Source organism: Peromyscus eremicus, chromosome 19 (genome assembly GCF_949786415.1).
Source record: "Peromyscus eremicus chromosome 19, PerEre_H2_v1, whole genome shotgun sequence".
Taxonomy (NCBI): domain Eukaryota; kingdom Metazoa; phylum Chordata; class Mammalia; order Rodentia; family Cricetidae; genus Peromyscus; species Peromyscus eremicus.
Window position 1 is genome coordinate 35,487,092 of NC_081435.1, and position 107,323 is coordinate 35,594,414.

The 107,323-nt window shown below is 41.7% G+C and overlaps 2 protein-coding genes and 1 pseudogene across 4 annotated transcripts; 2 read left to right on the forward strand and 1 right to left on the reverse strand.

The window, feature by feature from the left end:
- Window positions 1-7,802: 7,802 nt before the first annotated feature.
- On the reverse strand, window positions 7,803-8,478 carry LOC131895974 (ferritin light chain 1-like; annotated as a pseudogene).
- A 10,905-nt stretch (window positions 8,479-19,383) lies between these two features.
- Window positions 19,384-26,261, forward strand: Arl14epl (ADP ribosylation factor like GTPase 14 effector protein like). Of its 3 annotated transcripts, none has more exons than XM_059246091.1 (3): window positions 19,384-19,610; window positions 21,917-22,056; window positions 23,486-24,224. In XM_059246091.1, exons 1-3 carry the CDS (start codon window positions 19,467-19,469, stop codon window positions 23,700-23,702), a joined length of 501 nt encoding a protein of 166 aa, XP_059102074.1. In that variant the 5' UTR covers window positions 19,384-19,466; the 3' UTR covers window positions 23,703-24,224. The 3 variants fall into 3 exon arrangements, with proteins under 3 accessions (XP_059102074.1, XP_059102073.1, XP_059102072.1); XM_059246090.1 differs by lacking the exon at window positions 23,486-24,224 and adding an exon at window positions 25,872-26,261 and having other exon boundaries at window positions 19,390-19,610; window positions 21,920-22,056; XM_059246089.1 differs by lacking the exon at window positions 23,486-24,224 and adding an exon at window positions 25,872-26,261 and having other exon boundaries at window positions 19,407-19,610.
- Window positions 26,262-44,070: 17,809 nt separating this feature from the next.
- Commd10 (COMM domain containing 10) lies at window positions 44,071-82,246 on the forward strand. The gene is made up of 6 exons (XM_059246742.1): window positions 44,071-44,202; window positions 46,111-46,201; window positions 49,117-49,227; window positions 51,661-51,816; window positions 80,061-80,171; window positions 82,181-82,246. Exons 1-6 carry the CDS (start codon window positions 44,162-44,164, stop codon window positions 82,244-82,246), a joined length of 576 nt encoding a protein of 191 aa, XP_059102725.1. The 5' UTR covers window positions 44,071-44,161.
- The last annotated feature ends 25,077 nt before the right edge of the window (window positions 82,247-107,323 follow it).

Genomic DNA, 107,323 nt, shown 5'->3' on the forward strand with positions numbered 1-107,323 from the left:
CAAAGACCAACAGTGAGATGACACCAAGCTAAGAGCCACAAGCAGCAGCTTGCTGTCCCAGTGAGGGTGTCACAGGAGGAGAGCTGGGCTACCTCGGCTACCCAAGGTTCATAGGGGCTGTGGTCCAAACCTGGAGGAGTGGGTAGACTCCACTGCTCTGGTGAGTTAGAAAATCAAAGACAAAGACGTCTGAGAAGGGAGTGGTCAGCAGGTGCTGGTGTCCCAGCTGTGGATACACATAGTCTGAAACTCTGAGGGGAAATCCAGTGAAAGAAATCTAACAGGCAAAGCGGGGGTAGGGGGTGGGGGTGGGGGAATTACCCACTGCTGGGCTAAGCAGAAAAAAGCTAGAAGCAAACAGGAGAGAGCCAGCAAGCCCTCTCTCTCCTCCAGCCTTTCCATGTCCCTTGGTGCCCCCTGCTGGCAGACTTGGAAAGCTAAACTACAGTTTGTTTGTTTGATATATATATATCTGAATGCTGTTTATTGAAGGAGGGAGGAGGTCTTAAATACAGGCTTACAGCACAATGGGAGAACCCCGGAGGGCAGAAGCTCGCTACCAATGTTTTACGATCTTGCATTTAAGCTGTTAACGCCTATTATGAAGGATACACAGACAAGGATCTTCCCTTAAGCATTCAGGAAGGTGGAACCCGGCAGGGAATTAGCATAGGGAGGATATCAAGGTCAAGGTCAGCAAGCAAGGCAACAGTTACTCAAAACAGGGGCCAGGACCCTACAGGTCCCCCTTTTACTAGAAAATGAGCTTCTGACTTAGGTTGCATGGGATGTCAGCAGGTCACCTTACCTGTCATGGAGATGCCTGCTCAGGCCACACAGGCACTCTGTCTTAGGTTGGTGAGCACCCCCCAGGAATTACCCGTCTCTGAATACTCATTATCATACAGGCTCAATCGTGTGTGAGCTGCAGTTAACTGCTGCCAAAGATCTAAACAATCCAATTAAAAAATGGGCTAAAGAGCTAAATAGAGAATTCACAAAACAAGAATCACAAATGGCTGAAAGACATTTAAAGAAATGCTCAACATCCTTAATCATCAGAGTAATGCAAATCAAAACGACTCTGAGCCGGGCGTTGGTGGCGCACGCCTTTAATCCCAGCACTCGGGAGGCAGAGCCAGGCGGATCTCTGTGAGTTCGAGGCCAGCCTGGGCTACCAAGTGAGTTCCAGGAAAAGGCGCAAAGCTACACAGAGAAACCCTGTCTCGAAAAACAAAAAAAAACAAAAAACAAACAAACAAACAAAAAAAAACGACTCTGAGATACCACCTTACACCTGTCAGAATGGCTATGATCAAAAACACTAATGACAGTCAATGTTGGAGAGGATATGGAGCAAAGGAAACACTCCTCCACTGTTGGTGGGAATGCAAGCTTATACAACCACTGTGGAAGTCAGTATGGCAGTTTCTCAGAAAATTAGGAATCGAACTACCTCAAGACCCAGCCATACCACTCTTGGGCATATACCCAAGGAATGCTGATTCATACCATAAAAATACATGCTCAGCTATGTTCATAGCAGCACTATTTGTAATAGCCAGAACCTGGAAACAACCTAGATGCCCGTCAACTGAAGAATGGATTAAGAAAATGTGGTACATATAAACTACAGTTTGTAAGCCTGAGACTATGAAGTTGAATGTGGACCTGAGAGCTAGTGGTTAGGTCACCAAACCAGGGAAGTACAAATGTCCTGACTTTATCACAAGTGATCTCCCAGGTTGAGGTCACAGGCTAGCAGAGGTGGGACACACAAATGATCTCCCAGGCTGAGGTCACAGGGCTAGCAGAGGCAGGACACACAAGTGATCTCCCAGGCTGAGGTCACAGGCTAGCAGAGGTGGGACACACAGCTGAGAAGCTTCCTCTGAAAAATTTTAATGCACACACATCTTTCTCTTGGCCAGAAATGAGCAGCATCAGGCAGCAAACCTTGCCATAGCAGGCAGGACTTTGTGTAGATGTGATCTGAGAAAGGAAAACTTTCTAAGAATATTTTAGAATAGTTAAATTTGGATTTGTATTGAAAAAATATTTGTTTTTAATTTATTTATTTTGGTAAGAGTGCTCTGTCTGCATGGATGCCTGCATGCCAGAAGGGGGCATCAGATCCAGTTATAGATGGTTGTGAGCCACCATGTGGTTGCTGGAAATTGAACTCAGGACCTCTGGAAAAGCAGCCATGCTCTTAATTGCTGAGCCATCTCTCCAGGCCCCCTACTTTATATTTATATGTACAAGTGTTTTACTTGTATGTATGCAATGCCCGAGGTCATCAGAGGATATCAGATCCCCTATAATTGGAGTGACAGATGGTTATGAACCACCGAGTAGGTGTTGAGACCTGAACTCAAGTCTTTTGCAAAAGCAGCAAGTGCTCTTAACCACGGACTCATCTCTCCAGATCCTAAAAAGAAATTTTATGTATTTGTATTTAAATAGGATGTTGTATACACATTATTTAGGTTGATTTTTGTGGGATTTCTGATGTTATGCCATCAAATCACTATTTGTAATGGATTATAGTTGGATTTAAAAACCGAGTTCCAGGAAAGGACCAAAGCTACACAGAGAAACCCTGTCTCAAAAAACAAAACTATATATATATATATATATATATATATATATATATATATATATATATATGTGGTCTGTGAAGAAACAGTCTAAGGATTTTTTGCTGTATACATAAACCTCATATATAAATTTAACGTAGGAATGTGTTTGTGTTACTCAAAGTTTGAATGCTGAGTTTTTCAAAAATAGTTTCTGTAATCCATATACAACCATAATATGGATTTAAATAGTGCCAAGATTACAGCTCAAAAAAGTTAGTATACATAAATGCTAATTTATTGTCTGCTGTCAAATTTTTGAAAAGCATTCTTACTGGATTTATGGGTGGATTTCAAGCAGACTTGCTGATGATTTTCTTTAAAAGCATCTAGTGATTTTGTTCTGCTTTTTATATGTTTTTATATCTTTAATATGAAGCTTCTCCAAGAATCCCTTTCTCAGTAGTACAATGAAAACGTTGCTCTGCATTAGTCGTTTTCTTTGGGACCTCTTAGAAGAATTTGATGGTTCAGAAACGGCTGAGTTTTTTTTTGTGTGTGTGGGGTTTCCTCTTTCTCCTCATCTTTGTCAGCACTTACTTATTCATACTTTAAGTTATCATATAAAATAATGGGTTTAATTATGAGATTTTTGGACAGAAGCTCAGCATTTTCTTTGTCTTAAGCTTCTGATAATAAACTACTCTGTTCTAACGTCACCCTTTATGGCCTGTGAATCAGTCTTTGACTAATGAGACAAGATCCCAGAAGCCACTGACTCACGACAAGTCCTGTGTGTCTTCCCGAGTTAAAGCCGGTCTGAAGCGAGAGATAAGGCCTTCACCAAATTGACAGTCCACTTTTTTATATCAATTATCCTCTTTCCCCTCCCCTTATGATCTTCCCTCCCCTCTCATGATATCCTTTCCAGTTTCAACACACACACACACACACACACACACACACACACACACACACACACACAAACAATTCAGGCTTTCTGTATGAGAGAAATCCAGATTCTATGTCTGATTTTGACTCTGACTTACTTCACCTAACATAGTGATTTTCATTTCTGTATATTTCCTAGAAAATATCATGATTGCATCGGTCCTTATGGCTGAGAAAGGTTCCATCATGTATATGTACCAGCTTTTCTTTATCCATTCAGATGCTGATGGACATCTCAGCTGGTTCTGTTTCCTGGGTGTTGTGTACAGTGTAGTATAAACATGGATGTGTAAGAATTTCTGCAGTATGTTGACTTCATCTTTTGGGGATCTATCAAACTGTGGTATAACTGAGACATATGGTCGTTCCATATTGACTTCGAGTGTGGCTGCATCCGTTTACATTCCCACTAGCAGTATAAATGCTCCTCTTTCCCTGCATCCTAGTCACCATTTGTCATTTAGTCTTATGATGGTAAGTCATCCTGACTGGGATGAGATCTCATCTTGAAATGTTTAATTTGCATTTCCTGTTTGCTCCTGCTATCCTGAGATGCAGACACCTTACTCTGAAGCCTCATCTGGCCTTACCCCAGCTGCTCCATACTCACTTTGGAAGGGCTCCTCTTTGGCTGTAGAACAATAGGGAAATACATCTTACCTGTCAGAGATGATAAGTTCACAACAGTGGACACTTTGATTGAGGCCTGGTCACACAGAAACATGTGGAATTCTTGAAATGGTGAGGGTTCTGTTTTACTTTGAAGATATTTTAGTTTCAGTGCACAAGGGTCCCAGTTCCACCTCTACCACTGAAAAAACCTCTTTTCTGGATTATGGTTTTTGCATCATCTGTTTGACATATTTATTCTATACATACAAGAGAGATATGGTGAGAGGGAAGAGTAGGGCTGGCAGAGGCAAGGCCTAGCAATGATTATTTTTGTAATTTCTTACAAGGGAGAAGAGGACAAGAACCAAGGAACTAAGCATATATCTTAAGAGAGCAGAGCATCAAAAAATATAGCAGAATATAAAAATGTTCTGAATGTTTATAGAAGATGTGGAACATAGAAATATAAAAAAGATGAAGGCCAAGAAGTTCTTTCTTTTTAGAATGGGAAATGTCTGAGAGAAGGTAAATGGTATGAGGGGTGGAAAAGAGCTAGATACTGAGGATGTAAATGACAGCACAATGAAATTATGGGCAAATAAGTGACAATAAGTTAGAAAATTGGAAGGTGTGATTAAATTCCTAGAAAAAAAAGTTACCAAACTGGGACACAAAGAAAACATTTATAACCTTCTACATTCTTAAATCTTCTTTCTTATCAATAAAGTGTAGCACTTTTACCTATAAGTATATACAAACTCCCAGTAACATTTTAGTTATTGTCTTAGTTGTGTTCTGTTGCTGTGAAGCGACACCATGACCATGACAACTCTTATAAAAGAAAGCATTGAAATGGGGTTTGTTTACAGTTTAGAGGTTTAGTCCATTCTCAACCTCATGGGGAGCATGTGGCATGCAGGCAGACAGGGTGCTGGAAAAGCAGTTGGGAGTTCTACATTTGGATCAGCAGGCAGCAGGAAGAGAGAGTGACTCTGGGCCTTGTTTGGGCATTAAAAAAAAAACCCAAAGCCCACCCTCAGTGACACACTTCATCCAACAAGGCCACACCTCCTAATCCCTCCCAAGTAGTGGCACTTGCTGATGACTAATTATTCAGACATCTGAGCCTATGGGGCCATTCCTATTCCAACCATCACAGCCATTTATAATGTCACATATTTTCTTGACAAAGTCATTGTCTTTTACTTTCTTGATTTAGTAGTTCTACAATTTATCATCAACACAGAACTTCATGTTGTAGTTAAAGTTTTGCAAAGATCTTCATCTTTACAATAAATTTGCTAAGGAGGAATTGCTGGTTCAAAAAAGGTGTCTGCTTTAAAGCTTTTGTTAGGGGGCTGGAGAGATGGCTCAGCAGTTAAAAGCATTTGTTACTCTTGCAGAGGGCCTGAGTTCAATCCTCAGCACACACATAATGATTCACAACCATCTATAACTCTGATTCCAGGGAACCAGATGCCCTCTTCTGGCTTCTGCAGGCACCAGACATTCACATAGTGCATAGATATCCATGCAGGCAAAACAATCATACACAAATCAATATATATATATATATATACACACACACACACACACACACACACATACACACACACACACACACACACACACACACACACACACGCACGCACGCACACATAGATATAGATATGAAAACAAGGCTTTTAAAAATGTACCAGGTAGCTATAGTTTTCACTGAACAACCAACAAAAGGTATTTGTTAAAGAGAGAATAAAAGGAATAAATTGGGGTTATAGCAAATACAACTGTGTTCTAGAAATGGGAAATAGTTCATGTAATAATAAGGGTGCCATGATATTGGTAAATCAATTAGTAACTAGCATAATAATTACATTTCTAGTAGAGTATTTGCTCTAATAGTAAATAAAATAGTAGTACAGTAAAAATTTCCATTTTAAAAAACTATTAGCTTGCCTGTCATATTCACTTACAGTAGTCTGTTCAGGTTGGAAACTATTAAAACCATGTGAGGAGTTCCCAGGAGGGATCTGCTGGAGGTCCTGAACTTACACACTTCTGCTTGTTCCCTCTTGGTTGTCTTATTCCGTCTGCCTGGTGGCTGGCCTCCCTCTTCCCATCATTGGGAATGCCACTTCCTGGAGTCTACATCCTTACACAAAGGCTACCCCAGTTCACTTTGAGTTTCAGCCCATGTTGAGCCCTCTGCAACACATAGACTTCTCCTTACATTTGGTTATGGTTGGAGCAAGCCCTTCACCCAGTAGTCAACGCCTTTTCTACTTCATCTATTCCTGGAGTTAGCCTGTTAGATTTAGAAGAGCTTTCAGATGTACTTTGGGGAGCTTTTGTTTGTTTGTTTGTTTCTCTTCTCCTGCGGGCTGCTCACGGTCCCTTTACTCTTGCTTCTGGCCCAACGGTGCTTCGAACATTTGCGATGGGCGGCGTCCTGTGCTCATTTGATACCATCACTCCTGGAAGCAGACCTGGGGGCTCCGAGAGCAAAGGAATCGTGGCTTGTCTTTTACCTCTTGCCAAGCGAAGGCTTCGAAGAGCAGCAATTACTAATATTCTTGATGGTCTCCAACAACCCGACACTACTGGTCTTGGCTCAGCCCCATGTACTTACAGACCTTCATAGTGGTTGCCGCCAGAAAGCGCATCTTTTCTAGTTTACGGTTTCACAGTACCTTAGTCAAACAACAGCTGCGGCAAGCCTGAAGTAATGGAACCCCAGGCAACAATGATGATTCTCGTGGGGATCTTTCCAAGAGAAGGTTGGCTTATTCAGTAGCTGCTGAGGGAGACGTTAGAACACTTAGGAAGATAAAAGTAGAGTGTGTTGCTGTGGTCCCTTGGATGTTCAATGTTGTAGAGTATCATTTTAAGATGTGCTACATTTGTTTATGCTGTGGAACATTTGTTTAATGATGCAAAGATGTGTTGTATTCTTTTATGTTGCATTTGTTTAACTCCGTGAAGCTGTGTTACTGTGCCTGTCTAAAACACCTGATGTCCTAATAAAGCGCTGAACGGCCAATAGTGAAGCAGGAGAAAGGACAGGCGGAGAGAATAAACAGAAGGAGAAATCTAGGAGGAAAAGAAGAGTAAGAGAACAAGGAGAGGAGGACGCTAGGGGCCAGCCACCCAGCCACACAGCCAGCCATGGAGTAAGAGTGAAAGTAAGATATACAGAAGTAAGAAAAGGAAAAAGCCCTGAGGCAAAAGGTAGATGGGATCATTTAAAGTTAAGAAAAGCTGGCAAGAAACAAGCCAAGCTAAGACCGGATATTTATAATTAAGAATACGCCTCCGTGTGTGATTTATTTGGGAGCTGGGTGGCAGGACCCCCAAAAGAACAAAGAGCAAAAGAGAGAAAACAAACAGTGACAGTTCATGGCTTTCAAAGTGAGTGGATTTTTAATTACAATCACAAAAAATATCCTATGGAGTATATAGGAATACTCTTATATTCCCTTTGTCTCACATGAGGATAATATACACAATATTGTGACTTACAATTATTTAACTTAGGATTCTTTGGCTTATTTTTTAAAGGTTTTAAATGCTATTTCTAATGTTTTTATTTTTTGTGTTTAGATTTTTTTTTTTTTTTTTTTTTTTTTTTTTTTTTTTTTTTGGCTATTTCAAAATGCTTTATTTTCACTTGGTCCCGAGACTTGAGAGGGGCTCCAGAGCGGTTAACAAAGCTGCCTAGAGGTTCGGGTGAAGGTCCTGAGGCTGGCTGGTGCAGAGCAGAGGAGGGAGCCCCTTGGAAGGTGACGCCTCCTGGTCATGCTTGAGAGTGAGCCTCTCGAAGAGGTACTCGCTCAGAGATGGCCAGGGTACACCGGTCTGTGCTGGCTGCGGCCCAGTCACCCTGCGGAGGTTGGTCAGGTGGTGGCCCATCTTCTTGATGAGCTTCACCTCCTCATCCAGGAAGTGGTTTTCCAGGAAGTCACAGAGGTGAGGATCTGTGCAAGCAGAAAGCCAGGGCATGAAGATCCAAGAGGGCCTGGTTCAGGCTCTTCCCCAGGACCAAGGCAGCTTCCATGGCCTCCTGGGATTTACCCCACTCATCTTGAGACCGCTTCTGCACATCCTGGAATAGTGTGCAGCGTTAGTTCTGCATCTTGAGCAGCCGCTGGGCGCCCTCGCGCTTCTCCTCGGCCAATTCGCGGAAGAAGTGGCTGACACCCTCCAGAGCCACGTCATCCAGGTCAAAATAGTAGCCCAAAGAGAGGTAGGTGTTGGAGGCCCGCAGGTGCAAATTGACCAGGCAGTTCACTGCAGCCTCCACTTCGGTGGGATAATTCTGACGGACCTGGGAGCTCATGGCTGATTCGCAGTATGGAGCTAACCACGGAGAGACGGTGCTGGCTGGTCCTGGGAGCCGAAGGCGGCTAGGAGATGGTCCCAGAGGCTGCGACTGGAGACACTGGGAGGCGGCTGGACGCTAACAAAGGGAGGCCCCCGGGTCTGCTCCGTCCAAACACCGTTGAAGCAAGACACAGACACGGGATCTCCCGGCGCTCGTGTTTAGATTTTTTTAAGACAGGGTCTCTATGTAGTCCTGGCTGTCCTGGAGCTTGCCGTGTAAACCAGACTGGCCTCACACTCACAGAGATCCTCCTGCACCACCATGTCCTGCTATTTCTAATGTTTTTATATACACATCCAGTAGGAAACAACTTTAAAAATTGTATTTTGATATTTTCCAAAATTAATGACACTTAGTATGACATTTCCTCTTGACAGTGAGTAGCAGCATGCAGCTACAATTCCTAGCCAGCCACATGGTCACAAATAAGGAAAACTTGACAGTCTACAATATCCTCTTAGACATGACATTCAGTGGTTTACATGTGTCTTGTCTTTTTTCTTTTCTTTCTTTTTTGGTGATACTCCTAGTGGCTAAACATAAGGACCTGTGCATGCTAGGCAAGTATTCTACCACTGAGCTACACCTGTGGCCTAACATGCATTCTGGACTTAAAATATCTTAAACTTCACATGCATTGATTGGGAAGTTTATTATAAGTTGAAGATTATTAGTACAGTTAATATACCTCATATGTTACTTTTTAAATTTACTATGTGCACATATATATACATTTATTTCTGAGTAGGTGTGTAGGTATGTGGTGTATGTGTTTGTGTGGGTGTGTGCATTTGAGTCCTTATTATATAGCATGTGTTTTACCAGCTGAGTTATGTCACCCAATGTCACTTCATGATATCTTCTGTATTCTTTTTTCATATGATTCTATGTTTATCATACTACGTATATGTGTGTACCATAGTTTATTAACCATCCTATGTGTGTATTCCAGTGTTTTGCAACTTTAGGCAACAGGTTTGAGTTTTTAAAGTACAGTACATGTTACAAATTAATATACATAGTTATAACTTGATCTAATAAATTAATATAATTCATAAACATTAAGGTTTTTGCTGTCTGGGAATTAATAAGAAAACTGAAGAGAGTTTTAAAAGGTGAATCATTCATTTGAAAAGGCAATCAATTTTGTATTACATTCTACTGACTAATGTAGCCAAGGAAACCTGAAAAGAAATAAATCTACTTGTTAAAGTTATATGGAAGGACAATGAATTCTAGACTCACAAAATTAATGATGTGCTGAAAAAAAAATACCATTCCATCTCTTAAAACTAGATTGAAATCTTTATGAGAAATGCTGGGAAGGTTTTTGGAAGTTATTAAGTGATTTCAACGTGAAATGTCCTCCATGGGCAAATGCATTTGAACACGGTTTCCCTAGTTGCTGGTGCTGTTTGGGAAGGTTGTGGAGATTCCCCGGAGGAAGTCAGTCACTGGGGTTGATCCTTGAGGTTCTGTGGGCTTCCCTCACATCCTACTTACTTTCTGTTTCCAGCCAGTGTGTGCAATATGGCCAGCAACCTCCCAATCCTATGGCCCTGTTTTCTCTGCCATGATGGAATCGATCTCCTCAAATGATAATGCAAAATGAATTCTCCCTTCAGTTGCTTTTGCCAGGGGCCCTAGTTAGCCTTAACTATCACTATCCCATAGCCCCCAATCACCTGAAAAAGGGTTCAATTGAGTAATTGTTTTTATTGGGTTGGGCTGTGGACATGTCTGTGAGTGATTGTCTTGATTGTCGTAATTGATGGAGGAGGGCACAGCCCACTGTGTGTAGTGCCATTATTTTCGGGACAGCTGGTCCTGAGCTATATAAGAATGATAGCAAAGCTTGGGCCTGTGAGCAAGTCACGGAGTAAGCCAGCAAACAGAGTTCCCCACGGTTTCCACTTCAAGTTCCTGCTCTGAGTTTCCTCAATGAGGATCTGTGGCCTGGAAGTGCAATCCAAGTAAATCCTTCCTTCCTCCAAGTTGCTTGTGGTCAGTGTGTTTTATTATAGCATCAGAGAAGTAACTAGAACACCAGGAATTTTGTCATAGCAACAAGATACACAACTAATCAAGAAATATTGACAGTTTAAAATTTGTGTTAGAGTATGCTTTAAAAAAATTAGAAATAATACAGTATAATTATTTTGTATACCCTAATGACTTTCTGTGCATCATCAGTTTGGGGGGACCTTAACCTTTTAATAAAACTCTGTGTTTAGCAATTTTCTTGGTTGGCTAGCATTCTTTCCCTCTAGTAGATTTCCCTCTGCCTAGTTTGAAGTACTTACTGCTTTTGAACTTGGCCAATCACATTTGATTTTCCTTGGTGTTTTTGTTGCATCTTGTATGGTCAGAGCAGCAAAGTGCACCTTCTGCTGACTGCATAAGAAGAAAGCCAATGAGATAAAAAACACTGAAGACAGCTTATGTTGGAGGAAATGTGGAGCAAGGGGAACACTCCTACACTGTTGGTGGGAGTGCAAACTTATACAGCCACTTTGGAAATCAGTATGGCGGTGTCTCAGAAAATAGGTAATCAATCTACCTCAAGACCCAATGATACCATTCTTGGGCATGTACCCAGGAAATGATCAATCATACCACAAGGACATATGCTCAACTATGTTTATAGCAGCATTATTCATAATAGCTAAAACCTGGAAACAACCTAGATGCCTCTCAACTGAAGAATGGATTAAGAAAATGTGGTATATATACACAATGGAATACCACTCAGCAGTAAAAAAAAACAATGACATCATGAAATTTGCAGGCAAATGGATGGAACTAGAAAACACCATCTTGGATGAGACAACCCAGACTCAGAAGGACAAACATGGCATGTACTCACTCATAAGTGGATATACTAGATGTAAATCAAAGGGTAACCAGACTACAACCCACAGCTCCAGAGAAGCTAGCTAACAAGGAAGATCCTGTTATGGATCACCCTGGGAAGCAAAAAAAGATGAGATTTCCACGAGTAAACTGAGGATGAGAGAGGCTAATGGAGGGTAGGAGGTGGGGGGTGAAAACATAAGGGAACGAGATGGTTGAGCTGGAACAGAGACATAGTGAGAGAGCAATGAAAGAGATATCTTGATAGAGGAGGACTTTATGGGGATAGGGAGAAACCTGGTACTAGGAAATTTCCAAGGAATCCACAGGGATGACCCTACCTTAGACTACTAGCAATAGTGGAGAGGGTGCCTGAACTGGCCTACTCCAGTAATCAGATTGGTGAATACCCTAACTGTCATCATAGAGCCTTCATCCAGTAACTGATGGAAGCAGATGCAGAGATCCACAGCCAAGCACCAGGCCAAGCTCCAGGAGTTCAGTTGAAGAGAGGGAAGAAGGATTCTATGAGCAAGGGGCATCAAGATCATGATGGGGAAATCTACAGAGACAATTGAACCAAGTTGGTGGGAACTTATGAACTTTAGACCAACAGCTGTGAAGCCTCCATGGAACTGGACTAGGCCCTCTGCATATGGGAGACAGTTGTGTAGCTGGGTCTGTTTGAGGGCCCCCTGGCAGTGGGATCAGGATCTAGTCCTGGTGCATGAACTGGCTTTTTAGAGCCCACTATTTATGGTGGGATACCTTACACAGCCTTCATGCAGCAGGAGGAGCTTGGACCTGCCTCAACTGAATGTACCTGTTTTTGCTGACTCCCCATGGGAGGCCTTACCTTTTCAGAGGAGAGGATGGGTGGGTTGTGGGGGAAGGCTGGGGAGGGAGTGGGAGGAGAAATGAGAGGGGATCTGTGGTTGGCATGTAAAATGAATAAAAAAAATTCTTAATTGAAAAAAAAAAGAATTAAAAAAAGAAGAAAGCCACACTTGGCCAAAGTTTGTTTTTTTGTAGAGTGTAACTGATTCTGGAACAATCTGGCAAGGCTTTCACCTGCTCTGAGGTTCATCAATCCATAACTTGCCAAGTAGAACACACATTTGATTAGGCACACATTCCTTGGGAGTACAGCACCGTCCGTCTTAATATTAAGCACAAGTCAACTAGAGCTCATTTTGGGACCAGCTGAAGGTTCTGCTCTGTTGTCAGATGATGCAAGCTCATTTAGCCAATAATTTCTTTCTTTCCTTGCTGTAAAAGTAATTAGGAATGAGATAGTGTTTTTTACCCTATAATTCATAAATGAACAGGGCTAGGTTTAAGCTGCCAGGGAAGTGATTTTAATGACTCACAATACAATACTGGAGGCCTGTTGGCAGAAGATGATCTTTAGAGGGTGGTAATTTAGGGATTAACGCATTTCTTAGACACAGTTATAAACATGGGTTCGTTTTCGCTAGAGACACTTGTTTTTTTTTCTTTCATGATTTTTCATTAGAAATATGTCCATACTAAAGTATTTACACTGGAGTATAAAACAGACAAAAAGGAATTAGACGTGAATGTGAAAGCCTTGAAGGTGAGGTGCAAGATGGGGGCTAGAGAGCCAAGACTTGGTTTCTGAGCAGTTGCTTATTTTGAATGGAAGATGGGAGAGATGTGTTATGACTTTTTGACCTCAGAGGGCTTTAGAACGGACTTGCAATGTGAGAGTTGACACATCTCTGTCCCCGTGTTCCCCCTCCCCCCTCCCCCGCCCCCAGCCACGATTACACAAGCATTAAATTGTAGAGACACTTGGGAGACTTCATGATCTTTCCCCTGAGAGTTCTATGGTTTCCTAGCAAAACAAAGGAAGCAAGACAAAACAGTTTCTCTTTCTTTCCTGTGTTCCTTCCTTCTCTTTAGCCTCCTGAAAGGTATGTGTGCTTCCATTTACCAACTACTACTTTGGCTTGGTTAGGCAACCTCCGTGAAGAGGCAGGGAGCAATAAACCTGGCAGGTCCTTTGAACAGGACTTCACTAACAATGCAGATCAGGCAGAGAGAGAGGGCACACGCCGGGCACAGAGTGCTCACTCTGAGTTCACACTGCCCACTTTATGTGTTGAGAGTGGAAGACAATCCGAGTTCCTTTACTGCAGTGGAGGACCAAACGAAGTGAAATCTAATAAATATTGCAGGGCTGTTGGGAGCTGGGAGGAAGACCCTCCAGGCTTGAGCACTGAGATGAGTGGTTCTGTGGGTTATTAAATGGGGATGATGCTGTAAACGGTCCTGTCCTCTCTCTCCTCAGAGTCTTCCTCTCCTATCTGTGGGGCATGGCAAACACATCTCTGTCTTTCATAATCCTTAACACTGCATTGAATTTTGCACTGGGTGCAGAATCCAAGAGGTCCACTTCGTGAATAGGGTCCTTGCAGCCAGTGACCTGTCACTCACTGATCTGGACCAACATTTTGGTGATGATGGTGGGGGGTAGTTTTGAACAGATGCAAGATTGCAAACACACTAAGTACATGGAAACATTCTACTCTTTGACTGCCAGAGTCTCTGATAAGTACACTTTCAAATAATTTCAAATAACTAGGTGTGTTTTTATATGGAGCCAAAGAACTCCCCTGCCTCTCTCTCTTCTTTCCCCTCCTTCCTTTCCCCCCAACTGTCTGTGTATGTGTGTTTGGTATAGACAATAGCTCCAAAACTATCTCTAGTTATCTGTAGGTACAGCTGTTTCTAAAGAACTAGAATTGTTTATTTAACCACAGGCTCAAAAGGTTACTTTTAGCTTTGTTTGTTTTCTTTTTTCTTTTTTTTTTTTCTTTTTCTTTTGAGAGCATTTCACACTGTAACCCAGGCCTGCCAGGAGCTAACTGTACTGCGGAGTTCTGGCTGGCTTTAAACTCAAGACAGGCTTCCTCCTTTAGCCTCTTAAATCCTGGGATTACGGAGATAAGACGCCAAATGCAGCTCAATACTTTTAATTCTTATGAACACATGACAATAGATGCTTTTTGCTATTTTTTTAAAGGGGATTAATAAGCAGTTTTGTGGCTTTGAAAAGAACTCACTCAGTTGGGAGACATCGGCAAGGGAGTCAGTTAATTGACCACGGGCACCGCCTTCTCCAAAAATGCCCTTTGTGGAATCAGACACCCGTCAATTACCGCAGTGGCGTAGTATTTTTAGCAAGGACAGAAACCGAGGCTAATGGCAGAATGAGATGAAGAAATAGTTCCCCTTTTTTGTATGCATGTGTGCACAGTTCTTACCTCTAAAGAGCTTGCAGGGAACTCTTACAGATAGTGTCTCTGAGTACATGGCTTTATCTGATACTGAGTTTTGAAAACAGAGGCCAATTCTGGGGCTAACGTTTAAGCCAAACATTTTTCCTGCTTTGGTGACGTGCAGATAGATATGCCTTTGCGACAGAGCTAAACAATACTCCTTCGTTCCTATACAAGACACAATCAGCTTTCCTAAAATTAATTCCAGGTGGTTTGACGTTAACCTCTCCCCCGCCCCACGAGGCTCATGTGTTTGAACGTGTAGGCCCCCAGATGATGGGGCTGTTGGAAGGGTTGCGGAATCTTTAGTCGATGGGGCCTCACTGGAGGAAGTGAGTCAGTGGGGGCGGGCCTTGAGGTTTTATAGCCTAACCCCACTTCCTGTTTACTTTCTGTGCTTCCTGATCGTAGATACACGTGAGCAGCTGTCTCCCATTCCTAAGGACTTACTTCCCGGCCATAGTGGGCCGTATCTCTCTGAACTGTAAGAGGCTCCTAATATTTTGTGTGTATGTCAGAAATTTCATCGGCAGACAGAACTTCAGTTAGAAGTTAGTGGACATAATTATGTACAGTTTACTTATTTATATTCAAAGGCCTCCTTACTGTCTGGTTAGAAACTTCTACCTTAGGAACGTCATCCAAGGGAAAAAGAGTTAGTTCTAACTATTTTAGTACTTTCCTGGGACAAATGTTTTGGGCTGATAATGATAGCCAATTACAATTTAGTGCCTGGTGGAATTGTATTATAATTCCATTTTTATTTATCTGGCACACATAATGATTAGTTTTAATTTAATCAGTTTAACTTGACACACTCTGGAATCACCCAGGGAGAGAATCTCAGTGAGAAGCTGTTTAGATCAAGTTGGCCTGTGAGCATGCTTTGTGGAGGATTACCTTGATTGTGTTAGTTGAAGTGAGAGGGCTGCCCATTACGGGTGACACCATTCCCTAGGGAAGGGATTCTGAACTGTAAAAGAGGAGAGAAAGATGAGGGCAGACTCTTGCATACTTCTTTCCTGTTTCATTGTCTTTTATTATGGATACAGTGTCTCAAGCTCCTGTAACTGATTTCCCAGCATTAATAGGCAGTATCTAACCTGGACCTGTGTGCTAAAAATAAACCCCTTCTCCCATAAGTTGCTTTTGTCAGAGTATTTTATCACAGCAACAAAATGAAAATAAGACCTCAAAAGAGCAACTTTGTGCCCTAGAGTATTCATGGGAACCCAAATTTCATGAGTGACTTCAGCAAAAGTGCTTTGAGTGAAGGAGTTTCATAAGAAATCAATTAGCTCTGTGCACTTTAAATTCCATAGTGTTTCAGGAAAAGCTCTTGCCTATGGAAACATCTTTTAAAAATCTTTTCTTTGAGGAAGAATATTTATTATGTAAAGAAAATAAAGGGTTTGGAGTTTCTTTTGGACATCCTTTTTAAGTAGCTCCTAAGCAATATTATGGAATATTAATTTAAGATGTGTTATATTTGGTTATGCCGTGGAACATTTGTTTAATCATGCAAGATGTATTGCATTCTTTTATGTTGCATTTTTTTAACTCTTTGAAGCTTTGTTACTTTGCCCATCTAAAACATCTGATTGGTCTAATAAAGAGCTGAATGGCCAATAGCTAGGCAAGAGAGGCAGGGCTGGCAGACAGAGAGAATAAATAGGAGGAGAAATCTGGAAAGAAAGAAGCAAGGAGCAAGAAAAGAAGGGTCCGGCCACCCAGCCACATAGCCAGACATGGAATAAGAAGGAAAGAAAAGATATATAAGAATAGAGAAATGTGTAAAAGCCCAGAGGCAAAAGGTAGATGGGATAAGTTAAGAAAAACTGGATAGAAATTAGCCAAGCTAAGGCCAGGCATTTATATATAAGTAAGAATAAGAGTCCATATATGATTTGGGAGCTGGGTGGCAGCCCCCCCCCCAAGAGTAAGAGCAAAGAGTGAAAACAACCACCCACAAATGGAGGCCCAGGGAGAAAGGAATCTTAGTGAATCAGGATGGCATGTTGGATTGGAGAGGACCCAGGGCTCAAAATGAAAGGCTTTAGTTAAGGGAGAGACAGGAGAACAGTCGGCCGAGGCAGTGAAGGTGAGTGTTGGCTGAGGTGCTGGGTGCTGAGTCTAGGCGTCTTGTTAGAGACAGCAGTGAGGGGCCTTCACTGATATGCCAGGGACATAGGATAGAAGCAGAGAGGAATCACTAAGATCTTTCAGCAGAAATAAGATAAACACTTCTTATTTAGGGACATAAACATACTTAGAGTGTGTCCGATGAACAGGAGTGAAAAGAGAGTAGGGGTATCAGTTCTAAGGTGAGATGACCAGACTGGGTAGGGAAACATATCTCATTTTCTTCTGATATTTTCCATAATGCCCTAAAATGGGATTGTAATAGAGAGTTTATAATTATACACTTAGGAAGACTCTTTGTATAACTCTGGGTGATCTTGGACTCAGCAGGGACTCTATGATTTTAAAATAGCTTCACATGATTTTTGTCTTCACACATGTTGGAAAATAATCTGCCATTCTGTTTGAACAAATCTGAATTTGCATGTGAGTGTCAAAGAAATTAATTGCTTTGCACTAAGTGCAATCCTCTGCTCTTAAGTTTCCTCCTCATTAAAAATAATCTTATTTTAATAGTAAAATGAATGGACTTCACTGTTGGATTTCTCTAGATATTTATATAATGGATCAATCTATTAACCCTTTTACCTTTTCCTTTTTCTTTTCTACTCTCTCTCCTCTGACTCCCTTCCTTTATCCTTCTCTCATCTACTTTCATGTCATGTCTTCTTTTTTATTCTTCTTGCTTTTCTTCCTTCTCTTTATTTACCTATTGATATTTGTCTTTCTATGTTCTGCAATTTCACCCATTTCCCCCTGTAAATGACACATTTTTTTTATTCTTCTTTGTGGATGGATAATACTCCGTCGTGTATATATACCACATTACCCATTCATTTGTTGACAAACATGGAGGCCATTTTTAAACATACAAGGAAGACTATTCAAGTCTACTGAAAAAAACAAAACAAAACAAAATTCAGTTTGAACTCAACTCCCTTGAAGCAGAAGGTGAAAGGGTTCTTAGTGAGTGATATATACTACTAGAAAAGTACTGGGAAACTTGGGGTACACAGGAATGCTGGAAAGTAGGGTGTGTAAAGCACCATGAGTGAGTTCTGAGTTTGTAGATGTTTTTCTCAGTGACAGGGACACTTGCATTTGATAGTTATCCTTGTTCAAAGCTAGACTCCTGTTCGCTCATGTAGAATGGAAGAGAAGATGCTACTTCCTGATGATTACATTTCAAATGAATGGTTTCCAGGTCTTTGAGAAGGACAGTTCTGTTCTGAAATGACTGATACCGAAGGGCAAAGGACATGTTTCTAATTGCCAGGTTTTCATTTTTTTAAGCAAGTGCTCCATGGAAGGAAATTCCAGAAAGAAACCTGTCTAAAAGTTAGTCACGCTGCCATCTTGGTGAAGGGTAATGTATTGCCACCATGTCTACTACCACTGGTCACATTGTAGTCCCTGTTCTGTTTAAGATGGATTATCCAATAAAGAATGCAAAGGAAGAATATATGTTGGATAGAAAATTCAGCATCATTTCCTTAACTAAGACCCACTGATAGGTCTTCCATAGCCAACGAAGAGCTAATACCAAATGGCCCAAACCAACTGAACAGAGTTAACTCGGGGTTCCTTTGGAAGAAATAACCTGTGATCAGCCTGGTGACTGTTGAGAGATGAAGAAAGCAACCGAGATTGTCAAAGTCTCTTCTGTAGTAGAGCCTTTTCTTCTGGAACGCCACAGACCAGCCCTGCACCGTGAACATATGATCAGCATTGTTTGTGATCAGTCTCCCACATAGGTGCAAAGAGACGATGCACACATAACAACATCCTGATGCATTGCTGAAGTGGTTTTAATTAAATCACAGCCATTTTAGAAACCGATTGTTATAAAAAAAATCGATGACTAGCATTTAGCTGAAGTTGCATTAGAAATACATCAGAAAGCTTGAGCGGGGGCGTGGTCAGGATTTTTCTGTTGTGTGATAAAATAATCTGACAAAAGTAGTTTAGGGGAGAAAAGCTTTATTTTAGCTTATGGGTCCAGGTTACATAGAGTCTGTTCATCACTGTAGGGAGGTCGCAGTGGCAGGAGCTTGAGGGTCACATTACATACATAGTCGAAGATGAGACAGCAGTGACTGTATGCATGCTTGCTCTCATCTTGCTTTCTTTTCTCTTTCACGGCTCAGGATCTATTGCCTAGGGAGTAGTGCCACCCATAATGGATGGCTTCTGGCTTCAAATTAATAAAATCAAGATAATCCCCACAGACATGCCCTTAAGCCAATTGGATCTAGCAGAAGCCATGAGAATGGATATAAGCTTTACAGTTACTAGGGATGTATGGCCTTTGCATATCTTACTTCCCACCCCCCACCCCAAGAGAATAAGCATGAAGGGAAAAGAATGAATAATTCATTCTTCCTAAACAAGAGGGTTGGTCTTCAGTGTTGTCTGCTCCAGAGCCATCCACGATACTGAGGGTGGTAAAAAGTACGAGCGATTTCTCATCGGGGCTCATCGGGGCACCTGGAAAGACATCATTAGAATGTTTGTGGGGAGTAAGATGCAGGCGGTTAAGAGGGACCGGGGAGAAGGAACAGGGCTTTCTCGTGTAGTCTGGCTTTGAATGTAAAGACAGCTTGGAAGATCAAAAGAAAATCCTAAAATGAAACACGGACGTGTATGATACTGATGTTTCATTTCTTTCCCATTGCCTTTTTAGTGGCCCAAATGAGCGAACCGTCCGATAAGAACAGCTCCACTCAAGAAGAATCCACAAATCCAATGTTTCCAGAGAAAAGCAGTCAGATTGGACAAAAGCAACTGGTATAGCATGCAGGTTTCATGATTCCGGGTTGTTGGTTGAGCCTCTAGCGTGGGGCGTCTGAGATGGCTGTGGCCGTGACGGCAGGTCAGATGTCAGCACCTCATGAGAAAACTTTGCTCTTCAGCAGTTGACATTGTCTGGCGAATTTCCTCTTTGCTTTGTGTTCCTTACTTTTAGCCTAGTGATCCGTGTAATGAAGTCTTGTCCTCACAATGGAATATTTGAAAAGAATCTAGTCAGTAAAGCGAGATATCCACGGGAGTCTGCTTGAGGGTTATTAGGGAATTTATTAGGGTATAAATTGAGGAAATACACTCACGAATACAGAACCGAGTAAACAGCTGAAGTCGTCCTCTGTTCTGACCGGGAGCGAATCCACCTGGCTGTCGGCTCATGCCAGGAAGCAGGAACCAGGAACCAGGGAGAAGGGTCTCATGACCCCTCTCCCTTTCCTCCTAAGAGGTCACGTAGGACAGTAGGACAGCAAGAAGCACCGCCTCCTTCGGGCCCTATAACCCAAGGTCATGGGCAGAGCAAATACCACTATAAGTCAGGTCTTTTATTTAGTTAACACATTTGCATTTTGTTCTTAACCCTGTCATAGCTCTAAATGCGTTATGTGTATCACCTCACCCAAGTCTTGTCACAAGACAGTAATAGCCTTATTTTACAATAGCACCTCACCCAAGTCTTGTCACAAGACAGTAATGGCCTTATTTTACAAAAACGAGCCGCTAAGGCTTAGAGAAGCAAGAACTTGTTCAGTTTACACAGTTGACGATGGGCAGGGCCAAGACTCGAACAGCAGCCAGCCGGCTCATCTGCTGTGTTTGTTCCTGGCTTCTTGCTATGTAACTTCTGGCAGGACTAGAGAGTGCTGGGTTTATGGCTTGCATAGCTACACCCAAGTGTAGAGCTGTTTCATAGGGTATGTCTGTAAAACAAACCAGTGTACCCCCATCAAGATGACACTTTGAGGAAATGTTTCTAATATCCGAGGTAGATACCTGGAGTACTATTAAGCTAGCTAAGCTGCGAAAGGCCTATCTGTTACATTGAAAGTGTCCTCTTGGTTTTTTTAGGAATTGCATGTCCAGTGGACTTTGGCCAGTGTGCTTTTGGGTTACCCAGGTTATTTTCTCCTGAACTTCTTCAGAAGAATGTTTCTTTTCCTGTGACATGTGTTACATGCTTAGAACATGTCCTCACACTGGCTAGAGCACACACACACACTTGTAACCTCAGCCCTTGAGAGGCTGAAGCAGGAGGATTGCCACAAGTTCAAGGCCAGCCCGGGTTCCATAGTGAGTTCTAGGCTGGCCTACTGTCGAGTGGGACTGGTCTCAAAGAAACAAGCAATGATAGCAATAACTAAGAGTCACCTTTTTATTTTTGTGAATATGTGAGTGTGAATGTGTGTGTGTGTGTGTGTGTGTGTGTGTGTGTGTGTGTGTGTGTGTACCTGGTGCCTGCAAAAGCCAGAGGAGGCTCTTGGGACCCTTGGAACTGGAGTTACAGATGACTGTGAGCCGCCATGTAGGTGCTGGGAGTCGAACTCCATCGTCTGCAAGAGCAGCAAGCGCTCTTAACCACTGTGCTGTCTTTCCAGTCTCACGTCATCATGTCTTGGTTGAAGGGTCTTGTTTCTTGTCTTCACAATCAGGCCCCGTTTTATTTCTGAATACAAAAGTTTCCCCAACAAAGACTTTTGGAAGTTTTCCCTAACATCCAGAAAGTAGTCCTAGCAAGATTTTTCTTGCTCAAATCTGGCTTTGATTGAGTGGCACTGTCTATGTTGAAGTGGCACTGTCTATGTGGAAGCCTGAGGGCATGTGCAGCCCAGGACAGGCAATGGTTTTGAGACCCATTCCAGAAGCTGGAGCTGGCCAAGGAGGAGGATTTGTGCCTCGGCTTCTCACGGCTTTGACATTGTATATGAGCTTCTTCTGTGATGGCTGAGGGAGGATCATGACTGCTGTGTCCTTATGCCCAGGAAAAAGCCAGTTCTGGTGTTTGTCCCCATCAGGTTTGAAAGGCTGGCAGGTGTTTTGCAGGTATAAACAAGTCTACTGTTCTCTCTTGCTTCCTTCCACATTTTCATCATCTGCACTTTATACCCTGTATTTAGAAAGAATGGCCTAATTTGAGAATGTATCGCCTCTAGAAACTTAATCAGATTAAACTGTTGGTTTTTCCTTATGAATCAAACACATTTCCACGCTCTTTTGATAAGAGCTACAGGCAGTCCATTTTTGAAAGAATGAAAAATGAATGAAACTACTTAAATATTTTCTTCATTTCACAGCAGCAGATAGAACGGCAGTTGAAATGCTTGGCATTTCAAAACCCTGGACCACAGGTGGCGGATTTTAACCCTGAAACAAGGCAGCAGAAAAAAAAAGCACGGATGTCGAAAATGAACGAATATTTTTCTGGGAAGCACAAGTAAGGTCATGACCTATTTGATTTATGGGGTTAAAAATTGCATGTGTTCTCCTTGATTTTAAAGCAAAGTACTTGAAAGTTACATCTTGTTGTGAGTTCAAAAATCTCTTCTGTAGTACACTTAAGACTCCATATGTCTGGATGTTAGCATCTTTAAGAAATAGGCAATGTTGTTGAGAGCAAGATGACTTGTGCCTAGAGTGCCAGCACTTGGATGCAGAGGCAGAAAGATTCCAAGTTCAAAGTCAGCTTGTTGCTTTGGGAAACTGTGTATATGTGTTTGGGTTGGGGGGTGGGCGGAAATCTAAGTCTCACATTAAAGATCACCTTTTTTTTTTTTTAAGGGCCTTGTACTAAAAAAATACCTTTAGTAGGAAAGTTGACTAAATATAACAATGAAGTATCATTAAAAGAAAAAATAATGTAACCATAGGGATAGATTCAAAATATATCACTAAATATAAGGACTGTTAATACATTGGAATATACCTGAAGTTGTAACTCTTCAGTGATGGAACACTTGCCTAGCATGCGCAAGGCCCTAGCTTCCAACTCCAGCATGATAAGGGAAAAAAATATGTTCCCCTGTAGGGAACCGGAGGGATGGCTCAGCAGTGAGGAACACTTCCTGTTCTTCCAGAGCACCTGAGCTGGTACTTAGCACCCACCTTGGGCAGCTCACAGCTGCCTGCAAATCCAGCTGTAGGGACTCTGACCCCATTTCTGGTTTTGCGGGGAGGGGATCTCTACACAGATGGCACTCACACATCCACATAAATTTTTAAATGGTTTATATGAAACAGAAGGAGTGAAAACTGAGCATACACATTTGAAAATTTGATGTGTAGGAATGATGGTGTTTATTATTTTTTCATTTTTTCCCTCTTATTGAAAATAGATTCTCTTCTCATATAATATATCCTGATTATAGTTTCCTCTCATTTTTATGTATAAAATATGGTATGATTTATGCTGATCTTATAAAATTGCTTTTAAAATAAAATTTCAGTGAATTCTCATTAAGGAAAAGTGACATTACAACAAAATTATTTTATAATTTCTCTCTCTCACACAAATGATTTATATGTATTATTTTTAATTAAGTGTGTGAGTGCAGGTGCCCACAGAGCCCAGAGGTATCAGATCCCCTGACACTATATATAGTTACAGGTAGTAGTGAACTACCCTAGGTGCATGCTGGGAATTGAACTCCAGTCCCGTGGAAGAACAGTATATGTTCTTAATTAACCACTGAGCTATCTCTCCAGCCCCATATATTGAATAATTTAAAAAATCATGTATACATATTAAACAAACCATAAACAAAATGTTGATAAATTAAAATATATTTTAAAAATATGTTAATTAGAAGGCATTCCAGCTAATGTGTGATCACGAGGCAGTTCCTCACCCTTTCTTACTTTTCTAGGAAAGGGGGAAAGGAAGACACTGAATTACTTCAACTGAACAGGAGGAGAGGAGGTATTAGGCTTGGGGACAAAGGATGCAGAGGTACCCACTGTTGTAGGCAAAGTTTTCCTATCTTGAAGTCGTTCTCAAATAAACACACCGGGGCTTACATTAATTACAAATGCTTGGCCAGTATGTCAGGCTTATTACTAACTAGCTCTTACAATTTAAGTTAACCCATATTCCTTATTTATGCTCTACCACGTGGCGGTACCTTTATTAACATGGCACGTTCATCTCCTGCTCCGTCAGTGTCTGGCTGATGACTCCTCTGACTCTATTTTTCCTCTTACCGGAGTCTTCTGTATCTGGCTGTCCCATCTATACTTCTTGCCTGGCTTCCAGCCTGTCAGCTTTTTATCAACTGATGAGAGTAGTACATAGTCACAGTGTACAGAAGGATTATTCCACAGCCCACTGTGATCGCATGAGTGAAATGCCAGCCATTGGAGCTCATGGTGGTAAGATATATAAGCTACTCCCAAGGCTTTCAAGCAGATCTGTTTTGAAGGATATATTGAAAGTGGTTTGGTTTTGAGTGGGTGGTAAAATTCCTATAAAAGTCTTTCACTGCAGGCATGCTGCAGAGGTGGACAGAGAAAGTGTGGGGACCTAAGGTCTGAAGTGCTGCCCTCGGGCACTGAGCATTTTGCCTTCCCCGGGTCCTTACAATGCAGACTGGTGCCACCTCAGTTATTTACATTTTCTGTCCACAGTGGGGGGGGGGGGGATAGTCATAAAGAAACAGAAGAAAAGGCACCTGGAACCTTTGCCAATAGCTTCTTTTTCCCTCCCTTTAATGATTATGGTGTAGTAACTGATAGTCCTCATCTTGAGTCATTAATAAATGTAGTAGTTTTTGCTAGAGTACTTTTCAGAGAGAAAAAGATTATAAAATTAGTAGAAAAATGTAGAGGGCGTGAAGTCCTTGCGCTCACAGATAAGCACTAGGGAAAGCAGGATTGTCTCTTTGATGGAAGGCATGTATGCCTGTTTTCCACTCAGAAGGCTGAGAATGGGTGTGGTTAATAGCCTGGAGACCTCTGCACTCTCTGTATGGCCAGGTGTGGCCTGGCCATATGTAAGGTGTGAGGAGACAGACCCTTACAAACAGGACTGTGAGGTGGTTTATAGCCTAGTAATCTTTGCACTATCTCTATGACAGAGAACATACCAGATCCTCCCTAGGCCCTTAATATAACACATGTAGTCTATCTATAGAACCCATCTTCATGGAAGAGGTGACATGTACTTTGAAAAGAGTTCCAATGTAATTAATTATGCCTTAAACTGTATTGTGCACATGGGATTATGTTACACCAGGAAACTTTTTTCCAAATTGTACTGTCCTTAAATATGCCTAAAATAAACTGCCTGGTGTCAAACTCTAGAAGTTTGAACCAACACTGGCTACAGATTATTGAATCAGACTTTCTTCTTGCCTCACACAGATCAACACTATACTGGCCATGGTGTCTACAGAGGCCCCCACAGAAAAATGCCATCAATATGTTATTTTAAAGGAAATAAAAAAACCTTTGTATCAGGAAGCTTTGGTTAGCTATTCCATTGTTCTTAGATGGATGATTATATGCCCCTGAAATGCTGGACAACTGTAACACAAATTCCTAAATGGTCTTAGTAAAAAACCCAGAGCCAGATATTGGGGTAAATGCTAAAAGATCAGAGAGACAAAGCAATAAGCTACCTCTTACCTCTAGGACTCCTCAGCCTGAAAAGGCCTCAGCTGATAGGCCTCTAGCCAAATGAGCTTCCTCATCCGAAAAGCCTTCTAGTTCCTGTCTCCTCACACCTTACATATCTTTCTCTACCCAGCCATCACTTCCTGGGATTAAAAGCCTGTGTGCTTCCCAGTACTGGGATTAAAGGTGTGTGCCACCACTGCCTGGCTGTTTTCTCTCCTAGACCGAATCAATCTCGTGTAGTCCAGGGTGGCTTTGAACTCACAGAGATCCAGACAGATCTCTGCCTCCCGAGTGCTAGGATTAAAGGTGTGTGCCACCACTGCCTGGCTGCTATGTTCAATCTAGTGGCTTATTCTGTCTTCTGATCTTCGGGCAGATTTTATTAGGGAACACAGTATATCACCACAGACACTGAAGTTGCTCTCAGCAACAAGCCTGGCTGCACATACTGGCTGGCTGGCCAAGTCATCACTGCCGTTCAGTATGGGGGGGTTGGGGGGGGGGGGTCTGTTTCTGGTAATCTCCAGGATGCTGTTCCCTGAGAGTCAAAGGGCCATGCACGTGATGGAGCTGTGCAGGAGTCCCTTCACCACAGTGAGGACAGCAGGGCTGTCGCATGTCACTTTTTTCTCTTTGCAGAGTTATGAGGAAGTACGACAAAAGCGGCAGGTTACTCTGTAACGACATGGACCTGTGTGACTGCCTGGAGAAGAACTGCCTGGGCTGCTTCTACCCTTGTCCCAAGTGCAACTCCAACAAGTGCGGGCCTGAGTGTCGATGCAACCGGCGATGGGTTTATGACGCCATCGTCACCGAGTCTGGAGAGGTCATCAGCACCTTGCCGTTTAGTGTTCCTGACTAGGAGACATTACACACAGACGCTTTCTAGACACACACTCTCTAGACACTCTCTCACTTTCTTCTCTCTCTCTGTATGTGTGTGTATGTGTGTGTTTTGAGACAGGGTCCTATTCTGTCCCTCACACTGGCTTTGAACTTATACCAGCCTTTCTGTCTTAGCTTCTCAAGTTCTGGCTCCCATTTTTTGATTTTTATTGTATACATACATACATACATGTATAGTCAGGTCATTTGTGTATATATGTACATATACGTATACACACACATACACATACATACATACATGCATACATACATACATACATACATACATACAAACCTCTTCTGTTTGGATAAGTTTTAGTGTTTGGATAAAATATTCTCCCATGGTATAGGTCAGTATAGAATGGACAATAATTGTGTAGACTTATATTCCCTCCCAGGCTCCTCAACTCATGACCGAGGGCTGCAGGAGTGGATGGTCAGTCCTGCTCATTAGCACCAGCCTTAAGCCTGCCTTGAAGTCACACCTCCCCCTTCTCAGGGTGTCTGGTTCAGAACACCACAGTTTTAAGATCTGCAGAACACTGTATCTAAAAACTGTTACCTAGAACACACAACCATAACTTCGTAATATGTTTTTCTTAGAATGTCATACATAACTAAGAAAAGCAATGTTGTGCCTTTGTACTGCATAGCTTTAGTCTTATTTTTTATTGTTTACATTTTACTGTTAATCTTAAATTTGGTAATGATATTTCTATTATCAAACATTTGTATTTTACTGAGTTATATATTATTTAATAAATTGAGAAGTGAAGGCTTGAATATGCTGAAAGTCAGTGATTTACACATTTCCTTACAGGATCAGCATTTCAGGATCTTTTTTAAAAAAGAAAGTTAGCCTTAATTAATATGCAGAGTGGCTTGTATGCTTGCTAGTTGAATGCATGGATGAGCAGCTAACCAAAAACATGATGTAGTTGTCTCAGATAAGCTGCAGGAGATGTCTGGAAGGTTGAATTCAGCCTTCTTTAAGATTTATTATTTATTGTCTTTATTTTTCTCTTTCTCCCTTCCTTCCTCTCTCTCCCGTGTGTGTGTGTGTGTGTGTGTGTGTGTGTGTGTGTGTGTGTGTGTATGTGTGTGTGTCTGTGTGTAAGTTCATATACATGAGTGCAGGTGCCTACAGAGGCCAGAGACATTGGCTTCCCTGGAGCTGGGGTTACTGGCAGTTTTGAACCACTTGAAATTGGTACTGGGAATGAAACCCAAGTCCTTCATGAGAGCAGCATGTGCTCTAAATGTCTGAGCCATCTCTCTAGCACTGAACTTTCCCCCTTCTTGTTAAAGTCAGAGTTTTCTCTTATGTTCATTGTCCAGAGGGCCCTTACATCCTCAGTTATTAAGATGTGTGATATGACTCAAGAATTCACATTTGAAACAAATTCCCAGGTGATGATGACGCCACTGGCCTGGGGACCATGTATGAAAACCACTTCCCTAAGTTAGATACATAATGGAAGGACGTGCTTAAACAGTGGGACTTAGTTCTATTTTAAACCAAGAAGAATATCTTGTTCTGAGTAAATGCGAAGTATTGAAAGCTAGGTTTTCAAGGTTTCTTTCCCCATCCATAAGCCATTAAAAAATACTTATTTCTGTACAATTTTCACATGGTAGAAACTCTGACAGTTCTGGACTTGTTACTTGAGAATACATTTTGATATAAAAATACCTAAGATGTTGTGGTGGGCATGGAACTCCTGTCCACATAACAAAAGAATTTAGATCCTTCTGCACTGTTTCCCACAGAGCTCACTGGCTTTTCTGGACTCCATTTACTTTTGTGGCTGCATATCAAACCCAGGGCTTTGTGCATGCTAAGTAAGGGTTCATCATTGAGCTACACCCAAAACCTTCAAGTCACCTCTATGGAGCAGCTGGTACTGGGAGCCAAACATTAAGAGTCCCTAGTTCATGACCTTTCACTATCACAGCCCTTGGAGAAAAGTAGAAAGTGAAATCACCCAAGTCACATCTTTTGAAAGTTCACTGGGTATGCATAGCCCTGAGGGCAGCAAAAATGATGGAGGACCTTTTCATTTGATGTATTTTTTTTTCATTTTGAGAATGATGATGATTTTCTAAATAATGGGCCAAATGTACTACTTTATGACTTCCTATCTTTGAATCCTGTAATGTTTCAGCTCATGGGAATGGTGGATGGATCAAGCAATACTGAGAAAAGGTTGATCTGTGCCAGAAATTGGGCTAGATGCCGGAGACAGAGCACCATCCCAAATCTACCCTCCCCTTACCTTCATGGAGTTTGTGGACTTAGGCCGTTTTCATTTTTGGTTCTTTGCATTCTGCTTTTATACCTGGGGAGATGTAGCCCCAGTGAATTAAATTGGCCCCAGTGAGAACACACTGAAGAGCTGTCAACCCTGATATTTGTTAGAGACAGAATTTTATACAGCTCAGGCAGGCCTAGAATTCCCTCTGAGGTTCTTCTGCCCCCACTTCCTGAGTGCTGGTATTAAAAAGTGTGTGTCACTATGCATGTCTGGGGATTGACCTCCAGGCTCCGTGCATGCTTGAAAGCCCCCTACCAACTACACTGTATCCCCAGCCCAACCCTGATTTTAACACCAGAAGCTTTCCTTCCCTGATAAAACAAAGTCCAAAATTGGCTAGTTCTTAAAATGCATTCAGGTACCTTTAATAACATCCATTCCTTAGCCTCCTCCAGTCCTCCAAAATCTGAACTTCCAGAACTTAGGCTTAGGCATCTGTTTCTTCAGCCTGGCTTCCTTGTTGAACTCATGGTGAGTGTGAGAAATCCTGCTGATGCCACAAGTCACCCATCTTCATACTAAAAACAAAGGGGCACTAATCTCTCTCTTCTATTTTCTCTTGTCATTCACTCTTACGCAACAAGGTAATTTGGCTTTAAATGATCAGTCTTGGTAAGTAAGTGTATTGGCAAGTTATGCTCACAGCTTTCCCAGTAAATCTAAAAATAAAGAAAAAGAGCAATAATTACTAAGCAGACATTACCTGCTACTTACATGAGGCCTAGTAAAACATGATGCAATTTGAGTTTAGAAATCAGGTTTGTCAAATACAATTTTAGAAATCGGGTTTATGAAATATGATTTAAGAAATCAGGTTTATCTTGTTCATCGTGATCGAATGCCAACTGAATGGCTTTTTGAAAAGCCTTCTTCTGCTCTAAATGATTACTGCAAAAATAAATGTATGTGACCTGTCGGAATCTCATTTTGCAAGTATCTAATTTTTATCACAGAGTGACAAAAGCTCATTAGCTACTTGATATGAATTCAGATTAACAGGGAATTCAGTTGCATGGTCTGATTGCATTAACCAGGGAAATTGTATCCTTGGTATAATGGGGTTTTTCTCTTTCTGCTTGGCTATCATTCTATGCTGATGGTGTGTCTCATGAATATGTATAGGGATTGTAAGGAAAGAGAATTCATGCAGGCCATTTGAATATAAACTGGTACATGCTGAAGGATTTAGACAAGGCATCCTGAGCACATTTATGCAAAGATTTTGAACTGGAATGCTGTGCCACACCGATTTGCATGACAACTTTGTGGGACTCTAATTTGTAGGAATGAAAGAATGTCCACGTGGTGTCAAATATGACCTGCTGTGCCTCCCTTCCAACCCCAGCACCAATACAACCTTGGGATGCTGCTGACAGAGGCATCATTGAACTTTTCCATTTACAGGTCTTTTTGCTTTCCTGGAAAGGAAACAGTGCCAACTTAGATATTTAGTGTTTCTGTAGTGTCTTAGAAACATTTACACATCTATTTGAGCAAGTCTTCATTGTTGGGCTGTTCACCATTTGCTACTTAAGTTCAGGAGTTCCCTTTGTACAGACTACAGTGGCAGTGATGCTTCCCGGGGTGAATGGCAGGGTAGACCTGCAAGCAGATTCCTTCAATTGTCAGGCAGTGACTTGACACTTGCCAGGCGGCCCCTGCTTCTGATTAGCTCATATTCCTGAGTAACACAATTTATAAATCTTCATAACTCTTTTCCCATCCAGTTTCTTTTTCCTTCCTGCTCTGTAGTGTTTGTAACAGCAAATGATACTTGTGAGATTATTTAGGACCAAGTTCTACATGTTCTAACTTAAGTAAGTAGCCTTCATCCTTTTTTCCCCCACAAATTTATAGTTTGATCTAGAAAATTCTCTTCAGCGTCTCAGATTTCCTAAAACTCTGTTTCCCTGGGAGAAGGAAGGGAAAAGACTCATCACCCTTGTGTTGGACAAGCAACATACTCTTCTCTACTATCACACTTGGTTTGACAAAAAAAAAATAGTGATTACATTTTGCAGTGGTTTTATTTTTCATGAGTATGTGTGCATGTACATTGGTGCAGGTATACATGTACACATGTCTGCCTGCATGTGGAAGCTAGAGGTCAGGCTCAGCTATCATTCCTCAGGAGTTATCCACCCTGTTTTTGTGAGAGTCTCTCACTGGGACCTTGGGCTTGTTGGTTAGATTTAGGTGGCTGGCCAACAAATCTCAGATATCTGCCTGTTGTAGCTAGAGTTTTCCTGCCTGGCCCACAGTCAGGGCAAATCTCTCTCACCTGCCAGTCCCACAGCCACTCAGACCTGACCAAGTAAACACAGAGACTTATATTGGTTACAAACTGTACGGCCGTGGCAGGCTTCTTACTAACTGTTTTTATAGCTTAAATTAATCCATTTCTATAAATCTATACCTTGCCACACGGCTCGTGGCTTACCGGCATCTTCACATGCTGTTTGTCATTGTGGCGGCTGGCAGTGTCTCTCTGACTCAGCCTTCCACTTCCCAGCTTTATTCTCCTCCTTGTCCCGCCTACACTTCCTGCCTAGCCAATGGCCAATCAGTGTTTTATTTATTGACTAATCAGCAACACATTTGCCATACAGAACATCCCACAGCAGCCTGTCTTGATTGTTTTGGCCTCCCCAGTAGGTTACAGAAGTGCACCATCATGCCTTAAACTTAAAATTAGGTAGAGTGAATCTCATTTTGTTTTCCTCTTTAAAAGTTGTTTTTTTTGGGGGGGGGGCGGGCTGGGTGTGGTGATATATACATCTTTAGGGGAAATGGAGGCAATTGGATTTCTTTTGAGTTCCAGACCAGCCAGGACTACATAGTGAGACCACATTTTTGTTATTGTTGTTTTGGGTTTTTTGTTTTATGTTCTATTACAAGTCACTTGTCTTTCCACATACATTTTACAATATGAAAGAGTTCAGCCAGATAGAGTATTAAGTCTTCAAATCTTTATTGCTGGGGATTTATGAATGTAGTATACTTTTCATTTACTGAAAATGTCCTCTGTTTCCCTGATCATCACTTTGTAGTTTGGGGCAAACAAAATGTTGGTGTGCGCTGTTAGGTTTACAACCATGTGTTTTGCTTTTCTGGGCAGCTATACGTGAGATAGTGTGGTAATCTATTGTGTACCCCAATAAAGCTTGCCTGGGGATCAAAAGACAGAGCCAGCCACTGTATTAAACACAGAGGCCAGGCAGTGGTAGCACACGCCTTTAATCCTAGCATTCAGGAGACAGAGATCCATCCATCTCTGAGTTCAAGGCCACACTGGGAACAGAGCCAGGCATGGTGGCACATGTCTTTAATACCAGCACTAGGAAAGAAGGAAGATGGCAGGGCACAGAAAGGTATGTATGTAAGACTTGAGTAAACAGGAAGTATCTCTCTTGAGGCTGAGGATTTCATAGAGGTAAGAACGTGGCTGGCTTGTTCTGTTTCTCTGGTCTTTCAGCTTTCACCCCAATATCTGGCTCTGGGTTTTTTACTACTACTACTACTACTACTATTATTATTATTATTATTATTATTATTATTATTATTATTATAAGACCTTTTAAGATTTGTGTTACAAGACAGTATTTTAAATAATAGTATTCACTGCAGGCATGGACATAAAACCAATTTTAGGTGTATTTGTCATATATCCTACAAATTTCTCTAGCTTATTAGTTGTAGAAGGTTCTTTTGTGGGTTTCTGTAATGTTTTCTGTAGTGGGAATCTGTCGTGTGCAAACAGGGACAACTGTTTCTTCCTTTCTAATGCATGCATCTTTGCATTCATTTTTTTCATTAAGGATCTGTCCAGATGTCCAGGTCACCATGCTGGATCACAGGGTGGGAAGCAGATCACCTTTCCTGGACTTGATCTCCAGAGAATGCAGCCAGTCTTTCATAACAAAATCTAATCATTCATGTGGGGCAGGATTGCTGGAGACACTGTCTGGATTTACTCTTCTTTTCTGGAGGGTTTCTTTGCTTCAGGTAGAATTTAGAATATCACTTCTTTCCTTTCCCATTTAGGACATGTTTTCTCACTTCCCCCTGGGTTCTGTAGTTTCTGGAGAGAAAATACCTGCCGTTTGATTTGCTCCTCTTTCCACTAGTAATGTCTGGTTTCTCTCCAGGTGTTTAAGATGTCTTGGTATGCATCTGTCCTGTTGAAAAACCTTGGCACAGTGTGACCATGGTAGAAAGTCCTCACTTTCCTCCTCAGCTGGATTGGGAGAGAGGACAGTATTTTCCTATAGCCCTTGGCTAGAATTCAGGGGCTGGGGCCCAGAAGTGTTCTGTCTTGTAGGGCTAGCTGCTCCTTTCTTGGCCTTTTGGCTGCAGAAGCCATGCTGCTGAGGGCCTTTCGTGAGTGCTTGGCATTTCTGGGTTGCTGGCATCTCCATTTGTCGGTCTTCAAATACCCAGGAATGTGTGCAGTAAAAACAACAAATATCAACCAAAAACCCCAGAGTACTTCCTTCTGTGCATCTGCATGTTCACGTTCCCGGCCAGCTGCCCGCTCTCCATCTCTGACTTAGGTTGTTTCTAGCATCCACTGTGATTAGCTGGACTTGATGAGAGGAGTAGGAAAAAGCAACTCTACCAGATCTTTCTGGAAATGTCTTTGATGTCATGAAAGGGGCCGGGGTTACTTTCTCTCTCTTCTCTAGAAGGCTTTGTTTCAGATAAAGAATTTCATCCTTAAATGAGGTTTGTTGAGACTTACCAGTAAAGCCATTTAGCTCACAGGGCTTCTCTCTCCTCCTCTTCTGTTTCCCCTTTCCTCCCCTCCCCTCTTCTCTCTCTCTCCTCTCCTCTGTGATCCTGTCTTCTCTCTCATTTCCTCTCTCTCTTCCCTTTCTTCCCTCTCCTTTCTTCTTCTCATCTCCCCATACCCCTCTTCCCCTGCATGGACGTGGAAGGGGCTCATAAAGTCTCATCCCTAGCTCGGGAGCTGTTGTTGGTAATTGATGGCTGCTGGAGGAGGAAGAGAGTTAGTTTTATATAGGAATAGTTGAAATAATATGTTCACTTTAAAAATAATCACATTCTACTTTTCTTTTTCTTATGTAAATTTTGGACAATTCTATTTTCTAGGAATTACACATTTTATCTGAGTTTTCCAATATATAAACAAAGTTGTACAAAACATATTCTTCTTCTTTTTCTTAATGACTGTTTCCTGGAATTTTAATTAAATTATTGACTGGATAGTATGGACCAGGCTCCCTCAGTAAATTTTTTCCTCCCTAGGCTAGTCAGGGTTGGATTCATTGAAATAAGAGACACTATTTACCCTGCCCATAAAACCAACAGACACTTATAGGTAGTTGTATCAAATTCATTTTCATCTAATTTCTACAACTTGCTCCTGAGATAAACCTACAACCAAGATGAAGAGGCAGAAGGCCCTTCTGTGTCCTTCCAACACATCTGTAACCAGGGTGTTTCCTGAATTGGAAATGAAAAAGGTTCTCAGTCCATGACTATTTTCGTGTAAAATATAATAGAATTTGCATTGCTTTGGGGTAGTTTCTGATAACCAACTACAAAGAAGAGAGAGAGAGTAAGAAAGAGAAAGGGAGATTTTTTTTTTTATTTTATGGAATTGGTTCAGATTGAATCCTCTTTTACCTGTAAATTTGTTCATACAGTAATCAGCAGCAGAGTGGCATTCAACAATACAATTTACATGACTTCTAGTATAGATTCTAGAAGAAGCAGGGGCCTTCTCATTTTTTAATTTTTAATAATCCCCTTAAAACTATAAAGCAAAAAGGGAAAAAACAAAACAAAACAAAAAACCAACCAGAAAACACACACACATGGTTTTACCTCCCTCTGCTGGCCATTTATATGTACTTCAGTTTTATACAAGACAAAACTAAGACAACTGTTAATCAAATCAAATTGTTTTTTCTTTTCTTCTCCCACCACCATGAAATAGTTATTTTATTTAAGTGTTCTGTTTGAGAGTTTCATGCATGTCTATAATGATGTGTTTTGATCAAATCCTCTCCCTTCTAACTCCTCCCCTGTCCCTGTCACCACTCTTCCCTCCCAACTTTACGTGCTCTCCCCAAACCCCACTGAGTCCACTTTGGGCTGCCAGTAAGTGCGTGACTGTCGGACCATCCATTGGAACGTGGGCAGCCTATTGGGTCGAGTTCCTGAAGAAGACTGCCACTTGCTGTGTGATATCTTGTTTGTGTTCTGACAAATAAAGCTTGCCTGGAGATCAGAGGGCAGAGCTAGCCACTCGTTAACCATAGAAGCCAGGCAGTGGTGGCACACACCTGTAATCCCAGCACTTGGGAGGAGGAAGCAGGAAGTTCAGGAGTTCAAGGCCACCCTGGGCTACATGAGATTGATCCAGTCTAAAAGAGAAACAGAGCTGCTGGTGGTGCCTCACACCTTTAATCCCAGCTCTAGGGGGTGGAGACAGGAATATAAGGCAGGTAGAGACATCCTATTATGCAGCCTTGCAGGAGAAAACAAGCTTGGACTCTCTGACCTTGAGTCAAGATGAAAACAAGCTGCAACCTGGGGTCTCTGTGGGACCCCACAGCCCTGCATGTTAAATCTTGGGTTAAGTGTATGTATCATGTACCAGCATGGTATTCTTAGGCATTCTGAGGTCTTTGGGGGAAGTCTAAGGATAGACATGATGGTTTTTGGACAACTGGATATTGCTGAAACACAATCCTACGTATGACAAACCCTCTTGGGTTTATCCAGGGAAACACCTGACTAGGTGGTTTCGATAAGAGGGAGTATGAACTGGTTGGACTGTGTACTCTTGAGGGCTTGGTCTCTTTCCTCAGTTGCTATTAACATTGTGTGAGATTATGGGAACCATTGGGAGAATGTATCACAGAGAAGACACTGCAAGGCTAGAAGACAAGGGGCCAGGCACGTCACACTTGATCAGCGAGGAGGCTGGGCAGCCCTGAAAATCCTGTGTCGTGGCTCATGGTTCTCATGAGGCACGTTAAGTCCCTGCTGCCTGTTTGTCTTGTTGGAAACACCACTTAACTTTAGTAGTGTGCTGTGCTGGCTCTGATCCCGAAAGAACATAACTGAACCCACCTTGTCAATTTACTAATCTAAGCAAACAGTGAAGAGAAAGCCTTTTAAAAGTCCTCTGTAAATAAAATATGGGCGGCTATATTGAGGATATGTGTTTGGATTCTTTTCAAATGCAGTAGTATTAATAATTTACTTCAGATTTTCCTTTAACACAAAAACTCTTAAGTAAATTTTGAAAACATTTAATGAAACCTTGTAAAGTATCCTAAGGATGACGTCATGAGTCTGGGGAGAAGGCTCGGTTACTAAGAGAGCTGGGATCTGATTCCAGCACCCATGGCAGATAGCTCGTAACCTCTGATAACTCCAGCTGAAAGAGGAGCTGAAGCCTCTGACTTCTGTGGACACCTCCACTCACCTACACATGTTCATACACAGACACACAGACACACACACACACACGCACACGCACACGCACACGCACACGTATACATATGTACAGACCTACAGACAGACTCATCTACAGACACACAGACACATCTGCAGACATATGCACAGACACATCCACAGACATGTCCACAGACATGCACAGACACAGAGAGACACATCTACATACACACAGACACATCCACAGACACACATGACACACATACACATACACATACATGGATACACACACATACACAGACACATACAGATACACACACAGAGATACAGATACACACATATACACACATACACAAACATACATACACACATACACACACATACATATGCACAGACATAGGCAGACACATCCACAGACACATATGACACAAACACACATCCACAGACACACATCCACACAGACACACACATACATATGCACAGACATAGGCAGATACATTCACAGACACACAGAAAGACACCCAGACACACACACTCAGACATATACACATATGCAGACACTCAGACACATACACACAGATACAATCACGTACACATTCATATATACACACACACATATTCACACACAGACATGTACACATACACAAACTCATGGACACATAATTGAAAATAATAAAAATAAATCATTTTTTAAAGTGACTTTAGGTTCCCACTTCTCCAGAAAGGATTGTAGAGAGGCACTTTGTCTTCCACAATGGCTTGGAAACACCACTGATGGATAAATGGACAGGGACCATAATCTCACACAACGTCAATAGTCTTTAATAGATATGTTACATACTTTCATGTTTAGGGAAAAGTGAAGTCTACATATAACCAATTCCCCTTGTTTTCACTATTTTTGAATGATAGCTTTACCGTTAATAACTCACTACTGGAAATTCAAGTGATGGAGAAATTACAGATCATCTCATCATAGAGAATAAACACCCTGAACATTAGTCAGACCCCATTCTCGAGATGACCGCGGATATCTGTATCTAAACCTCAGTCAAGGTACTGTGTGGAACACATGGAACACATGGAACGTGAGTTTAAAATCCTGTCTGTTCTGTTTCTTAGTCTCTAACAGAGCAGGAGGTGCTGAATTTTGTTGTTTTCCGGCTTCTTTGGCTATGTTCTTCACATCTAATTTTATTTTATGAAGTCTTTGAATTCTTTTTTTTTTTTTTTTTGGTTTTTTGAGACAGGGTTTCTCTGTGTAGCTTTGGAGCCTGTCCTGGAACTCACTCTGTAGCCCAGGCTGGCCTCAAACTCACAGAGATCCGCCTGCCTCTGCCTCCCGAGTGCTGGGATTAAAGGCATGTGCCACCACCGTCCGGCCAAGTCTTTCAGTTCTTGTTCACTGTTAATTTCCACGTTGAACGCTCATCTGGCATTTTCCTAGTTTTGTGTACGATGCGCATGTGTATGTGTTTGCACACCGTCAGCCTACGTGAGTGGTTTTCTGTGGGATGACTGCACAGTTGCCAAGGTGTGTCTGCCTTCCCTCTTGTGCCATGCCCAGCAGGTCTGCCGAGGCTCTACTTTCTCTGATATTATTATGCCAAAGCTTTCCTGGTTCTTTTGCGTATTTGTGTAAAATCAACGCGTCTTTCCACTTAGAATGCCAGGTGGATGTTTCAGTATTGAATTCTACTTACTTTTAATAAAAGCTTAAAGGGAATCTGATAGTGCATTTATTATTGGGTTCACCTCTCTCTGTGAAGCTTCTGCTAACGGATCTGTAACAAGAGGATTTGCTCACTTTGTCAGGCCATGCCTAACCACCAAGATGGTACCCTCAGGCTGCAGATCCTTCCTTCACCATTGCATCCCTGAACCTCTGGTTCCTCTCAAGTCAGTGGGGTGGGGACATGCTTGTCCCATGTCCTGCTTTCATTTCTGCTTAGCATAGGGAAAACCAGTCAGAGTGCTTATGGGGGTCCAGAACAAAGAGACAGAGCGGGTGAGGGAAGCCTTTTGTCCCATGTCTGCAATGTAACTTTTTCTCTCTCTTTTAGTTTGCCGGCTCCCTGTTTATTGTGTGGAATAATAAGGTGTAATCATTTTTCCTTGTCTTACTCTTTCCCTTTGCCATTCAATCAGCAGTATTGAAAAGGTAACCCCTGGACCCCTGTGGTTTCCACCACCATCTGCATCAGCCCCCAGAGACTTATATTCTCCAGGGATTTCCCATAAGTCTCCCTTGGCTAACCACTGACTCCCAATTCTGCTCCTGTTGGTACCGGGGTTACACCAAGCATCTTGGACATACAAAGCCTGAACTGGGGACTTTAAGGATTCTTACGGTTTTCCCAGCATCATTTCAGCAACCTGAGGAGCACATTTAGTCTCCAGTGCAGCTGGGGCTCTTTTCTTAGTGTATTACTCAAAACTGCTTTTCTCCATTCCCGATGTTAGTTTTCTTGATGTCTGCTAGTGATTTACCAGTTTTTATTTCCTCTACCCGTTATTGGATTTAAAAACAACAACAACAACAACAACAAAAATACAAAACACTCTACTATGTCTACACGGGAAACACCATCTAATCCCTCTCAAATGACGTTCCTGGGTGAAAATTACTGAAGAAACCAGTCTGGCTTTCACACATTCTGTGTGTGAACATCAATCCTTTAAATGGCAGTGGCCTCTGGGAGGTGGAATTGAGGAAGTGAGGTGCAAATGAAAACGGAGAGGTGAAAATTCCAGATAGTTTTCAACTTCCAGCTAGAGAATAGATGAGGAAGAGATCAATTTGTGTAACACAAAGTGCATTTGTGCTTCCTTTTAATTAAGGCTTCCATCCCGCCCTCTACTCCACCCTCCCTCTGAGGGCTGTAAGTGAACACGAACGGGGTTCTGACTGGCGAGTGCAGCCTGCAGCTTTGACGCTTCTCTTTCTTGTTTCTTTTCTTTCCCCCAGCGTTTTGTTTCCTTTCCACATCACAGCCAGCTGGGCAAGTACTCAGAGAGCACATTGTGTTCCAGCAGTCCTTATTCCTTGAGATCTCTCCCAAACAGGGAGGGACATCTCCACCACCAACTCACAAAGAAAAACGCACACGCTGAAAACTTCGTGCCCTTGGGAATCGGGGGAGAAATTGTGGAAAGAACGGTGACATCTTTATCATCCACACAGGCGTTCTTTGGTTACACCCCAGTTGATTTTCTCACACCTGTGAGGTAAGTGCTGCCGACAGCTAGAACAGGGGCGCCAACTGTGACTGAGTGTTGGTGTGCAAGGAGGAAAATCCAGACTATGGCTGCTGACAGAGACGCCCCGTAGGAGGTTTATATTTTGTCCACAGGCTGGGATGAACCATGGGGAGCAGGTAGTATCGATTCGGCCCTATGTCATATTTTGCCTGATGCACCTGACAGATCCAGGATGAATTCCAGAACTGCAGACTTCCAAAATGCTCCTTGGCTAGACAACATGTTCCATAGGCAGGACGGCTTAGAGTAGTACACAGTGCCTATACAACCGTCTGATTTGACAAAATACATCAAACACTTCCTTAAAAAGTCATTTCAGTGAGACTGAATTCCAAGGACTGAGAAACTGAAAGATAGCAATATAGAGAGGAAATGAAAATGAATTTAAGAACACAAAAAAAAGGAGCCGTGCCTCACCAGGAAGGAGGAGCCTTTTCAAAGCCCCGCCTACCCACTTTCTTCCCTTAGCCTAATCTGTCACAACCTACCCTAGTCACTTGGCACTTTGCGTTTAGGGAGATTCATTTGTGATATTTTCTCCTTCCTGTTTCACTTGCAAAACTGGAGTGTTGATGAGGACGCAGGAGGTTGGGCCTGAAAGTGATTTTTAAAGAGAAGGACAGAGCCAACAAATCCTTCAAGGAACATAGCAGTGGACAGAAGAGCTTCTGCAAACACTGGAATCTTCCACCCACTGCCCCATAAAAAACGTCTGAGACCTCTTCGATTCTTGTAAACAAAGGGTGCTATGGATGGTCTCTGCTCCATATTCCCAAGTACATTGGCAATCTCTGTTTCTCACTTGTTTCACTGGAGCCCCTGGGTTGTAGAACCGCGGGGTCCAGTGACAATACTGTTGGGGTTGCTGAGCAAGTGTGGTGACTTCTGGAGATAATCATTTGCATTTGGGACTGGGATGCTGAAGAATGAATTTGGAGTTGCTCTTTGGTGTGCCTAGTGCTGTGGGATGGTCTGTATGTCAAGTGTGTTGCTGATTGGTCAGTAAATAAATCACTGATTGGCCGTTGGCTAGGCAGGAAGTATAGGCGGGACAAGGAGAAGAATTCTGGGAAGTGGAAGGCTGAGAGAGGGAGACACTGCCAGCCGCCACCATGACAAGCCACATGGGAAGATCCCGGTAAGCCACGAGCCATGTGGCAAGGTATAGATTAATGGAAATGGATTAATTTAAGATATAAGAACAGTTAGCAAGAAGCCTGCCACGGCCATACAGTTTGTAACTAATATAAGTCTCTGTGTTTACTTGATCGGGTCTGAGTGGCTGTGGGACTGGCGGGTGAGAGAGATTTGCCCTGACCGTGGGCCAGGCAGGAAAACTCTAGCAACACCTAGAGTTCACTTAGGGTTGGGGGAGATTTCTGAAAGAAATGTTCAGGAATTAGCCTACTTTATTATATACAAAAAATTAAGTCCTGCCTATTGGAGGGAAGGAGTGTATGGTGATATTTTATTTGTATTAAAATATTATTTGTATGTTAATAAATAAAGTTGCCCGGGGGTCAGAGCTATTAGCAAGCCATAGGAAAGCAGGGCAGTGGTGGCGTATGCTTGTAATCCCAGCACTTGGTAGGCAGAGCTAGGTAAGTCTCTGTGTGTTCAGGGATACAGCCAGTATTGGATACACATGCCTTTAATCTCAATACCAATCATAGAAAACCTGGAGGCCTTTACAGACAGGCCGTGATGAGCGGTCATGTGGTTGGGTTTACAACCAATGAGAAGGCAGAACAGGAACTCTATATAAAGACTTTAACACAGGGGTAGCTCTGGTTCGGAGAGGTAGGACCACCGCAGGAGGAAGGGTAAGGTTTTAGCTCTTAGCTCTTACTTCTTGGCTTTCTTCTTTGCATTGGTTCTGTGTTTCTTATTTAATAAGAAGGTTGGTTACATCTACAGGAGTGTGAGTACACAAAGGGGCCTTGAGAAGAGACCTGTGAAAAAAGAAGGGACTTCAGACAGGACCAAGTTCATAACAGAAGGAAGGATAGATTTCTAGGAAAGAGGGAGGTGAGGCTGCATTTCCTTTCAGCAGGAGCTAGAAACCCGTTGGGCAGTTTTAGGGCAAGGATCCCGAAAGTGAGCAGTTCTGATTCTTGTCTGTGGTTCTGTCCTGACCATGTACAGAAATGCCACAAGTATTTGGACACTCTAGTTTCTGATGAGGTGCCTCATTGCTGCATCAAAATGCCCAATCAATGCAACTTAAAGAAGAGAGGGTTGACTCTGGCTTATTCCCAGGGCAGTCCATCATGGTCAGAAAGACCTGGTGGCGGGAGCGTCATGTAGCTAGTTACACCGTGTCTACAGTCAGAAGGTAGAGGTGGGGTGTGAATGCTGGTGACAAGTTTGCATTCTCCTTTTTATTCAGTACAGGATCCAGCATAAGAAACGTTACCCTCTGTGCAAGGTGGGTATTCCCACCTTAATTAATCTACATCCTTCCTCACAGACATGGATGTAGTATGGAGGGAAGTGTGGGTGGGGCTTGGAGGAGGTCATGGAGGGAAGGCTAGGGAAGGACATAATGCTTGTCTCTGAGGTAAGTTTAGATTCTGTCAAGTTGAAAGAATTAGCCATCACACAGTTGGACAACACCACTTTGCATTTTCCTCCCTCCTACCCTTCCTTCCTTCTCCTCTGCTCTCATTCCCACGTTCCTGAAATTATACCCTCCAACAGGGCACAGGCATGTAGGTATAGCTGGGCTTCTTTTCCAGAGAACTGTGGGTATCACAGAATGTAAAAAAACGTAGACTCGAAGTTAGCAATAAATGTAGAAAAACAGAAAAGCTTTGCTGCATTTGGGAGAGCTAGGTGTCCTTAACAGATGGGTGGGAGCAGACCTGGGCTCTGCACCCATCCGAAAGCTGGGCTGACTAGAGGGCAAGAGTGAAGAGAGGCTGTGGAATCCTGACCCCAGTCAGTCCCCGTTCTGCAGGAAGTAGTCACCAGTAGAGAGCGTTAAGGATCCTCTCATGGACTTACACCAGACATGCATGGAAACAGCTCAGGGGAGCCTCACACTCAAAGGGTGAAATTATTCACAGCATCACTTATATCAGTAGGGGACCAGTCATTATATATGGAGAGAATTGGCACGATAGACCATTGTGACCGGCAGTGACTCTCTGGACAGGACCCTAGAGGTCTGTGCTTTGTATATACTTTAAGGAGAGCGTCTCTCAAAAGTACTGATCACGTTTCTTAATCCTCACCACAGTCCAGGGAAGCAGCTATTACTGTCACCTCCCCATCACATATCAGGCATCCAAAGGTGTGTGAATTCACACAGACTCAGGATTTGAGCCTCTTTGATTAAGCCCCAGCTGTGTTTTTCAAGGCAGCCAAGGAAGGGCTGAAGTTCACTAGGGATCTGAACCAGGTTTAGTTGATTAGTGACTTGATGTCAGCCATGAATCAAGACACAAGGAGAATGTTTCAAAGACTGAGGAGAAATGGGACCCCTCTAAAGTTATGCCAGGTAAGGCAATCTGTGTTTGGATCGCAGACCCATAATTATGTAGATTCACATACATCTTTTTCAGATATGCATAAATTGGGGGAGTATGGGGAGTGTTGTGGGACTAAACGTATTTGTATGTGTTCAACATACTGTATAATTGACTCAATTATCCACGTGGGGATTATTCACTTTTAATTTGCAATCTGGCTTGTCTCAGTTATGGTGTTCTTGGGTTGCTCCAGGAATGCCAACTAATTTAAATAATAATTTGAGTAAAACATAATTAGGGAGGAAAATTAAATTCGATCTTTTGCCAGCTCTTGAACAGTCTACTATTGAAATGTAATCCGTGTGCTGTCTTCATTTTCCGATGCCTTTTCACTCTCACAGGATTTGATTGCTATGATTATGGCAGTGACTTCCTGTATAGTTTTCCCACTTATCTCTTTACAATCAGACCATCGTTAAAAACAATTAAACCCCTAACATTTAATGGCTACCCACTTTTCTACAGGTAAGTGCAGAGGCCAAATCCCCTCACCAAAGCTGCTTCTAGCTTTCCTTCCAGACTGCCTTTGACAGGCCAGTCAAATCATTCTCCTATTCTCAGCCTTTGCTCACTCTTTCTTCCGCTGAAACACTCTCCTCAGCTCTGCAGGCTCAGGAAGCTTTTCCTATCTTCCAGCTCTACTCTGCTACCCCCACCCCTTTACACATTCCTCCCGTTTTTTCTAAGGCAGATAAAGGTTTTTGTGGAATGCATTGTCTCCTTATTCTCTTGTGAGAAACTTAACTACATACTTCGCGGTGATTTATTTTTCTTCTGTGCTATGTTGGACTCCAAAGAGAGTCCTAACAAATACTTGTCCATTTTAATTGCTGACAAAACGTATTTGTCTGTTTGAATCTCCAGTGCCTAACTCAATGCTTGGTATACCGTAGGCACTCAAAGAATCTACTGTAGAAGGAACTGGACCAGAACTGTGCTCTGCAGAGAACTCTGGGGATGCAGACACAGGAGGGTCAATAACAAGAGTTGGTAGCATAATCTCTCCCGACAGGGGATGCTCCTTGGCCCATTTCTCCATCCGTAGACGCCTTGGAGCTTGCTTAAACCCTCCACTAAAACTGGAAAAAAAAAAAAAAAAAAAAAAGGTAAATGCTACATGTAGTACATGTTTGTGAGTGCAGTCATGTATACACGTGCATAAAATGGGAATTTAGCTCAGTGGTAGAGCGCTTGCCTCAGCTGGGGGGGGGGGGGAGGGTTGCACACATAGACAAATATGCCTAGCCAGGAATGCAGATATAAAAATAAAAATAAATACACATGTACAGCCCGGATTCCGAAATGGTCAAAGTGGTAGAAATGACCATGATCTTCCTTTTCCTTTCCGGACCACGCACAAGCCTTCTGGAATTCTGCTCGCTGTAGCCCGATAGCGCAAACGTCCCGGGTGGCGCGACTTGGCCCTTCCGGGCTTCCGTCAGGCTCGCCGTCATTGGCTCCGTTGTGCACAGCTGACGGTCGCGCGGGCGAGGAAGCTTCCAGGATGGCGGCGTCCGCGGCGCTGATCTTGCCCGAGAGCCCCAGGTAGCAGTCAGGCCGAGTGCCCCGCCACACTGGGGTGACCTGTTGGGGCGGGAGCTGGGATGTCGCCGCCGCCTGCTGTTAAGGTGCGGTCAACCTGGGTCGGGAGCCCGAGCGGAACGCTTAGGGACTTGTCGGGGCATGGAGGAGGGTGGGCGGGGCGTGGAGGAGAGCGTGGGCGGGGCGTGGAGGAGGATGGGCGGGGTGTGGAGGGGAGCGTGGGCGGGGCGTGGAGGAGGGTGGGCGGGGTGTGGAGGGGAGCGTGGGCGGGGCGCGGAGGAGGATGGGCGGGGTGTGGAGGGGAGCGTGGGCGGGGCGTGGAGGAGGGTGGGCGGGGTGTGGAGGGGAGCGTGGGCGGGGCGCGGAGGAGGATGGGCGGGGTGTGGAGGGGAGCGTGGGCGGGGCGTGGAGGAGGGTGGGCGGGGTGTGGAGGAGAGCGTGGGTGGGGCGCGGAGGTGTGGGCGTGGCGTGGAGAGCGTGGGCGGGGCGCGGAGGAGGATGGGCGGGGCGCGGAGGAGGATGGGCGGGGTGTGGAGGGGAGCGTGGGCGGGGCGTGGAGGATGGGGGGTGTGTGGAGGGGAGCGTGGGCGGGGCGTAGAGGAGAGCGTGGGTGGGTGCGTGGGTGTGTTGGTGGGTGGGCGGGGAGGGAGGGGTAGGAGCAGCGTGCCTCTGTTCTGGAGTGGTTCATCTGCTTCGAGTTTGCAGGGAGCCTTGGCCGCCCTGGTCTGTCCTGGAGATACTGACATGAGGGACTTTGTAGCGCAGGTAGTAGAAGTTACTAGATGTCACCCGAATTCTGTTCAGTTTCTTGGGCAAATACTCTGTGTTTTTAGTCATTTCAGACCTCATGATGGTGAGAAAGGCTCACGCTAGTCTATGGCATGATTAACAAATAACACGAGTTAGTAGCCCCTTGAAACCGAGGTCAGACAGTTAAGGCATTCGTGACATATTTAGCCAGCCTTGGCACCATTAATAATGTTTTCATTTTATGTAGTTTTTAGTTTTTTCGGTGTGTTAGGTAAGACTGGCCGGCTCTGGTGGTGATGCAAAGCCCAGTCCAGTTTTAAAGATTTTCTTTGGTGGAATGGTTCTTACTCTGTCGCCAAGACTGGCCTCATCCCCGAGATCCGTGCAGCCTTACCCTCCAACAAGCTGACGCTATTGGCCGCCCCACCACATCCTGCTCAGATTTCCCCCATTAAAACAAAATTATTTCATCAAAAACTGACTCAGTTTGTGGAGGCAGAAGAAATACTCATGAAGGCAGGTAAACATATTGAAGGTTGAACACAACACTGCTGCATTGGGAGGAAGACAGTTGGCATTTCGAAGTTTTTCCTTCCGTCACTGGATCTGACAAGCCACTTCTTTTCTTCAAGCTCTTGTCCTGGGGGAACACGAACACACACTGTGAAGGCACAGTCAGGATGTACGCGGTTGTGCTTACCACACAATTTGAAGTTGATGATTACAAGTGACCCAGGTTGTAGAGTAACTGTGCACTCTAAATGGTTTTGTATGTATTATCTTTGCCCTCACCCGCCGTTACTTGCCATCATTATCCTTTATGGTTTTGGTGTAAATCCCCTAACTTGCTGTGTTCTTCTTCATACTCCTTTCCAGTTATGTTTTGGATTAAGTGGTAGCATGCATCCCCACTGCTAATTACCTCCCCCAAGTAATTTGTCTGGGAAGAGAAAACTGTCAAGCTTTTCAACAGGAGTGCTTTTGGGGAGAGGCGTCTTTTTGGAAATGCTCAGAGTGTTTACCTGTCACTCATTTCATTTTGTTTCACTAAGAGGACATAGCTACTAGAGTTGTTGAAATAAAAATGAATCGGCAGCAATGGCAAATACCTTTTGAAACTTATTTTGGAACTTTTTTTTTTTTTTTAACACATTTATTTAGCATGAAGAAGGCAGTGCCGCTGATAAACGCAGTCGATACCGGAAGATTCCCACGCCTTCTCATCCGAATTCTCCAGAAGCTGCACCTGAAGGTCTGCGTTTCTGTGTTCCTGTGGCTTGTGACCCCTCTGACTCCCCCGAAGCTTGATTGGGAAAATTGTGGGAAATCTTGTTCTCTAGTGTGTTCTTGGGAACTCTAGATCTGTGGAAGATTTGATAATAATCTCTGGTCAAAAGTCTGGGAAACTTTGTATTCCGTACTTAACTTAAAAAAAAAAAATGGAGCTTTCCAGAATATTTTGAATACTAATGTTTGGGTCATATATTTAAGGGTGAAAATTCGACTTTGGAGTTGTTTTATCTCTGTACATAATGTTCTATGGAACATGCTTTAGGAAAAGGCTGATGTCCTTCTACCTGGTAAAGATAGTTCAGCCCAGAGCTGGAGGGATGCCTCAGTGGTCAAGAGCATGGACTGCTCTTACAGAGGACTTGTGTTTGGTTCCCAGCACTCAGTTAGTGGCTCATAGCCACCTGTAACTCCAGTTCCAGGGATCTGATACCTTCTTCTGGCTTTCTGGGGCTCCTGCATGCATATGGTGCATATAGACTCAAGCAGGCACCATGCACACACATGCAAATAATCAATACATCTTAAAAATAATTCAGTCAGTATTTCTTCTCACACAGTATTTAATTTCTGATTTTTCTCTTTGCGTTTATTTCAAGGGTACAGTTGGTTTGGCCGTGTGGATGCTTGGTAATTAAGTTATTTGGTAACCGGTCCAACTTATATTCTTTATGGGTTATAAAATTGCATTGACCATGTTTATGGAGCACTTGCTAAATGCTCTGCATGTAGGCACCAACATTCAGTTACATCAAAACTCTTTATTGGCCAGGAGACAGCTCCAGACCCATAGCCTACTCACTCTGAATTGTCTCTCAAATCCAAAATCTCCACATAGTTTTATTTTAGATCCTTATTGTTTCCTGGCTTCAGACAGGTATCTGTTACTCATAATCTTTTTGGTTTTAATCTTTTTTTTTTTTACATTTATGTATTTTTTTTTTTTTAATGTGTAAGAGTGTTTTGCTGCACATATGTACGTAGACCACATGTGTTTTTGGTGCCCATGGAGGCCAGAGAGGGCATTGGATCCCCTGGAGATAGAGATGGCTGTGAACCATATTACGTGGGTCCTGGGAACTGAACATGGGTCTTTTGCAAGAGCAACAAGCACTCTTATCCGCTGAGTCCTTTTTCCAGCCCTTGACTGATTCCTGATAATACCATTCCAGTAATGTTTCCAAATGTTTTTCTCTTTTAAAAATGTTGACCATATTTAACGGCATTTAGAAACATCAGTAGCTGTCCCTTACTTACCACATGGGGAAAACTTCAAGATCCTTAACACTGTGTGGGAGCCCAGCTCCTACCTTTTCAAGGGTTCTTAGGAGGAGGAGAGAGGGATAAGAAAATATTAGATAGAAAGAGAAACCTAGTCAACGAGAAGAAAGACAGAAACACAGGATAGCCTCATGAGGGCCTGGGTCAATACCCAACAGCCCCTTCCGTTTATTCAAAATGACTTTTTATAACAATGCCAGGGGAGAGGCAAAAGACCTCCGCCTTGCAAGATCAAAGCATATACAGCCAAGTGTAGACCCTTCTAACCAACCACCTGGTAACCACGTCTCTGATCAAATCATCTCCTTATGCAGCCCTGCTGGGTAAAGCAAGCTCAGATTCTCTGAGCCTGAGTAAGTTCTCACTAGGAAGCCTCTGTGGGCTCCCACAGCTGTGTGTGAGATCCGTTAGAAGATGGTAGTGGCCTATGTTCTCCCTACTTTTCACTTGCAATCACACTGGACAGTGCACATGTATTACAGTGTTCTAGGGCCTTTTTCAATCTTATGTTGTGTATGCATTCCTCTCCTTGCTTCCACATGCCCTTGTTCCCTGCTTCACTGAGAGAGCATCACCTTTCAAGCATTTTGTGATCTCACTCTCAGGCATTGTGCTAGTCTCTTCTCTGTGCTTCTGGAATGTTTGGTTGATTCTCAGTTCACCGTAGCACTGCGCTACAAGCACTCATATCTCAGAAGACAACCAAATCCCTAAACTTCATCAGTCTTTCTACCTACAGCCTGGAGAGTCATGCCTTCCTCACCTATCAGCTCCCTTTCCCAATACGTTACTCACTATACAGTCGGCACTCGATGCATACATTTGGAGTTAATTCTTTTCCTTCATCGGGAAATGCAAAACCAATACAGGAACTCTAAATCCGTGCCTATAGTGAATCTGTGATGTAGCTGGTGAGGCAGAAGGAATAGCAGCAGCAGGAGCAGTCTGTGTGTATGTCTCATCTTACACATGAGCAGTCTGCGTGGGAAAAACTGAGGGGGGTCATGCAAACTTCTGTAGCGGAGAACTTAGAAACAGGTGTTTGTGGCCTGTGACCTTAATTAGTGGTTACAACTCGTCCAAGTAAAAATGTGATGTTTGACCCCATCACGGAGATTTTAGGTCCCCACATGAAACCTGTTGATGTAACTGCTGTATGCTTCCGTCTGCAGAGCCAGCTGTCTGGGTTCCTGACCAGAAAACTAGAAACAGCAAAACAGACTATGGAAGGTGAAGTGGGGGATGGAGGTACGGCCATGCTGGAGGAAGTCATCAGTTTCAAGGAGTGATTGCTAATTAGGAGATGAAATGAAAGAATTAGGAAGACCAGATATTAGAAACATAGAGCACAGATGTCTGAGGTGGTCTAAAATTAAAGCAGAAAAACCGTCCATTTCTCAGATTCCCGGCGATCAGTTACGTCACCACGAGAAGTTCATTTCATCCCAATTAGCTGTCTAGAATGCGGGTCGTAGTTCCCATTACAAGCACGGCAGTTTGCTTTCACCGTGGACTTGGCCTTCCTCTTAGGTTCTCTCTTCCTGTAAGTGAGTCCTCTGCATGCACGCTCTGGGCTGACCGCTTGTGTGTCTGTAGGCCGAGAGCAGCTTCACTGAGGAAGAGGAAGAAAAGCTTCAGGCTGCCTTCTCTCTGGAGAAACAAGAACTTCACCTGGTTCTGGAAACAATATCCTTCATTTTGGAACAGGTATTTTTATGGCCTTGATTTCCTATTCACTGCATATTTTCATGACTTTAATATCTGCGGCTTTCTATATTTTTATATAGCATGTAAGATGGAAACTATCAGGATGTTTTAGTCAAGAGTGTCAATATACTGAAACATTTTTGAATGCATGGCTTCTTTCCATAGCACTTCATTCTGCAAAAATACATATGATATAGTAGTAGTAAATATTTAACAATGTGAATTGGGCCTTCATCTGATTTTAACTCATTGTTTCTTGGTATAGCTGGAAAAATGAACACTTTTACTGAAGAAGTTGAATAGGTGATTGGGTAGCACGCGTTTGATTAGGAGGCTATAGAAAGAAATAATGTCGTAATTCTTTTACTATGGAATTTGCTTTCTATACCCTTTCTTCTCAAACTCCTTCCATCCTTTTCATTCCTGTCCACGTCCTGTGACTTCAGTGTGTCCTGGAGCTGTCTCTGTTTAGGCACTGTGTGTTTTTTCTTGCTTCTTTCCGATGAATGATTTTTAGTTTTATGCCATAGAGCCTTCAGTGGGTGGCATCTTGTTCCCAGGGCATCATTCCTATCGTCCCAGTGCCAAGTGTAAAGTGCCAGGTTTCTCTTGCATCTCATTAGTCTGTAGCAATTAGAGCCACGTTATCTGCATCCACCATACCTGAGCTGTCTTTAATTCTGACCGTGTTCCAGGTTCTTTTTTTCATGTGTTCTCTCTTTCTGGTTTTTCTTAACAAAACTTGGCTAAGGGCAGTGAGCAGTAACCATGCCACAGACTGTATTCTGCCTTGAAATTTCCTTCACCAAACGTATTCATCCATTATTTATTTTATTTTATTTTATTTTATTTTATTTTATTTTATTTTATGTTTATGGGTGTTTTGTCTGCATGTATGTCTGTGCACCATGTGTGTGTCCCGTACGTACCCTCAAGAGTCCAGAAGAGGGTGTGGAACTAGAGTTACAGACAGTTGTGAGCTGCCATGTGGGTGCTGGGAACCAAGTCCATGTCTTCTCGAAGAGCAGCTAGTGCTCTTAAATTTATCCCCCAGTCCATTATTTTTTAATTTAGCCTCAGTCAAATTTCGGGGCACATGTAGCATGTAGCCACCTGGCTTGTCAGACTATAACCCGAATGACTTCTAGTTCCATTTCTGATGGAGTCCTTGTTCCTCTCTGAAACCTCTGAGTATCATCTTTCCTATCTGCATTTCTCTGAGTCAACATCGGGGTCTCCCGGCAGCGGTCTGGAGCTTTTCCAGCCTGTGGCTCCAAACTCTTTCACCTGTATTCTTTCCATATACTAATGACACAGGCCTGTAAACCCCATGGTCAGGTTGATCACAGCAGTACCCCACTCCTCGTACCACTTCACTCTCATTTGTTGTTATTGGGATCAAATACGTGACTGAGTAGGGAGGGTTTATTTTGGTGGATGGGGTTTCGAGGGATATAATCCATCTGGGAAATCATGGAGGTGGGAACAGCTTGTGACTGAGGCAGTGGGAACATCTGTTACCAGGCTCTACATCTTCCAAAGAGAGTGAGTGCCACAGCTGGGATTTGTGCTCAACCACCTGAACCTGTGAGGGACACTTCATAGTCAGACCTTAGCCTGGATCATCATGATGACTGGTTCTTAAGTTTGGTGAACCTTCAGTAGAAAAAGAATGTAGTTGAACAGAACAGCGCAGGATGAGGTTTGTGGGAAAATTGTTCTCAATTTGTGTACGGAACAGAACAGATATTCTTAAAATTATTGTAGAATTTTCTTTGTTATGTGTAACTTTGGTTGGTAGATAAAGGTAGTTTTGAGGACTCCTTGGGAAAAGTTTAGTTGCTGAGACCATTGTAAACTTTAAGTAATTAAGTGAGGTAAATGAAATAAAACTTTACTAAGTAATTTTAGTATTATTTAAACCACAAAACAAAACGTTTAGCCTGAGCAAGTTAGGACTATTTAACATGACTTTTAGCTCTTTGTTTTGTATGTTGTTATTAATAGAACTGTTGAAAATGCCTGCAAGAGGGCCATGGAGTCTTTTTGATTTAAATTGTTTTAATGCTGGGGTTGGAGAGATGGCTCAGCAGTTAAGAACACTTACTGCTTTTGCAGGGGACCCAAATTCAGTTTCCAGCATCTGCTTCAGGCTGCTTAAAAGCCCCGTGGCTCCAGCTCTAGGGATCCAATACCTCTGGCCTCCACAGGCCCTGAACTCATGTGCACTTATTCCCAGCATGCGCATACACACATACACACACACACACACACACACACACACACACGTACACGCACACGCACACTCGCACACATGTACACGCATACTTGTGCACACACACACACAATTTAATTTACTTTAAATACTTTTGTATTGTGTATAGCTCGAGGATTGCATGAGCCTGAGGATGTGTATGCTTCCCCCTTTGACAGGCAGTATACCACAACGTGAAGCCAGCGGCCCTGCAGCAGCAGTTGGAGAATATTCATCTCACACAAGACAAAGCAGAAGCATTTGCCAATGCTTGGTCGGCTATGGGTCAAGAAACGGTTGAGAAGTTCAGGCAGAGGATTCTGGGCCCTCACAAGGTATAGGGCGTGCTGTCCCAACATATTTTTCAAAAAATTATAGCAGCTAGTCTTAAAAATGATAACATTGTGGTAAGAGGTAAAGTAAGGCAAAAAGTCAAATATTCCTGCTGTGGGATGTCTTTCTGTACGCTGTGATTCTATATGTTGCTCCCATTGGCTAATAAATGAAGCAGCTTTGGCCTATGGCAAGGCAGTTTAGAGGCAGGTGGGAAATCCAAGCAGAGATACAGAGAGAAGAGGAGCAGAGTTGGGGGAGATGCCAGCCCTCCATCCAAGGAGCAACATGTTATGGGACACAGGTAAAGCCACAGAACACTTGGCGATACACAGATTAATATAAATGGGTTGCGTTATCAGAGCAAGCTAGCAAGAACCCTGAGCCATAGGCCGTACAGTTTGTAATTAATATTAAGCCTCTGAGTGATTTAAGCAGCTGTGGGACCACAGGTGGGAGAGATTCGTCCAGACCAAGGGGCTGGGCCACGTGATGATACATTATGTATCAAATAAAGCTTGCCTGAGGACCAGAGGACAGAGCCAGTCACTAGATTAAACATCGAGGCCAGGCAGTGGTGGCACACACCTTTAATCCCAGCACTTGAGATCTCATGCCTTTGCTACCAGTATGTGGGAGGCACACACACCATTAATTCCAGCACTAGCAAGGAAATGAAATGGCTGGGCGGAGAAAAGTGTATAAGGCGTGAGGAGACAGGAACTAGAGCCTTTTGGCTGAGGACTCAGACTTGCAGTCAGAGGATTCGTGGAGATAGGATCTCACCTCCCTTTTGGCCTAAGGACTCCGTAGTTGTGAGAAGTTTCTCTAGTGACTTGTTCCTTTGTCTCTCTGATCTTTCATCATTTACCCTAATATCTGGCAGCAGAATTTTATTATAAGACCATTTAGGATTCAAGCAACAGGGTGAGACCGAAGAAACTTCCAGCTACATATTCCTGTTTAAGTTTTTCTACATATTACCATATTTGTTACCACATGATTTAATTTTGGCGGTTGAAAATATACCTTTGTGATTTAAGAATAGGAATGAGATAGTCTCCTTACACCCTTGGCAGGGATTCTTGTGTTCCCAGGTGAGGCTTGTTTTTAACATTTACCGAGTCATATTCTTGCTTGTCTTTTGTGCATCTGCATTAGTGCTGAGCACAACCCCATGTGTGTGATAGGTCCTGACTTAGCATCTGTCAACTCCCATAAACCAAACCCTGGGAGAGCCAGAAAGTTAGCTGTGTCACGAGGCTGTCCTCGAACCTAACCTCACAAAGTTGGGGACGATTGGGCAGATTTTGCCTTTTCCTACTCACACTTTGTATGAAGTGAGTTTTCTGATGTGCAGTTTTGTGTTCCTGGGGTAAATCTCCTGTGTCATCTTTTAAATATACTACTGGTTTGGTTTGCTGATAGTTTGCTAAAGATTTTTTCCACGGATTTATGGTACATCTGAGGTGAGCAGGGAGCTGCTCCTGCTCTGCTGTCTAGGAGTGGCTGTGAAGGATGAGCATTGTTCTGCATTCCCAGGAATGTGCTGGGGCAGCGGTTTCAGACTCTGCAGCACTTAGTATTGCCAGTTGGTTTTCTTTTTTTTTTTTTTTTTTTTTCTTAAAACCACTGCGTTAAGTTTGTGGTGCTGTCTTGTGTCTCTAAGACACAGTTTTGGCAGCTTTTTATGGACCCGTCATGCATATGTATTCTGTGGTGAAGTGTCTGGATAGTTTGCTTAACTGTGCTCCATCTGAGAGAAGACAGAGCTGTAGATCAATCTCATTGTCTTCCAGGCATACCACCTAGTTGTATGTAGGCATACGTCCTATAGAGACGCATTTTCTGAGGTTTAACATAGAGAGGTGCTTGGCTGCGTTCCCTTCACTTGGGACTTGAATTCCAGTTCTAGCTCTCTGTGACATGGGTGATGGGACAGTGTTTCTGCTGGTCTGCAGCTGTCTTTCTCTCTTCCGTAGCTTTGTGTCCCACACAGCCAAAGCTTTAATTATGTTGAGTCTCTGTGTGTTATCACTTGGGATGTTCTTGACCTCATGCTCAGTTTTGTGCCTGAGAGTTTATAGACGGAGGTAGTATTACAGATGTTTCCTCTTCTGTTCCTTATCAGTGTTTTGTACAACATTGGTGTTTTTCGTGTACGCCTGAGATCCATTTGAACTACTTTTGGTTAAGGTGCAAGGTGCAGGCCAAGGCCATGCTTTTCTGTCTCTGTTGCACTGCATGCCAACATCGTTACCATAGTTATTATCCTTTTATCTCCAAATTGCTTTTGCCCTCTATGAAAATCATTTCATGTATTTGTCTTTTTCTGAATTCTCTGATTCTTTTGATCTATTTGTCTGTCTTTGTGTCAGAATATCCCTCTGTCTTAATTACTGGAGCTTTATTGTAAGAGGGCCAAGCATGGTGGTGCACCCTTTAATTACAGCACTCAGGAGAAAGAGGCAGTGGGATCTCTGTGAATTTGAGGCCATCCTGATCTACACACACAATTAAAAAAAAGTAGTCTGAGCTCAATGGCTTTGTTATCATTTGGGGTTTTCTAGTTTCTTGCTCTTACATATAAATTTGAAAAATCAGCTTTCAGTATCTACAAGCAGTCTTACTGGCATATTAACTAAGATTGTGATTGATTTAACAATGAATTTGTAGAGGAATAATTTTTTATTTCAGTGTTCTTTATTTTTGTCACAGATCTTGTGCATATTTTGTTATTTTTTAGCTCAGTATTTTATTTTATTTTGTTTTTAAAGCTGTTATAAATATGCTGTTTTTGAAATATTGGTTCCCATTGTTTATTGTTAGATACTGGAAATAGAAATAGAATTAACTCTTTAAAAATACTTTTTCTGTGGTAGTGGAGATTGAACCCAAGGAGTGCTAGCAAGCTCTCTATGCCTTGACGTTTCTACTTTGACCTGCCCTATGACCCTATGACTCTGGTAATTCACTAATTAGGGATAGGACCTTTAAAAAATAGATTTATTTCAATTATTTTCAAGTACCTGGAACACTCTCTGTAGACAAGGCTGCCCTTGAACTCACAGAGATTCGCCTGGCTCTGCCTCCCGAGTGCTGGGATTAATGGTGTACGCCACCACTGCCCGGCAGCCAAGTACGTTTTTATAATTATTTTTACATGGATATTTGCAACAGACTCCTCCCCCATCTGTACAGCTCCCCCTTTTTATCTATGTCATATATATGTGTGTTTTCATGTGTGTCTGTGTGTGTGAGTGCTAGTGTCTGTGTCTGTGTGTGTGAGGCCATGTTGGGTGTTTCCCTCAATCCCCCCTCCCCTCATTGTGTTTTTTGAGACAGAGTTTGCTGTAGGACCTGGAGCTCACTGATTCCACTAGACTAGGATGGCCAGTGACCTTGTATCAGCCTGAGTCTGTCGTGCCTGTGTTGAGGTTCTGTGGATGCTGGGGATCTGAACTCAGGTCTGCATGCTTGCAGAGCGGTCACTTTACTGACCGAGCCGTCTCCCCGGCCCTCCTAGTCCTTATTTTCTTGTCTCACTTGATCGACAGTTTGGGGGAGAAAACGCTGTCTCCCACTAAATGTTACCTCTCGATCTCCAGGAAATGTTCCGTGTTGTTTCCGTCTGAGTCTGCCTTCCATGTCTGATTGACCCTGTACTTGTGCCTTGCTTTTCATTATTTCAGTTTGTTTTCCCACCTCCCGTGCAGATTTCAGTTTTTCATTTTGTTTCCCTGAAATTCGTTTTTCTTTAAAGCATCTCCATTTAGAAAATCTTCCTTGTATTAGTCTGATTTTGCTTGTGTTTTCCTTCTGTGTTGAGGGTCTGCTTCCCAGCATCTAGCACGGGTCTGCGCTGCTCACTTGTTTACAGGCTCGAGCCAGGAGGTAGTTCTCAGTGTCTCCTGGACAGCTGCCTTTGGAGATAGTGGTGATAGGTTCAGATGCTGCTTAGGAGTACGAAGTTGTCACAGGAAATATGAAAAATGGAAAAAAGAAACTTAAGGGCTGGGAATTTGGCATATGTCTGTTATCCCAGCATCTTGGGAGTCTAAGAGAGAAGGAAGGGTCACAAGTTTGAGGAAAGCCAGGACAGTGTAGTAATGTAGTAAAACTGTTTCTAAAAGAATAAATTTGAAGGACTGAAGAAATTGCCTGTAGGTATGTATGTATGTGTACCCCGTGTGTACCTGGTGCCAGCAGAGGACACAAGAGGGTATTGGATTCCCTGGAACATGAGTTACAGTTGAGTTTGAGCCTTCATGTAGGTCCGCGGCACTGAACCACTGCGCTTTCTCTTCAGTCCCCAAGCTGACATGTGAATGGCAGAATAGCAGTCCATTGTGAATATGTAGCCATGTCTTCTTGTTCATTCATCCATTGACAGACACTTAGGTTGTTAATGTGTCTTGGCTGTTGTGAACAGTTCTGCAGTGGTCATGAATGTGCAGGTGTCTTCAAGATGCCAGTTTCATTTCTTCTGGATATATACTTAGCAAGGGTTTCCTGGATCATATGGTAGTTCTATTTTCAATCTTTTTTGTCTTAATTAAATTTGTCTTTGACAGTTTCATATGTGTACACAATGCATAGTGACCATTTTTAGTCTCGACCTCCCTTGTCTCCCTGCAGCCCACAGACACTCCTGCCTTCCCTCCAGAGCTTGTCCTTGTGTACATACCTGTTCAGTTGGTTTTGTGACCACTGAGTTTCACCAGGGCTGGCTGTGTGACCATGAGCTTGGATCTGTACCCTGTAGGTTGATGGATTCAGTAGTGGCTACACAGCTGATGGCTATGATTTCAGTTCCCAGAATCTATCAATGGCAGTTTTCAGTGCTTTGATGAACACTCCTACCCTTTTCAGTAATAGATGTACCAATTTATATTTCTACTGACAGTGTCCAGGGGTCCCTTTCTGTTATCTTGTACAGGTCTTTTTTTTAATTTAAAAAATTTATTTATTTATTTCATGTTTTGGGGGTGTTTTCCCTGCATGTGTGTCTGTGTGTGCACTACTTGCATGTTTGGTGTTCATGGGAGTCCAGAAGAGGGTGTCAGCTCACATCCGACTGGAGTTGTGGATGACTCTGGGTGCTAGGAATCCAGCTGGGGTCCTCTGGAAGAGCAGCTATTGCTCCTAACCATTGAACAGCCTCTCCAGCCCCTCTTGTTGTTGTTGTGATGACAGCCTTACTACCATGCAGAGGGGACATCCCACTCTGGCTGGGATTGGTGTGTTCCCCAAGTGTGACTTTGGGCACCTTTGCCGTGCCTGTTGGTAGTCTCTGTTTTACAAAACAACTACTCAGGTACTTCATTATTTTTCAAGTGTGTGTGTGTGTGTGTGTGTGTGTGTGTGTGTGTGTCTATGTCTATGCACTTGAGTACGGATGCCTCAGGGGGCCACAAGAGGGCATCAGGTTTCTTGCAGCTAGAATGATGGGTGGTTGAGAGCATCTGACTTCTGGAAAAGCAGCAAGTGCTCTGAACTGCCTAGTCATGTCTCCAGCCTATCTTTACCTATTTTAAAAACTGGATTGCTTTCTTGCTGATCTTTGTTTGGATTCTTTTATGTTTTGAACACTAGACCCTTATCAGATAATATGGTATGTGGATCTTTTTCTATTTTGCAGGGTGCCTTTTTCTTTTTTGCTCCTTGCTGTTCAAGGACTTTGAGTTTAGCACAATCATATTTGGTCTTTTGTGTGTGGCCTTTGCTTTTGGTTTCATGTCCTGAAAGCCATCAGCCAGAACATCGCCAAAGAGCTTTTCCCCTGTAGCATTCATTATGCCTAGTGTTTAAGTACCTAATTGATTTAAAATTAATTTTTGCATATGATGGAAGAGCCTGGTTTTGTGTTCTTATGCATAGCCTGTTTCTAGCACCATTTGACAAGGAGAATGCATTTTTCCATTGTGTGTGTGTGGTCCCTTTGTCAAAGATAAGTTGAAAAGTAGTTGAAAGGCATAGTAGGAAAACACCTCTTTATGTCCTTATTATTTAAATCTGGTAAGTAGAAGAGAGGCCTGAGAAACCACCATCACCACTTTTTCTAATGCTTAACTGAAAGGAATTTTCAGTTCTGTCTCCTTACTTTTCAGAAACACTGTCTTAATCTCTTGGAGACAGAGATGTTACTGCTGCATATCGGCTTTGTGTTCTTCTGCCTTATCAGAGCCGACTGTCAGCAGTGCTTTTCAAACATTTGTCATAATGCCTATGTGGTCGTAACACTTACTACGTTACACTTCCTACGTTACAGACCACAGAAAATAAACATGATTTTTAATTTTATTCATTAAGTTTTGATTTCGAATCCCTTCATACATTTGAGCTATATTAAAAGTGAAAACTGTTTTGTCAAGTATTTTTGGCAATAATAGCTTTCGTTTCTGAGACCTTTTTTGAAGCACTGTTCCTAAATTGTGTTTTTGTATTTTGTTTCTAAAATACCTTTAAAAAGTAAGGTAATGAAAAATGTATGGAAGGCCAGTCATTAGCCCTTCTAAAGTAGCTTGCACATTGATCTGTCTTCTTAAGAGGCATTATATGTTGGGAGTTTTTAAGTATAAATATAACTCTTGTTTGTTTTGAATGTTTACAGTGTGTTCAATGTGATTTTCTCCTGTCAAGTACAGCTTCCTGTTCTTCATTTCACCATTTACAAACAGAATTACTCAAAATAGACAGTCGTTGTGTTTACTTGGTGAAATTTTATTATTTTCATGCAGGTTCTTACAAAACCTGCATTTAAAAATGGATGGCCAAGACATTACTCCCTAAGACAATAATATTTTTAAACATTAAAATAATTCCCTTTAGGCCATTACAAGATTTATGTAAAATTATGTATTTTATTGTTATATACCTGTCTTTGTTTAGAACAATTTTATTTATTCTTTGAGAATTATGTACATATAAAGAGTGCATTTTGATCTTAGCTACTCCCTTTCCTCTCTCTCTTAGTCCCCTGAGACTGCCCCCAACATGGCCTCTTTCCAGCTTCATGTCCTTTAATGAAAGAAAAAACAAAAAACAAAACACGCAAACAAAACGGCAGCAAAAATCCCTACCAAGTCCAGTTAAGGCTACCTGTATGGGTATGGGGCCATCCACATAGGCAACCTTCCAATGGCCACATCCCCAGAGAAAACTGGCCCTTCCTTCTATACCAGCCAGCAGCTACCTGTGAGCCACTTCCTCATCTATGCTGGAGTTTTGCTGGCTTGCCTTTCTGTAGGCCTTGTGCAGGAAAGCACAGCTGATACTAATTCATGTATGCAATCACCATGTCATATCCAAAGGACATTGCACAGCATTCCTGCTGTACTCTGACTCTTACATCCTTTCTACTCATCCTCTGTCATGTTCCTGGAGCCTTGGGATGGGGGAGTTGATATTGATGTCCCATGTATGGATGAGCACTCAGTCTCTTATTAGCATTTTGACCAGTTATAAGTCTACATTGACTACTGCCCACTGTTTCTTTGGCCAAGGTTAAGAAGAGCATTACAAATCTATGATTATTGTGGGGGGCCTCCCCCCACTTTTCCCCCCAAGGCACTCTTAAGCAGGGAGAAGTGAGGAATATATAGATAGAAATATAGAGGAGAGAGAGAGAAAACACAGGATATCCTTGGGAGAGCCTGGGTCAAAACCTACCAGCCCCTTCTTTCTCTACTAAAGGGCTGTTAGAGGAATGCCAAGGGGTGGAGCAGAAGACTTCCCTCCAGCACGGCCAAGTGCAGACCATCCCAAACACCTGGTGACCATGCACATGGTCAAGCCAACCCGTAATGTAGACCTGCTGTGTAAAGCAAGCTCAGATCTCACTAGAAAACCTTTGTGGGCTCCCACAGGTCCCTCCTCTTAATTTTTTAGAGTCCCTTAGGCCCCATCAGATAGACTGAGGTCTGTCTTAGGTCGTTTTCCCTGATTATTTCTTCCATTACCCATCATGGAGATAGGATTTTCATCAAGCATACTCTGTCTTAGGCTGGAAGCTATCAAGAAGAAAGTTGCCTGTCATTGACTCTTAGCCTCTGGCCGGAGGGGTACTAAGCTCTGGCCCAGGTTCCTGTTGAGCTCACAACCGTCCACAGTGATCTCTATAGCTGCCACACCTCCCAGTATAGGAGTAGAGGATGATAGAGATGGCATATCTTTTTTGGAGTGGGTCTTAAGATGTCTATAACAGCCTTAGCTGTGCCAAACCCTTTTTAAATCAATAAACTCTTGATGCAAACTGCATCAGATAAATTACATCAAACTTAAAGATTCCTTTAGCTTTTACCAAACTCTGGTTCATTAACATCAACGTGATTCTAGTTTAAACATTAACAACCCTCTTGACTGAACTATTGTCACTATACATATTTACACTTTTTGCAAGCTTACATTAAACATTTAGACTTACACTCACCATTTACACTTTTCACAAACTAACATTCAACATATACTTATTTATACTTCCTACAAGCTTATAATCATAAGGAAACTATTTTATAAACATATAAGGAAGCTATTTTACAAACTTTAGCACATATCTATAGAAGAACTATCTCTTAACAGAACTAACTTATACTAGAAAGTATCTAGAAGATATTTCTTAACATTTAGAAGAGATTTCTTTCCCTTTTTTTTTTTTGTTTTTGTTTTTGTTTTTGTTTTTTGGTGGTAGGGTTTCTCCGTGTAGTTTTGGTTCCTGTCCTGGATCTCTCTCTGTAGACCAGGCTGGCCTCGAACTCACAGAAATCTGCCTGGCTCTGCCTCCCAAGTGCTGGGATTAAAGGTGTGTGCCACCACCACTGCCGCCCGGCTTAAAAGAGATTTCTTAACTGATAGCTAAAAGAGATTTCTTAGCTAAATTATTAGCAAGACAAGAAGTACACAAATCATTTCTAAAGTCCAGAGTTTACAGTCAGCTTTGCTGTCATTCTGAAAGTTCTCTTGAGGGTTGGAAACAAGAGCCTAATTTGTCAATGGCTCTCCCTCAACCCTGGGATTTAGTGAGTGCTCTAGCTATGGAGTTGTAATATTTGTTTCTAGGGGGCAGTAACACTCTCAGGACAATGCCAGTCCCCCAAAGTCACCTTTCCTGCTGAGCTCTCTCAGCTATTCCAGAACTGGCAGAGATGTGTTCAGTGGCAGATGGTTTCTAACTAGGGGCTGTCCCTTTACCCAACTCATTGCAGCTCCTCTGTACTACAATTCAGACAAACATTTCTGCTATAGCAGAACTTTCCGTTTGCTCTACTGAAAATCCTTACCTCAGGATGAAGGTGAAATTACTGTATGGAGCTGCCATAAAGTTCTTAGCAAAAACTCCTTGTGCAGCTATTAGGCACTGTCTCTAGCCTGCATTGATCCACTGCTAGTTAGGCAAAAGCGGTTTGGCTCTGAATTTCGTTTCTTTTCAACTTTTCATTAGAGTTGATATTCCTCTGTTCCATACTCATCACCAAACTCTCAATTTCCCCCTACTTAATTTTTTTTAAAGCTATATTTTCCATGGGTTCTTTTAACAATGCTGATGTTCCTGATAGATTCTTATTAGCCCAATATTTCTGGCAAGGTTATTTGTTAACCAAAATGCTACTGTCCAAAGGAGTCAAGAACTTAGATGATTCATGAAACACATCCTTCATAAGCTTCACTTCATTCATGTAACTTCTCAGCCCCTGATGTTATTTTTATTAGCAGCTGTGATATACTCTGATTATGAGTCATTCAGCTTAGACTGTAGTTGTAGCTTTTCAACCTTTAGTACTTGGTACATTTTTTCCTGTTCTCACAAACATCAGTGCATTCACTAAGCAAGCGTTCTATTTTAGCATTGTTTTCTTACAGGGAACTTTCAAGTGAAGCAGCTATTTTGTGATATGGCTAGATTTTCTGAAGTTTGATCCCCATCTACAATGCAGTCATTTCTTTTTGAGTGCCTGCTTCCTCATCCCCCTGTTAGATTTGTAAAGGAATCATTTATTGCAGAACTTCTGATTAATCTCATTTGTCCTCTCTAGTATCTCATAACACAACCCAAGTTTTTTATTTTTACTTGCCTGTAAATTTTTCCCATGCCTAAAGTAATATCCCAGTGTAGGAATCACTTTCCTTTGCTTTAAGGGGTTCAAAATGATTTGTTGATAAACAATATTGGTATTTTAATTGTGTCCTGAAGGCAAGCTTGATCACCTGTTTCTTGTTTTTTTTCTGGGAGGTAAAGCCAAGCTTTTCAGCAGCGCTTAAGAAAGAAACTTCACTTTCAGCTGAAAAACCCAGAGTTTTCGGGCAGTATCGCCATTTTTAGCTGAAAACTTCGATTCCCAGACTGCTTTTCTGTATAGTGTCATGCTATTACTACATTTCCCAAGCTACTTTTTCAAACTACATTTCCTATGATGCTCTTTGGGTCTGCCATACTTCCATTTCTGCCTACACAGTTTATTTTCATGCGTTTGCTTTTTCAACGGGAGATTTTTTTTTCTTCCCTAAGCTTGCATTAGGATGCCTGTGTTACCATGTACCTCTCCAATTAGGTCTTTCACCTGCCACTGTTCCCAAGCGGGTCACAACTGCTACATGCACTCTGGCGTTTTTGTGCAAGAAGCAAAATCCCCTCAGGACTTACTCTTCTGAATTACTGGGTCAGTGAAAGAAAATAAAAGTACTTAAGATAAAGCTTTTTCACAGCTCTTTCAGAGAGACGCCCCCCGCAAAGATCTTTGTTTTGTCATAGCTTATCTCCTCCCCCAGATACAAAACCCCTGACCTCCGGAGGGTCACAACTTTAATATGATTCTCATCTTGGCGCCATCGTCTGTCCACAGTCTGTCCACAGCTCCTTTGTTTAGTGTAGGGCCTTGTGAACCCTTTCCTACTCTATACTGTAATATGGCTGGCTTGATCTTGTGCAGATATTCTTCAGGCAGCCAGAGCTGCTGTGAGTTCATGAGTGCAAACGTCCCATTGTGGTTAGAAGACACTGCTTTGCTCCAGTCCTTCCTGACATCTTTCTGCCTCCTCCTCTGTGATGGTGCTGAGCTTTGGACAATATGTGATATAGATGTCTCGTTTGTGCTGACTATTCACTGATACTTATTCTCTGCGTTTTGATCAGTTGTGGGCTTCTGCATTCACCACCATTGCCGCTCAAAGAAACTAATCTATGGGTAGATGATATGAATGTAGAAAGGAGTTTGTTACTTTGCCCATTTAGCAGAATAATCATTGTAGCTTCACCTGTGGGGCCTATGAGCTCCTCAACCATGGGTTCTTGGCCAGATTTACAGTACCCGATGTGTTTGGTTTTGTGTAGACGGCTTTAAATCCAATTAGAAAGGGGTTGGCTACCCCCATAACATTCATGCCACAATTGCACTCATGGGCGTATCTTGTCATGCCGGTCCCTATTGTGGTTCACAGAATTCACCAGCAAGGTAAGACTGTTGATGTCTTTCCCTCCCCCAGCTAGCAGGGAAGAATCATCCTGGTCAGTACCAATTTTATTTTTCCATGTCCTGTGGTCAATGAATGTGATGTCTTAAGCAATAGGGCCTTACTGTCAAGTTGTGAGCAGTCAAGAGCGATGGCAATGGCCTCTGTTGCTTTGGCAGTGTTCTGACCAATACCTTGAGGGGAAGTGTCCTACATCTGACTCTGGCCTTTTTATTGGCAGCTTCTGGGATGAGCATCTTCATGGGTGTAGGGTAACTTCAATTACTGGACAAGTCCTTTTATGGATATATATTTCCATTTCCCTTGAATGTAAATCTAGGAATGGAACCACTAATCACCTTAAACCCAAACTGCTGAAGCTTTCTTTGCCATCCCACACTACAAGGATTAGGAAAAGTCAGAAACATGTAAATTTCTCCACTATATGGTTCCCTTGTAACAGTCAGAGTCTTTTATTTTTTTAAGTAAAATTCCCCTGAATTTCTGCCTGTTGATAATCATTTTCCTCTGCTTTAAAATTGTCATAGAAAAATATCCTGACTGAAGGTTATAACTTTTGTCTTTAAGAATTTTAACATAACACGAACTGTTTCTCAGTCTTTACCAGCTCAGGACACCAACAATGATTGTTTTAAACTCAGTTTTATTTTGCTCCCTTTTTGCTACAAATCCTTGAATAGGTTTCTCTGTTGCTCATAATAGAATTCACTTCTTACAGTTGCATATGTGACCTATAGTCCCCCCTCAGCCCACTGTCTATCTTGTTGACCTTCACTGCTTCATATCTCCCACCTGGCTCACTCTGAACCCCTCTGATCTCTTTGCCTCAGAGGCTCTTCTACTGGATGTCCATATGGCTGGCTCCTTTGCCATCTTCAGATCTATGTTTAAAGGTGACATTTATCGTAGACCGTCCTAATTGGAAGAAGCTTCTATTGATGCTTATCTCATTTTATACCGCGTTACTTTATATTTTACCTGTATATTTTTTAAATTGTTTGCTTCTGTCGTGAAATGCCAACTTCACAAGGACAGAACTGTTTGTCTGTGTTGGTCATTCTGTCGTTTCACTCTTGCAGTAGCCTTTGGAAGACAGCAGAGTCTCCAGAAATAGTTGTTAAGTGAACAGTGTCCTTGACTCACAAATGGTGCTATTTTGAAGTTGAGTCTGTTTGCTTTTCTTATAAAGATGGATATTTTTATTTATTGGTGAGAAAAGAACAGTTCAGGGAAGAGATGTACATTGCATTTTTCGTTTCCTAGTATTTTTTTTTAACTTTAATTTTTGTTCTACTTTAAGCTTTTGTGTGTGTGTGGTTCGTTGATGTTACGGCTCTTGGATCTTCTTAGACTCCTAGATTCCAGACATTTAAATTTCTCTCTTTAGAAGGGAGAGTATAGGAAGAGTTGCTTTAGCTTGAAACAGATGGAAAGTCTTCTAGGGAACAAAAAGTGAAGGATTTAGCTGTTGATACAGCAGTCAATTTAAAAGGTTTTAATCAAAGAGACCCTTAATCAGTCTTATTCAAAACAGAAATGTATTCTCTCCTAAGTAATTGGCTGAGACCAGAACCATTAACAAATTGAATAAAGATTTTGCTAATGCCAAAGAACTGTGCTGTTAGCAAGATTACCCCAATTACATCATCGTGCTCCAAGATGTGCACTTGCTAAATACAGCTGATGTAGTTTTTCAGTGTTGCCAATTTTGAGATCATTAGTTGAATGACATTTCACTGTCCTCAAACTTGTACTATTCATATATTTTTGACTGAGAGCCATAGCAATTTGAAAGTCATTGATGTGTCCTATCAACATCTTAAATTTGAATTTAGAGAGAAGTCTCATGGCAGGTATTTTGGATAAGTCTATAGGTCAAGAAGTATAGGCTTTTTTTTGTTACACTGAAAGTGAGACCATGCTGACCCTTGTGTGTAACTTGAATGTATAGTTAGGGCATATCCCTAAGTGAAGCTATAGTTAGGGCATACCCCTAAGTGAGGGTATAGTCAAGGCATATCCCTAAGTGAGGTTATAGTCAAGGCATATCCCTAAGGGCGGGTGTAGTCAGGGCACATCCCTCAGTAAGGGTATAGTCAGGGAATATCCATAAGTGAATGTGTAGTCAGGGCATATCCCTAAGTGAGGGTATAGTTAGGGCATATCCCTAAGTGAGGGTATAGTCAAGGCATATTCCTAAGGTCGGGTGTAGTCAGGGCATATCCCTAAGTGAGGGTATAGTCAGGGCATATCCATAAGTGAATGTATAGTCAGGGCATATCCCTAAGAGGGTATAGTCAGGGCATACCCCTAAGTGAGGTTATAGTCAAGGCATATCCCTAAGTGAGGGTATAGTCAGGGGATATCCCTAAGTGAGGGTAGAGTTAGGGCATATCCCTAAGTGAGGGTGTAGTTAGGGCATGTCCGTAAGTTGTAATGTTTATAATAAGCATCCCTACCTCTTAAGATTTGATGATTTGGTAACCTGAAAAGCACAGAGTGCTGAAAGTACATCACAGGTTTGGTCCCTTTGCTTTTTTACTTCTGCTGAAAGCAGCATGTTCCTGCTGTCCTCTGGAGACTGCTCAATGGGTTGTCTTCCCAGAGATTTGCGCTGTATGTATCACCCTGAGTTCAAGGGCAGCTTGGGCTGCATTAGTCGGTTCTAGACAAATCTGGGCAACATATAGCAAGACTTTTTAAAACAAACAAACAAACAAAGAGGCTTTTAAGAGTGACTGAAGTTCAGGAGCATTCTTAGTTTTCTCTTTCAAATGACTTAGCATTTTCACAAGATGGAGCCTTCTGCAAGTGTTGTCCTGGTATAAAATGCTGAGTTACTCTTCCCTAACATGAGACTCTGTAACTACTACAGATACTTTGCTGTCTACCCAGGTCACAGCCACACACCTTCTTCACCAGACTTCTCATTCATATCTTACTACAGGCCTGGATGAGAGCAGTTAGCACTAACTATAGCACCGCCCAAGGGCTACCCTGTCCTCAGGGTGTCCTCCACCAAATGAATTAGTCCGTTACCTTTAAACGTAACCTCACTCAGATTCTCAGGACAGGGCAAGATGCAGCTAGATTCTTTTCTAGCACATCACACAAATGCCCTGACCCAGTCCCTGGTGGAGACCATGTTCCCTCTGAACCCTCAGAGGCCAGACCTTCAACTGCACACATTCTTGTCTTCCAAGTGCCCACCAGAATGGTCCTTTGAGACTTTAGTCCAAAGTTCTCTTATTCTTGCTTCTCCACTGCATCCAAGAGCTGCCTGTTCTCCTGTCACCACTTCCCATCTCATGGGTCTCTTCCTCCCGTGCCACTGGAGAAGTGCTGGGATTACACATTTGTACCACCAAATTGGGCTTTTTACGTGGCTTCCTAACAGTGAACTCAGATCTTCAGGTTTATATGGTCTTGTTTTCCTGGCTATGCTCTTTAAAAGTATACTCTTATCTACCATCTAACCTGACCCTGTTGGTATTTTATTCTTATCGCTCAATACCATACAATGTTGCTTACTTACTAATCATCAGTGGATCTTTTATTCACTTGAATGTTAGATTTAGGAAAGTAGGTATTTCTGTTTTTTCTTTTTAGTGTTAAACTGCAAGCCTACAGTAGTAGGTAGAGCATAGGATGTCATTATTGGATGCTTGTTGAGTAAGTTCTTAGAACAGTTACAACACTGAGATAACTCCAGAGTTGCAGCATCCAGCAGCAGGGAGTGATCAGAACAGCGTGGTGGCAGCTGGGGAGTATCTTCACACCTGAGTGTCCGTATCATCTGTAACTGTATCTCGGAACAAGGTTGGTCCTTACAGCTGTGGCCAGGTTAGGGGGTCTCTGAGCTGTTAGGCATGTTCAGGGATTTGTCATGGGCCTGTGGTTTTAAACTGACTTGACTGTGGTTTGTGTTTCGTGGTCTCTGGGGCGAATGTCAGTGTCATAATGTGTGCTCTTGTTGTTGTTGTTGTTGTTGTTTATCTGTTTGCTCTCCCTCTCTCTATGTCTCTGTCTCTGTCTCTGTTATTCCCCTCTCCATTACTTAGTGGACAGGCTCCACCTTCATCACACTGTCTTTTCTCCTAAGGTGAAAAGAGGTGGCCATCTCCCTGTGTGAGTTTATTTGCACAGATGGCTCCTGGCTTGTTGACTGACATTTGTTTTCCATATGCTTGCCATCAGTCCTGCTACAGTTCTTACAGTGTGCAGAATGCAGAATCCCATCACCAGCTGACTAGTTGGCATTTTGAAATGTGACCTCCTGTGCTTCTTGGAGTTCAGGCCTCAGTGTTGAGAGCTTCACCAGCTTTATACTGCGGCTATGGCTGATTCATCATTTCCACTGCTGTTTAAAAATGGACAGAAAACTAGGGTGAAATTAATACTGGTCACTCAGAGGTAGGAATCATTACTATCCCGACAAGACCAGGTTTTCCCTCAAATTGTAATGCTTGTTGCTTAAGATTCATAAATATGCAGATAATTGTTATAGTTAGCTTCTGCTGTCGGTTTGACATAAACTTAGTGTCACCTTTTAGAAAAGGAACCCCAACCAAAGAATTGCCTCCATCAGATTGGCCTATGACCGTGTCTGTGGGGGCATTTTCTTAGTTGCTAATAGATGTAGGAGGGCCCAGCTTACTGTGGGTGATGGGTGTGGGCAGGTGGGCCAGAGCTGTAAGAAAGGTAGCTGGGCAAGCCAGAGGGAGCAAGCCAATAAGCAGTGTTCCTCTGTGCTTTCTGCTTCAAGTGTGTCTGCCTTGATTTCTCACCTTGGCTTCTCCTGTGGATGTACCATAACCTGTAAGATGAACTACATCCTTTCCTCTACAAGTTGCTTTTGGTCATGGTGTTTATTACATCAACAGAAACCTAACTAGAACACCAGTATTTGAGAAAAAAACACGTAAAATGCTAGACACTGTAGATTTGTCTAACGCCAATCGTGTGTTTTTGTTGTTGTTGGTTGTTTTTTGGTTCTGAGAGCAATGAGGATGAAATTACTTCCTTTGCTTATTTATTTTTTTTTAGTTTTGCACACCCTTGTAATAGGAACCTATTACATACAAAGGAGGGAGTGACTTGTATTCCTTGAATTAAATTACTTGATAATGTAGCAGTCATTTCTTACATTATTCTGACATCAGCTTTGTTCAGGTTTGTGGCCAGAGTGGTTTGTTTTTTGTTTTGTTTTGTTTGTTTTGTTTTTTTGATCCTGAGTACCTTCTTCTTTTTTTCCTTGCTCTTTTTTTTATTTAATTATTTTTTCATTTTACATATCAACCCCTGTTCCCTCTCCCTCCCCTTCTCCCGCTCCCCCTCACCTTCCCCCATCCCATCCCCATCCCATCCTCATAGGGGGTAAGGTGGCCAGAGCTTTTGATTACTACTTAGTAAGTTGAGCTCCGTCTCCCTATAAAACTTGGCATCTCCTGGGAGTGAGACAGCAGTTTACAGCTTTGATTATTTAATTCATGACCCTAGTTGAGTGGATTGTAAGGACCTTCGCCAGATTCCTTCCCTCTTCTCCCCCGACCCTTTTCAGAAGTTGACGTCTAATCATCTGTGTGTGTAGCAGCAGTGTGCTCTGATGTGTGCAGTGGTCCAATGAGACACACCCTTACATCCTGGGCTCACCCCGTTTTCCTTCGACACACTGTTTCCTGAGGAAGTAGTCTCCATACTTTCCCTCAGTGTGTTGGAAAGAATGGACACCTCTCTCTTTTATCTAAATCGAAGGTGTGAATCTGACAGGTGTTGAATTTCACACAAATACGCATTGTTGAGGACTTCTCAGTATGACCTTATGGAGATTGATAAATTGATCATCCCAAAAGTCATTTCTTTCTTGGTCATGCGGGTGTATAATGAGAAAGCTTTGAAACCATAACCCTGCAAAGCAGATCATACATCAAATTGAAAAACAAAAGTGCCTTTCCATATGGGAAAGGTTCGGGAAGCGTTATTTTTTTCTTCATTCTGTGTGTGTGTATGTGTGCTTTCAGAACAGAGACTGTGGAAAAGCCATGTGAGATTACAGCAGCTGTGAGGAGAGGCTCTGAGTAGCTAATCAAATACCTAAGAACAGAGTGTAGTGATGGACTTGCGAAGTGTTTCATAAGTAAAAGGTATTCATTCATTCATTCATTCATTCATTTATAGTCTTCATTTTCCTCTTCTCTGTGTTCCCCTGAGGCACTAGTCATGTTTGGGACATGGGTACAGATTTACTGGTAGGTTGTAAGAACCAACAGAGGTTCCGGTTTCCCCATTGGTAGCACATTCCCCAAGCAGATCACCCCGTCACAGCTAGGCAGTGGCATTCAAACAGTTAGGATATAGAGTACCTCCATCACAAGTGTCTCTCAAGGTATCTGTGCTTTTGAAGAAACTGAGGTCACAATACTCTTGTTTTCTTGGAGTTTCTCTCCCCTTGCCCATCCTGTGCATCCTTGTCAACCACAGATCCAACGTCTTTCTGTATTATCCTGTCATTTCAAGAATGGTCTGTGAGTGGGGTGCTGCAGGCTCTGAGAGCCTGGCTTGACTCTTGCCTTATAATTACAGTTTTCTGGAGATTTATCTGGGTGGCTCTTTGCATGTTCTTTCTTTTTTATTGCCATATTGTGGATAGGAAGTAGTTTAAACATTCAACTTTGGAAAGGCAGCTTAGTTATTTGCAGTTTGGGATTATTACAGATAACTGTCGTGAACATGTTTAGGCAGGTTCTTGTGTGAACTCAAGTTTTTGTCATGTGATTAATTATTAAATCATATGGTAGCTGGTTTTTGCCTACAGTGACTATATCGTTTTGCATTCCTACCAGTCATGTATAAAGATCTGCATTTTCTGTATATTTGCCAGTGGTTGTGTTGACACATTTATTTGAACTGTTCTAGAAGGTGTGTAGTAAAGTCTCCCCAGTGCTGTATCTGCGTTTCTCTGATGACTGGTGATGCTCAGCGTTTTTTCTTGTGCTTATTTGCCATTCATTTCTTCTCACCTGAGATGACTCTTCATGGGCTGTGCATAGTTTTCAAAAATACAAGTACTGTTTTTATCCCATTTCCATTTCTCCCTGTCCCTTTCCTACTGCAGTGTCGCCACTCGTGATCTCATTTTTAAGTATTATTGCTACACACACACACACACACACACACACACACACGTAAAACCTACTGAGTTCGTTCAGTGTTGCTCATATGTCTGTGTGTTTAGGACTGACCGCTTGGCATTGGATCACCTGTCAGGGGGATCATCCCTGGGGAAAGCTGATTTTTCCTCTCAGCCACTCTTTATTAGCTGTAGCTCTTTTTAGAGGAGGGGCTGTGGTGGTTTAGATGTGAGTGTCTTCTTAGGCTTTCGTATTGGAATGTTTGGTGCTGTTTGGGAAGGCTGTGGAACCTTGAGGAGTTGCAGCCTTGCCGGAGAAAGCACATCATTGCAGCTGGCCTGCCTGACTTCCTGTTTGCTCTCTCTGCTTTGTTTTTTCAGTCGAAGATGGGAGCTCTTGTCTTCTTGTGCCTGTTAGGCCTTTCCTCCAGAACTGCAAGTCCAAAATAAACTTCTTCTTCTTTACGTCATTTTCGGTCAGAGTGTTGTAGCAACAAACAGAAAGTAATATGGTGGTCTTGTAAAATTTACCCCCTCCGTGTCCTGTCAGCTGGTGTGGTCATTTTGTGGGTCTTATTTAGACAGCCATATTGTTAAACTTTGATAGGTGTCCCCATCATGTTTAGAAGATACTATCTCACAGCTGGCCTCCTGGTCCTCTGGTGCTCACAGTCTTTCAGCTGCCTCCTCTGTGATGTTCCCTGAGCTTTAGGTGTACAGATTGCACTGTAGATGTAGGGCTGAGGCTGCATACACCAGGGTCACTTACTCTGTACAGTTTGACCAGCTGTGGATCTCTGCAGCACCCCCTAGCGGCTGCAAAAAGAGACTTCTTTGATGAGGGCCCAGAACCACATTTTAAGTTGTGCTCTATGGTCTCAGTGCTCCTTATTTATCTAGGATACTAATCCTTTGTCAGACATATGGTTTGCACATGCTTACCCCTACTGTATAGCTTGACTTGTCTTTTAATGGGGTCACTTGTGGAGCAAGCACTTCGATTTTTGTTGAAGATTGATTTACCAGTTTTTCCCTTTAGAGTCTGCTCTTATTTCAAATATAAAAACTCTTTCCTGGTCCTAAATTTTCTTTTAAAATTAGATCAATATATATTTTGACTTTCCTTAAAACTTTCTTTTGGTCTTGGACATTATTTGAAAGTATGTGGTTAACTTCCAAATATTGAGAGTTTTTCTGTTCTTCCAGTTAATTGATACCTTAATGAATACTCTGTGTGTATCAAAAGTAATGCACACATTGAGGGCAAATATCACCCAGTGATTTTTAAAGACAGTCATAAAACCTGAAAATGTAGAAGAAAGATTAAATATTTTATTAATAACAGAAATAAATCTTAAAATTCTTGTCTAAAGGATTTAGAATGTGAAAGCAACTCTGGCTTTAAATAAGAGATATCTGAAACAAGTTGGTAGAACATATTCGAAAATAAACAGCTATGTGATTTTATAAGGACACAAGAAGTGTGTGTATGGAGAAGAGAAATAATTTCTGCACTAGAAATGAGAGTGTACTTACATGCTGAAGGACTGAGGGTGTAGCTACCTGTGTGGTATGGGGCTCAGAGAATGCTGCCACCGTGGCACTAAGGGAAGTCAAGCCATGTAAAGCCAACTTTAGAACTGAGTCGCGGAATTAAATTCATAGGAAGGGATAAAATTCCCACCTAAAATGCTTTCGAAAAGAGAACAGAAGTTTATTACCGTTTTGGACAAATAGGGAGGGCCTGCCCTGCAGTCAGCTAGGCGGGTGTGGAAGGGAGGTAATGGTCTCTAAGTTCTTAGAAAGGCTTAAAAGAGACTTTCGGGAATTTTGGTAAAGATAATTGACAGTGATCTTGACCTAAAGGAAGGTAGGGTTGGAGAGTAGTGTCCAGTATCTATTTTATAGTGTCATCTATTTTATACTATCCATTTTTAATACCTTCTTTGGCAGATGTTTTGCCAATACTTTTACACATATTTTGTTGCCCACAAAAGCTCAGTCCAGTGGTTATATCAGATTTTCCCAATTTTAACCCAAAGTGAAAAACTGATGCTTGGGATTAGCTGATTTGCCCAGTAGCATGGACGTGGGAAGAGTGGCCTCGGACTTTGAATACAGATAGGATTGACTGAAAACTACGTCAGCATACATAAATGCTGTGTCTGCCCACACAGACCAGGAGAATGCCCTCTTCCTAAGAGGACTGGAGAGGTCATACCCGCACTCCAAGAATGTGGTATATGACATTTGCCTCTGAAGATGTCACCCAAAAACTGCAGCTCATGTGATTTGCCCCAAACATGCCAAATAAACATGTTGTGCTTTAAGTATTTGTGGCACTGTCTGCCCAGTGTCCTCTGAAAAAGCTCCACACTTGTCAGTACAGATCAGGTGTCCCTCATCTACAATGCTTGTGACTACAAGTGTCCACACTTTATATTCTTCAGATCTGGGGCAATTTGCTACACTTTACCGGGGGCGCATGGGCAGCGTGAAATGTGTATTTGAAATGCCCCAAATTCTAAGCCCTTGTGTGGCACATTATTATTGAAAAATTACCAGATTTTGAACCATGTTTGGATTTCTGGATCAGGAATGTTCAAACTATGTACCATTTCCCTTTTCAAGCAATTTTTCTTTCCCTCTATTACTAGTATTGAAGAAAATAATGGGTATTTCTTTTAAACCTGGGCCCAGGAAAATCATAATTCTTGCCTTTTATCTCCATCTTTTCCTCATTGAGAAAAGTATCAGGAGACCCAGATAGCCTCTGTGCCAGCGTGCAGCTGTTCTCTCTTTCATGATTATGTTTGTGTTTGCTTCCTATTACTGTGCCTCTTTAGTAAATGACCTTGAAGTACATCCTTTGACTTGAAGTCTGCACAGTCTGATGTTAATATAGCCCGGGCAGCCTTCTTTTGCATGCTAGCTGCGTGGTATGCCTCGTCTCCCATCCAAAATATTTCAATACTGCTATTTTTAGAGAGCTACTAGTTAAAATTTATCTGCTAACTTATTTGTTTACAAGAGAGAGAGAGAGAGAGAGAGAGAGAGAGAGAGAGAGAGAGAGCGAGAGCGAGAGAGAGAGAGCGCTCGAATACAGAGGCCAGAATCTGATATCAGGTGTCTTCCCTTATCACTCTCTACCTTCTGTTTTGAGATAAGGTCTTTCACTGAGCCTGTAGCTCACTGGTTGGCTAGCCTGCCTGGCCGTGAGCTCCAGTGCTCTGCCCATCTCTGCTCATACTCTGCATTTCACATGGATGCTGGGAATCTCACTGCCATACCCTGCATTTCACGTGGGTGCTGGGATCTCACTGTCATGCCCTGCATTTCACGTGGGTGCTGGGATCTCACTGTCACGCTTGCATGGCAGGTGCCTTACAGACTGAGTCATCTCTCCAGCTGTTTTTATTAGTTTTTAATTTCATAGGGTTACTGTTATAGCTAGTTTTGTTAATTTGGACCATGTTTTGTGGAGTAATTATAAGTTAATATTTCATTGAACTTCCTACATGGACATAGGAGAGAGAAGGAAGTCATTCATCGACTAACTGATTAGTAACATTTTCAATAAGAAGCAATGTTTATTAGGAGAAAATGTATTTACAGTTCTGGAATGAGTTTCCAAAACATTTAAAATATCACTGGTTTATTCTCCATTATTTTACTGACATTTAAACCCATAACACGAAGATACAAAGACCCTGTGTAGGATAGGTTTTTGTTAACTTGGTGCAAACTAGGGTTATCTGGGAAGAAAGAACCTCAGTTGAGAAAATGCCTCCTTCAGAATGGTCTGTGACAGATGTTTGGGCCATTTTCTTGATTAATGATTTATGTGGTATTAATCCTGGGCTGATGCTCCTGCCTTGAATGAGAAAGCAGGCTGAGCAAGCCATGAGGAGCACACCAGTAAGCAGCACTCCTCCATGGCCTCTGCTTGAGTTCCTGCCTCAGCTTCCTACCTGAGTTCTTTCCCTAGATGATGGACTATGAACTGTAAGCTGAAATAAACCCTTTCCTCTCCAAGTTGCTTGTGATCATAGTGTCTTTACCCCACATGGGAAGCAAACTAATATAGACCCTAAGTTTTAAATTAGAATATGAGCCATGCAGTAAAATGCCTGAGTATTTCAATGAACAAACATGGAGTGTACACAGGACCGAGCTTTGTTTTGAACAGAGGTAATAACACTTGGCTAACTTAAGGCAGAACTCTACACTAAATTTTGCTGTGTTCCCTGTAATTAAAATATTGATGACAGCTGTATTCGCTTCTCGTTATGGGTCGTCTCAGAGGACTAATTAGTGTACCACAAGACTTTTACCTTGGCAGAGAGAACAGCTCTTGTTCATATTTGTATCGACAATGCTTGTTTAGACCCTGCAAATAGCGTCTTCCAAGCAATGTACGGAGTTAGGTCTTTTAGTTTTTCTTTGAAGACATTTGTGTTTTTGATATATACATACAATTTATTTTGTAGGATAGTCCTTAGTTTACAATTTACTATACTTCCTTCTTGATCTAATTTTGGCTGTGAATTTTTTATTAGTCTGCTATGGAAGTGATCTTGTAGCCGTCACAGTACATAAACTTTAGGATCCTGACACCCATTTCGTGGTTTGGGGTCATGTTAATTTTGACCTCTTGGGTTAGCTGGTGAAAGCTTTCCTTGGTGAGTTTTTGCCCTCGGTAACCCGGAAGCAATGGGAGTAGATACTGTGACCTGTACGCTGACCACTATGCACTACTCAGACACGCTTTGTTTTTGAGACAGGCAGGATCTTTAGCCCAGGCTGGTGTCAGACTCTCATTGGGTAGTTGAAGATGTCCTTGAACCTTTGGGCCTCCTGCTTCTTACCCCTGGGTACTGGGATTCCAGGAATGCGCTACCACACTGGGTTAAGGACTTGCTGGGGAACCCAGGACCCTGTGCCGGCCAGGCAAACGCTCTACCAGCTGAAGCCCATCCCTAACCCATTCTCTGCTTCTGTGTGGCATCTTTGGTGACTCTCACTAAGTCAGTCCTCTGCAGTGTTTATTCTGATGTGATTTCAGACTCAAGAGTTTTAATCAGAAGAGAAGTGATTTCCGTTTGTTTTCACCTTAAGTGATAAGTTGTCTCCTCGTTTTACTTGTAGTCTGTGAATTGTAGATAGTAAAAGCACCTGTCTCAGAGTGCTGTGTGGTTTTCTATGTCTCCCAGGTTCACTGAAAAGAGAGCTTTGTTTTTTCCCTTTATCATTTTTTATTTTATTTTATTATTATTATTATTTTTGGTTTTTCGAGACAGGGTTTCTCTGTATAGTTTTGGTGGCTGTCCTGGATCTTGCTCTGTAGCCCAGGCTGGCCTCAAACTCACAGAGATCTGCCTACCTCTGCCTCCTGAGTGCTGGGATTAAAGGTGTGTGCCACCACCGCCCGGCCTGTTTTTTCCCTTTTTCTTACTGGTCTGTGTGCCTGTACTCTTTAATCAGTGTAGTTACTCTTTCTGAAGTTTCTCTTCCTTTACTGTTTCAGGATACTGATTTCTGTTCTATGAAACTCCATGTGTGAGCGTGTGTGTGTGTGTGTGTGTGTGTGTGTGTGTGTGTGTGTGTACAGGATGACCAGCACACACTCAGCACTTTGCTCAGGCACTTAGATAGCAGGCCGAGGTCACCAAATGGTTAAGTACTGCATATATTTTGGTGAATAGAAAAGCCTTACAAAGAAGCAGGATGAATAGTGACAGCTCACATGTTTTCTGTTGCGCGTGGACTAAGAACATGGGTCATGGGTTTTTGGCTCGGCCTGTCCGACTTGTGGACATCTGTTTGTCAGTCATTCTCAGTGCTGGTCTGTTACTGATCTAGAATGGTGGTGGGACCTGGAAGAATAGAGCCTAAAAATGCGGTGGACTAAAGTCTCATGCAATAGCTAACTTTATTCAGAGCATCAGACAATTTATAGTCTGCGGGTTAAGAAAGGTAACCTGAGTATAATCACAAGGAGAAGCTGCATGTGGCAAAAACATCTTTTCCCATGGCGGCACATAAACAAATAGCAACAACCAGTTGTAATAAATAATCTACAGCAAACTCACAGCTATCCGATTTACCCGGGAAGGGCATGAAAGCACATTTCAAGAACAGTTCTGTGTTTTTGAAGAAACTGAGGTGACAATACTCTTGCTTTCTTGGAGTTTTCTCACAAGCACTCAGAATTTTCCTCACATGACTCCATTCTTGGACGGTGTTCTTGACACTAGTCAAGGCCACAGATACTCTCATAGTTTTCACTTTGGGAGAGGGTGGTGGAGAACCTTCCAAAATTGGATGTAATTGTAAATGTGTGTACATTGTTAAAAGATAATATTCTATACCTTTCAGTTATCAATTGGTCAGTCCCCAATTAGTTACTTTTAGAAGTAAAGTTTTACCTTTTTCTCAAATGACTCATTGATTTTTTAATAATCTTCCAAAATAAATATGCATAATAAACATATAACAAATGAATCAGTTTAAACATTTATGTGTTTAAATTTCAAAGTCAAAATGCATAGTAGTTTCCTGTGTTAATGATTTAAATTTTAAGGTATATTTTTCAGAATCCTAAGGTGCAGTATTAGCACGGGAAGATAGTCATAGCTGTACCATGAATGAATGCATAGGTATCAGTGCTCAGGACCAGGCCGACGTATTGGAAGCAGCACAGATGTAGACCAGTTAGGAGTTGGTACTAAGTGCCAGCACGCATTTAACTCTTTCTAGGTCCTGATGTGGTGTGATTCCCCCGTTGTGCTGGTGTAGAAATTGAAGCTTAGAGAAGTCACCTGCTTAATTTAGGTCCACTTGAAAGTCACCGCACAGTTCATATTCTTGACTGTTACTAAACCAAGTGACAGATAGAGGTAACGCTTATTCTTCATAGAAAGGTATCTATTAGGCATGCTTTGGTCTATAGAGAGCAACTTTAACCACCACCACCATCACCAGTGTGTGTGTATAGAGGGGCTGGGGAAGAGAGGAGAGACAGAGACATCAACTGACCAAGCAAATGCTGGCTTGTAACTTATAATTCTGACTTCTTAAAAAGCTGTATCTAGTTGGAAATACAACTGAGTTTTTTCTTCCTCTCCTGCCGTTGATTTTAGTGTGAATACTCCTTCTTGAAAGCATACATATATAACATGATTGATCATTTATTTGAGGAGAATCCCTGTCAGGGCTGTTACAGGTTACAGGGATATGAAGGTGATAGATTCTTGCTTCATCATGATGGAGGTTACAGTCGACCCTGATGTGTCAGGCTATTACAGTATGCTGATCTAAATATTAGTAGAAGGAAACAGTGTCCTGAGAGGCAGGGTGCCCAACTAACTACAGAGGGAAGGGAAGGAAAAACCATAGAAGTGACATAGGATCCAAAGAACAGGCCTGCAACTAGCATAGTGCATTCTGGGACTCACACATGGTTCAGTATGGTGGGGTTATAGACAGTTATTAAGATATGTTACAACACACGATTGGAAAGGTAGTTCTTAAACTTGATGAAATTTGTGTACCAGACTTAGTACTTGAAATTTTGGATTTGTTTTGTTTTGTAACCACTGAGTCTTTGAAGAAGGAAAAATGGAATCTTGAGAGAGAGTGAAGGTAGGGACCCAGTTAGAGACAATCTGTGGCAGTTTGTGAAGAGATGGGTCATGACAGTCTGCAATGAAGACTACATGAGAGATACAGAAAAGTTGGGTGACTAAAATGCAGTGTACTTATAATGCTTTAAAATGTCACAACCACTATAATGCACATTTTCTGTTTTGGTACCTATTAAGGAGGTGGATAAGCAGATGGTTCAGGTAGATGGACTTGTGTTTTGTGTGAGGAAATGGAGCTCTTAGCCAGAGATGAGGGAGCAATGGCTTACGTGTGAACCAAAGGAGGATGCTCAAACTCAGTGCTCTGTCTGGTTGTTTCACACCAATGCTAGGCTGCACCCAGGTGTGCTTTAGTCTACGGCATGGGTGGGGTCAGCCAATAAGGTTGAGAAATAATTACAAGTCCATGTGAATACCTAGAAGGTGCTTTCCCCGAGGACATGGTGTGTTGCTGTTTTTGGAGGTCTATTCTTGTGACTGTTGGAAACAGGCGGGCTCATATTAGACACCGTTGTAGAGACTTCCAGTTAGTGTTAGTGATCAGCACTTAACACACACCTTAACACACACCTTTAAAGTGAGTCCTTGCTATGGGTCATGTTCCCCTTCTATACCTCTGAAGGACCCAGGAGAAGCAGAGCGTCTCTGTTTTCTCATCACATCCCCTCCCACGTTGATGGTCCTTTGATTGCACTCTTTCCAGCCTGGCCTCGAGTCACTGCCGTGTCTGTTCAGTGGTCTTTCAAGTCAAGTGATTAGTATTCTGGTCCAGTGAGCACTGTGAGGCTGGCTTTCTGTGTAGCAAAGGTAGTTTGGCGGTGTTGTTAGAGGCATGTGAGCACTGCTCTTCACAAAGCTTGGAACTGAATCTAAAACCACATGATCACACTGCTGAGTCTGGTCTCATAAAGCTGTTTGTGCTGTGTAATGTTTCAAGGGATTCTAAACTACCGTAGTCTCTCTCTCCTAATTTTGTCCTACCTGATTAACTTGCACTCTGTGTTAGTAAATTCAAAGGAAACAATTAGTTTCTACCATAATTGGGAGCCATAGTAAGTTAATGTACTTTGGAAAGTATAATGACCTCTCTGGTACCACAAGCTAGCTGGTACATCAGCAGTTTCTAGCCTGGTTGTCTGTTTACTGATTGGGCCTCATGGTGTGAACCTTGTGTCTGAGTGTTTTAGTTTCCTTCTAAATAGAAAGGGAAAAAGGGAGAAAGAGGGGATGAGGGAGAGAAAGCCTTGTTTGTACTCTGTCTAACACAAAGAGTTTTGAAGACAGTAGGAAGTCAGTAAAGGATTGTCACCCAAATATGCTATTTACTAGTTGAAATTTGTATTTTTGGGGGTGGGCGTGTTTGAGACAGGGTTTCTCTGTATAACAGCCCTAGCTGTCCTGGAACTCACTTTGTAGACAAGGCTGGCCTTGAACTCACAGAGATTCACCTGCCTCTGCCTCCCTAGTGCTGGGATTAAAGGCGTGCTCCACCACCGCCAGGCTGAAATTTGTATTTGTTTAATGCAAGTCTTTTAAAATGCTATCTTAAAATAACAATAAGGTTTTAAAACCCATCTGGATATGATGGCGCATGTTAGTAATTACAGTACTTGGGAGGTGAGGCAGGAAGATCAGGAGTTGAAGGCTACATAATGGGTTTGAGAAATATCCTGTGTCCACCCTTCACCCCTTCAAAAAAAAAAAAAACAAACAAAAAACCCACCCACCATTGGCTCTTTGTATACATGCTTGCCTAGCATTTTTATTTTTTAGACTAGCCTGTTTAGAGACCACTGTACTGCTGGAGTTGACAGCTATGACTAGAGACTGATGTACAGAGTCCAGAGGGAAAGCTGACAGAGATTTCAGGTGAAAGGAGCCTGCAATTGACTTTCCATTAAGTCTAGGCTGTTTGCGTTGATTCCTAGAGAGCAGGAATGTGCTGAAAGTTGACTGTTTTCTTCTTCCCTGCCATCTGAACCCGATCCTCTCTTGTCCTTTGTAGCTAGAGACAGTGGGATGGCAGCTTAACCTGCAAATGGCCCACTCCGCCCGAGCCAAGCTCCAGTCTCCTCAGGCCGTGCTGCAGCTGGGAGTGAGCCAGGAAGACTCCAAGGTGAGACACCCCCCACCCCCCCACCCCCCCACCCCCGGGCCCTGGTGAAGGGTGGGGTTTTGTTTGGTAGGTCTCGTACCTCATTGACAGAGGAGTCTGGCCTTGAAAAATGTAAGTGTAAATCAGCTGCAACAATGTGCTTCTCTTACAGACCATTTTATAATGTCTTTTAATTTGTGTGAGATAAAAATTTAATGGAGTCCCTCTGAAATTACTGTTTTTGATGCCCCCCACCGTGCGTGTGTGTGTGTGTGTGTGTGTGTGTGTGTGTGTGTGTGTGTGTATTAAGCTGTAAGCTGCACGTATAAAGGGAAAGGGATATTTGCTGTTGTCCAGCCAATGCCTGGGGCAGTCGGATAATCTGAATTACATTTTGGGGAATAGTGTGTTCATGTGTTTAAATCCTAATTTGCAAGATAGACTTTTTTTTTTTTTGCATTAGTTTACATCATAGGGCAGCTCCTCCTTCAGTATCAGTTTTAGAACAACCTGAACATAGTTATCAACAGTGAAAGAAATGCCGTGGAAGGTTCCCTACTGTGGCGTGTAGAGAAGTATGTTTCAGATATAACCTATCATATTTTATATTATAATTACTTCTTTACCATAGAAAAGGGAGAGTAAATCCCCCACCCCAATAGATGAGACTTTGTATTATTTTGAGACGTTTAAATAGAGCTGGGCATAGGGTGCTGTGGGAGATCTGAGGATGGAGAGGTTACAGTGGCTGAATATTCTTCCAGTAGCTACCTTTATAATATGTACTTTGATAGCATGTTCACAATTGTTATTATATCATAGGCATTTCTGTCTTTTTTAAAGAACTGGACAACTGGCTAGCCCAGGGTATATAACCACAAAATATTAATATGATTTAAGTCTTATATATAATGTATTAGTTTAATATAGTATTCTAAAATAATTTCCTTTCACACATTTCTCACTGGAAAATCATACAGACTTACTAGTCAAGTGTGAAACAGACTTTTATCATTGTTTGTGCTGCAACTTGGTGGTGACATAATTGTGGCATGGTGCCTAGTCTTTGTAAGACTGTTTTTTTCCTGTAGCATGGAGTGTGCATCTTACAGGGTTTCTGGAGAGATTCCATGCCTACTGTGTATAAAGCACTTAGTCCAATGTGGTAAATTCTCAGTGAGTACTGGCTGTTACCATCATTGCCGTCATCGGTACAGGAGGGAGCTAACATCAATCAGTCAGCCAGCCAATCAATCGATCAATCAATCGATCAATCAATCAATCAGCCAATCAATCAATCACTTTGCTTCAGGTGAAAGTTCTTACTAAATTTCTTTGCTAATGTAGTTACTGTCCCTTTCTTTTCTCTTTCCTATGTCATCTCTCTCTTTTTCTTGATATACTTTTTTTTATATACTTTTAATATTTATGCTTACTGGGAAATCAAGAGCAAAAGGACAGCCTGGGAAGTCCCTTTCCCTTCTATGAACCTAGGAAGGTCTTCCTTTAGGTTTAGGAGGATGGTCTGGAAGGCACTGGAGTAGACGGGCTTACCATGACTGAACACAGGCATATTTAAGTAGCTATCTCGGTTTGCTCTCTTAGGACTACTGCGTGTTAACTCCAAGTAGCTACAGAGCTACAGCACTATGTGAGCTAAGGGATATTATTTTTACAAATACTAGATATGCTTTAAGCATCAGGGCTTTCATAGTGCTTCACTTTGGGATGCCCAAGACCTCCCAGCTCCATCACATAGGCATAAAACCAAGCCTTTATGCCTGTGTGTCCATTTCATTGTGAGGCAGTGGGAATGAAAGAATAATACTTCTAGCCAGACAATTTTTTTTTAAATTCATGTTGCTCAGGAAGTCAAAACAGAAAAAAATCAAAATCATTAGTGATATGGGTTAAGTATATTTACATTTTTCCATTTGTTACTCTTTAGAAATTTTGATTGGATTGTACTACATTATGAGCATTATTTAGCCTTGTAACCTGAAGAACTAGAGCACCACTGTCTTTCACAGTGGAAGAGCAAGGAGAGCAGCGCCCACTGTGAGGGGTGTGAGCTCCTCAGCCCGTGTGCAGATTGAGCCACTTCTTTCTCTTGCCCCTACTGTGGCATTGGGTGGACTCGACCCAGCCAACATTCCCCAGACAATAGACACACAGTGAAATGTAAACCTGCTGTCAGCCTGGGCAGGAGCATGCTGGGTCCAAGTGCTCTGTGCCTCAAGGAACAGTTGCCAACTCCACCATCTCCTCAGCGAAGTGCTGAGTTCCGCCCTGAGGTGAATTTGTGTGTTTACGTTCTCCTGTTATCATGACTTCATTTTTTATATTTCTGCTTCATGTGGCTGTTGGAAGCTGCTGTTTATGTAACGTCTGTTGTTAAAGACCACGGAGGACTGTATTGTGCTCTCTCTCAGTTTTCTGTGTTCTGAGATGAGATCTCAGGAATTGTTGATAAGCCCAAGTGAGAGAGCAGGGCATGGGGCAGGCTGTGAAACCATGTGGACTGATGGAAGAGCTGCTGTTAAAATATTAGAAGTCAGGACTACTTAGGTTATAATGCAAAGTACCACAAAGTACAGAATTGTCATATTGTAAAATCATTTATGTAAAATAGTAAGCTGTTGGTAGGAATTCTTTTAAATATGTATTGTATGACATAGTTACCCTGAGAATATACATGTATTGAGAGGATTAGAGTCAATGTAGAGAACAGTGTTCTCCCAGTGGAGAGGACAGTGTTCACACAGTGCAGTTTACCAGAGTGTAGTTTCTAAGGAGCTGGCTTTCCTGGTGTCAGCTTACAACCTGCTCATGAACATGTAGCTTGCAATGGAGTTTTCATTTGCTATCACTCTAGATAACATTGTTTGGCTATGTTATCTTTGCTGTAAGAATATTTCTGTCTCAAGGCTTTCCTGTTTTGCTACTAATTTTATCATGAAAAATGGATGATTGTAGCTTTTGGACAGATCTATAGTTTAGTTATTTTCAGCTAATGTTCTTTATATCTTCCAGTGCATTCTGCAAAGTAATATGATTTTTCTGGTTCACAGATACTTTAAGTTTTCTTGTTTTGTTATGGTTTAGTTTGGTTTATTTCATTAGGGGGCAGTAGAGCACTTTGCCTGCCTAACCATTTCTGGCAGTCACAATGTTATTTAACATAACATTCAAAGTAGTTGTGGGAAATGCTAAGTGTTTACATTTCTAATCTGTCTATAACAATGGAGTTCTCCTGTTTCCATCAACAGAATTAATGCCGATTAATCAGATATGTATAGAACAAATAAATGAGATCAGCATGAGTCAGCTTTTGTTAATTTGGCTGTGATCATGTGCCAAAATGTAATTCATTAAAACGCCTTCTGCTCTGTTGACTTCTTTGTTTCATCCTGTCACTTATATTTATTTCTGTACAAGAAAATGGAATAAAATAATCCCCAAGATAAATGAATGGCTCTGTTGGGTAATAGTTTAAACTATTTCCAGGCTAATTATAGTCTGTTGAATTAAAAAAATAAATTGTGAAGAATACAATATCATGTCTAACAAGTGTGTAATTTTGAATATCATCAACACTTTGAATATTCTTAAAACACCAAAATACTTAAAATATACATTTAATTTTCTTATCAGTTTGTTACTCAACAGAATTCTATTTTATTAATATTGAGATTAAAGTCATGTTTCATTCTTTACCCACAACCAAGATAAAATTACTTTCACAAAAAAACTTCAATTTCTCTTAATGTTAAACTGGACTTTACTTAGGGTAAAGAATGTATATATGGATAAATAATTATGATTTTGAGTAAGTATAGATCTTTTCATGCTGGTTTCTGAGGTAGATGTGTTCCTATTTCCAATTGATTGGTATATTCTGTTTAGAGAGAGAAAATGAGCTTTACTCTTTTACTATTTATAGTTCTTTCTAACTATGCTAGAACTCAGGGACTTTACATGCTAGGGAATGCTCTACCACCGAGCTACCTCCCATCCCTTTTACTCTTTGCTATGTACAAGACACTAGACATTGTCAGGTGTTGTTGTTTAAAGCATCTCTTCCAGTTGTGACTGTTATTCTTTGATAGATGGAGAAAGGGAAGTTCAGAGAGGTTAAATCAATTTCCACAGCTATGAAGCTAGTAATCTGCACATCTAGAATTTGAAGCCAGGCCATTTTATTGTTGACTACTGGATTATTTTCCTTCTTTACTGATTTAGTGGTCCATTCTATAATATGTACTCATATTTTAAGATGTTGGATGCTATTTTAAATTCGAGATTGTATTGTTCTTTTTCTTCTCAAGATTATGTAAATTCTGTTTCCTGCTTTCTTTCCTTTTATGGAATTTCATTAGGACAGCTGAAACTTAGTCATTGAGAGATACTCGTTTACTTCTGCATAGCAAGTATATGCTTATGTATGGATGATATTTCAATAGAACTTACTTTTTTTAAAAAAAAAAAAGCAAATCTTGGCATAAGAATTATCTTACGTCATTGCATAATGTCTTTAAAACAGACTGTATTACTTAAAGGGGAAATATATACTGTTATTTAGGATAGATGTCTCAATAAGAAAAAAAATGTGCTAGTCAAATCTTGAACTCTTGTTATGGCAATTTAAAATACTTTGATCCCCTAAAGGTGATGTAGTATAGATTGAATTAGTACCTACAGATTTTTCTAAGAATTCAAATGTAGGGCAGAATTTTCTAAATGTATTTTAAGGTGTCCTATGTTACATCTTTATTAGCATAAATCACATTAAAGGATACTTTCTTATTGATAATGCAATCAAGATGATCTGTGTGATTGGGGCACAATTCAGATGTGAAAAGAGTTCATTTCTGACATTTAATCCCTGCTGGATGCTTTTTATTACTTAGATTTAAGTTGTACTATCTACTACCTTTGCTAATATAAATATAGGAAATAAGTGATTACTGTAGTTGAGCAAATTAGAGAAGCCTTTACCTCCCATAGGTAGCTTTTTTTGAATGGTGAAAGCACCTAAAATCTCTTTTTCTCAGTAAAGTGTCAGTGTGCTTTTGATCCATCCCTGCATCTCTGGGATGAAACCAACTTGATCATGGTAGATTATTGTTTTGATGTGTTCTTAAGTTTGGTTTGCAAATATTTTATTGAAAATGTTTGCATCTGTGTTCATAAAGAATATTGGTCTATAATTCTCTTCTTTTGTTGGATCTTTGTGTGGCTTTGGTATCAGGGTAATAGTGGGTTCATAAAAAGAATTAGGAAGTGTTCCTTCAGTTTTTATTTTGTAGAACAATTTGAAGAGTGTTGGTATTAATTCTTCTTTGAAGATCTAATAGAATTCTGCATTAAATCTGTCTGGTCCGGGCTTTTCTTGGGAGATTTTTAATAACTGTTTTGATTTCACTAGGGTTTAGGGGTCTTTTTAAATTGTTCGTTTTGTTTCAATTTAACTTTGGTAGGTCATATATATCAAGAAACTTGTCCATGTGTCTTAGGTTTTCCAGTTTGGTGGAATACAGATTTTTAAAGCATGTTCTTCTGGTTCTCTGAATTTCTTAGGTGTCTATTGTAAGTTTCCCTTTTCATCTTCTTTAACAATTAATTTCATCTTCATTTTATTATAATTAATTTCATCTTCATTTCATTAATTTGGATCTTCTCTCTGTGTCTTTTGGTTTGTTTGGCTAAAGGTTTGTCAATCTTTCTGATTTTCTCAAAGAACAAACTGTTCATTTCACTGATCTTTGTAACACGAATCTTAAAAGGTCTTATTAATAAAAAAACACAGAGCCAAATATAGGGGTGAAAGCCTTAGATCAGGGAAAGAGGGAAAGCCACCAGCCAACCTTACCTCACCAACTCTGCAGTTTCCAAATGTGAGTAACTTTCTTGTCTATCACACCTTTATTGCCTTGCTGTTCTGCCCTCTCATTGGCTATCTTAGCCCAGCTACCTGACTTCCTCTTCCTACACAGCTCTGTCACTTTCTATCTGTCTGTACAGACCTCCAGGTCTCTATGGTTGGTACTGGGATTAAAGATGTGTGTCACCACGCTTGGGTCTGTTCCCTAGTATGGCCTTGAACACACAGAGATCCTGCCTACTAAGGGATTAAGGGCATGTGTTGCCTGACTTCTTGTTTACTTATAATGGCTGGCCTTTTCCCCCTGATCTCCAGGCAAGCTTTATTTATTAATGCACAAATAAAATATTGCCACATTTCAGCACAAATAAAGTGTCACCACAGATCTTTGTATTGTTGTTTTTGTTTCATTGACTTTATCCCTGAGTTTGGCTATTTTGTCCCATCTACTCTTTTTGGGGTATTGTTTCTTCTTGTTTTAGAGATTTGAGATGTATTGTTAAGTGATTGATATGACATCTTTCCAGTTTTTAGATGTAGGCACTAACTTGCCTCTTAGAACTGCTATCATTGTGTCCTATAGGTTTGGGTAGGTTGTGCTTCCATTTTCATTCAATTTCAAGTGTTTTAAATTTCCTTCTTAATTTCTGTCTTCACTCAGTTTTCATGCAGCAGTGAGTTTCCATGAGTTAGTATATTTTCTGCTGTTCCTGTTGTTGATACCCAACTTTAATCCATGGTGGTCAGATAGGATGCAGAGTAATATTTCAGTTTTTTTTTTTTTTTGTATCTATTGAGACTTGCTCTGTGTCCTATAGTATGTGGCCAGTTTTGAAGAAAAGTTTTATGAGATGCCTAGAAGAAAATACATCATTTAGTGTTGGGGTGAAATATTCTGTAGATGTCTGTTAGGGCCATTTGATTTATAATGTTATTTAACTCTAGCATTTCTCTGTTTAGTTTTTGTCTGGATGACCTGTCGGCAAGAGTAGAGTATTGAAGTTAACACCACTATCATTATGTAAGGATCAGTATGTGATTTTAACTATAGTAGTGTTTCTTTTATGAACTTTGGTGCCCTTGTGCTTGGTGCATATGTATTTAGAATTTTAATATCATCTTGGTGGTTTGCTTTTTTCTTTTTTTGATGAATAAGTAGTGCCCTTCTATATGTCTTCTAACTAGTTTTGGGTTGAAGTCTATTTTGTCAGATATTAAAATATTAGAATAGTTACACCTGCTTGCTTCATGGATCTAGTTGCTTGGAATACCTTTTTCCATCCTTTTACCCTAAAGTGATATCTACCTTTGAGGATGAGATGTATTTCTTGGATGCAGCAGAAAGATGGATTCTGTTTTTATAATCCAGTTTATTAGTCTGTGTCTTTTTATTGGACAATAGAGAATACTAATATTGATGAGTTATTAATGAGCAGTATTTTTTTTATTCCTGTGGTAGTGCGTCCCTTCCCTTTTGATTAACTGTTCTCTTGATTGTTTGTTTCTTGTGTACTCATGGGTATACACATGGTATAGTTAACCTCCACTTCAGACTGAAGTTTTCATTTTAGTGCCTTTTGTAGAGCTGGATTGGTAGATTGAAATTGTTTGAAGTTGTTTCTATTGTGAAATGTTGTTCTTTCTGTCTTGATTGTGATTGATAGTTTTGCTGGGTATAGTATTCTGGGCTGGCATGTGTAGTTTGTTAGAGCTTGTAGTGTAGTTGGAGTTTCTCTGTGTCTCAGCAGCTGCTTCCCAAATAACCACTCAGAGGCTTAATTTTAATTATAAATGATCGTCTGATAGCTCTTACAACTTAAATTAACCCATTTCTATTAATCTGTGTACTGCCCCAAGGCTCATGGCTTTTACCTCTCCTGCAAGTCCTGCTTCCTTTCTGTCTTCCTGGTGACTCCTCTGACTCCTCCCTCTAATTCTCAGCATTCTCTCTGCTCCCAAAATCCTGCGTAGCTATCAGCCAGTCAGCTTTTTATAAACAATGAGAGCAATACATATTTACAGTGTACAAAGATTGTTCCACAGCATTGTGGAACATCAGCACAGGCTCTTCTGGCTTTAGAGTCTCCACTGAAAAATCACATGTTATTCTAATGAGTCTGCCTTTATATGAGAGTTGGTCTTTTTCCCTTGCAGCTTTGAAGTTTCTTTTTACATATTTTGAAACTACAATATAATTATATCATTTTCCTCCCCCTTTCTTTTCCTCCCTCCAAACCCTGCCGAGTACCTGTCCTTGCTCTCTTTCAAGTTTTTGTCCTCTTTTAAAATTGTTGTTATATAATACACATATATATTTCTAAATACATGACTACAACCTGCTCAGTCTGTATAATGTTACTTGTGCGTATATGTTTTCAGGAATGACTGCTTAGTGTTGAGTAACCAGTTGGTGTGCTCTTCACTGGGGAAGAGTATTCTCTGCTTTCAATATCCCTTAGTTGCCTGTAGTTCTTTGTAAGGTTGAGACTTCATGGCTTTCCCCCCACCACATTAACATGTCCGTTATTGTTTTCCTCCATGCAAGTTTTAATACCTTCTGTTTATTCTGCACGTTGAGTGTTTCAGTTCTGTGTGTCCTGGACTGTTTCTTTCATGATCCTGTCTGTGTTCCGTATGCCTCTTGTTCCTTGATGCACATCTCTTTCTCTGGTTTGGGGAGGTTTTAGTGAAAACATTTTCTGTTCTTTCACTTGTGCTGCTCTCCTTCCTGTATGCCCTTTGTTCTTAGATTTTGGTCTTTTCACAGCGTCCCAGTTTACCTGGATGTTTTGTTTTTGTGCCTGGGCTTTTTTTTTTTTTTTTTTTTAGATTTAACATTTTCTTTGAACTATCTGTTTCTTCTACTTATCTTCAGGTCTTGAAATTCTCTCTTCTGTGTTGTAACCTGTTGATGAGTCTTACCTCTGAGGTTTATCAGTTTGGTGGGCTTGTTGTTGTTGTTGGTGGTGGTGGTGTATGTGTGTGTGTGTGTGTGTGTGTGTGTGTGTGTGTGTGATTCTATTTCTTTGTTAAATTCTATTTTCATGTCTTGTAGTTTTTATTATTTCATGTAACTGTTTATGTTTTCGCACCCTCCTTTTGGTCCTTGAGCATATTCATAATTGCTGGTTTGAAGTCCTTGTCTCATGCTCCAGCTAAATTGCATTTCTCAGGGCCTATTGCAGTAAGGTTACTGGCTTCTGGAGGAAGCATATCGTCTTGGCTGGTCATGTTTGTGTTTTTGTACTGGGATCTAGGCATCTGGAGTTAAGATATTTGAGGTTCCTGGTTTTGTTGGGTGAGTGTTCCATTCTTTGATTGCTGTTGCCCATTCTGGGTCCTAGCCAAGTGTGTCTGTCAGCTGTGGGTTACCTGGAAGAGAGTGGTTTTGTTGGTCAGTGTGGAGTCACAGCAGGTGGATATGGGTTGGAAGCAATGGCTGAAATGCAAGGCAGAAGAACTAGAGGGACTGTGGACCCTGGTTTGCACCAAGAGGCTGAGTTCCAAGGGGATGTAGGTGGACTGGAGCAGGGTCTCAGGCTGGCATGATGCAGCAGGTCCAAAATAGTCTTCAGAGATCAGATGTGAGGAGTATGATACAAGTAGCCTACCAGGGTCTTAGCCAGATGTGGTGGCTGTGGGGTTCCTGGTAGAGAGTCCTTCTGCTGGTCAGATGGGAATCCCAAAGGAAAGGAGATGGGCTACGAGGAATTGCTGAAAGAGGTGACAGAAGAATTAGGGGACCATAGCTCAGCCTAAAATTTATTCTTTACTGAATGGACCCTTTCTCCTATATCTGTTGGTAAGATTCCTTTAAGAATTTTCTCCAGGATTCCTTTAGTTTATCCTAAAAGACCTTGATTTCTTCACCATTTTTAAAGGATAACTTAGTTGGATTTTAGTTAGCAAGTATTTATTTGTGGGGCTTGATTTTTTTTCTGCCTCCCATGATTCTGTCTTTCGTGATTTCTTCTGACATGTTTGCTGTACTTTTGATGAACTTGCCTTTGTGGGTTGATACACCTTCCTTCCTTTCCATGTCCTGTACTCTTGTCCTTTTGATTAAATATGTCATGAGGAAGGTTGTTTGCTGGCCATTTACTTCTACACGGGGTTCTAGGTCTCTCTGTACTTGTATGGCTCATACCTTTCTGTGTTTTTGGAAAGTTTTGTCTGTGATTTCATTAAGTAGCTTTCCTTTCGTTTCTCTCCAACCTGCATACACCCTATGGATTCTTGGGTTTGCTCTTCCTAGAGGTCATGGTTTTTCCCAAATGCATGTGCCTTCATTTCCCTCTGCAGCACAGCATGTACTCTGTCCCTTATGGACCTGTGTGTATGGGTCTGCATCCAAGTCAGTTCCTTCGCCCCACTGATTCTTGGGGTGGCTGCTCTCTTAGCCAGCAGAAAGGAGAGGCATTGTGTCTTGGGTACATAAAAAGTGCAGGGGCTTCTGTTCTGTCTCCCTGACCTCCCCCATGGAGATGTCCCCCCATGGCTCCAGCTATCTGAGCTCTTCAGTGAGGAGTGACCCTTCTCTGGTACCTGCTTGTGTAGATTGTAGCTCTCCCACCTGTACAGTATATTTCTCCAGCCTGCCAAGTTTTCCTATGTGGAGTCTGTTGAGGCCTTCCTGTTTGTTTTTGTGTAAAGCCTCACTGAGACGACCCTCCCGTTCCTACTTCATTGCCTGGTGCCAGATGTTAGTCTTTGCTGTTTCTTCTACAAATCTAGAATTGGACAGTTCTAGATTTCATCTGGTCGGTCTGTGGTTTGCTATTGCTCTCTGCTGTCCATGCCGTCCACCTCTCTGCAGCCACACACCTCATGTTTTTGTTCTAGAGTCTTGAAGACTTGGGTAAATGCTGTGCACTTTCCCAGGTTTCAGTATAGTCTTATTGTAAAAGCCAAATGTTCTTTTTCCTAATGTGAATGGTGGTTACATTTTTATCACCATTTAAATGTCAGAGTTTTTTCCCCTTCTGCTTTTAATCTTTTGTGTGCATTTACCTCTTTTGATTCTAAAGTACAAGCAAATATGAAAATGTAAGCATGTACCTAGAACAGTCTTATTGAGCCTTTTTGCTGCAGACAGGTGAATAGGACATTTATAGATGTCTTAGCTCTGCCAGGATATTGTGCTTCCAGTTATGCAAAAGCTCATAATAGCCACCCACTCAGGCTCTTTAGTTCTGCATAGTAATGATATGTAATAATAGGACTGTTTTCATAGCCCAGTGCATTTGTGCTTTTCTTTTATGGTGCACATTTCTTTATGGATAGAACAGTACCGAATCCTGTGTATTTTAGAGAGAGAGGTTAAAACACCAAAAAAGTAGTAAATAAAAGATGGACATTTGTTCTAAGAAAATTTATGTCAAGAAATAAACCTCACCAAGACTGTGAGGATAGCAAAGGCAGTGAAGAAAGGAAAGTACAGGGCGGTGAGGATGCTCTGGTCCAGATCACACAGAGCTGTGAGGATGAGGATGCTCTGGTCCAGACCACACAGGGCTGTGAGGATGAGGATGCTCTGGTCCAGATCACACAGGGCTGTGAGGATGAGGATGCTCTGGTCCAGATCACACAGGGCTGTGAGGATGAGGATGCTCTGGTCCAGATCACACAGGGCTGTGAGGATGAGGATGCTCTGGTCCAGACCACACAGGGCTGTGAGGATGAGGATGCTCTGATCAAGATCACATAGGGCTGCAGAGATGGCTCTGGTTAAGACCACATAGGGATACAGAGATGACTCTAAGATCACACAGGACTGTGAGGATGAGGATGCTCTGATCAAGATCACATAGGGCTGCAGAGATGACTCTAAGATCACACAGGACTGTGGAGATGGCTTTGGTTGAGATCACACACTGCTCTGGGGACCAGGGCATAGTTCCCAGGACCCTTGTCAAGGTGCCCACAATTGTCTGTAACTTCAGCTCCAGGAAAGTCTGACTCCTCTGGCTTCCGAGGACACCTGCACTCACATGCATGTTCTCACATATATACACATAATATAAAAATACTAAAAACTACATTTGTAAAAAGGGACAAAGTAAAATAGGTCAGTGATGAGTTCTAGTGTAATTTTCAGAGGAAGAAGGAAAAGAGCGAAGCCTGCATGTGGCCTTTGGTTGGCAAGTGCAGTCTGGGACCATTGAGGCCGAGGCACCATCAGATTAACTAATGATAGCTGCACATTTACAGACATCTGAGCGACTTCATTATTTCTCTCAGCACTGCTGCTTCCCTCTTTCGGAATGGCCAAGACTGGTGACAGCTGAGGCTGGTGGTACTGGCTGTGCAGAAACAGGACTCACTGTGCCTGCCACTCCCAGATTCACACGATGAGAACAGACAGCCGTGGTCCATCAGTTGCTGTGTGCCAACTGTTGTCCTGTATGATCTTACACTGGGCCTTTCAGTCCCAGAAGGACTGAAAATAATTTATGATTTAATAAACTGTCTACTGTGCTTCCAAGGTGATTACTTTGTTTCCTGTACTAAGTAAGATACTTGATTTGTTCAATAAATCCTGTTCTTACATTCTTTATGGTGCTGTCTCACTCATAAACACCTTGACAGCCCTTGAAACTCCCGTGAGGACAGGCGGTTTATTTCCATTTGCCAACTGCGGAGTGAGACCATGGCCCTGATAAAGGATTGGGTTGACTTGTCCCATTCACTCTGGTAGGGCTTCCTGTATGATGGAGTTCTTGCAGAACTTTAGAGTCAGAGAATTCTGGGGACTGGAAGAGACTGTAACAGGGTTTGCTAGAGCATAGATCAGCAAAGTGCATGCAGGCTCCGTGTCTCCGGAGCTAGTGGTAACTTGTAGAAGATGATTGTCTCACTCAGAGGAGACTGTTCCCCTAAGTAACTCTGTCACGGCTACACTATTGTTCTTCAGCAGTTGTTGTGACACTTGCTAGTTCCTTAGTTATGCATGTAAGAGTGAGCATGTGTCCTTTATCGTCGGAGTCATCTTGGGCATGCTTGAGACCCTGGAAACACATGAGACCTTGGCATAGGTTGACCAGTGAAGAGTCGTGTTTTGTTTTTTATTTCATGCCCAATCCTGAGTTTACACCTATTTGGGCCTGGTAAATAGAATTATCTGCAGTTTTTAGTGTTTTATTTCTGTTTCAGTTTATAATTGAATTCTTAGCACCATAGTTGAATTCACTTGACTGTTCTGTGACTCCACTGTATTAGTGGCTTTGTCCTTTTTTATTTATTTACATATTCAAAACCTTTTGTTTCTTATCTCTTTTAATTTAAAAAGCATTACTCCAGAATGCCAATGACCTTGTATGAAAGAACCACCTTCAGACACTCTTGTTTTGTTTGATAAGAATATGTTTGTAAAAATTATGAAGATAAATAGGCATCCTATGTGACCTAGTGAAACAAAAAAGAAATGTGTAAGATGGTATAGGTGTTAGGTTAGCGTAAGAACTGGTGTGGAGAGGATGGAGTCTATTGATGTAGCGAAGGGCTAATTTGAAGGATTCTAAGCTGTTTTTTTTTTTTTTAATGTATTGATTCAGATTCAGTTGCTGCTAGCCAAGTTATCTTAATGGGTCTGTATCAGAGGTGGCTGCTTCTCACGGCTCCCACTCTCAGAGGTTTCCTGTCTCTGCTGGAGAAATAGGACTTCTCCTTTATTTATATTAATAGCATTAACCACCCGTGGTGTTTCTTCCTTTTTGACCATTAAAACCTTGCATTAATTTGTACAAAAACAAATCCTGAAGTCAGTAATCCTAACAAATTAGAGTCCTAAGGTGTTTCAGAAGAATTAACATTTGATTTATTGCATTGAAAAAGTATGGCTGCAGATTATTATTAAGTTTCCTTTTCTTCATGTTAATAACATTGTATTCTCAGAGAGGGCTTAGATGTCAATAGTAAACAGCTGTGTGTACTGAGAAACCTGTTCCACCTCTCTGGTCTACTGTGCTTACATAGAAAATAGAGTGTGAGTGGAGTGATTGCCTCCATCTAGTTAAAACAAAAATAGCATTGTATCGACGCATCTTTGCAAGTTAACAGAGGACAAGGCAGGCTGATGGCGTCACTGGCATGCAGTTAAACAAAACAGGGTTTGGAGTTATCGCTGGTGCGTTAACACAGCTTCCAGAGAACCGTGAATGCTTATCTCACTGAAGTGCAATTTCTCATCGGAAAATTTGGACATAATATTGGACATCATAGCCACTTCCCAGGTTCTTCTCAGAACCCAGCCTATGGCATGTGTAAAAGCATGTCCTACAGGGCGGCTTCGATCTTTGATAGTTTCGAGTTTGTAGTATTGCTGTCTGGGAACTGCAATATTGTTCTCCACCGTGGGATCCATGTTACTCCATTGATGGCCAACAGGGGGCTAAACTTTCCATACTTGATTGTTCTTATATAGTTTGTTTTAATTAGTAGTAACTATCCTAATTTATATGAGATGATAACTAATTGTGGTTAGATTTCCATGCAATGGTTAATGATATTGAACATTTTTACGTGCTTTTTAACCATTAGTGTATCTTTGGTGCCATGGTTGTTGAAGTCCTTTGACCATTTTAGATGAAAATGGTTGTTCCTTTGTCATTTTGTGTAGGAATACTTTATATATGTGGATGCTAGCCCTTTTTCAGCTATGTGCTTTGTCAATATATTCTCCCAGCCTTTGGGTTGCATTTTTACTGTATTGCTTATGTTTTGATGAACACAGTGTTAAAGTTTCTGTGCAGTTCAGTTTGTCTGCTCTTTCTTTTATTGCTTGTGACTTTGATGTTACAGTCAAGGAATCATTGCCACATCCAAGGTTCAGAAGTTGTGGTTTTGTTTTCTGCTAAGAGTTGTGTAGTTTTAGAATTAGACCTTACACTTAGGTGTTTGATCCTTTGGTGACTTACTGCTTACGTGGCTATTAGTTAACAGATGGCTTTGCTGATGAAGGCCAGGTTGGTTGCATCCTGTTTGTCTGGTGTGTCGATAGTTAACTTGTAGGTTAGCTGGAGGTAGGTTGCATAGGGTAAATAGCTGTTACCACGATGAGTGGCCAAAGTCCTTTTCCTGCATCTTCTACAGATGAGCCTGATCTTACTGGTAAGGGCCCAATCTGGCAATGGTTAGGATCAAAGAAGAAGCAAAATACAAAGCCTCTGAAGGCCTGGGTTTAATACTGGGCAGTCCATTGCTCCATCAAATTTAGTTGGCTAAAGCAACCTCTAGGGTTCCCTGACACTCAGGGTTGTGGAGGACTTTGACTCAGTGGGAGATGCTGTGGTGATGAGGTGGATGTGAGGTCACTTCAGCGAGAAGAGAGCTGCTTTGCAGTTTGTCTCTGCAGGTTTACCATTTTTGTGCAGCACCTTAGCATTCTTCTAACCCCGCCAAGTACCAGAATGGACAAATTAAAGGAGAAAGCGTGAATTTTTTTTTCCTCATAATTTCAAAAGTTTTAGTTCCTTGTCCTCATCTCCATCAGTTCTGGGACCATGGTGAGGCAGAAAATGATGGTACTGGAGGTGTACAACAGAAGCTTTTCACCTCATGGTGTCCAGTAAGCAGAAGAGAGGAAGGGACCAGGGGCAAGGTCATGCCCCTCGTTGTATTATAAAAACGTCAGAGAGAGACCTTGGTGGGTTGGAGCCAAGGTGCCTCATGGTGGGCTAGAGACAGAGACACGCTATGCAGACTGTGCTCATATAGAGAGTTTTATTAGTGGTGAAGGAGAGAGAGGAAGAGGGAGCACAGAGCTGCCTCATGGGAAGAGAGAAAAAGAGAGGAAAAAGAGAGAGAGGGAGAGGGAGGGGAGAGAGGAGAGAGAGAGCACGAGCAGGGGCTGAGAAGGGAAGAGGAGAGGAGAGAAAGCAGTGGGCGGGGCCTCACCTTTTATGAGAGGACTTTAGCAATGAGTGAGTGATACTGTCTGTACCCTCATCAGACCAAGGTATTGTCTGCATATTGGCCGGGTCCCAAGGGGAGGGTCTGAATGCTAGCACCCCTAGTGAGCTGCTTCCTCTACCTGGGCCCAGTCTCCTACAGTTCCTCCTCCACCCCCAGGATACTACTAGTGGCAGAGGCCATCTCAGCACAGGAGCATGTGAGTGAGTGTGTGCATGTGTGTCAGGGAATGGGGTGGCTCATTTCAAGCCAACAGCGGCAAATGTTTACATCATTTCTCCACCCTTTCAAGAGTCCAATAGTGCTCACAGCTATAGTAGGAAACTTGAAACTCAAGATTGTCTTCATGAGTTCTGAACATTGGCTGGAGTAGGGCTTCTCTGGTTCTAGAGATGTAACAATTAGAGAGATTTGTTTCCATATATGTAAGTGTGTGGTGATGCCACAGGGGCAGGATTAACCTCAATAGACTTTCTTTTTCCAGAAGAATAGGAGGCATTTGTCACTATGGTTGAAAGCAATTTTGAAATCCTGGATAGTTACTTCGAGATTATGTATTGTATTTATAATCCTAGTAATAGTGAATACTCTTGGGTCAAACCTCTATTATGTCAGTTCATTTGTTTGCTATTGAATATATTCTCCAAAGCCTGGAACTAACTCCCTTTTGGGTAATTCTTTCTTTTCCATTGTCACCTGTAGCCACTTCTAAAGACGGTATTAGCAGCCTGGCAGGATTTCCGGTCCTACTGGTAGTGTCTCTGTTGCTGCAGATAAATGTAGTTTTTAACTAAGTCTCTATCCTTCTATCTACCAATAAAGACTCAGGAGTCAGACGTTGGGGTGAAAACCTGCTAGCTCAGAGGGACTGAGAAGCCACCAGCTGACCTTCCTTTTGGCCAGGGACCCAACAAGAGAACATCTCTCCATTCCTCCCAACCCAAAAAGACCAGGAATTTCTAAGATCCTCCCTACTACTTCCTGTGAGTCTCTCTGTTTTCCCAAGTCCTCCATACTCTATGGCTAATTCTTGTCAACTAGTTGCTGGCTCCGCCCCCTGACCCAAGGTTGATTTTATTAACATGGTCTCGGGGTTTCACAGTGTGATCATATATTCTGTAACACTTGTTGATAGTGAGAGATGGATAATTATATTATTTTTTGCAACTTACACACACACACGCGCGCGCGCGCTCGCACACACATACATACATGCATGCATACACACACATATTTGTGTGTGTTTAATTTTAAAATAGTTGCATAGCAACTTGTAAAAGTTGTAACTGTTCTGCGTTTCTTCTAGAACTTGGCAGCAATAATTCTTTAGTTTTAGCCATTTTGATGGTTTGGTGGTGTACTGTAGCTAGAGTTTTCCTGCCTGGCCCACAGTCAGGACAAATCTCTCTCACCTGCCAGTCCCACGGCCGCTCAGACCCGACCAAGTAAACACAGAGACTTATATTGCTTACCAACTGTATGGCCGTGGCAGGCTTCTTGCTAACTGTTCTTATAGCTTAAATTAATCCATTTCTATTAATCTATACCTTGCCACGTGGCTCGTGGCTTACTGGCATCTTCACATGCTGTTTGTCATCGTGGCGGCTGGCAGTGTCTCTGACTCAGCCTTCCACTTCCCAGCTTTATTCTTCTTGTCCCGCCTATACTTCCTGCCTGGCCGCTGGCCAATCAGTGATTTATTTATTGACCAATCAGCAACACATTTGACATACAGACCATCCCACAGCAGTGTACCATGTGGCTTTGGCATTTATCATCTTACTTGCTAGTAAGAGAGCTCACCCATGATAGTTGGTCAACATTGGCAGATGAGATCACCTAGGAGATAGGCCTGTGGTCATGCCTGTGGGGAATTACATTATTTGAGGTGGGAGGGTCCTCCCACTGTGGATGGTGCCATTTCTTGGTTGGAATCCTAGACTGTGGAAGTGGAGAAAGGGAACTGACTAGCAGCATGCATTCATCCCTTTCTGCTTTCTGGGTGTAGGTGTGATGTGAACTCCTTCAGTCCCCAGCTGCCTTGGCTTCCCACCATGATGAACTGTGACTTGAAGTATGAGCTATTAGTTTGCCTTGCACCCTTTCTCTTTTAAGTTGCTTTTGTTGGGTCAGTTTTATCACAGCAAGGGGAAAAACTAAGATACTGACATTACCTTTACTTCTTTTTTCTTTTCTTTTTAGAGATGGTTTCATAGTGTAGGCAAGCCCAGAACTCACTCTATAGCCCAGGCTGACCTCACACGCAGCCTACCTGAGATTATAGGCATACCTGGGTCCCTCCCTCACCTGTACCCCTGTTTGCAAAGACTTGTCTGATCAGCTGACCTATCTTTCCTTACTTGGCCATTTGAGAAAGAGGTTAAAGAGCAATGCCATTGTTGTCAAGTCTCCAGTTCTCTTCTAGTAAACCTTTAAACAGTTTGGTTTTCAGTTACATTTCGTCCAATTTCTCTAGTTTATTCTCAGTAAGAGAGTAGAAGATTAAGTCATTATCTTCATAGTTACCATTTCATGATCTGACAGGGTTGGCGAGCCACATTTAAATTAATAATGTATGGGAAATAAAGACCCTGTAATAAAGCATCAGTTGCCTTGTAAACCATGTTTTTGCCTCTCTGAGGTCCTGTTTTGCTGACAAACATTTTTGTCACATTTGACAAGTAACAGGTGGTAAGTTCCTGTTGCAGGGAATAAAGGGTCGAGGTCACCATGTTCATTAATTAAATCCAGAGATGTTCTTTCTCCCTGGCTAATCATTCTCATTTGACACCAATCTGTCCCCTGTACCTCTAGTTTTCTTGCTGCTACCTTTTTCCTCAGCCATAATTTTTTTCCATATGACAGTATGATTTTAAGATATAGTTCATCTTCTATTATTTCTTTTCTCTCTATATTTTTAAGGACTTCCCTTATAATTCAAAACCCAAGTGACTTAGCATACCCATGAGAAGCAATGTGATCTTCCACCATGCTTGCTTGGCTTCAGATTCATAGGACTAGCCAACCTGCTCACTCTGCTGTAACTGTAAAACTTGCCTTGTTCTTTCCTACGTGCCTAAAAATATCCCTGCCTCATGGCCTTTTGGGCTTTTCTGTTTCCCGTGTAAGAGGGCTTTCCCCCAAGATAGCCACATGGATTGCTGTAAGTCTTCACTTAATCATTATCCATCAGAGAGAGCCTTCCGTGAACATATTAGAAGTTATTGTCACATCCCTCTGTCACAGCTTATCGAAGTTCTGAGGTAGGTGACAAGTGGCTATAAATGGATATTAATATTCCTGTTAGGGGCAGCTGAATAGTGAGGTGGAAAAGGAGTTGGTTACCATGTATTTCAGTGAGAAATGTGGCCAGCATCTAAAATGGTGCCCTAAATATTAGATGCTTATGAACAGTAAGGAATTGTGCATGTTTCCTTGCAGTACAGCCTGAACACACAACCACATACGTGGGGTTGACTTTGTGTGTCCCCCAGATGAGGCTGCAGAGAGAAAACCGCATTTGATAGAGGCTTTCAGAAGTGAGAGAAAAGGAGAAAAGTCTGGAAAATGGGATGAATGTCTGAGTGACTAAACACAGTAAGGTTGGAACTTAGGTTAATTGTCCATAAAGGTAAACTGTCCCTTGTTGCTTTTATTTAAAAGTTAGAAAAAAGTTAATTTACAGTATGAGTAGAACGTGTTATGATCCTATGGGTGTCAGAGACAAAACAGGAATATTTATTTATTTTTTAATCTTTCTATAGTGTAGCTAACTTATAACTTACACCGTGTAAAATATAGTAGCTCAGCCAGGACCCCATTTAATCCTCAAGAGGTAGCTGTCGTCTTCATCGTTATTTCATACCACTCAATGTTCTTAAAAAAAAAATGTAGGAGCTTACATGTCTGTATGGATGCCTTTTGGCATGTGAGGCATTTGAGGACTGTATTTTAAACTTGCCTTGATTTACAACCTTCTTTATTCTGTAGAACTATAAAGTTCCATGAAATTGCTTCCATGTTGTAACACAGGGTTTGGGAGTACCTAAACCTGTGTCCCTGGGCCATGGCTACTCAGAGTTGGCTCTAAAATAAATTGTATTTTATTCTTTTTAAGGTAAAAGCTGTGGTTTGGGGGGTTGTGGTTTTTGTTTTGTGTGTGTGTATGTGTATGTGTGTGATTGTTGTTTGAATGAACAGTTTCAGAGTTGTTATAACTTTTGCTGCACCATTTTGAGGACAAAATGGAGTTTTAAAAATGCATGTAAATTCTGAAAATTTTGCCAAGCTAGTCCCTACGGACTGGTTTTCATGGTACCATAGGCACCATGCAAGCTCCCAAAGGAGGGAAGCAACCAATAGTCCTACCCAGCTGTAACACCTATAACCCATAGCAGCAACCAGCATGGAACAATTACTCAAGGGCAGACATATCTTAGTGGTAACCAACAGCTCTCTAGTTGGAATTACAGCCCACTCAACAAGACTGAAGTCATGCCTGGTACTGGAAACCTAGTCAACTAGCCAGGGCTACTAAAGTTATCTCAGAGGATGCTGACAGCGGAGGGAAGAGTCTTCCCCAGGGAAGATCACTCCAACTCCCCACTGGTTATCCAATGCCACATGGTCATCCCTGAAAACAATGTACACGTAACATTATACAGCCCGAGCAGGTTGTGTTTAGATATTTAGGAATACACACACACACACACACACACATACACACACACACACACACACACACACACACACACACACACACACACGTACCTAACAACAATTAATGAAAAAAGAGGCCATGAATTTGAAAGAGAACAAGGAGTGGGGTATGAGAGGATTTGGAGGGAGGGAAGGAAAGGAGAAATTATGTAATTGTATTATAATCTCAAAAAATAATTAATAAAAAACTGTCAAGGTATTAAAAAAAGAGGCCTTGGAAACCTACAGTTTGATGAGATTTCTAGTAAAAGAACATGACATATTTGAATTTAATAAATGCAAGCCTTTCACAGATTTTGAGTTTAACGAATGTGTATTGATTTTATCTGAAAGTTTAGATAAGACTGTTGCTAAGGTGTTTCAGTTATATAACAAATGTAGAGAAAAGTCTATGGATTCCAAATGCAGTTGCTGTGGTAAAATGAATTGAACAATGAATGGAATATTGTGAAAGCGAAGTCGCTGTTTGGATTGGAAGCGTATTTTGCCAGTTTCATTCTCTATAGCTATAACTGTGGTGCGGGACAATCTGGGTGTGTATATATTGTTGTTTAAAGCACCACATGTATTGTTCTTGTAGTGCTTGCTGTTCTGTCGTATGTGGTGGATGCTAGGCATATACTGTTTGCATTTTGTGGCTTGGAGAAAGCTATTAATAATTAATAATCAGAGCCAGATCTCAAGGAAACAAGTATACTTACCTCTGTTTATTTATTTTTGCTACTATTTATGGCCTAGACAGCTTTATTGTGACCTAGTGTATTTTTAAAGCATTTCACTTTCCTTTCTTGCCTCCCATGAAGCATTTTAATTCCCGGTTTCATAAATTGGGGGCTATCCGAACGTAGAATGATTTCCCCAAGGTCACATTAGCTTTCTTATAATTGTGAGGTAGAAATTTATTCATTAAACCCTTTTGCACGTAATGAAAAGAGTGGTTGCCGTGGTATCTGATAGGTCAGGTAAAGGAGATGTTTCATTGTTGGAACAGGTTTCTTGTGAGTTATGAGGAATAGAATTTTTAATTTAAATATTGTAGAGAACCTTTTCTGATAGCTCTAAACACCTGGAGATTTTCATGTAAAGTAGTCCACCTGGACAAAACGTAGGCAAGTCACTTATTTTAAGTGTTGGTCTTTCTATCACTGAATAGAGTATATTTGTGTGTGTTTGTAACAGTTTAATTGCTCTTGCTCTAGCCGTAGCTCTTATCCCCATCCCTGTGACCTACCTTAGTCTAACTTACTATCTTATCCTGCCCTTGGAATCTTCCCTTACAACCTGGCATCATTTTTTTTTTCTAGCATGGAGTTCTGACGTGACCTTTTGCTACTTAGATACCGCTGCTCAGTGGTTGGATCTTGGCTCATCTGTCAATGTTTTCCTCCCACTTTTCCTGAGCCCCACGAGAGGCGACCTTCATAGAGACTTTCTCAGAGACCTCCAAGCTCCTCCCCTTCTCCTTTGCCTAGTTCATGTTGTCTGATGTTCCTCACCCTTTTACCGGGATACTATCTGGTGATCCTGGGTCTGTCCCTGTTCATCGAGGCCTCCTTGGGAGCAAGGTGATCATTTGCATTGCCTCTATGCTGTATTGCTCTTCCCACATGAAGCTTCACTGTTATCTTATGGACGTGTTTACACAGAGGATGCTAAGTAGATGCGTTTTATAGATGAACGAATAAAAATACATTCTTGTCCTTAATATTTTTAAGCCAGGTAATATCATCATCTGCCATAATCTAAAAGATAGCCAGGTTCTGTGGCTCATGCCTATAATCCTAGCACTCCTGAAGCTTAGGCAGAGAATCGGAGTTTGGGCCACATAGTGAGAGTCTGTCACAGACAAGCAGCAGGGTTCAGAAAGATATATGCTACTGTCGAAAGCTTATGCCTATGAAACAATATCCTGATCTTAATGATTCTGTTCTCCTAACACTTAAACATATTGCTGTGTGATAGAAAAATTAGAGATAAAAAAGGGAATGAGCTGAAAATGAGCCAGCTGTTTAAAGGGGTGTTGGGGAAAACTAGGAACTGCTTCTTAGTGAATGACCGTCTTTATTCTGTAAGGTCAAGAAGATAGCGTTTATTTATTTATTGTGCTCCGGTATGTAAGAGATGCTGTGTTAGACCCAGGAGTCTACCCACTCCACTCTAAGATTCTGTGACTAATCACAAGATTCAAGCCTTAAAACACTTTTAAATTTATTCTAACATGGGTGATTATGTAAGTATTTGAATATGTTATAGAATTATTATAATTTATCATGTTAAATAAAATATTAGAAAGTATTCAGTGAGAATACCAAAAATTTATCTTAATATATGACCACATGTGCATATGTGTATGTATAGCACATGGTGAGTATCCATACGTTTTAAAAATTGGCACATAACTGTAATATAAATGATTACCTTCCCTTTTGAGTCTCTGATTCTGAAAAAGTCCTTCTTTTCCTAGGAGAAACTTACAAATTATGGTGCCAGGAAACACAAGCACCTTGACAGCTTTTGTGTGGCCTGGATAAGGCTGTTTGCAGTTGATTATGCTGATCCTAGTAGCTGTAAATAAAGTAGTTGATAAAAAGATTTGAACACAGCATTTGATGCCATGTCACATTCTTGTTCATGGAAGCAGCCGCTGGACCGTTGTTATAAACACCTTTTGTTCCAAAGGCTTAGGAAATTCAACATGCTGCACTTTAGTTCTTCGGTGGCCGTAGCTGCCTGTTACTCTGTAACACACCTGGACAGTACACTTCTGGATTGCAGCTAGTCTTCACTAGAGGAACAACAGATAAGCATGTTTGAAAATGATACACAACAGACTTCTGGCCCTCTGTTTATCTATCCAGATTTACAAAAAAAAAGCTGAAAGAGAGCGACTATACTACGCTTTACTGAGTTCACAAATGCGCAAAACACATGACTTTCCTCTTTAGAGTATTTATTAATTATGTGAATGTATTTACATATATAACTTAGCAGATATTTCATTTACATAAATCCCTAATTGTGATTAAGTAACAAAGTATTAAGTCAATAAATGTTTCAGGAACTGAAGAATGTTAATACCTCGGTGATTTTAGAGATAATCTAATTCAGTGTCTCATTTTAGTGAAGAAACAGAAGTATGGATTATTTGTTATTTTAGATTCTTGCTCAGTGGTTCTGTTGATTTGAGTGTGGCATGTCCCCCATAGGCTTATATATTTGAATACTTGGTCCCCAGTTGGTGGTGGTGTTTGAGGGGGTTTGGGGACCTTTGGGAGGTAGAGCATTGCTGGAGGAAATACATCACTGGTGGTGAACTTTGAGGTCTGATGGCCTTGCCCACTTCCTCTTCTCTGATACCTGTGTGTAGAAGAAATGTGATCCACCAACTTCCACTCCTGCGTGCCTTTCCTAACTGTCTCCATGCCTTTCCTAACTGTCTCCATGCCTTTTCTGTCTCCACACCTTTTCTGTCTCCATGCCTTTCCCACCATAGGGACTCTATAGCTCTGCACGTAAGTCCAGAGAAATCCTTCCTTCCTCCAGGTGCTTCCGTCAGCAGCAGAAGGTGACTCACGCGGCCAAACCACTGGGTCATATCAGAGCCAGGCCTAGAATGCGACTCTCGTGGCCTTTGCTTAGGTCTCTTTCCATTTGAAAGCACTAGTGTGCCTGTGTGTAGTGGGCTGCATTCGGTGCACACAGAGGAAGTGCGCATTGAAGAGCACAGGTGGATGATGGGAAAAAAGCTGCTCTTCCGTCCTGATAACCCAGGAGTGTGCGTTAAGAAGGGATGGCAAACCAGGTGGTTTTTGTGTGGTAGACATTGGGCTATGACTGGATAAAAATGGGATCAGTTGGAATATCAGTCTACGGTGGTAAGCCTTAAGAATGAAGTAATTACCAGGGACAAAATGGGAGTAGACATGAAGTGGAAAATTCAGATCCATAAGACATTTCTTTAGAAAAACATGTTTGGACTAGATAGTAATCTTATAGTGAATAGAAGGAAAAATAATGTAAGATGGAATTTCTATGAATGAATGAAAGGAACTTTGAAAGAGTATGATGAATTGCGTCAGTCTGATTGTCTCTCTGTGTGTCTATGTGTCTGTTTGTCTCTCTCTCATGCATGTGTGTGCACTGTGTGTGTCTCTCTTCCCGCCATCTCGCCCTCCCTCCCTCCCCATCTACACATACACAAACCCTCATATGTCAAAGTAAATTAAACTTATAAAGGGTTTTGGAAATCTATCCTGTTGGAGGATATGAGGCTGTCCAATTGAATATATCCTTTGCGGATTTGGAAATAACAGCACTCTTATGAATCTCTGATATTCAGCATACAGATTGTGGGATTTTGCCGGTGTGACTATGTTGACGTTACAAGGTAGATGAGGGTATTGAAGAATTAGCTGTAGAAAAGTAGTAGAGATGCAGTCTTGGAAATGTTGTACATTAGCTAGAGAAAAGAGAGAAACAGAGGCACTAAGGAGATCAGTGGGGGGTTACCATGGACTTCAGGTCTGGACAGGCTCAGGATGGCGTCCAGCCTCTGTGTCCCATTGGTATTGTTATCTTTTGAATTACTCATGTTTTCCATGGAAGGTATAGCAGTAATAGTACTGATGTTTTAGGTCAGAGTTACTGTGATCAGCTGACACCGGGAAGAACTTCGTTCACTTCGTGTTTGTAGGTACATTTAGTAACCATTCAAACTAAAAATGAGCTAGAAAATCACAAAGACTCCAGGAGTGTCATTGGCTCTGAAATGCATGCACAGCGAAGAAAGCCAACAACTAGCTTTGAAAATGTGTTTGGGGTAAAGAAGCAGCATTCTAGAGTCCCAGGATAGTTCAATTTGACATGTGTACATGGGTCACGTTTGGATGTGGGTCGCATTTAAGTAGAGACTGCAGACTGAGGAAGCCACTGTTATTTCTCATGATATCGAGTGGATTATTGCTGAGGGTTAGTGAGGGCCTACTGTGAAATAGAAGATTGTAGGTTTTCCTTTGTGACTTCTCTGTGTTGTTGGGTAGTCAACAGTAAAGGTTTTGAATAGTAATTAGTCAGTTGTATATGCTTAGAAACGGTTGGGTTGTCTCTGTACACTTGTATTTATATGTGTATATAAACATTTTTATTAGAATACTAATATTTAGTTTTACAAAAAAAATTATGATGTGAAGCTAATTACAATAGTATACATAATTCAAAATTGTCACTGTTTGTTGCTGACAGTGCATTTTAAAATGTGCTCATACTCAAGAAGACTCCTACTCCAGTTAAATCACTGGTTTACTGTTTGTGTAGGTCCCAAGCCTCTGAATAGAGTACAATTGGAGAATCCTTTCTCTCAGTTCCATTTTTCCCTACATTAGTTTTGGGATAATGACTTTTTCATAAACTACCCAGTGGTATTTTAAATATTTGAATACAGCTGGCCTCTTTAGCTGTAAGTTTTCCATCCGCAGATCCAACTGAAATCAGATAAAAATATTATATCTGGCCTGAACAAGTGCAGTCATCTCCTCCTGCCCCCCCTCCTCCCCAAGTAATATAATATAGCAGCTATATAAAGTTTTTATTATATTGGGTTTGATAAATATATACAGATGCCTTCAAGTACATGGTAAGATGTGATAGGTTACATGTAAAAATGGCCTCATTTTATTAAGGTACTTGATCATCTACAAAATTTGGTCTCTGTGATGGCAGGAGGCAGTCCCTGGTTCTGGAAATAATCTTTGCAGACTAAAGGAGGACTGTGTTTGCCCAGAGAATGCTATTTATTGTGATAAATCCTATTAGCAGTTAGTTCATTCATAATTGCCTAATAATTCATTAACTTTTATGTTTTGTGCCTCTGGCCTTAATGTTTGTTTCTCCATATTTGAGAAGTGAATTTTAAAACCTTTTATAAATTCAGCTCTTTTGACTCTGGCTTCTTTTTCTGGGTGCCCCTGTGTAATGACTGGGATTGACTCAGTGACGCTGTTACCGATATTGATCCTGTGACCTAGGCACACAGCACATTAAGTGTTGCAGTTTCCTGTTGAGCAGCTCTTAAAGTTAGTGAGATCACTTAGACTGACTCATGGGGTGGAGTCTCATCTGTCCTGTCCACGTAGAATTAGGACAAGAGGAGCATCATGCTTGAAGCTGCACTGACTTTTCTAGAAGCAGTGGAGAGAAGCATTATTTACCAAAGGAAACAGCTTGAGTTGGAAACACCGTGTTATGCACTATTACAGTTAGAGGATCGTTCTCAATGGTTGAACTGTCTTTAATAGTGTGAGTGAGAAAACTTTTATGGGCTTGTAGCCAGAGGATTTTATATAAAATGGTACTAGAGGAGCCGTGTAGTATTTATGAATATGGAGGCAATTTGATGTGATGAGTTGGGGCTCTGGGATCAGCTGCTTTGAATCCTGGCCTTTCCAACTTTGTGAGTATGGGTAAGTTACTTGGCCTCTTTGGCCTTAACTTCCTAATTTGGCAAAATTATAAAGGCTTCCTGAAATGAATTTTGGGAAATTGATTGCAGTCACATACATAGAATTCCTAATAAAAGATTTGTTGTGTAGCATTTCCCCATAAAGATGAACAGGTTTCACTACTAAGTATAGAAAAAGAGACAACTCTCGGTTCTTCATTATTT

Bases quoted from the DNA above. Each gene is read 5' to 3' on its own strand.
- Arl14epl (XM_059246089.1), top strand. From the start codon at position 19,467: ATGATACTGATGTTTCATTTCTTTCCCATTGCCTTTTTAGTGGCCCAA. The intron at 19,611-21,916 runs GTATAGCATGCA...TTCATTTCACAG, and splicing joins AGATTGGACAAAAGCAACTG to CAGCAGATAGAACGGCAGTT. The intron at 22,057-25,871 runs GTAAGGTCATGA...TTCTCTTTGCAG, and splicing joins TATTTTTCTGGGAAGCACAA to AGTTATGAGGAAGTACGACA.
- Commd10 (XM_059246742.1), top strand. From the start codon at position 44,162: ATGGCGGCGTCCGCGGCGCTGATCTTGCCCGAGAGCCCCAG. The intron at 49,228-51,660 runs GTATTTTTATGG...CCCCTTTGACAG, and splicing joins TATCCTTCATTTTGGAACAG to GCAGTATACCACAACGTGAA. The intron at 51,817-80,060 runs GTATAGGGCGTG...TGTCCTTTGTAG, and splicing joins GGATTCTGGGCCCTCACAAG to CTAGAGACAGTGGGATGGCA.